The sequence below is a fragment of the Diadema antillarum genome, unplaced genomic scaffold, assembly GCF_040938485.1.
Source record: "Diadema antillarum isolate AM-2024a unplaced genomic scaffold, OU_Dant_1.0 seq00000676_RagTag, whole genome shotgun sequence".
Classification (NCBI taxonomy): domain Eukaryota; kingdom Metazoa; phylum Echinodermata; class Echinoidea; order Diadematoida; family Diadematidae; genus Diadema; species Diadema antillarum.
The window spans coordinates 231,204-375,382 of NW_027271582.1; the positions used below are offsets into that span (position 1 = coordinate 231,204).

The window sequence follows — 144,179 nt, forward strand, 5'->3', positions numbered from 1 at the left end:
TGCGTTTGGATTCGAGTGATCAGTTCTCCCCCTTCTGTCGTTACTCCGTCATTCTCAAAATCCTGAATCTGCCCTCATTGTTCCCCGTATGACTTTCAGCGCGCGCATGTTAAAGGACAAGTTCACCTTTATAAACATAAGGATTGAGAGAATGTAGCAATATTAGTAGAACACATCATTGAAAGTTTGAGGAAAATCAGACAATCCGTTCAAAAGTTATGAATTTTTAAAATTTTTGTGCAGCAACCGCTGGATGAGAAGACTACTGCAGTGTATGAATAACTTGCGTACAACTATATAAGGAAAATATAAAGAGAATTTCACAAAATTCCATCTTTTGAAAAAAGTACACATTCCCCTGACTCGTTACTGACAAATGTTATGGGCAATATTATTCCCCCTGCCTTTAGAAAGAGGCAAGTCAAGAGCTCTTTTATTATGCGAAAAAAGTGAAAATATGTTGAATTTTCTTTTACATTTTCTTTATACTGTTGTACGCATATGACTCACAAGCTGTAGTAGTCTCCTAATCCAGCGGTTCCAACAAAAAAATTTTAAAAATTCATAACTTTTGCATCGATTGTCCAATTTTCCTCAAACTTTCACTGATGTGTTCTACTAATATTGTTGCATTCTCTCAATCCTTATTTAAAAGCATCCCCCTCATCCTCGTATAACGCGGGGGGGGGGGGGGACATCGAACGGTCGAGGCAAGAAAATGAATGAAGGGGGGCTGTATAAGGGTAACAGGTGAATTATGAGCTCTTTGACATCTAGAAATTTATGTTCTCTTGTCTATTAGTAGTTAACCTTTACAATCATACAATCTTGTTCCCCCTTCCCACAGACAGACATACACTACCTCATCCTTACTTCCCACCCTCCTTTTCTTTCCTTTCTCCTCACCACCCCACCCCATCCCTCTCCCTTGATGTGTTGTGTCCACGACCCGTCCTTCTTCCCAAATCCTTCCTCATTTCGTCCTGGCAGCATCTTTATCTCGTCCACCCGTCACTCTGCTTAGATTACCCTATTATTAGATCTGGCCATTCAATCTTTAAGGCCCGAGGATTCTGTACGTCACTCACTGTTTGCATTAAATGCATGTCTTACGAATGGCTCCGTCAGTACATGTATGTGAATTCTCAACGCGAAGGAGACTTAACAGGGAGACAAACTCGATGGAAAAACGCGGCTGGAAAAAAGAGAGAAAGAAAGCATATATTGTCTTCTTTGAAAACCGTCATCCTTACTCCCTCCCCCCTCCCCCTTCCATCGTATTGAATGCTCTCTCATTCACCCGATATTAGCAACCATGCAGCTATATCTGGATTTCGTTTCGCTGGATATGAACCAGAAATAGGCTGATGAAAACGATGCATCTACGGCAAGTTGCAGCTAGAGCAATAGAAAGCTATAGAATTACGCAGAGCGTACGTTTTCGATCTTTTCATCGCACTCATCCTTTCATCCTGACATCGAAGAAAAAAGAATAAAAAGAAAGCGTATATAATACAAACAGTGTATACATACTGCAAATACTTCAAGACAAATACAAAGGTTACCCCGTAAAGTTCCGGATGACGTCTTATATTATGTACGAGAAAAGGAAAAGATTGAGCAACCTGCGTCTTGCCTCGGATCGGAAAACTTCATGTATAGGGGCGGAGTGGGGTGGGAGAGCGAACTCGCATCCTTCCGCCCCTACTAAATTGATGACTCCCGTGCCATCACCACTTTGTACAGTGTACTTGATAATGAGACGATGGCTCTGAAGGGGTTAAGGCCCCGAAACATGTAAATACAGTTAACCTCGCCTAAGTCGAATCCTAAAGGTCCGGGGAAAAGAGAAAAACGATCGACTTACGTGAATTTCGACTTACACAATAGAATCAACACGTGGATATCCATCAAGGGTAGAATTTTTCTTCGACTTTGCCAATTTTTTAACTTGTGCGATAGATATCGACTGAGGAGGGGTTGACGTGCGTGTACCCGGACCTTCCCAAGCCCCATGCATCGATTCGTCGCTTAGAAGATATCAAAATACGGGGAAATCACGAGAGGGGTATTAGTTTTACCGAGAATGATTTTGCCGTTATTGTACTGACGTTGGCTTTCTCTGTCGGTAAAAAAAAAAAAAAAAAAAAAATGTATCGAGTGCCTTTAGCTTTGCGGTTGGACGTGTTCTCGCTCGAAGTTATAGGCACTAATGGTACTGACGGAAAGTCACAAGACACGATTGAATAAGAGAAAGTCATTATTTGATCTTTGAGAACCTGTGAGCGGAGCTTGAACCGTGGGGAAATAATAAATGATCATTAGCAATATTATTTTATAGGCTGAAAATAACTGGTGTGACGTGTTAAAGATCCTTTCAGCTCTCTTTATAAACAGGTTGATGACCCCTCCCGAGTACACGCCACCCGAGTACACGCCAGTACCGACAGGGAACACGTCTCAATTACGCATTATCATGTTCCGTCTTTCAACATTTTGTACTGCTGAGCGCATATAAAGCAAACGGAAAAATTGAACATCAAAACACCATCATACACCAGTATTGCACGACGCATTAAGACTCCAAGAAAGGCAAAGCCAATGAAATCATAAAAATGAAATATCATGCTTATCAATTTTTTTATTGGTAATATAGTATAAAACAGTATTGACAGTACATGGATGATGAATGAATGAATGAATGAATGAACGAGTGAATGAACGAATGTATGAATGGAGTAACATCGTAATGTCCGAACGAAGGCATGACACGCAAGAACGGTAGCACATCGCTACCTCGAATACTTCGGGATCATGAATGAACACACGCGAGAACGGACGACAAATAATTTTTTCGACTAAACTGGACATCTACATGTAGATCCATTAACTACTTCAGCTCACCAAAGAACAGGTGATATGAATGTAGTATATTTCGCTGTGGAATTATTCTTACAAAAAAAAAAAGGACCATCAAAATAAAGATGGAAAATCTAGCGAGACTGAACAGCACCACGTTTTGACAAACACATTATACCCTCCCAAAGAGAGTGACAGTAGCTAGATATGTTGCTACGTCTGAGAATAACAAAGGAGTACAATGGAAGGCGTACCCACGCGGTCGGAGTGAAGACACGTACTCTCCGGTCGAATCACATAGAACCGTCTGTGAAACGACTATCGGTATTCCATGTCTCAACACACACATAAATAAATATACCGTACGAGCATACGTTAGGCATAGGCACACAAACGTACGTGTAGATAGTTATGTGTATTTGAGAGATTCATACCAATAACGCACAGTAAAACGAAACACACTAGTACAGGTGTATGTGTGTAAGGGAAATGAGGAAGTTCAAACTAAAACGTTTAGCACAAGAAGAAACGCATGAACACAACACAAACACACGTTAAATGAGGTGGGATTGGCCGAGCCAATGCCAAATCAAATTCAACAGGTGTTTTACTGAACATGTGAAATATATATCATTCGTGTTTGAATGGATACACGTAAGACCTGTCCTTTCGCGCAGGAAATAAAAAAAAAAACTACGCAACGGACAGAACTGAAATCGAGATACTACTGGTTTTTCTGCTACACGAGTCTATTCTTAGAATACACGTTTGCTTGTGGCGATCTTAAATGAACACGAATGCATGAATGATATTGCCAAATGTTAGAGGAGGGATCAGATGACTACAAACAAGGAAGGATTTTTAGAGTTAAAAACTCTCCATAAACTTCTTGGCTAATACCATGTACTATTTGCAGTTTAGAAATGGAATTCATCTAATTTCGCCGGAATTTAAATTTTGAATAAAATAAAAAGATACAACTTCAAAAAATATCTGCGAGATGTCGTCAATTTTTTTTAGCAAAAAAAAAAAACAGAGAGAAAAAGATAATGTGCTTTTAGACAACCGTTGTGCGCACTATTCGAAAGCACCCTACTTTCGGATGGATAACCGTGCAAAAGACTTATAATGTTGGCTTATTTAAAGGGGTTGTATAGTTTTGGTTGAGACCTAATATCAAGTTTCTAACATTTTTTGGTGAGATAATGAGAAACCTCTAATGAAATATGAAAGAGCATGTAATTCCATGAGGATTTCAATGTTTATTTGATGAAAATTGGTTTTGAAATGGCCGAGATATCCAAAACAGAGCGATTGTAATAAGTGTGGGACCCACACTTTATTACAATCGCTTTGTTTTACTTTGTTTTTGGATGTTTCAGTCATTCCAAACCCGATTTTCATCAAATAAACTTTGAATTCCTCTTAAAATGGTATATGCTTTGTACTATTTCATACGTGTTTTCTTGGTATCTCGCAAAAAGTTAAAAGCCCGATTCTCATCCCCACCAATACTGTACCATCCCTTCAAAAAAAAAATCTTCGATGAAGAAGAAGACGAAGAAGAAGAAGAAGAAGAAGAAGAAGAAGAAGAAGAAGAAGAAGAAGGAAAAGAAGAGATAATGCAAGTGCCAGAACAGTGAGCTGTACACTGTTCAATAAGTGGGCAAACTAGGACGAAGTTACCGGTATCGATCCCTTTTTGCCTCTGTGCGTTTTGCCATACATCCGTAGTGACCCAAAACTGCGAAACCTTCAACGGGTCCGTCAAGACAATCAGCTTCGCGCGACGACATTATAAGCTATCCCATCATGCATCACGGCAAATGTGGCCATTTTTTCACCTATTCTACAGAATGAACTCAGCGACATACATTTGAGTTGTCAGTCCATCGAATTATATCTTGCCTTTCGATCTAGAGTGCGCAACCTCACAAGATTATCACCACTAGATTAATTATCACCACGAGACTTCACGAGATTATCCTCAAGAAGAGATGATAATCATGTTGTAGAAACTGAGAAATAAAGCGCAAGTTTCTGAAAAGGAAGATCAAGAAGTTCGACAGACGGATTGTGGGAGATCTACGGGACTGATTCAATCCAAAGATTTCCAGTCTTGTGGAAAACTTCGGATATCTGTTTCATGTACTCGTTCGAATTTTTTGCTTCAGATAAGGGTAATTATGAAGTAAGGCCGACATTGATGTTGCTGTAAAAAACTCTGTACTTTGTGATATACAGTACAGTGTATTTGTAAAAGACACCGTACCATAAATTTCGATTTGAATGAAATACCAACAGGTATTTTTTGCTACTTTAACTCTGTTGCAACAAAAAACAGCAACAAAATATCAGTGTTTATAATTGTCACCAAAGTTAAATTAAAATGAGTAATATGTAATCTACATGACATCATAAAAGTAAACAAAATGTGAGTACACTGTTTATAATGGAAACTATACAAGTTGAAAGAAATTTACAGAATATGAAAAGAATTGCTTTATGCTGCATATAAAATAAATGTTTCTTTAAAACAACACAAAATGATTTGGTTACATGACATAAAATACAGAGATATGAAAAGGCGAACATATTAATACAAAATTACAGTAATACAGACACAGAGAGAAAGCATGCAACATATAGCAACTTTCTTTAATTTTGCTCTTATTATCAACAGCATATACGATCCGCACATACAACTAAAATTCATGACAATTTGAATGTCTAGGACCTTTCTTTTCAAAGCCAATTATTGCGGAGAGTCAATTTTCACTACTCTTCATTTGATCGACATTGTATACCAAGGCCAATAAGTAAGATTTAACAATAAAATGTACTTTTTAGGGTGCATTTCTTCCGCGAGAAGTCAATTTCAATGACGAGGACCATTTCTCTGAATACTTTCATTTACTCTTCAAAAGTGAATACATCTGCTCATTGAAACATTACTTCACCAAGTATGGTCTGTTCAACAAACAACCGAGACAACATCATCACAATCCCTAACCCCTGGTATTTATATAAGCTTAAGTACAATGAACTTCTCTCAATTTGCTCGACCCCATTCATATTCAATTCTTATTTTGCCAAGACCATCAAATATACCTCTCCACCCTCAGTTACATCAAACAAGCTGCCAGGGTAGTGTAGGTATCAGTATGAGATATATATTCATATATACTCAAAAAATATATATATCATTGTCACAATCACTGGCAGTCAATGTCTTATAGTGTAGCCAAGTACCCATGACTTCAATCAGTTATTCAAACACATACTTGGTATCCCCTTTAACTACCTACCCCCCCCCCCCCCCCCCCCCCCAATAGCAGTACAGTTTTAAACACAAAAGGTATTCACTTGCAACATTAAATATGTCTGGATCTATACACTATGCAATTGAGACAATAGTCCATTCACTTTGAGGAAACACCATATGATTATTATGCAAACTTCAAGTGCAAAATATCAACGAATATATTGAGCGGGAATTAAGAGACAAATCAATATCAAAAGTAGGCTGAATGCATTACGTGGCTAATGAGTTACATAATATATAAATAAATAGTGCAGTAGTGTGCTTCCGTCCAACAAAATTGATTGTAAACATTCATTTTCAAGCTCCTGTGAACTAGTGCAGGATACATGTTCATATATAAGATAACACTAATACAACGTGTGAGCTACATGGCAAGATACGCAGTTTCTTCATACGCTACAACACAAAGTATCTTTCTGTCAGGGGCCTGAAGAGGGCGCTTCACTTAATAAGTCATACTACATGGGTATGCTCACTATTTCTCAAGTTAGAAGGCATGTATGAAAATCATATAACACTTTGGAATAGTAATAAATATGGAACTGCTTGCAAAGGCCAAAAGTTTGGGCAATGTCAGCAGAAGTGGTCATCCACATCGAGCATTTTGCGTCACTTGTGAGCTGGTGTGATCATCTGCCATGTCTATCTCTCCATCCCATAGTACTCCTCTCCCCATCGGAATCCCACCAGATTCCCCCTCTCCCCTCCCCTTCCCCCACCACCCCCCCCCCCCCCCCCCCCCCCCCAAAGAAAAAGAAACACCCTATGATATAGCCATTACACAATCACCAACATCAAATAATGTGAGTGCAAGAGGTGGGAGGACAACAAAAAAAAAAGAAAAAAAATCACGAAATCACCCTGCGCCAAGTTAAACGAAGCGGACGCTACTCAGTCTGCCAAACAGGAGTGACGCAATTTCCATCCCTAGACTGAGCCAACAAAGTTTACTGCAACTCGGTTATCCACAGAAGAGGTTTGTTATTTAGCCTTCTACTACTAGAGGAAAAAAAAATAAAAAGGTAGAACGATGATATACTACCACCAACAAGCCTAATATGAATTCCATTTTTTTTTTTAAAGAAAAAGAAAAAAGGGAGAGGGTGAGCAGGAAGAGAAATGAATTTTGGGAATTACGAAAGGACAAGAGATGAAGGCAGAAAAAAATGCCAGTTTGAGAACAGAACGTCACAATACAATACGATTGTTACACTTTGACTGTCAAACACACCACGGCAACCTCTCTTACCCTCTCCCTCTCTCTCTCTTTATCTCTCTCTATCTCTCTCTCTTTCTCTGCCCCCTCGGTGTGGTTGAAAGGCACTTTTCGAAGAACAAGCTACAAGTGTACAAGTGCGTTACTGGAAGCGCAAATGTGCAGTGCTCATGTACTGGACTATCGAAGACACGAAGTCACGTATACAAACAATGCATCCAAAATGCACAGATTCACTGCTCTAACCAGTTTCTATAATCTCTACATATGGACCATTAAAAAAAATACATAAATGAATAAAGAAATTTCTCTACAGTAGTAGAAATCCACGACAAAACAACTACCCAACCTCTTTTACTTCCTTACTCTGGGCTGCACCAACAGTCTCCTCCCCTTAGTCATCATGTCAGCTTCTAGTGATGAAAAATTTTGGATGTTTTGTTTTCTTTAGCACATCTCTTCAAAAAGTCTTCCAAGTTGCCAGCCCACTCCAATCCAGTTAACTTGCATCAACTTTGCTTGGCCCGCTTTCTCTCTCGTCTTTGTGTCTTGATTTCCATTCATACTTTAAAATTTAATGATTAAAAAAGTACAAAACCTCTTCATCCTGCAGATGACAATCGTGAAATGTTGAGAGAAACTTGAGCAGAGTGACTGGAGATAGTATTCTCATGAAAATATAAGTCTCTTTTCTTTCTTTTTTGGGTCAGTATGTTCGAAGATAAATCACAAACAAAGGAACCCTGGCAGAGCTAACTCAAACCTTTCATTAATATCGATCTTGCTTTCATACCACATTGAGGGTGAAATCAAAATGGGCAGCAGAGTCTCCTCGGAAAACTACACAATTTTGGCTAGTAATCAACCTCAGAATTGTTGTTTCTTGAACTTTTACATTAGGGGTAGCCACTCTGGATGTCACTTCACCACCTAATCATTAACTGGCAACAACATCAACAGCACATCCACTGAACATTTTGCTGTATTCACTCACATGCAGCATACAAGTAGTTGTAAGTACACTCTCCCCAAGTTGAATAAAAAACAAACAAACAAACAAACACGCAAGCCCTCTGTTGATGTTACAACATCACTAATATTTTCCCTCGTCGCCATTCTTTCTTGGCTCGGAGGGAGGGAAGAAAGTGAATAGAGCAGCCCCTTGTGCGTACAAAGTTCATCCCAGCCACTCTGTCAAAAGACCTAGCGCAATCACGATATTGCCACACAAAGAGCAAATCACAAACACACTCAAAAAATCCCCCCAAAACCCACAATTTCAGAGCATTTGCTTCAGAAATCATTATCAACTTTGTAATTGAAACACTGTTCAGATACTTTGTTTGCATATTTTTTCCCTTTTTTTTTTGGGGGGGGGGGGAAGGGGAACAACTAGCACATGCAGCTTAACTTGACACCTGACATATAGTTATCACTCCCTTGGAATGTGGTCTTACATCTCACATGGGTTATGGTAATGTCAACGAACACCAAAATACAAAGCACCGATATTTCAATATGAAACAGAACTGGGGGACAGGTGGGAAGGGGAAGTAAAAGAAGGAATGAAATACATAATATACTGAGTTGCAGAACCATAAAAACAATTCATTTCTGGTATCAAATTGGAATTTGAAATATTAACTACAAAGAAAACACAACAACAACAATCAAAGGAATACCTATAAAAGCTACTGGAAATAAATGAGTAGAAATAAATTCAATAAGCATGAATTTACAAACATTTTCATAATATAAATATGATTTTGTGATTACCTCTGAGTTCTGTACAAATGTACACAACCTTGCATAGACAGTTAGGACAGACACGCCATGATTAACACAAAGTCAGTGAGGGGAAATAAAAGCAAGCCCCCACGTCGGACAATGTAAACGAAAAACAAATGTCTAGTATTTCTAAATGCAAGGTTCAACAGAGAGAAAAAAAAATCTGCTGACGAAAGCAGAAAACGAAGATGAACAGTGGGGAATGTTACTAGACTATGTACACCATCAAACCTTCAATGTCGCAACATTCTCCACAAGGGGAAAAAGGAAAAAAAGCTTTCCAATATGACTTTAGAAAGTAAAGTCAGCGATGCAAGTGTTTTTTTTCTCCTGGAATTGTATGTAAAATGTCAATCACTAAGGTATCTTACAGTCATTTGGGCTTTCTTTTGTTTGTTATCTTTTTTTTAGACCTACAGACACGCCACAGGAATTCAATCATTCGCCATTCTGCACTTGCCATCTGCCAGCAACACTCAGCAGTGGTTGACATACAATGATCTCTTTGTTGCCAGGCAACCGACTGTTGATGCCAAAACGTTTCGCTATGGGGGGAGGACTTGAGATTTGAGACACCCAATACCACTTGCCCAGACTACTTCAGACCGATGTGCACGTCAACCGAGGGCACCCTTTCACAAATCTTGCTGGGAGAAATCTGCAGGCTTGGCTTGTAAGAACTTGGTACACTTTCTTGGACAAAAATGCACAGGTAGCCACTTACAAAGTCTGGGCTACATACAATGTACCACAATACAGCATCATTACCAACAGAAGCACTGATAATCTATCTTTCTTTAGCTTTTTCTCTCTGAGGATTAATCCCACATTTCTACCGTGGAGTAACAATATTTGTCATCCTTTCTAGTTCTTCCCTTTGACAAAATATAACCCTCATGCTGCCCACCTGCAAGCTCTTGTGGCTGACATTAATTGAAGAAATCACTCATAGTCATGCACATTCTAATCTCCTAATACACTTTAAGGCTTTCTCCAGCCAGTACACACTTGAGTTAGACCAATCAATGTTTGGATCTATCCACAAGTAAAAGGGCAGTGACCCTCAACGAACTCTGCCACATTTACACTTTTTGACAGTTAAACTGGAGAAGACTATTAATATTATTATTATTATTTCTTTTTGAGTAATGGCATTGATTAATCCTTCATGGGAGGAATAACTAACAGATGGTAAAGTTGTAGAGATCCATGCTAAACACACAATCTGTCAACAAGAATATATTCTAGACTATATTCAACATATTCCTTCACTATCAGATTTTTCAAATGTATCACAATTGAGACCTTACAGGGGCAGAAATAAACTGAATACAACAGCTATATCCTAAATGGGATGAACATCCTAACAACATGGCTTCCTCTAGTTCATTCAGTCATCCCTAAAATCTCAGCTGACTTTATTTCCTTATCTAAATGATCCTGCAGTTGAACGAGATCAGAGACGGTGGCTTACTTCAGCAATTAATTTCCTGCTTGCGACCATAGTACGGACAATTTAAGGGAAAATAATATCAAATAATGAATACAGGTAGAATTTCATTCCAAAGTACTGACTTATTGGTAAGTACTGGGACACAGCACCAGGACCTACTATGAATGTTTAAGTACTGTTATGAAGATTTCCAATCCTAGAATCAAAATTCATTTGAACTGATGTGTATGGAGGTTCCTTGCATGAAATGGCAGCAGAGTGTTTTGGCTAGTTGCAGGTATGTGTATGTACCTTTCATGAATACACAAGAATTAGAGAGAGAGAGAGATGTGAATTTATATCTCCACAAATTTTGGAGCGTATTCTGGGCACAAATCTGTGTCTTGTGAGCAGCAGTGCCAGTTTGCAGCACAGTAAAATCCACTGTGATATCTTGATTACTAGCTTGCTGCTGTAAGCTTATGAGCCCATTCTATCTGACAGTAAATAGGCAATAATTGTAGAAGGCTATGGAGAAAAAAAAAATAGCCAGAAAGCATACGTATTGGTAACTCCATGGTGGGCATATATCTAAGTTCAATCGTGACAAACACAGTACTAGAGTCCACATCAGGGATGCTATATCTCCAATCTTTGGCCACCTACGACTGAGAACTGATAACGTACGAGTACTGGAGGGATCTCGGACAACACACTGACATGAATACACAGTACTGAAGAGAAACTTATGCTCCACTCTCCGTGAGACTGGACGTAGGCTTCGTGGCGCAAAACACATCACATCTTGAAGAATCATTATCGCATGGCGAGAGCTAGAAATGGCAATGCAGGAATCTGGTCCCGTCTCTAATCTCTTATTTCATCGGTATTGATCGAGGTCACTTTCTAGTGATGAACGAACGACATGCAAAAACAACTCAAATGCAGCTTGATTCCACACCGGTTTGATTGACACCTCCTCCTTAATTTGGCCTTCATCCATGAGAGTTCAGAGGAATGGTGAGAAATCCATGGCTTCGTTTTTTTATATGATAGCATCATGCTCCATGGACTGGTGTCATCAACAAAGAGTTTAGGCAGGACATTGTCTCTCCTCATCACTGGCAACATCTCAGTCTCCCCTACCGGATGATGTCTCCATGGCAACCGCAATTCTGCTTGACACAAGACTGCATCTCCTCTCAATCCACTGGACATTTCATTGCCATCACTTTGTGCATATGGGTCTTCTTTATTTCCCCCACATGGAGCTGCAGTATAGGAATTATTTTCGATGAAGTAAAGCACAAAAATTTGTAACAAATTGCTCTGTCTATCCCCCTTCTGGAAGGAGATGATCCTTCCTTTTCAGGCAGCACACGTCTTATAAAATTTGACTGCAGTCTTGGACTGAGGCAATCCAGGGTTAGGTTTGTACGGTGCACCAAGTGCATGTGCGGTAGTGCTACACTCTAGCCGCATCATTATATCCATCGTACGCACGACTGTCCACTTCCATCCCTCGGGGATGGCCCTTTCGCGCCTGCGAGGGCACACTCCGCCTGCTGTCGTGGTAGTAATCCTCCTCGAGTTGTTCCGATGTGGATCGCATCCTCCGCGGCTGCTCGTCCAGGAAATCCGACTGGGATTTGCTGCGGCGGTACCTTCCGTCCCCTCCACCACCAGAGTGGGGGACGTGGTTCGGGACAGGGCCGTTGGGGTAAGAGGTGCGCCTCGGAGCCTGTTGGTGGTCACTGTAGCGGACATAGTCTTGCGGCCTGCCGTAGTCGCCATCAGGCCGTCCAACGCCGCTGATTTCTTCCGACATGGAGTAATAGTTGGGGTCTTTGGAGCCTCGGGGTCTTCTTGAAGGCCTGAACAAGAAGTTTGCAAATAGTTCAAAGTTAATAAACTTCTCCTTTAACTCATTCCCATCATTACATAATTATATTACTAATAGTCTGCAGGCAGAAACAACCTTTGAGTGAAACCAGAATTATGTCATACAGAGTTACATAAACATCTACGAATGCTGGTAATATGTCTGTTGGATATCAAACAGTTTATCTGCCACTGAGATTTACTTACCTATATTGATTGTAACTAGCATTAGAATGTATAGGTAAGTAAAGCCAGATGATAAACAATGGTGAAGAAATATTACCCACTCTGAAAGGGTGAAATATATGTCCAAAACATGTTGTCTTGGAATTTGAGTTATGATGATTTATTTGAATTTTCAAAACAAACCTGTACTAAATTCAACACAAACACCATGGAAATGGCTATTAGGCAAAAAATATAAATCTTGTTACTGCAGGGATCATTCCTCTCATTTTATTCATTTCAGTGCAAAAGTTCTCCATACTGTGTGGTTACCAGAGAATACATGTATGCATCATCTTTTGTTGAGCTGTGTCCTTAAACAACTAGAACACTTACCTATCTAAGCTGCTGTAACTCTGGCGGTCTGCTTGTTGTGCAGTGCGATAGCGATCCCTCTGGTCAGGGTACCGGTCATAGCGGTCATCCCGCGGCTGACGATCTCTCCTCTCCTCCTGCCACTTGTCCCCAGCATCACCGGCCCCTTTCTCATAATACCTCTCTTCTCTCTTTGGTTCATATCTATTGTCCCTACGCTCATCACGCCGGCCGTCGTAGCGCTCATCGCGTCTCGCGTCGTACCGTTCGTCACGCCGGGCATCCTGACGCTCATCCCGCTTCGGGTTCCGCCTCTCTGTCGACCTGTCGGTCCGACTCGGCCTCCGGTCACGCTCCTTTTCATCTCCATCCTTCTTCTCTGGCCGATCGACCTCAACGTTCTCTTTACCCTGAGGCCTATCCTCGGGCCTCCCTCTTGCCTCCACGCGATCCGCTCGCTTCAGACTGCGTCGCCGCTCCTGCCTGCTGGGTTCCGAGTCCCGCCTGTCGTAGCGTCCCTCCCGGGAATCCTGCGCGTGTAGCTCCCTCTTCCCGTTGTGCCTCTCATATGGATTCTCCTCCGGCTCCCGTCTCCCGTACCTCCCGTCGTCGTAGTAACGATTGTTGCGATCCTGGTTGCGCAGGTTTCGTGGGTCTGCGTAGGGATCCTCTGCGTATCTGTGATTCTGTAATCTCTCCTCCCGTTTGTCTCTCGCCTCGGAGTAGATGTCGTCGTGACGATGATCTTTCCTCCGATCTTCCGCTTCAGGGGGTATCCTCTCATAGCCGGAATCACCACCCTTCTCCAGATGTCTCTGACGGTCCCTTTCACGTTGCTCGGCTCTTGCAGCCTCCAGTCTTTCTCTTTGGCTCTGATGACAGAAACATGAAAAAAAAGGTAGTTTACAAAGATACACTTCATTCAAGTCTATAACTGATGGCATAAGTCGAGCATACCAGTTCACATCTCACCAGTTGGCATTCTCACCATTTCTTAAAATTTCAAGCAAAAGCAAAGTGGCTCTTTTCCTTTAACCCGTTGAGGACGGTTTGATTTTGCTACAACACACATTTCCCACAGACGTTTGCCCGAGTATACTTGGGACTCATCCTCAACGGGTTAATACAAACCATTTCACAAGGCTGGCTCGACCTATAAACATCTCTTGCAACAACATGTGGCAGATACGTCTCTATTTCCTTTCGTTCCTGGGTAGGGCACAAACAAGTTCTTCCATAATTAGAGGGGTCATAATCATCTCTAAAACTCACCATTGTTTCCTCGTAGCCATTCCTGTCTCTGCCCGCTCTGTCCTGCGGATTGACCCCAGCATAGTCGTCATCCATGTCGTCTTCCTCGTCGTCGTCCACGTAGCGACCCTGGCGGTCCCGGTGCTTCTGCTGGTACTGCTGCCGTAGCTGCATCATCCGTTCCGACTTGCCCATGGCTTCCTGCCTCTCCTCCTTCTGCCTGGCCTGGGCCTGCTGCTCTCGCAGCTTCACGATTTCTTCTTGGATCCTGCACACAAGAAAGAGAGAAATGTGCGCACTCATAGTACTCGTTTTCATCAAAATATTGCCACTGGGAAAGAATCGCGCAAACAGAACAAACTTGGACATGACAAAAACTTGCCCACAGCAAAGACTTGCCAAGGTCAAAATTCTATGTCCATACACTCTGGTGCCCTGACATCTCATCATTTTCATTAGGACAGTTTGGAAGTGTTTGCTGCACATTCACATTTCATGAACCACTAACAAACATGCTTAACATGGAAATTATATTTTGTCCAGTGAGAATGAGAACTGTGTTAAGTTGCCACTAAAACGATGGTGTTCAAGGCACCTTAACGCCCTTCTCATTCTCACCCGACGATTTTGCAATGTTTTGGGGAAAGACATTGTCTCGTAAATTTGTGTACATGCATTAGTTTGTTGTCTGTTGTGGTGGTTTTTTTTTTTATAATGAAGAGTGTTAGAAGACAGGAAGATCCTGGGGGAAGAGTCTAGCAGTGCTCACTTCTGGTGCTCCTGCTTGGCCTGTTGCCGTGCCTTCCGCCTCTCTAGCTCCTCCTGCTCCAGCCGCTCCACCTCCGACATCGTCTGGCTCCGCCCATCTTTATCCTTCTCCTTCAGCGCATTCTCGGACCCGATGGATTTGCGGTTCTTCCCAAATCTGCGGTGGAGGATCGAGAGAATTTGGTGAATTCATGTCCTTGTTGACAGAAGCCAGTTCATTTCTCCTACTACTGTACGTCAAAACGTGCACTTTAAAACAAGCACTGTTTACAATATTATGTTATTACCATACACGTATCAGTTACGAAATGCTCTGGCTCTACATAAATTTTGGATGAACATGAATTTGCATATTGTTTGAGTGATCCATGTCTCACAATCCCCACTTTTCAGGAGATCATTCTCTTTGTCATTGCTATGTTTACTTCTTTGCCATCCTTGCAAAGTATGTGTTGTTAATCTCTTTATACATTCAATCGCATATACATCTTGTATTTTACTCGACACCAGCACTTGCCTGCTCTTAGCAGACAAGTAAAATTGTATGTAGGGCAAGAGAGAAGATAAAAATACTGGAAGTTTCTTGCCTTACTGGACAAGTAAAATTTTGACTTTAATATGAAAATCAGAAACTCCTCAAGTCAATGTACCTTGACACTATTTTGGGACAAACATATTTTTTTTTCTTTTGGGCAAGTCAAAATATGAAAATTTATGATCTAACTTGCCTGATGGGCAAGCGAATAAAAAAGTCAAGCCATGATATACTACTCAATGACAGGCCTACTCATATATTTGTAATTCATTGTCACTATCATAACTGCAAAATGACAGAAAGAAAGTCCTAACAGTCTGAATTACAATCAGCTTTATTCAACTGAATTCCGAGAAAACATTAAAGGGATGGTATAGTTTTGGTTGAGATGGGGCATCAAGTCTCCATCTTTTTTTTTTTAAAGATGAGAAACCTTTATAAAGAAATATCAGAGAGCATACAATTCTATTTAAGAGGGAATTCAAAATTTATATGATGAAAAAGGGTTTTGAAATCACTGAGATATCCAAAATCAAAGAGGTCCTAATGAAAGATGGGACCCACCATGCATTAGGACCACTTTCTTTTACTCTGTTTTTTGATATCTCAGCCACTTCAAAACTGATTTTCATCAGATAAATTTTGAATTCCTCTTAGAATTGTATGCTCTTTGATATCTCATATGTGCCTTCTCATTATTCTACAAAAATTTAAAATCTTAACTGCCATATCAATGAAAACTACACCATTCCTTTAAACTTTCATATACATGTATTTCTCTTAATCAATTGATTAAAAAAAGGATGCATGCAGGAGATTAAGGTAGAAAGCCAGTGGAGATGTGTGACGAACCTAAAGAGGCCCTTGAATCCCGTGCTCGATGCCTTGCCCTTGCCCTTGGCATCCTTCTCCTCCTTCTTGTCCTTCTTCTTCTTCATGCTGCCGGCCGAGGTGATGCCCCCGCCTCCTCCATCACCGCTCCCGTTGGAAGACATCCTGGAGATACCGTAGCCCCCGTTCTCCTCTGCCTCCATCACTACCGGACACACAACCGAGAGACAAAATGTATTAGAGAATGTCATTCATTGTGATGGCAACACTGTGCATTAATTTTTAACTGTTTGTGGGAATGGGAGAGACACAACTCTCCCGTTATTGCAGGAGATCTCACACTTTGGGGCTACTTGCTCAAAATCTCTTTCTCTCCCACAAGTCCCACTTGAGTTTCAATTTCTCCTGCTCTAGCTGTGTGTCTTCACTTCAGACACATTTTCTCCGTTCAAAAATCAGCTTTCTCCCACAAAGCTTAGCTTTGTCATATAAAGTCAACCTTGCCTGAGTCAAATCTATTTGGACTGAAGAAATAGCTTCAACTTTAGAGGAAATTCAAGTTATGAGGAATTAAAATCAATAGAACATAAAGAGAAGAGGACTTGAAAAGACTTTCAACCTAGATGACTATTTGACTTATGCGAGATCGACTTAAGCGAGGTTGACTGTAATATGTTAAGAAATAGAGCTAGAATAGCACCAGACAGCATTTACGATCCTGGAGCTAGAACCCTGGTCCCCAGTCACAAAGGATATTGCATTAAGCGCTTGTGTAGTGAGCTACAGCGTGTACGCGCAGAAAAAAGTGTGGGCATGTTCGCGCAACTAGCCTCCAGTTTGCTAGGGGGTCCAGCTGCTTGGAGTTGGAGTCTCAATTAAAAAAGGCAATGAAATGAGTTAAGGTACCCAGCCCAAAAGACAGATGTCTTGAGCCACCTGTCTCACTTCCTCAACGCCGGTCAAGTTCTCTATTTCTGAATTTGGGTTTGAATTATTGTTCGTTCACCTGGCTGCTAAATGGAAGAAATGAATGCTTGTACTAAAGCAAGCAACCACGGCATCTATTCTTCAAATTCTATTTCCATCATAGTGCAGTTTAGCTGTAGTGAGAGTGAATTACTTCGACAAGTATCTCCCTTTCTCAAACAGAGGCCAAAACTCACTGACACATTTCCTTAATCCACACAATTCCATCATACTGTCAAAACTGGCCGGCTGTGTCCAAAGTCTCACCTGTGTACATGGAGACGACCTCCCCGTTGAGTGGTGTGTCCTGGTATGACCTGTCCACAGCTGCTCGGAAGCTGTCGTTGCAGATGCGACCCCTCCTGACCTTTGGCCTCGGCCGACCCGGGAAGTCGTCGCGGTGCTGCTGCTGGACGGTGGCCACGGCGACCTCCAGGCTCTCCAGGGAGCTTGACTTCTCCATGCCCAGACCCGGTCCCATGGGCTTGGCAGCAGCTGAGGGGCAAGGGATGACAGAAGAGGGGGCATACATGAAATGAAGTATCTGGGTCTAAGGAAAACACTGTCTCCTGGCTGCATCCATACATACATACTACATTAGCAATGGGAGCTCTTGAAGTCTTGCTTGCATGGGCATCTATCAAGATGAACATGTAATTGGGGCTTGATTTAGGTTATTGTGTACGAAATGCCTTCACACCACGAAAACTACATGTATGGTATAACTGGTACTACTGCCACCTCTGACGTGCAATTGCTATTTGTACTTATGAACAAAGACATCTTGGAGAACGCATGTTGTTGTTTTTTAATATCATATATCAAATAGCTCATTTAACACTAACAAGCAGTGACTGTCCCTCTGAATAGTCTGAGGAATGTTTATCTAGTCAGCTCAGACGTTCCTGCAAAGAGATGTCTTTTGTCTGTCTCCAGCTTCTGGCCATGTGCTACTTTGATTTGGCCACTATCAAAACATAAAGAGTTGCACTGGATACTTGATGCTTACATGTATAATTCATAATTTACAATAATGATGAATGAATAGAACGGGTCATGTTTATTGATAGGGTGCGTGCAGTGACATGGTATAATGATTGAAGGGAATCCATAATGTGCCAAAAACAACTTGAAGGATGCTTTTACTTATAACGAAAAATTACTTTTTATCTACTGAGACCAGTCAGGGCTCTGATTCATGTGTGCACATCATGAACAGATGATCCACAATAGAACACCAATCATCAAACCATTATTACTGTTATACAACAGAGCACATCATTTCCGGATTCATCACATGACATTTAGCTCGATGGATGTTAGCCCATACAGTGACAACATTGAAAGTGAGCTCATTTTTAAAAGCATTCACAATTCTCTACCATACGGAATACAGTTGATTGAACATCTACTATGAACTATCAACTTTGTTCTAACATTCACATGTACAACATATACAATAAATTATTGATGCACCAGTAAACATTGACAGTATTACAATGGGGATGTCCCCAGAAGCTTGCGATGCTTGGGGAAAATATTTTGATTGGATTTTAAAAAGTACCGCTGTTAGATAGTGGTGGATAGTGCTGGGATCTTGCAGTACTTAAAATAGCTTGTGATTCTTACCTTGCAACATACAAATTGCATCAGTCTTACTTTCGTACTTTGGCTTTACACAGGTAATTTATTTGTAGTATGTGATAACATACAGTATGCATCAGAGTAGGTACATGTACTGGCTTATGGTAGAAAATGTGGAAATAGTCTCAGCTCAAGACTGATGAAAATCCTTGCTGAGCAGACAGAGAGGTGAGGAAAGCAGAAAGCAGCCTTGGAGTTAGGCTAAACACAGCTACACTTGTAAACAAGAGACTCTGATTGCACAGATGCCTATACGACTATCAGAGCTGATCAGCAAACAGATTATGAGCATCATTTTTTTAAAGGAATTGAAAAATATGGAATAAGAGATTTTATTGGCAAAGCAAAAGAAAGTAGTGATAGTGCATCTAACATCTCTATGATGTGTTGTTGCTAGCTTCTTGTTAGTAACATACCATACACCCCACATAACATACACATATCCGTACACACATTTACTTTAGAAAATGCTTTCAACACTAGTGCACAAAGTTTTCAGGCCACTCAGAAAATATGATTTGGCCAAGTACCACAATAACATAGATGTTAAGATTGACCTAAAATGTTAATGCTGCATCCTGTAAGGTTTGCATGAATAGGAATCAGAAAGAAGGGAGGAAAATATATGCAACTAAAAGTAAGTGTAACAAACATCACACACAAACTGTGTTCTGTACAAAAGGAAATATGTACCGGTATATGAACATGAAACAAGGTATGGTAAATTATGCATTGAATCACGACCCTGTTGCACATACAGTACCATCTGCACATCAAAGGATTAGAACATAGATAACAGGTATCACATAAATCAAACACACCCCACCTTCACTGATATTGAGATGGTAACAATCACGATATTGTTTCTCTTTTTCCTCAGTGAGACATTTGACCACTCTTTCCCCCACACTTTCTTGCTCTAGTTTTACCTCAGGTACTGTACATGTACACTCCTCTAAATATACAAGTTTTCACTTTTGAATTTTAAGACATGCAAGCTCCTGGAATTTCTGGTGTCTTTTTTAAAACTTCTTATCTTTGTCCGCATGTAAAACAAAACTGTAACGGCCAAGACAGACAAAATCAAAGCATTGTACAATGGTGATGATTGCTCAGAGGAATATTTTAAGTATGGTGGACAAATTTCGATGGAAAAATTATGGATTGCCTCTCTGTGACCAGGTAGTTGATAAAGAAAGTCCACAAGTCTCCACTCAACAGGATGAATGAGAATGAAATGTTTGAAGAGTGCGATAAGATAAACATTTGGTTGATAGGGAAGTACACAGAGATTCAATGGGTACCAATAAATATTGCGCGGGTTGAGAGTGTAGGTTGTGCAAGTGACAATGCGGAACAGAAAATGTGTGATTACTGAAAAAACTGCAGCCAAAAAGACATCAAGTACTTTTTGGTGTTAGAGTAGGTTAACTGAGATAGGTCATACAAATGTTGTAATTTGTTTTCAAGATATAATTGAGAATGTGATGCAGAAGGGATAATGATTCCATACAAAGAGAGGAAGTGATAAGAGCATTTCACTGTCTGCGTAGAAAGCACAAATGGAAGAGGTAATTGTGCTATAAACTTTATCAAACTACAAAATGCAGAAGTGCATTTATCCTGTTGGTAATTTACAAAGAGTATAACATATTAGATATTTAAGTCAAATGTCACTCTATAGCTTCACTAGTAACATAAAGATGCTTTAAAAGCCTTCAAAGGAGAGAAAAAGAAGTGAAAAAAATCTTGACAATATACAAGTAAGATATCATCTTCTGGGAAGTGCCTTCTGTGACGAGATGCTGAATTGATGCAGGAGAGTGTTTCCATGGCGATTAGAGCACGGCAAAGATGTAGCGGAGCACGGAGAGTAAGGATGGGATGCTGGAGGAGATGTACACGGCGTGTTTGAGAGAGTACATGGGAACGAGGCAAAAGTACTTCGAAGCACAGAGTATGGGAGGAAAAGTGGAGGTGCATTAAAGTGCTTTGGATGGTTATGTAAGCAAGCAAAAAGAAAAGCAGGATTATTGTTGTTTTTGTTTTCCCCTCTGGTCCCACCCAAAGTCCACCAAGCGAGGGCGCCATGCCGTTACTTACTCTCTTCTTCCGCTCGACTCATGCTTGGCTTTGAGTCGAGGAGCGAATCCATGGAGCTGGCCCGCAGGAGGCTGCTGGTGCTGGCGGCCACGTCTGCTTGGGAAGAGGAGGAGGGGGAGGGGGCGTGGTGGGTGCGGTCACAACGGGTGTCACAAACATTTTTTGATGGTCACTCAAGACAGGCCACACTGTTAACATTGGCTTGATCTTGCTTATTATGCGCCCAACCCTGGTTTAATGTCACAATATTCAGTTCTTTCAAGTTTGGAGGAGCACACAACGGCAACAGTAAGCAGGGGATACTCAAGTGAAGCAACCACCAAGCATGTTTCACCTGAAACTTAGTTCAGCATGTCCATATAAAAAATACCCGTCTTTAATCATTTCTTGCAAGGGGTGTTTCTTTTCTTTCTGTCAGCATTATCACACCAGGGGAAGGATTTACAGTCAATGATAGAAAAAGAATGAAAAAAGTTTCATACAGACTCTAAGTCTAGCAGCTTTACGATAACCACAAATCCACTATCTTATAATGTAAAATTTTCTTTCTGTTCGTCTTCATTCATGTGCAGTTCTCGTCCATTTCATTCAGCAAATGCATTTCTTGTCAGGCAAGGTCAGTTCAATCTGGCAGAAAGTTTTGCCCATGCAAAAACCGAGAAACGAGCAAGAAGCACATCCCAACAGAGACAAATGGATAGAAAAATCTGCTCTCCATTGGACATCCATTAACGCTATCTCTCAAGGTATGACTGCTGCTTAGGGGGGAAAAAAAATAGCAAAGTTGATTCCCGGCATAAAATTTCACAAAATCATCTGTAAAAGAAATCTGATGAAGATTTCCACTAAAATGACACAGGCATGAGAAGTCAGCATTTGTAAAGTAGCCCCCATTACCTGTATCAGATGGCTAACTGACAGTCAAACTAAATTCTTTAGAATAGCTACATTTGTGTTTGATTCATGTCAAACTTTCTCAACTCTTTTGCAGCAATTTTTGGGGATTTCACATCGATCAAAAACATGCCATTGACATCATGAAATTGCCAATTTGTGTTTCACTGATCGTAACTTCTACAAATCACAACTTTCTTCATAGTTTTGATTAAAACTTGCTGAAATGTTCGCACTGTCCTGTACCCCAAATTTGTTCTGCTTCTATCCACACAAACTAATTTTCAGCATGGACTTTAACCTTTAAGCAGACTCATCCTAACAGGTTTTACCCACAGCTCATACTCAGATGGGACCTACACTGTATATGTGACCGTGCATCACAAAACGAACAAAAAGTCGCACCCCTTAATTTTACGTGAGGACTAAAAAAACGTGAAATGGGTCAACCGAGTCAATCTTAAGTTTTTCATATTTTCTGAAAGGACTATCCTTCTTCTACATTATTCTTTATTTTGGGATCTTAACATGAATGGGAAAGTGTGTTTTCAGCAGTTTTTCTACAACCCTTTTTTTGAGGGGAGAGCAGAAAGATCAGGTATGTCTTAGAGGCTCCTTTTCATTTCTTGAAATCCTTTGCACACTCTTCACTTTCAAGTCTAATACAGATAACACTACTGCTTTGAAAGTTGGCATTAATCATGGACAGAATATGTTAATAAAACATGCTCAATTTCAGCTTAATCTGATAATCCCTTCATTGTTGATGCTCCGGTGGTTTACATCATGTGTTTTGTCCCATTCATACCACAGCTAGCACAGCTTGGTATAAAAGATTAAGCGCTTGAATAGACCCTGTACTTCAGAGCCTCTTTTCTCAGTTCACACTTTCCAGAGTGTGTGCTTTCTTTCCATTGTTTAGATACAGTTAGGTTAGGAGAGTCCATTTGAATTGAGTTATACATCATTTTAAAACTTAGAGTCTGCTCTTTCAGAATCTGCCTTAACTAAAAATGCATGTCTGGCGACTTTTCATTGATTTTGTGATGCAGGGTCATATATATATTCATATACTGACAACATGACTACAAGGTGCAACAAACTTTTCACTTGCAAATATTCAGGAGCAGGTGCCACAAGAGAGCACAATGCCATCCAGGAATATATATATATATATATATATCTGACTACGACATGCTAATAATAGGCTGATGTGACAATGAAACCAATACAGGTTTACACTAACAATCACACGATCTAGCACAGCTCGAGTAACAAGTCGTAGTACGGCATGATGAACTCTGAGCACAATCATAGCAGGACTTTAAGGCCGCATTCACGAAGGTGGTTTAAATTTGAGCCACAGTTTATACAAATTTCTCCTGCGCAAATACGATTGACAGATTGCGTACACCAATAGACGTCCAGTAACAAACGCATGTTGATATGTGCATATCAATGGTATGACTATTTCATGCTTAATTTAGTCCATGGTCTAAATTTAAACCAGGGTCTAGATTTAAACCACCTTCATGTTTGGGCCTTGATGTCTTGGTGTATGGTTCACTTCCATCGCAAACACTGATATAGAAACACAAAGAGGGACAATATCAATCAAGACGAGACTCGGTCCAGTGAGTTTGGAGAAATGCTGGGGGTAGGGTTGTGGGGAGGGATTTCCCCCTGTGAGTTACCTTTCTGCGATACGTCGGTGGCTTGCTTCTTTGGTGTTGGCTCTCCCCTCGTCTTCTTGTACCATGCCATCTGCGGAGCAAAACCAGAGAGACAGATTAAAAACAGCAAACAAACAAACAAAACTCAGCGCAGTTTCTGGTTCCAGTGCTTTATGGGATTACATGATGCAAATTTGACAACCAGCACCATGGGTGGAGAAATATCTACTTCCTCTTTCACAATATTATCTTTTTCGGTCCTGTGCAGAATATGTTTGTATGTCTAGCAATGGCACTTGGATTTTCAGGATGAGCATCCACTGAGGGTTAATCTGATGAAAACTATTCCCTTCTTTTCTTTTTTTTTAAATCAAATGACTGCACACTGAATTCATCAGCTGGTCATACTGCACACTACACGTAACTTTCAGTTGAAATGTCTGTAGAGACAAAAATAAAAACAAAAAACCAACAACGTAAAGCCAAAAAACCAAAAGAAAGAGCGAGAAAATAATGTAGGTTTTCTTTTTTCCTAAAGCCAATGATTGGTGTGGTGCAGTACATTTTTTTTTCAGTTATTCTCTTGGGATTCTGCTTTCTTCTGTTTTGCTTTCTCTACTTTTTCTTTCTCGGCAGAGGCAAAACGATTTTGCCATGCACTTCACTGCCTGTTCTGATTTCACAGCTTTCCAGTTTTCAAATATACTGAGTTTCAAAACTATCTTAGACCTACAAGTATCCCTACCCATGCCCAATAATTGTTCAACAATGAAAAAAAAAAAATTAAAGGAATAACTCTTCTGTAAAGTAATTCATTTTTTTTTTTCGATTTTGTTTTCCTATAGTACCCAATAAGTGTTCTATCCAAAGAAGAGTTTAAAGGTCTTGATCCACCAACACCATCCCCTCCCCTCCGATCCCCCCCCCCCCCCCCGACCATTACACAGCATGGCGGATGACGGCAACATTGATGAAAATTAAGCAATAAAGGAGAAATGAAATCACCTGTTTGGCATCCAGCGACCCACCCTGCCTCCTCTCCGAGAAGCTTGCCCTGGCGTAGCTGTCACGGTCAAACTGCTTGTCAGCGTCTGGAAGAGGACTCAGTTCCCTATCATGTAGGAAAGCACACAGATTGAAAGTCTGTTCAAGCCGTGCACATCTTATCACTCAGGCCATATGGTCAATAACCCGTGAGGACCTGATTGAAGGTCGTACATGCACCAGCTCTCATATAAAAAATCTCAGCGTGCTAAAATTACATTTTTCTATTCATTCACCTACAGTGTATTTGTCTATTTTTGCAAAATAAAGCTGCTAAAAAAAGGAAAATAATAGAAAAATGTGAGATATTTTTGGTCATAACTTCAGGAATATTCCTTGTTATGTAACAAGTGAGGTATAATTGGAAAGGATTTGTTTTGCTCCATCTCATGAGGGAATTATTTCAAAATGTTACAAGAGGCTTAAACCCATTTTGCAATCAAACTCTTCATATATTTCTTATAATCATTTTTCTTTTCCTTTCATTGCAAATGCTATTGTTCCCTCAACACACCAGATATATAACATCTCTCTTTGAATCATTATCTACGTCATACACAGAGATGCCAACTTTTTGACGTGGCGAAACAGATGGAATCCCCTAAAAAATCCGATTTTTTAGAGGAAAATCAGCTTTTCATGAAATCTTGACACGACTACTAGCCCATGGGCGCTGGGCCGGTATAATGTCAGTAAAACTGTTTCCCTGGTAAGGAAGGGCAAGTAAAATGGTGCTACTTCATCAACATCGATGAGAAAAATGTAAAGCATCCGCATATTTCCCGCCCATTTGGGCTCGTCATTCAAAGTTTTTGTACGAGTTGCAGGAATTTAGTGTTACATCTTTCTATGCGATGAAGCGGTTTTCTGCAGTTCATATTGGCTTCATTTTTTTCTTTGTTCGAAAGATGAAAAGGCATACATGTACTCTCAAGAGGTGATATCGTATTTCACTCTGTTTATCGTACTAAATATTGGTTGGCATCTCTGCATACACAGTAAAGAAATGTGATCCAACACTCACCCATCCTGTGCATTCTTTTCCCAATCAAGGAGCCACTGGGGTGGTGATGGAGCCCTGGCGGAGGGGGAGCCGTGGATGGAGAGGTGGGATACAGGGCCCCCTGGACTGGTGGGTGGGTGACTGAGACGGGTCTGGACGCCGGAGGGGAAGAAAGGAAGAGCACATAAAATATTACTGGAAAACTTTGTTTCTGGACTCTTTTCTTCAGCCTTTTCTACATAAAAGAGAGGAATGAAAATATCACTTGCTTCTTCAAATATTGATATTTTATGATATGAGAAAAGTCCCTTGCAATTTGTCTTTGTGTTCTTCATTCCTGGAACACCTGAAACGATATGTTTTTACGTATTTCATGTATCGTCAGTACAAACAAAGTAGAGTTTGCATTACCATACCTGTGTAGAATCGTATCATATCAATATCAAATGTTGATTGTTACTGTAATTTTAAAAAATTGAATTCATTCACAATTTAATCACAGGATTTCTCCAGATCCTCTTTTGTTCTTTTCTCTACTTACAAAGTGCAAAGGGACTACATCTGTGGTGACATGCCCTATAGAAATGTGGTTTATCATTAATATTAGAATCATCATTATTACTATGTTTCCACTTCTCTGGTGTTTCATAAGATCATTGTATCAAAATCATGAGGCCACGACATCATGATGTTAAATCACAAGTGCGACTTTTTCCACACGTGTCTCCACAGTCCCTCACCTGTGAATCAGCCATCATAACCATCTCCTCCCCTCCAGAGGGCAGTGTTTGACCGCCAGACGACCTGCGGTCTCTGGTGTACAAGTGTTCCTCGTCGTCCCCAGGATAGGTCACCTTGGCGCCGGGAGAGGCTCGCGAGGACGCGGCCTGCGGTTCGACGGATGCCCGCACCACGATCTCGTTGCCGCGTGGCACACCGCCGTTCTGTAGGTCGTGCCCCTCGAACTGTCCCTCCGACATCCTGTTCGACACCACGCCCACCGAGAAGCCGGCGTCGTTCTTGCCGACCGGCGAGGGGGACATGAGGCCGCTGTCCACGTTGCGATCGGCCGATGGACTCACAGTGGGCTTGCTGAGGTTGTTGGTATGCCCGCCCCCACCGTCCTGGTCGTTCCGACGTGCGATGACCAGGGAGATGGTGGATCGCGGTGATTTTTCGTGCGACATGGCCAAGCGCAGCGTCTCCATGGCCTCACTGTTTGACATGTTGGCAAGCGAAGTGTCGTTGATGCAAAGTAGCTGATCGTTCGGGCGCAAGCGACCATCCTGAAACAAAAAAAGTGATTTTCAGATAAGTATTTTTAAGGACAAATGCATGGGATGATTTCATTCAAAATGACATCGGCTAAGTCTGATACTATACTAACTATCAGCTATATAATACCATTGGTGGAGACCTAGAGGGTGTGTCAAGATTGCAGCAAATCTGAAATTAAAGAACACCAGACCTTAAAATGAAAATACAACACATTTTCACAATTCTTGCTGTAAAAATTTGCTGAGCTACCTTTGAGGCTGCTCCGCCGTGGATCACCGATTTGATGAAGATTCCGAGGTCACGCGTCTCCTGGTCCTCCGTGGCCCCGCTCTTGCCCTTGACGCTGACCCCGAGACCCGCCGACCCCGTGTCATTCAGGGGTATGTCAAAGGTCAGCACGGTGCGATTGACATTGGATATCTGTTCCTCCACTGCTGTTTCCTCGGGCTGGGTTAATATAATAAAAAAAAACAGATATTAAAATCAGGGGACACTAATCGAAAAGCTTTACAGAACAACAAATGACAGGTATCATTTGCAAACGCATAATAAATGTGACCCTGTTTTTGGATGAAAGGAGGAATCACGCTGCTTCATATGTTTTTCCACAAGATTTCACTTTCTACGTACAATGGAACTTAAATGTGAAATAGGTAAACCAGCAAATGGATTACAGATACCAACTGATACATGCCCTGCAAGGAACTTGGATTCACGACAGCTTTATGTTCAATTTGTCTCATTATTTGTGATACTATTACTTCATGAATATGAATACTTAAAAATATGAGGTATGGCTACCTCAAAACAATGCAAAAAAAATAATAATAATCAGGTTCACCTTTACTTTATATTTTCAGCAAAAATAAAGTCAAACTACAATATATCAATTATGCTGATTTTCCCTGGAGGGGTAATTCCAAAAGTCTCAAAAAGTTACGGCAGGTTTGCCAGTACAATTGACAATACAAAGGTCACAAATATGTCATGATCCCTTCTATCACTTTTTTCTCTCCATTTTATTGCAAACTCAGAGTCTAATGACGGGAGATTTACCAGTTGTCTTGGAACCATCTTGACAGGCGAATCCTGTCGGGAGACGACCAGGTTGACCACACCCCCTAGTTTCACGCTGCGCAGAATGGACACGGCTTCGCTCTGGCTCTTTCCTGTCATCTCAATGCCATTCACCTACAAACAAGATTTTCAGAAAACACAGGTGTGCATACAGATGTAGATATCAAATAGATTGATAAATAGATGATATATAAATGGATAGATTGGTAAATAATAGATAGATAGAAAGAGAGAGAGAGAGATGGGAAGGAAGATACATTGTATATAGAGGGAGATATATAGACAGAAAGACAAATAGGTAAATGAATATATGTACAAAAAATAACAAAGCATTAGCACAAACTTTATTTCCCAATGGGTATATGTTTGTCCAACCTGTCTGTGGATGCAGTGAACACAGACAAACTAGCGAGATATTCAGTGAAAGTCTGAGGAAAATCAGTCTACGTATGTGAAAGTTGTGGATTGCATCGATCGCCTTGTCCAGGTTGGAACTCAACACAACAATTTGTGATGTCATATGAGTACACGGATGTTCAGGAAATATGAGCAGAATCATTAACATTTTTTCAGTCTATTGATAGATCACACTACCAGCTCGTAGAGGAGGTATACAGGCTTTTTAAATAATATTATTTGTCAGGAAAAAAAAATCATGGTTACAACGAGGGAAGGTGCACTTTTCATTCATCAATCACAAGAAAAATGGAACAAAAAAATATGTCAAGATTTAAGAGGCCAAATAGACACACCTCCATCAGTCGGTCCCCTGGCTTGAGCCTGCCGTCGGAGATAGCGGCCCCCTTGGGCATGATGTTCTTGATGAAGATGGGGTTCTTACCCCCGGTGGGGTTATCCCGTGATGTGACGCTGAACCCTAATCCTTGGGGACCTATAAACACACAAAGATAAATAATTACAATAATGTAAGTCATGGATGACATAAAAGCAGTGCAAACAGATACACACACAAACATACACAAGAAAAAAAAATAAGTACAGATAAAAAAAAAGTCTTCAAAATATGAGAATATGTTGAGAATCGATAAATATTTTCCTCTTCATCTGCATAGCACTGTGGAGGGTCCCAAACATAAATTTATGTCCATCATGAACTACAATAATGGCTTACCCTGTAAATATGTCACGCTTGATTAATGGTCATGTCATCACAACAGCTTTTGAAATCTGATATCCTTTTGTTCTGCAGCAAACCAAAATAGGCTGCTGGAATCCATATAAAAACATACAAACAACAAAGCTTATACACAACAAAATTTATATATATCGGTACCGGCAAGAGGAGGTTTCTTTTACACTGTCAAATGAGAGTGAGTTCTATCTCACATTTTACAAATGCTGCACTCATGTTTGGTGAACATACGAGATAGAAAGAAATCACTGCCTCCAGTACCCCCTGGGGTGAACACATAAACACTGTTGTTATTGTTATTTCAATACCATCATCCCCATATCAGCATCATTGGCATCACCTTCATTAACATTATCATCATTCTCAACATCATTATCATCATTTCCACATCACGACAACCACCACCACCATCATCATCCTCACCATTGCCATTACAACCATCATTATCATCCTCATCATCATCACCATCATCATCATCTATCCCATATCACAATCATCATCATCACTATCATTATGACTGTCGTCATCATCCCAATCAAAACCATCTATATCACTATCATCATCCAAACATTAAAATCACCATCATTCAAGAATTCGAGAAGTCAAACTAAGAGGGTATGTACTTAATTTCTGCATCTCTGCCTCTGTTTCTCTGTTCATCACACTTTCTCTCTCTCTCTACTTCTTGAATTCATTTTATGTTCAGCTCATCATAATTGCTTGTGTCATAAAACCCCATCAAAAACTACGCCCCAACAAACCTGCACGAATCACCCAAAAGTCAACCACCTATTTCCCTACCCCACCAATGCGACACAACTCAATTTCTCGAGCAGCGAACTGCACGGGTTCGAAATCTACGCCACATATTTTCACAACCCACGCGAGCACAATCTCTAACAGTTACACACACACTCACTCACACGCACACACACACACACACACACACACACACACACACACCACTGACATGACAATCCTCCCGGATATCAACTCCTGTCACATGCATTTAGAACAGGTCTATATCACACACAGCCCATGCCCACTGGGACACCCATTTTTCTGCTCTTGTTTATTTTTCTTCTTCTTTTTTATTTTCTCACGATATGATATGATACGCCATTGTCAAGGGCCCATGAAAACCAGAGACAGGCCTATCACATCACGACTGGTCACGAGGGTCATTTACTATTAACTCAAGGACATCACCCCAAGTGATAAATTGTGGGCGTCTGTGAGTAAGCTGTCAAGGCCATAGGAATGCATGTGTGCCAGTGTGGAGTTTTTACGATCCTGAAACATCATTTTCTCTTTTCTAAATGTGCAGCTATGGTCCTTAGGCAGTACAGCTCTGTTTCTGTTTTTTTCTTTTTGTTTTTCAATGACTGCATTATGAGGCAAAAATTTGATCAAGCTCACTACCTGTATCTTGGCACTTTTTACTATTTCATACTGTTTATTTAGTACTATATCATAATTGATATTTCACTGACTAAATATTGGCTTTAAAGCATCCACACAGATATAAACAAAACAATTTGAATTTATCTAAATATCAGGCCCTAAAAATATCAACCACATGTTCATCAGGCCCAGTGTCATTTTATCATGAGTACTTTCAAGAGGGTGTTCGTGTGACATTACCTTAGAATGTAGTAATATACTGTATACGCCACATTATTTAGCCAGTCTAATTTTTGGCGAATTAGGACTTCGCGACAACTTTGTGAGTGGTTAAATTCGCGGTCGTGGAGTGCAGTACAAATGGAGAATTGTATAAGTGTATGTCAAATTCATGTCGGGATTAGAGTCAATATTTTTGTGTTTCTTTAATTTTGCGCATAGCACCTGACTTGCGAAATCGCGAGAGTAAAAACCTTGTGCACTATTTGGCGTGTACAGTACACACACACATATACACTGTACATAGGGTATATAATTTGTACATATACACGTAGTCAAACCTGTCTAGACGACCTGTAGCTACCACCCACGGGAGGCGAAAAAGTGATCATTACGGACAGGTGGCCATTAAGGAAGGTGATTGCGTAATGGTTTGTTTTATCATAAAAGTGTTGCATGATTCTTCTTTTCTTTTGGAAAACCCCATAACTCTCATCGCTCCCTCTTCACAAATCAATTAATCACACTCATGTGCCTACTCCACTGAAACTCGCTGTGACTGAGATGGTATCACGTAATTGCACAATCCCCCATCTAAATGGCCTTCATGTGGGACTGTTGTACTATTCAACCAAAGTATCTCTATCTTACACGATGGCCAATTTGGGATGGGGACCATCAAATGAGTCCCTATAAAGTCGCAAATTCTAATCAAGTGCAAGGAGATGGACAGGGTTTAGTTCCCCTTTCATTTTATTTGCTTTCTTGTGTAAAGCATTTCTATTCTTGTTCAACTCTGCGAAGCCATCAGGATCGATGACCACAAGAAATTGAGACCGAAAGAGGAAGCTAACCTCCACTCGACACCAGGATACAGTTATTTGACAGACAAACGGGATGTTACTATTGATACAACCATGACATTTGCGCACCATTGGATGAAAAGCTGAGATTTATGAATGGTACCACTGATCATACTATGGTGTGTGTTTCATTTTTTGTCTGCCTTATGACCAATGTGTAGTACTGGAGGTGCAGACACATGACTATTCGTTACCTGCCGTGCATCAGCGCTCATGGATATAGGAATTGTGTAACCTTGGGTCATAATAACTGCTCTCTGCTTTGTTGAGTCCTGTGTAATTGCTATTGTTTTGTGGGAAATCCCTTCATTCACAAACAAATAGCAATCTATCCACAAAATATTTGGAGTAAGAAAGTCACAAGATTATGCCTTGCTTGAAGGTTTTGCATGGTGAAGTAAATGAGAAAGAAAGCTTTGCATATAATCTCTTCCTCGATCATCATCGCCACAAGATGCCCTCGCTTGTCTCCCACAGACTGTGCAACCTAGAACTATCTCTCGGACCGTAGACTCTCATGAAATGTGGTGATCGGGCATTCTGACTGCTTGCACAGATGCTTTGGAATAAATGGGGGAAAACTGAGTGTATGCTGTGATACTAGACATTTCATCCTTGCACTATGAGTTGGCATACTGTAAGCTATCCAAAAGAAACATGAGTACATGTTGCCACTATCATAACAAAGACTACAATTCAATGGTCCCCCTGTAAACCTACTTGTTTTCATGCTCAGACAGGTGAAATGAATTTCATGTGCTTTTGATTCCATGGAATCAAAGAGATACTGTATTCACCGTATACTCGTGAGTTTTTCTTTTTTTGTGTGATTTTTGGGAGTCGGGTACTATTTGCAAATATAAAAACATGCGAAAATATTAACTCTGATTCCGACAAGAATGTCACATGCATGCCTTATCTTTCCGTTCAGTACCGTACGCCGCCACACTTGTGTGAATTCAACCAGTCATGAAGTTGCCCGATTCGCAAAAATTAGACTCGTGAAATTTATGGCATATACAGTAAAACATTACATATTACAAGCAAGAATATTCCCGCACTTTTATTTTCACGCTAGTTTCAAAAATGTTGAGTGTCTCACCTTTCATCAGCTGGATGTAGAGCTTCCTGCCTATTCTCCGGGCACTCGTCGGCGCGATGAGTTTCTTGCTAGGCGTCTTGTCTCCCGACGTGGCCGGCGGGGAAGAGAGCGCTGTCGTCGGCGAGCGGACCGGAATGGTGGGAGGGACCTTCCCGTTCGGCGACTTGCCGGGAATGGTGATTTCCAGGTGGCCGTTCTCGCGGGGCGATGTCGCCGTCGTGGCAGCCGAGGTCGGGAGGATCGCGTCGGAGGACAGGGCATTCCGCTCCCGCTGCACCGTCAGCTTTACGGTGGGGTTACGCATGGCTTCTCTCAGCATCTCTTGCGCTCTGTGCACAAAGCCATACCAATGAGAGTTAAACATTACCTACTGAGAATGCTGATTTCAGCAGTACCGTGCAATCTACGCAGACAAACAGTCAATATTTTAAACCACAGGCCCTACAATTCTTGTTTTCACATCTGTTTTGCTTCACGTTTGTTTTTACACACTGGATTCGGTCAATATTGAACATTCAGCTGATGTGACAAAGGTAGGCAAAGGCCAGCTGAAAAATGTGTGTTGTGAATATTGACATGGTGCACACTTTTGGGTATCACATTACTTGATGTGTTTGTTCCAATAAGAGAGCTGCAAATTTGCCATATACTGTATGTAAAAGAAATGAAAAATATTCACAGAAGTCTGGAACACATTACCTCGCGTCATTACCTTCCATTCAACTCCAGAAAATGGCATGAAGACGAACCAATATATGGGAACATGAACCAATATATGGCCTGTAACTATTCCATAGAAAAACAAAAAACGAACAAAAAACCTGATGCATTCCTCTTTGGCATACACTTTCCAGATCAGCGACACAACATGCAAGTACATGTGATACACATCAAAGTCAGCATGGTTCCAAAGAGGGACCTGTGAGATGTATTTTACATGCATCTCAGTGGGCAAAGATAATTCCCAAACCAGGAAGATTTCACATTTTCTTGTAAGGCCTTGAAGAAATAATGAACTCTTTATGTGCCACGTTCACACGTTGATTCAGTTGATGGCATGCCAAGTTCGCATATTCTGTTCAAACACACAAACCCACCCAAACTGATTGATAAATCACAAAATGTCACATTACATCAAAAGCATTTCTTGCAATTTCGTTCCTGTCACATGTAGCTAGCATTTTATGTAGTGATTGGCTTCATTGCGTCATGTGGTGTAATGGATTTGCGAGTCAATTTTCAGTTTCTGTCATTGTTTTGTGTGCAAAAGTCATGCCTCTACAATAATCTACCTAGTTGTCATTTGACCGAAAAACAAATCATAGATTTACATGTATCATACAATTTACATCAAAGCAAAGCTTTTCTCTGCAACGTTGGCCAAGATATGTCCAGTGTAACAAAAATCTATAAAAGTTACATAGATTTGAAAACAAGAATGATTTCAACAAACATAACTACATATCATGTTGCTGTCTTAGAATAATGTGACAATAACGGGATTTACACCATGGCGCATAAAGAGTTAATTTGTCAGCAAGCCTTCTGCAGAATTAGGTAAGACAGCACTTGCTTCGTACACATCCAGTGGACTTTGCCAAAAGCATCACACTCAGGGTATTAAAACAACCTTTTTCTCAAGGGGGGGGGGGGGGGGGGGGGGGGGTGGTAAAAGGGGTTCCTCACCTGTTGAATGTGTGGAGGGAGATGTCGGAACCGTTGATCTGGATGATGTAGTCACCGGGCCTCAGACGTCCATCCCTGGCGGCTCTTCCTCCGGCCTCGATCTGGTGAACTACAATTCCAAAGGCACTGGGAGAAAAGGGGGGGGGGGGCGGTGCGATGGAAAAGTTTATTATATACAGTGTTATGCGTAAAATAATTGCAGGGTTCTGTAACGGTGATCAAATTACTCTTGTGGGTATTTGTCGCTGTGCTTTAAATCTGCGTCGGTCTACATCTATGTGTGTTTGTGTCTATGTCGGGATGTATATTTGTGTCCTTGAGCTCATGAACTTGCCTTCAGATAAAGGATGCCAGCACATGCCACCAAGACATGTCTGTCAACGGTGGAGCAGTGCGGAAAACAGGCACCCTCCAAGCTATGAGTCTGATATACCTACATTGTATGTATATTTTCCACAAAGGTTACACTTGATTTCGGTCAATGTATGTTGAGTCTACACACATGTATACACCAGCTGATTGTTTCATTACTTCATTGTTCTTTGTGCCCGGGGCCTGTTGTAATTTCTGGCATGAAGTTGCAGACAGCATCAAAACAAAATAGGCCTACAACTTTGGGGCATTCAAAATAAAGCATACGAATGAAACAATGGCAAGTCATATCATACAAACAGTGAATGTGATGTTGTATGTTTGTATGTATGTTTGTCTGTCTGTGTTTGCACACCAACATTGCAAGTGATGTCATCCTGCCACAGTGGAAAACAATGTGCTTTGGCAGTGATCGACGGGTACTTTCAATCAGCTCCATGATGTATTTTGGTGGGACTAAAGTGGGACATGCAGGGCTCACACCCAGACAACCTTGTGAGGTCAGCTGCTTCATCAGGAGACAAACTATCATGCTAGCCTTATTCAACTCTTTTTGAAAGCATTTTCAGCAACATGCCTTTCCACTCGCATCAATGAGAACTTCTGCAAACCTTTAAAGTTATCAATAGCTACCCCGGCTCTCATGTTAAACTTTGTTACTTTCAGCTGTATTTATAAAGCTTACAGAGTTGTACCTCCAGCTCAAGTACAAAACTGTACTTCTTGTACACGACTAGCTATCAATCATCTACTATGCAAATTCTAATGTACTCTACACTCAAAATCACTACCACTATCACTACGTATCAGCTCACATCTAATTATGGCACACAGGTTCCAGATTAGTTTGTAAGCCACTGCCCAAAAGGAATAGATAAAACCCTAAAAGAAGCATTACAATCAATGTTCCCAATGTCTAATAGTTTTGAATAAAAAACTTGAATTATTAACTATAAATTTTTAAAGAAAATGTGTATGATGACAATAAATGCTAATATGATATGAGCACTTCAAAGAATTTTGCCTCGTGCCTCTCAAGCCAACCTTTTCCTTTCATGCAATAGTTTTCCTTTTGGATATCAGAAGCCCAAAATCCATGTTTGCTTGAAAAAGGCTAACCACTCCAGGCCATAGCATTTGGACAGGTGTACTTGATGGCTTACTTCATTTCTCACATGTCGAGCTCAGACAGTTTGACCCCTGTTTTGTCTCCCCCCCCCCCCCTTTTACTTCAATTCTTGCTCTTTTTTAAAGTCTCTCTCAAACCCAAACAGGTAGCAAACGTCCTTTAGCCTTAACACATCGGAAGAAAAAAAGGCAGCATGCCTGTTGTATGATTTGTCAATGACAGTTGTCTGAGCATGTCTGCACTTACTCTGATCATCACTGAGGAGGGGGAGATAAAGAAATGATAGATTCCTAACTGTGTGAATACTGAAGCTTTTGTTTTGGTTTACCCTACATTGCTTCAGGAAAAAGGGAAAGATTCTCCCATCACGTCATAAGAAGATACAGGAAAAAATTTCATATTTTTGGGTAGTTACAAGTCAACGTACCAAGTGAGGTATCACTGGAAGCTTTTACTCTATTTGATGATGAGCTATTGTACTTTAAAATGTTTAGAAATGGCATTTCGCCCACTTTGCGATTTTAAAAACTCAATTGGATGCCCTCTCACCTCCCGTCCCCATGCTCGATCTTGCTGATGATGTGGACCCCCAGCGGAGTGCCGTCGTTGGTCAGCACGATGTCATCGATGTCTGCATCCATCTCGCCCTCAGTCACGACGTCGGGGCCTCGCTCTGCGTTGACCTGTTTTGGACAAGACATACGAGGAAAGGAGAGGTCACGTTAGATCTAAGCACAGTGGGCAAAGGAGTAGGTCTTTTTCAGGACTACATGCATCAAAGAAAGAATCTATGTGATGCACCACACACCAGCATATCCAGAACCATTTGCGTCCCTTCAAAACTATCACCTTACAACATGGCTGTAGTGATGAATCATATTTTCCGGAAGAGAGTGCTTCCATGATTACTGGTAGTACATACAAATGTACATCCCCTGTAGGGCAATATTTTGCACCTTGACGTTAAGACTGAAATTGTAGAAATCAAAGGAGCACATCCACAAAAGTTTTCACAAAAATTAGACCATCTTTAATGTTTCTAGATGAGTTGTTTTTGATGTTTTGGTCTACCAAGTACCTACCTAGTAACATGTATTGAAAGAGAATGCACAGATTAAGAAATCAGAAACAACTCTGCTACAAACATTTGAGATTCTAATACACAAGTGTGATTCTCAATTAGGAAAAGTGGAATAAAACATGAGTTTTTTTATTTTTGTATTTAATAGTCTAAAGGAGTCTGCTGTCAGAGGGGATGGGACAGGGAGCGGATTATATGTGCGATAACATAATATCTCTTGTAATTCATTGCTTCTCTTTTGTTAAGCAGAAGCACGGAGAAAATTCATATCACTTGCAAGAAAAAATGTGAAGTCAATGACATTTGTGCTAATTCCAAAAAGTGTCATAAGCACACGACACTGTAAATACAAAGTTGTTTTACCAGTCTCAATCTAACACTATAGTAAGAGTATCTTTCAGGGGATGTCTCTTCATTAGCCCTCCCCTCCCCCCTTTCATTCTTCCATAATCCCTATAAGTCAGTTATTAGTGTTTATATCACACTCACATTGTTTTCAGCTTTCTGCTGGGCGTCCGTCCACTTGTTCATGCTCGGATGGGCGCTGGACAGCGACTGGCGCGCAGAGTCGCGGCCAAAGCGGGAGAAGGCACTGTTAAGCTCATCACGACTGCCCCTGCGTGACCGTGGTTTATCGGATGAATTGGTCTAGAAGAGGGGATGAGGACATTGAGTAGTGGGACAGACAGATGAAGATAAAGGGGAAAAGGACAAAATTGAGAGTGTGAGAGATGTCAGGAAATAGCCATGCAGACTATTATATAAAAGATGTCATATACATCTTGTACACGTACATCACACATTTTCTTCTCCCTCCCCTTTGGTTTTCATGATTTCTCTTGAAAACTGTATTTCATGTGAACAAAAATCCTTACATTGCATACAAGATCTATACTGAATAACTCATGTAGGATAAATGAGGAACATCCCATCAAGATAAATGTCATAAAGCAACATAAACAGTATTTTCTCATAATCACATGTCAGAGACAGGTACATACATCCAGAATGAAATGGTCTTGATGGAAATATAAAACTTGAGGAATCCATGGCTGACAACAGTATGGTCAGACCACAATATTTGTTTGCACAGAAAGTATGACACACTATTGTGTCTCTGTACATCATTTGCATGCGTCAAACACACAATGTGTACCTATCAAACATTCAGTGCACATAGGGGACAGGCATTATGCATATTTCACATATACTTGCATTTCAAATGTCACCCTATCACAACATTCTGATGCCTTTTCTCGCCTCTGCCTTGAACGTTATTCCGCAGAGGACCAACCAAGATGTAAAAAGTACCATCCCGCTCCTACGTGACAGCAAGTTTCCATAGCAACCCCCTGGATCCCATGTGTTTGTGAGAGTTTGTGTGACCAAAGATCACAGCACTAATGTTTCACTGAATGCAGATCAGCAGTTCTGCATGGGTAACTTCTGTTCTGTGCTCATCATGTGATTGGGGAGAGGGGTGAAGAAGAGGGGTGAAGGAGAAGGGGGAGACGGGAGGGAGAAGAGAGGGACAGGGTGGAGGAGAAGGGTGGAAGAGAAGGGTGGAAGAGAGGGGTGGAAGAGAGGGGTGGAAGAGAGGGGTGGAAGAGAGGGGTGGAAGAGACGGGTGGAAGAGAGGGGCGGAAGAGACGGGTGGAAGAGAGGAGTGGGAGAGGGGTGGAGCAGAGGGGCAGAGGAGATGGGTGGAAGAAGGATAGAAGAGACACACGGAGGAGAGGGGTGGAAGAGGACAGAAGAGAAGGGGTGAGAGAATGGTTTAGAAGAGGGGGAGAGGAGAGGGGTGGAGAAGGGTGGAAAAAAGGGGTAGAAGAGGGGTGGAAGAGGGGTGAAAAGGGTGGAAGATTGGGTGGAGGAGAGGAGTGGTGGAGATGGGTGGAGGAGAACGGTGGAGGAGAGGGGTGGAGGAGAACGGTGGAGGAGAGGGGTGGAAGAGAGGAGTGGAAGAAATGGTGGGAAGAGAGGATGGAGGAGATAGTTAGGAGAGAAAGTTGGAGGAAATGGTTGGAATGGAGGGGTAGAGGAGAGGGGTGGAAGACAGGGCAGAACAGAGGTGTGGAAGAGATGGGTGGAGGAAAGGGGTGGAGGAGGTGGTTGGAAGAAAGGGGTGGAGGAGACCGTTGGAAAGAGAGGTGTGGACGAGAGGGATGGAAGGGAAGAGTGGGAGAGGGATAGAAGAAGAGAGGGGTGGAAGAGGGGTAGAAAAGAGAGATGAAGGAAAGGGGTGGAGGAGAGGGGTGGAGGAGACAGGTGGAGGAGAGGGATGGAAGACAGTGTGGAAGAGAGGGGTGGATGAGAGGTAGGGTCAAAGGAAACAGGGCGGAAAGGAAAGGAAGTGGTTTGGGAATTGGGTACTAGTGATGGGGGATGAAGAGGGTGGGGATGGATGATAGGGATAGAAGTCAAAAAGGGGTGGGAGATAGGGATGGAGATAGGGGAAGGTGAGAGAAGACCGGTGGTAGCCTTGGAACTTCATCTTTTCAGATGTCGGCAACTTGTTCAGCCTAGTTACAACTATGCCTGTAATTTGCAAAACTGGGTAACGGTCCTATGGATGACAGCTATGACAAATAGGCCATTGAACTCTTCCAGTCCAGACAAACCTTTCTGCTCAGTTAACTTCTCTTTCACTTGATATTATTTTGTTTCATTTCTCCTCATATATGCCATCTCTCTCTCTGCTAGGTAGTTTGTACAAAGGTTGTATGTTTTGTGTCTGCCTGCTGGTATTCATTTCTTTCTCTGATCCCCCGGTCACACGTTGCAAGTCGGGCCATAAAGAGAGGGCACTAGGGACAGAAATCAGCCCAATGAGAGTGATTCAGGGGGACATTTTACAGACCAGCAACAAGTGCAAACCATGTTCAGATACTTGGAAGTTCCACCAATGACCTCTTAATCTCTATGATGTCTGAATGTCAGGCCCTCCAAATACTATTAAATGGCAAGCATGGATGTGACCACTTGTTCCATAGTGAGTGATAAATCACGCTACAGGGGCCTTGACTGCAATGAGTTTGTGGGTCTTTGCACTTCACTTCTACTACAGTATAGGGCCTACACTTGTTGTAAAATTCAGAAGCACATAGACGGTACACATACAATTGTAGATGGACATTTCTTTTTAAAGTACCCCACCATTCATATGACTTTGCAGGTACAAACTGGAATTTGGCACATGGATACAATCACTTGTCTTTTTGACAACACATTTGATACAATGTATTGTATGTTGCATATAAAACATTTGTTGTGGTACAATAATGCGACTTCTGGTTGAGGTTGTTGTTTTTTTCAATTTTTTTAACTGCACTCATCCAAGTCTAGGTAAACATGGAGCAGAAAAGCTCTTCAAAGGTGAGGGAGGATGATAGGGAGAGAAAAAAGACATGTGAGGAAAGATACAGATAGATTGTGGAGTCCAGTGCGATGCCTGATTGAATTGAAACAATTAACTACATGTAAATGGCTCTCAGCAGGCAAATCGGGTGGCGTATACCTGGACTATTTTCAAGGATATCTTATTAGATTGGCTCCCATGGTTGATCTTCCGGCGTCACGTCTAAAGAGTGCTACATGCAGAGCTCTCCATAGACAATGCTCTTGTCATAAATCCAACAGCTTTATAACAAGCTCCAATCTCCTTGTTAAGGACAAGTTCATCTTCAATACACATGTGGATTGAGTGAGGAAAATCAGACAATCCATTCAAAAGTTATGATTTTTGAAGTTACTGTGAAGCCATAGCTGAGTGAGGAGACTACTGCACAGTTCTTTGATTATGATGTCACATAATGTGTACAATGATCAGACTTTCACTGATCAAGTTCTACCTGATCTAATGGTGTTGCATTCACTCAATCCATAGGCCTACATATATCCTACAGGTACAGGTGAACTTATACTTTAATACAATATGGTACCTTCTCAGGCAATAAAGGGGAGTTCTTGTTTTATAATTATATTACACATTCCATCATGGCATCTAGTTCACCCAAGTTATACAATGCCCACCCAACAGCTTGACCTTAATTACATAACATGCAGCTACAATGTAATTATCTCTTCGTACAGCATCTACACTTACACTGTCACTAAATACGAACATGTTCATTATAAAAAGATGAAGACACTAATGGCTGGAACTTAGAGTATTATACCCTAAAGAAGGGAAGATCTACATTATATTTCATTCTTCCCTGAACCACAAAAAGGTACTGTAAAAGTGGATATTTTCGCGCGACTAATTTTTCGCACTTGGCCGGATAAGAAGAATTTCGCATGTTTTTAGTTCCATGGAATCAAGATATCAACTACTGGAACATATGGCACACAAAAATATTCGCATGCTTTTCTTTTCGCGCTAGCTTCTGGTTGCGCGAAATGCATGAAAATTTCAACACCGCGAAAATTCCCACTTTTAGAGTCAGTAGCTGAACCAGACATCTGGTATAGGCTTTCAATGCTTTACCTGAAGACAGACAAAATATGACAAATTTTGTGACAAACAAGTTGTAGGCTTACATCCTCATTCATCTCTGAAAGCACTAGGTCATCATTGATTGAAGTCATCCCCTCACATTATCGTCATAAAAGCCTATAAAGATGTTAAGATAAGTTTTGACATGTCACCTTCTCGGGTCTGCCAACATTCCCACATCCAAATCAGGGAGATTACACACAGCAATCAGGGAGATATCTGTGTGTTACATGCATTTCAATGGGTGAAAGTAATTCCCAAATCTGGGAGATTTTAATATTCTCTTATTTAGACATGAACAGATTTTGACATTTTCAGGGAGACTCCTGTAGAATCAGGGAGATTTGGCAGCTCTGCCTTCTTGCTTCAGAGCTTTCTTGTCCTGAGCGGGACACCTGATGTGTAGTAAAGAGTCAGCCTCTTGTCCTAAACAACTTATCCTGAACAAGGTAGGCCTACCTGGTACCATGCGAGGTTTAAAGAGTCGCCTTGTTATCCTGAACAAGGCACCATGTGAGTCTTGAAGAGTCACCTTGTTATCCTGAACAAGGCACCATGTGAGTCTTGACGAGTCACCTTCTTTATCCTGAACAAGGCACCATGTGAGTCTTGAAGAGTCACCTTCTTATCCTGAACAAGGCACCATGTGAGTTTTGAGGAGTCAACTTCTCATCCTGAACAAGGCACCTATGAGTTTTGAAGAGTCACCTTCTTTGTCCTGAACAAGGTATGTGGTGAGTTTTGCAAAATGACTTTCTTGTCCTGAACAAAGTACTTTAAAGGCGCATAGTCCTGTTAGAGTAGAGGGCGCTCTTGATAATACTGCCGATCACCATTAGCATTGATACGAAGATTGCCGAAGTTAAGCTGTCATCAAGAGTAAAGCGCGTAGGTGTTGGTAAGTAACGTTGCCTTCGTTGTCTTCTCTGCGCATCAGCAGTCTGCAGTAATGCCAGGGTGCGTGGATATGTGCTTGCTATTTATGACATCACAAAAGAAGTTTGCTAAAGCTGTCATCCCACTCAGCCGAATCATGAGCCGAACTGTGATCGGACCACTGGCTACAGTGGATTGGACTTCTTCGGACTCTGGGTCACAGCGTAAGCACTAAAGAGGAGTCGATAGCATAGGTCTCTATAGGAAACTTGCGCCATGCGCCCGCGTACGCATTTGACTAAACCACCGGGAACGTGTGCCTTTAATAGTGGATAGCAAAGAGTCACCTTCTCATCCTTAAACAAGGCACCTCATTACTAGTTTTGAAGAATAACTTTTTCATCCTGAACAGGATGCCACAGCAAAATTTGAAAAAGTTGCCTTTTCTGTCACCATGCATCAAACCTCCTACCTGCCTAGACACGGACACATCACGACAAGAAGCACCCCCTCCATTGAGACTCTCTGAAGCCCTATTAAAGACTGCTCCCTTCCTCATTGGGTACCTCCCTTCCAATAATCCACTAGCCCACTGCCAACACAAGACAGTCCTGCCCTAAGCATGAACTACTGGTTGCAGTCTGGGGTCATATTCAAGAGATTTATGTGGGTGAACTGCCCATAACTCCACTTACACAAATGCAAACCACTGCCTTGAGGCTTTGATTTATTTGATCCATCCTGGGGGATTTCTTTTTCTTCTCCTTTCTCTGTCACCTTTTCCAATCAACACACGAAGAAAACAACATACACAACTACACTATGATGACATTAAAATGTCAAAGGTGATGGTTGCGTCAGTCCAATCCTTGTACCCATACTGTGCTGCAAAGGTACTAAAATATGCATAATATATGAACACCCCCACTGCACCTGCTATTATTTTTTAAATCTTTATGTGCCATGGTGGAAACTCCCTATATGCCACATTATTCTGAGATACCAAATGGGTAGTCATGCCTTGAGAAAACATTCTGTTTTTCAAATCTATTCTGTTAAGTTGGACATGTAGTGAGCAGAGTTGTAGAGAAAATGCGAAGCTTTGCTTTGACATATTAATTGTATGACAAATCTATGAGTCTTTTTCTGTCAAATGACCAGTAGCCACATTACTGTAAAGGCATGACTTTTGCACACAAAAAAACAGAAACTTGTAATTTACACGCAAATTGAGTAGGGTAACACCACTTGCTAGTCATTTACCATAATGCAAGCTATTGAGAGGAACGGAATCGCGAAAAATGCTTCATTGTACTGTGGCATTTGGCAACTTATCGATCGGTTTGGGCGGGTTTGTGCGTTTAAGCAGAATATGTGAAGTTGTCACGCTGTCCATTGAGTCAGGCGTGCGAACATGGCATGTGACGAGTAAGGGATAGGGCCTACATTCTTTTCTTTTTTTTACTTTTTATTGGATGTAAACCAACAGGTAAACAACATATTTACAATATTTACAAAAGGTACACATAAAGTCAATATCAGCAAGGTCAACATATCACATGCTAAGTATACAGAATATTAATTATACAGAAGTTTTAGGTGTCAATATCTTGTGGGGAATTGGGTGTTATTTATAAAATTATCAAATATTACAATAAATCATCTCATAAAACGGGCATACAATTAAAAAAAAAAATAGCAAACATTATGGAGGGTTAAGTTGGATTGTCCATTTATTGAAATGGTTCGGTAATTTGTCTTTCTTTTCTGCAATTTTCTTTTCAATATTTTGTTTCATTTTTGCAAAAAACCAGAAATGCCTCAAAAGTTGGATGGCGATCTTGAAATTTGCACACATAGGCCCCTATATGAAATACTTCAAACATAAAAACACAAAATTGATACATGTCTTATGTTTTGTTTCCTCATCAATACCAAACATTAGATGAAATGATGAAAAATCCTCATTCATACCAGTTTCTTTTGAAATAAAAAAAATCAAATTATGCCAAAGCTGTTTAACTTTATAGCAATTGACAAACAAATGATCCAAGGTTTCAGGATGTTCATTGCAAAAAGAGCAATTTGGTGAATTCTTCTTTTTAATCTTAAAAAGGAAACTATTGATCCCGATTGCATTATGAAACATTTTAAAGTAAAATGCTCATAGCTGAGTCTCTATTGTACACCTGAAATTGTTGGTATGATAAATAGTCCAATCTACCTCCTTTAAGTCCTCTCCTTCCTCTTGAAATTAGGGCCTACATTTTAGACGACAAGTGCTGTAAACAGTCTTGTCCCCCTTTTACAAGGAAATTTCATGGAAAACATAAAAAAGAAGCAGAGGTTGAGCAAAGATAAAGAGAAATGCTCTGAGTCATATCCATTCCTTTACTAGAAAAAATGGGGAAAAAACAAACAAACAAACAAACCCACATAGAGGCCTAACCATACCTGACGAATATCCATAAAATTTGTATCTCTGACTTAAAATTAACCAGGTAAAGATATCCAAGCTTGGCAATACAGGTGATACCCACAGAACCCTCCTACCCATTCCAACATCCTCTGAATCCCCATCACCCCCCCCCCCCAAAAAAAAAAAACACCCCCACACACACACATGCTTATGGAGATGCCTCAGCACAAGGTGTGCCCCCTGTCTCCAGGTGCCTGCTCTCCCCTGCCACCTAATTACAAGCGACAACACTTCAGTGCGCCGTAATTAGCCACATCAGTACACCCTCCTCTGCCAAGCTTCTTTTTTTCTTTTTGTTCTCCTTTTACGAGGGATGCGGAGACATCGGGGATGGAGCGCAAACTTGGGAGAGGATGAGGGGGTGGAAGATCTACTGACAGCACTGGGGATTGCAACCAAGGAGAAGATCTGGTCACGGAAATCATCTTCAATCTGCATGACTGAGGTGTGGTGTATGTGTGTGTGTGTGTGTGTGTGTGTGTGTGTGTGTGTAGGGAGTTTGTGTGTGTGTATGTAAGTATTGGGGGGGGGGGGACAATTGAATAGCACTGGCATTAAAAATGGTATTGGACCCTACAGTTCTGGCTGCATAATATCAATGACTTTTTAATTCGAAAAAAATAATATAATGATGATAAAGAATATGATTTTGCAATGTAACTAAGAGGGATTAGGAAGGTCAGGGTATCACACAATTTCCAGAAAAAAAGCTATCTAGAGTATACGAAACATGTTCTTTTGGGTAATGATAAAGACTGAAAGAAAAAGACTGAAAAAAGGTTGTGCAGTGCTCAAGGGAAAAAGTGTGGCGCTGCATGATTAAGATTATAGCACCCATTCATCAATTAGATTTCATAGTCTAATCTCAGAACAGGATAGTGTCTGATCATTTCAAAAAGGAAAAGAACAGTACCATATTTTAGCACAAAGGCATAAAAAGAGGGCAAAAATGTCAAAGACAGCCAAAAGAAAGAGCACATCTTTGTGTCACATATTGACACAATGTGACATTTGGCATATTTCAGAGAGGAGTCCCTCCCCATTTTTGTCAACTGCATCTCAAATCAACATACAAATTTGACAAGTTATGTGCTCCTTGCACCCCAACTTTTATGAACCACAAGATGGAGTTCATTACTGCCATTTCCATCAAATTTTGTAGCACTTACAATGAGTGATTAGGTTGCCCTCTATGTCTCTGACCTAATATCTTGGCCATTCTTGGAGGAGTTATATGTTGTTTAAATGTTCTGGCAGGGATCTAATGTGGGATGGTCTGTATTGGCTGTCTCAGGCTGCATTTATCAACTTTCCAACGTTTGAAATGGTTTCACTAACCACTATCAAAACATGTTTGCAAACGTCAAGTCTGTCGTGAGTTGATTGGGAAGCGTTGTCACTCTGCAGCTCCACTGCACAGTTTAACCTGTGAAGCAGAGATGTGTAGAACTTCGGCAGTGGTTGGAGTGGGCAGGCCTGGGCTATAATAGGTTTGAAAACGGCTTTGCATTTATCAACTCTACAGAAACGCATTTCTGGCTCAAATGTATATTGCAATCACCCTTTTTTTTTTTTTTTTTTGCATTTCAGAAACATGATTCTAACCCCAAAATCGAAACAGCTTTTAATATTACCCTACTTTTATCAACTGCCCAAAAACTCCCTGAAAGTCGCCAGCAGTGAGCTGATAACTGCAACCTCGGAAAACAGACATGCCAAGAAGACAATTAACGAGGGGTGGGGGGGAGACATCTGACAGAGGTAATGAGCAGTTGTCGTGGTCTGGGAAGCATGGAATTGTAAGCTCCATGTGACTGCCATACCGATGATGACCAAATATAGCACACAATATGAATACATACAATATATAAGGCACCGGTTTCTTCCGAGCGTGTGGTGTGGGCTTTTTCCATTCTCTTTCCCTCTTAGCACACAATTGCCGTAGGTGTGGGAAAGCTGCCAAAGAATGTTTACTGCGGTAGCCAACTTTGCATTTCGCTTTCTCTTTATCAAAGACCATCCATTTTTGTTACTTTGTAGAAAATACTTTTTTGTTGTTTTCGCTTCCTGTATACCGTCCTCAACTATGTCAATTAAGCATGACTAACCAATGCTCACAGTTTTCCAATCACATTTCATATAAACAGCCCAAATTCCTCGCTTGAAGGAAATCTAACAAAACCCCGGCCTTGGTGGTTGTTTACAGCAACCCTCGTTAGACAACAACCGAAAAATTGTGGCACATCAGCTGTCAAGCTTTGGAAAGTCTCGCCTGGGTTACCCTGACTGTACGAGATAGGGCATTTATAGGTCACCTAATACGGCAAAGCTGATCTACGATGCTTTTGTCTAGATGGTAGCTGGAAGAAAGAAATAAAGAATGTTACAGAGTACACCTACATATTCCTCTTTCTAGCAATAACAAAGCAACAATACATCCAGGCTACATATCAGCTAGCAATTCCATATCCTACATCGCATCAATTCTTTCCAAATGTGCGTGAATGGAACAACTGGTTGAAAAGCATAGGAGGCACTCTTTTCAACGAAACCCTCCTCCTCTTCCTCCTCCTCTTCGAACCTTCCTACATCTGCTGCTGGTACTACATGTGTACATGTGAGTACGTGATGCCACGAGGTTAGGTGTAGGTGTTTTTACTTCCAGTGAGAAGCTGTTATCTAATTTAGCACCAATATCCTGCCTACTTCCAGAAGATGTAAGCTATGCTGCTCGGAGTATTACATGTAGATGACTTTTCTACCACAGAAGCCATCCCTTCCCAATCCCTCTCCCAATCCCAACCCCAGAGATACAGTGCACTCCCGTTACACGACTTTAACAAAATTCCGGTTACAACAAAGCAAAAATTCAGATCACAACATCATCCGCTTCATGTTTTTTATTGTTTAGTTATTTGGTTTACAACGAAAACTTCAATACAATGAAGAAAGAAAATGCCGGTTCTGAGGACTTTGTTACAACAGGCCAGTGCTGTATACAAATTGTTAATATATTTTGTGGCAACACAATTGTTTCTTTAATGCAACAGTGCTCTTTCTAGCTTTCACTTGAAAGAATTCGCAAACTCAGGAGATTTTGACCTCAAGAAGAGAGAAATGATGGAGGATATTTGCAGGGAGTGAAGGGCAAACAGCTTTTGAGGTTCCACTACATCCATATCATACGATGATAATCTCCCCTTTATTCAGCCACACCATGGGATTGTGAGAATCTGTCTCAAACCAACAGCATTGTAAACAACCTTCCTGTTTTTTTCTGGATTGCAGTAATTATGACATCAAGAATCAACAGGACACCTGACATGATGACACTGCTATAAAAAGACCCTGCTCAGGGCAACATTACACAAGAGTTCAAGTAACATGACCAATGTTTCAAAAAAATGAGGACATAAGGCATTGTATTCTCACTGTGTACAGATGTTCAGGCTGTACTACAGTGGTAAATAATAAACCATGGGCATTCTACAAAATTGTCAAATCTTCATGCCCCTGGACTCATACATATCTCCCACGTACAATGTATGTTACATCTAGCATTAGTTCTATACCATGAAAAATTATGCAATTTTTTTTTCCAGGCCGTAGTGAGGGCAACTGCATCTGCAACAGTAAGCCTGTATAAGCAGCAACATAGACTGCAACTTTTTAACAACAAACGAAGTTGAATACAGTGGATCTATAATAATAATGGTAAACTCCTAAATCAAAATATCAATTTCGAGAATACACTACCAAAGACTTCTCCAAATGTGACCCTGCACCTCAAAACAAACAAAAAGTCGCCAGACATGAATTTTTAGTTAAAATCATATTCTGAAAGAGCAGACTTTAAGCTTTAAAATGATGTATAACTCAAATCAAATGGACTCTCCTAACCAATCTAAATATTGGAAAGAAAGCACAAACTCAGGAAAAGTGTGAACTGAGAAAAGAGGCTCTGAAATACAGTGTCTATTCAAGCGCTTAATCTTTACCAAACCGTGCTGGCTGTGCAATGAATGGGACAAAAAAACAGGAAGTAAACCACCAGAGTAACAACAATGAAGGGATTATCAGATTGAACTGAAATTAAGCATGCCTCATTAACACATTCTGTCCATAATTAATGCCAACTTTCAAAGCAGTAGCACTACCCTTTCAAAAGTTATGAGTTGAAAGTGAAGAGTGTGGACAAGGTTTTTCAGAAATGAAAAAGGGATTCTAAAGACACACCTAAATCACACCATTCTACCAAAAATGTTGGAGATAAACTGCTAAAAAAAACACATTTTCCTGCCCGTTTTATGATACCAAATTTTAGCATAATGTAAAAGAAGACCCGCTCTTTCAGAAAATATGAAAAAGTCAAGATCGGCTAGGTTGACCCATTTCACTTATTTTCAGTCCTCACGCAAAATCAGTGTGTGCGACTTTATGTTCGTTTTGAGGTGCACGGTCACAAATAACCTTTATGTCCAGTGCATTGAATACCCTTGTGTAGTCACCATCCAATTCTCTATGTGGCTGAGGTATACAATTTTTGGTTAAATGAAGGATACAATTCAGGCCTACCTTTATGCTAAAAGCACATCAGAACAGTTTCCTTAATCATCACATAATAGAACTGGGTCATATGATTTCATAAAGCAAGCCACATCATGTGTTGTGAGCATGCCTTTCTATTCACACAGGAAGTAACACAACACCCAATACCATCACAAAGTTAATTCATAAACATCAACAGAATTATAAATCGAATGAATGAGTACATTAGCTTAAGTGGGAGCTATTACTGTAAATGTGTAATTCTGACTACACACAAGTCTAGACAGGGTTCAAAATAAGTGTGCATCACTAGATAGGCTTATCACAATATGAGGTGATGAGCTGACGCGAGCCGGAGGGCGCAGTTGCGGGCACATTTATGCCATAAAAAGTATTTAAACCACCTGACTGGAGTTGAGGCTACATTCACTTTTGCCAACACACCTGACATTATCGCACCTTTTACTCTCACCTGGCTGGCATAAGATTACTGGCGGGTGGGGGTGGGGTGGCGGGTGGGGGTGGGGTGGCATGGGGGGGGGGGGGGGGGGAGGCAGTATTTGGGGTACAGGCTTTCAATGGTCCAGCATTACATCCATGCACCAAGTACAGCAAGCGTGCCAAGAATAGCCCTACTCTTGCATCCTCCGACACTAGACACTCCGCGCTTTTGCAAAGCACCCTGGGGTCATTCTAAAAACAGCGTGATCTCCCTCAGCACATTACCCAATAAACACTGGAGTTGTGGCGCTGCATTTATATAGATCTTTACGCTCCTCTATTCACGTCTCCGGGAGCGAGAAATGAAACTTTGATCTGCTACACCAAAGCAGCTCATCTTAGGCAGGAACTGATATCTACAAACCTCATGTCTGCAGAACAATCATTCTGCTCTGCCAAGCATGGTCATGCTGTGACTGAACTGGTGATACTAAACTGGTGATCTATCACTTAGTCTACTCCCACTTCGTCTAATAGCCATTTAGTCTCAACCCACATGGTACTAATCCTGCTTCGTCTACAACCAGCTCGTCTATGACCATTTAGTCCAATTGCCACTTTAGAATAGCCTCATTACCAGGTGGTCTACTTCCAGATGGGCTATGCCCGCTTCATCTAATACCCACAGTTGATTAGACAAAATGGGAAAAAGTCCAAGGAGACAAAACTGCACTTAGACTATCTGGTCATTAGACGAAACAACAAGTAGCCAAACCAAGGAAGAAGTAGAGCAAAAATGGGCATTAGACGAAATTGACAGTAGACCAAGTGAGTTTAGCCGTAGTGGTGTTACTGTTAGACGAACTGGGAAGTAGACCATCTGATAGTAGACCAAGTGGCAATAAACCACTAAACATACCTTGGCAGGCAACGTGTTGGCATTCTTGTCGATGACCGCGTTTTGGCCGCTGTCCGTCATACCTGGCTTGGACATGTTGATAATTGGGTCACTCCCTCTTCGAACTTGCAACTTGGAATCTAGCGGGGATGACCATACAAGAGGAACAGTATGACACAGATTAGAAAAGTTGCAAATCATTGATTTTTAGGCTATAAGTTGTAAAACATTTATTATTAAAAGTATCCGAAAGTTTCGCAACTAGAGTCTCAAATCAGCTCTATTCAGTACTGCGAAAATTTTGCTATTATAGGCCTACAGGTGGACCTGGGCCCCATTTCATAAAAGATATTAGGATGGCAACTCTTGCTGGCATGGCAACTTCCAAAAGCAACAGCCAATGAAGAAGCTGGATTCTTGTCATTGTCATGACAATTGCCATTACAGCAACAATGGCCATTCAAATGGCCATTACAGCCACTGCCATTATACCAACTTTTTATGAAACGGGACCCTGGTTTTTCAAACAAAAATTGGCTAGTCTGACAGGGGTTAGACCTTTCACGACTTTCACACGACTAGAAAAATAAATATTCTTGTTTATCATCATCACTGTTTCAGAACTGCAATTCTGATTGTCTCCAGACATAGGAAACATTTAAGACAGCAGAATGACTTCCTGTGAAAAGATTCTTTAAAACTGCTGATAACATTCCATACATAGTCATAAGCCCTGCAGCACACATCATAGCCCGACAATCGAATAAACAGCTCCCCCATTACACATTCATATTGCTGTCATAATGTACACATGCACATCTCAAATCTCAAGCGGTGACGTGCATTTAGGTCTTAGCTTTTACGCTTCACCTCCGAGAAACATGTTTTAGAGATCAAACCTTTCAGCTTTTTGTGGTACACCACAAATCCAGTGAAAAATTGCTTTAAGATATATAGTCATAAATGTCCCTCCAGAAAATGAAAAACTAGTGGTTGAATGTAACTTGAGAACCAAGTTCCAAGAGTTGCAATCATGGAGAAACAGGATTCATGGTTTCCTGGAGAGTTACAAAATTCCTCTGATTAGCATAAAATGCATTTCATGAAGGTTTACAGACATGCTTCTGCAAATCTGAAAGGGCCTCCAAGATGCCAGTCACAATGCCATTAGGTACAACCATGGAACTCCAGTACGTCCATGGTGCGACTATTTAAAAAAAAAAAAATAAAAATAGGCCAGACAACATACACATTCCTTCAGCTACAGGTTATAAGAGTTCCTGCCAACTTTGTATCAGATTTGAGTATAAAACATTAGACAGCTACAAACAACTCCATAGCAGACTGTGTTTAATAAACAATCCTTTATTCTTCACTCCAGCTGTTAGTGCTGCAAAGCTTTTGCCTCCATTACAGAATAACCTTCAAGCAAAGCTGTTACTCCATTCCCCCTGGTTAATTTGTTTGGATGCTTATAAACAGCTTGGGTTGTATCAACCATTTGGAGCCACTGACCACCAATTTCAACTCATTTCTTCTGGGACAACATACAGTTGATTTATGGTGTTGCAAGCTGGCTGTTTAACAAAGAAAGAAAAAAAAAAAACACATACACACACAGAAAAAAAAAACATGAAAAATTCCCAAGATGGTCAGTCTTCCTTTATTATGCATGAAAGTTCAACCTAAAACCTTGCCACACATTCCTTTTCAAATAACACCAAACAAAAGTTTATGTTCAGCCAAACCGGGAAGGGAGATGAGATCACGATGTTTTCTGTAAAGTGGGCAGAGTCTTTTTTTTTCTCTCCCCCTCCCCTTTTTAAAGTATTATTATGGAATACTGTGATTTCTGATCATATTTATTTCTGTTATGCAACTGTTATGAAAATCATTAAAGACATTAAAAAAAAGAGTCTTCAAGGGCTGCATTTATCATTTTTCCAATGTGTGAAACAAGTTTCAGTACCCACTATCAACACGTGCATATGTAAAAAAGCCTTTCTCGGCTTGCATTTCCCTAGCTATGTTTATCATCTCTCCGAGTCAAGAGGAACTCCTTCTCATTGCGCGGCTCCAATGCGCTGTTTGACCCAAGGAGCAGAGATCGTGTAGTTGGCATGGGTAGGTGCGAGCGATAAACACACTTCAAAATGACTTTGCTTTTATCATCTCTACAGAAACGTGTTTCTGGTTCAAATGCACTTGAGATTACACTTTTTTCAGCATTTCAGAGAGGCATTTCTAACCCCATGATCAAAAGTTTTACATTTATCTACTGCCCATATCTCCCTGGACTTTGTTTGAAAACTCAATTCTATGCCAGGAGTGAGCTGATAAAGAAACATAGCACCTCACTATTTTCTTGCGTATGTTGTTGTTGTTGGGGGGGGGGGGGGGGGGGGGTAAATGTATGCAGTTGCTCGTGTTCAGATATCCAGATTTGGCAATCCTGCAGGTGTCATAGACGACTTTTGGGTTTTGAGAAGAAGTCAGCCAGGTAATGGCGGATATCACAAAGCAGTGAATCCATGTCGAGATTATGTCTGAAGCTCCGCAGATTCGAGAGATTTCTTTTTAAAAGGCTGCGATCACCCAGGCCAAAATGCAGATCTGGTAGCTCCGAGAATCTCTGAAAGCCTGCATGGTAGACTGCAATCACTGTCACCTGTTCGCCTCATCTCCAGTCAGTCCACCAGGCAAAGAGCAACAAACAAACAGACACCAAAGCCTGTCTGGTGAAGTCCTCCTCGCATCAAATATGACTTTGGAAGTCGTACTGTTTAACATCTCACACCTACAGAGCACATTTTGATCTCTCCCCGACAGAAAAGGGGGGGGGGGAGATGGAACCCTTTCATACTGATTTATAAGGGACTTGTTCGAAAACCTGTATAGAAGCACTTTACTGTAATAAATCTGTCAGACATGTTTTGTATGAAGTCCAAAGGCAAACTGGAATCCAGTATCTCCTCCAAACTCATTTCACATAAATCATGTTTTGCCAATCATGGTTTCCAGTCCTGCTTCTACGCTTGATCAAAGATGCATTTCAGAAACAATCTTAAGGCAGAATCATGATCCTATCCACGTTTGAGGCATTTTCGGGGGTTACAGATAAATGCAACCGTGTTTTCTGGTTGTGTTTTCTACCCATTATATGTGTGTGAATGATGAGGCACGTTTGGTGGTATACAGTTGACCTTTACTTCCCAGGTCCAACGGCGCAAAGCAGCTATGCAGTAACAACATTTCAATCGCGAATGTATGATGGTAAGATAAACGCTGCACCCTGAGAATTGCGTTTCAAACCACGTTTTAACAGACACCATTCCAAACGCATTTTGAAACATGATTCTCTCTCTCAAGTGAGATAAATGCAGCCTAAATGACTAAAGAGAAGACATATTAGCAGTCTGAAAGCAGATAGCAAGACAGAGAGGGAGAAAGAGAGAGATGGGGGGGGGGGGAAGAGAGGAGGAGACAAGGAGATAGAAGAGGTGGAGGGGAAATGAAGGTGTTTCTAGAGGCGCTATATTCATGCTCCACCACGCTGAAGTGCAACGTGCCATGACATAACTTCCGCCAGCTCGAACAAGTTCCAAGAACACTTTCAACATTCTGGTCGAAGGAAAAATAGCGATGAAAAAAGCGGGGAATAATTGCCAGGACAAGCTCGTACCGAACGAATTAAAACACCATCAGACAGGATTCCATGCGAAATCATGACTCCATCTATGGTATCACTAACGCATCTTGAAGATAATTAGCGAGAAAATATTCTAATGATTGGCGCATTGGGGAAGAAGGTCCTCTGTCTTCTACACTGAAAGAACCAAAAATTAGTATCACTTATTTTTTTTTTGGCAGATGCAATGACCTTGGGGAGCCAGTTGTAAAAACTCTTTCTCATGTTCACATGTCATCAAAAGTTTGCAAATTTCCATACATATGTTTAACTCTTTATGTGCCATAGTGTAAACCCTCCTGTGTGCCACATTATTCTGAGACTGCAACATAGTTATGCTTTGGAATTTTAAACATTCTGTTTTTCAAATCTGAGTAGCCTTTACAGATTGTTGTTACCCTAGACATGGTAAGGAGCAAAGTTAGAGAGGAAACGCCACTGTTTGTTTTTGATGTAAACTGTACGACAAAAATGTGTGATGGCTTCGCCAGGTAGCTACATTCTTGAAGAGGCATGACTTTTGCATACAAAATAGAAACAGACACTTATTATCTACTTGCAAATCCAGGAGGGAACTCCCCTTGATAGTCAATCACTACATTAAACGCAAGATACATGTGATTTGAATGGAATCGTGAGAAACGCGTTCATTGTACTGCGGCATTTGGCTATTTATTGATCGGTTTGGGCGGGTTTGTGCGTTTGACTTTGAGCAGACTATGCCAAGTTGGTACGCCGTTGACAGAGTCGGGCGTGTGAACATGGCACATAAAGAGTTAACAAAGTGTTGCTGATCTGGTTGCATGAATACATCCTCATGTTTGAAAGTGCTCTCGTTCATTCTATTCATTGCCTTGGAGGACAGAACATATTCTGGATGAAAATGGCACGAGCGACAAAAGCTGCGCCCCTATTCCAGGGGACTGTGAATTTACACTGTGATGGGGGTTGCAGCACTATTCTTTGCGATGACATAACAGATACCATAGATATAGAGATGGTGTTGCTGGGGAATGAAGGAGAGCTGGAGCGGAAGTACCATCACGTGAGAGAAGGAAGTATTTGAAGTCGCGTTAATGTTGCCATTTATCATCCTCGGGTCAAATGGAAGGCCTCCTAACGAGGTAATGCTCTCGCGCTGATGCGACGACTGGAAAGCGACTTCAGACAGCTTGAGCTTGATGCGTTTTCATGGTGGTGGTATCGAAAGAGAAAGTCTTTTGAAGTCATGTTGCAATAGGCCATGATAGTTTGGATGTCCCGTCTAATCAAGTCAAGGGCTTGCCATCTCTGATCTACGGGTCAATACAAAAAAAAAAGTGTCTTAATGGGTTCACACGTCACAGGTTTTGCCAGCACAGGTCGTCACTATAATGCTAGGTGACAGCTCTTGTTATGGAAGGGGATTTACCATGAGGGGCTGAGTTATTTCTCTGAATTCTAAGGTGCACTATAAGAGCTTTAGATCAGTGAAAATCTGAGCAGAATGTCACATATGACGTGACATCACCACCACCTGAGCCAAGACAGCATTCCATTAGAAGATGCTCTCATTCTCATAGTACAACAAAGTTCTTCATACTATCTATCATATGATAGAAATGTTCCTATGAATGCATAGGCCTACAATTTGTTGTTGTTGTTGTTGTTGTTGTTGTTGTTGTTGTTGGTTTTTTTTTTTTTTGGTTGGTTGTTTTGGTTGTTGGAGGGGGTGGGGAGACATATCAGTTGCAAAAAAAAAAAAAAAATAATATTCAAGAAGTTTTCATTAACATCACCCTTCACATGGTCCACCCCATCACTGATCGACCTGAAGGAAAAAATAATCACATTAAAGACAATTTTTCAAAGCTAAAAAAAAACTAGAAATGTCGCTACAGCGACTGGTTATACCCCCGTCAAACAACATTTCATAAGCTTTGGTCAAAACAATATTTGATAAGCTTTGGTCAAAAAACTGAGGAAGTAGTTAAATCCGCAAGATCTTTCCTTGATCTTCTGCCATTAATATGCCGTTACCATGGCAACGTACTTTCGGGTACTGTCGAAAAATGTGTCTTGCACATCTACAACCAAAGGCACACGTCTGTACCAAGTTTCATGGAAATTGGGCAAAAACTGAGAAAGTAGTTTGCAACACAAAATTTTCCATCATTTTGGCTCATAATATGTGAGCTGTTACCATGGCAACATACTTTTTGTCACTGTCAAGAAATGTGTCATGCTGACCTATATCCTAAGACAAACATTCAATATGAATTCCATGAGAATTGGAAGAACACTGATGAAGCAGTTTTGCCATGAAGCATTTTGCCCTATATTTTACCAATAACATGCCGTTACCATGGCAACGCACTTTTTGCCACTGCGGAAATATGTGTCTTGCACATTAACATATTCAGATGAACATCTGTACCTAATTTCATAAAAATTGATCAAAAACTGTGGGAGGAGTTCGCGACGCAAGATTTGTACCCATTTTTGCCCATAATATGCCGTTACCATGGCAACGTACTTTTGGGTACTGTCAAAAAATACGTCTTGCACATCTACAACCCAAGGCACACATCTGTGCCAAGTTTTATGGGAATCGGTTGAAAACTGAGGAAGTAGTTCGCGACGCAAGATTTGCAACGGACCGACCGCCCGACCGACCGCCCGACCGCCCGACCGCCCGACCGCCCGACCGACCGCCCGCCCGACCGTCCGCTGATTCCTATATACCCCCTTCAAACTTCGTTTGGCGGGGGTATAAAAAAAGCCTGGTGCATAAGGCTACCACTGTAGCTGCACTTTGTACTCACGAGATTCTTCGCCAGTAACTACGACATCCATTTCGTTGTCCTCGTCAAGTACGCCATTGTTGTTGGCGTGGCCCAGGTGGTGGTGGTGCATGTGGTGCGTCTTGTTGTTGCTGTTGTTGATGTGGTTCATGTCCGAGAAGTTGATGGGGCTGGCGGTGCCCACCGAGCTGGCGCAGGTACTGGTGCCGTCGCCATGGAAATGGTTGCTAACAACATGGGCCCTGGAGGGATCTTGCTCTTCAAAATGTGCTGTCAACTGAGGGGGAGAAAACACACAGAGGAAAAGTGATGATAGTTGAAACTCATTAGATTTAAATTCTGCATTGAAAGACAAAAGCATGAACCCACACACGGATACATTCAGAAAACTATTAAAGTGAATGATTAGTCTGACTTCAAGGTGTTTGTATGCCCCCAACCAAAAGGCCCGTCTCACTTTGAGTGTGTAGGGAGATACTGCGAGTCTGAAATGGAGACTACCCATATCAAGGTGTTACCGAAGCAGTGACTAACACAGTCTGCACATAAAGACACCATGTAAGACATGCAAGGGGTACGAGAAAATGGATACTTCATAATTATCAAGTCTAATGAATGAAGGCGTCACACAGGGAGATGCAGACAATGACATAACAACCAGCGTGGATATTTCTTCAGCACTGGTTGGGGTGGGGAAGGAGATGTGACATTTTAGCGGAGAACTAGACAACCCGTCTCTCCCTTCACCCACCTTCCGGAGTTGGTACAGTTCCATGCGTAGTTAACATTCCCTATTGTTTTGATTGATGACCCTATTACCACGGAGAAATTTGATCAGCTAATGGTGACGGGGAATGGGAAGGAGGTGAGGGGTGGGTGGGGCAGACGGGAGGTAGTAAACCAAAGTGTGTCACATTTATTGTCAGTTTGCCAACGAAATTAACTCACACATCACCTCACAGTTCTTTTAAAACACAAATATGTTTCTCTTTCACATCACAAAATCCAAAGGCTTTCAAAAAAATACTGGGCATCACTTCTGTCCTCGCCTGTCAGTCTAGAAGCAATAATACTATCAGAAGGAGAGACCATTCAAGATGTTATACTCCTGTATTTCATCTCAAAATGCCCGCGATCTCCATCCACGTTGCCAGGGAGGCTCTTATCTCTCTGTGGGGTTGAAATTCGTCACAAATTTGTCACTAAACCCAACGTCGGAATGTCGATGCTGGAGCGCCCAATTTTCAACACGTTCTCATACCCACGGTGGAAGAAATCGATTCCCTCAAGCAGCTCTCCCCGAACCCCGTATTACACCCCAAAGTTTCCCCTCCCCCCTCCCTTCCCAACTCCCTCTCCTCAGTTGACACAATAAATTAGGTAGCCAGCTGAAAGATACACCATTCTATTTCAGGCATCCCTCCCCTGCAATGTACAATGTGTTCATTATTCATCACCTGCAGCAAACAAGGTCTTATCAGTAGGTTCCATCAGGCAACATTTTGCCCTCTTCCTCTCGCCCTGTCTCTTCAAGGCAAGAGCCCTACATTTCCCAGCCCTCAAAAAAAATAATACTGACAATAACAATAATTAAAAAAATAAAAAGATAAAAAAATCCATCTCATTTTCTCGTCAGCAAATTGCCATTTTTTATTAGGTGAAGACGTATGCAAGTTCACATCCATTCCTTTGTTTTAATATCATTAGTGCTTCATTGAATGTAAACCACTACACCTTGTAGGCCTACATGTATCTTCCTTCCAGCCTTCTGATGCCAATTATTTGATTTTAATCAATACTTTTGAAGGTAGTACAGCTTTCGATTCATAGACTTATTTTCCTCCATTTGTATTTATCAGCAAGCCACTGAAAAAAAAATATATATATATATAAAGGGTATTACAGACCTTTACAGTACAACTGCTTTTTCACACTACCTTTGCATTTTGTTTGTCCAGGTTGATATCACATACCAAACATGATCTTTTATACTTCAATGTCATAAATCTTACACGAGCCACATTCTGCTGCTGAGGCTATTAAAAAAAAAAAGGATAACTTTTAAAAAATGCCATAACCTAACCTTGAAGAGTTTATTTACAATTGCCAAAGATTGATGGAAACAACAGGTGGTATTCCAGCAATTGTTCATTTTAATAACAGCACATAAACAAATGGGTAGATTTGCTCCATAAATTCATACTGTGATGCAACAGAATTTATCAATATGGTCCTTTGGGCAGGGACTGCATATTTTCTTTATTAAAGGACAAGTACTTGGTCTTTGTACTGGCCCATCACTGGAATTTAGTTGCCCTCAAGCAAATGGGGTTGTAATACCCTGACAAAAGAATAAAAAAAAAAAAAATTGCAAAATTATCCCTGCAGAAGAATCACGTTTTTCACAAGTCAGTTGGGCTAGACTATAAAGAGCAGCATTTCAAGTGTACAAATTCATACATACTTTCAGCTCTGTTGTGACCTTGTGTACAACAGCATCTTCCTACAGTTTATGTCCAGTTCCTGTGTGTACAGGCTCCATTATACCTTGTAATAGTTGTAATTCTTCCCCCTCCCCCCTCCCCCCTTGCCATTTGAGACTGAAATAATTCACTCCAAATTGGTCATTGTGTGACTGACATGGCACATTGTTATGCGACCTCAAGGCCAAGGAGATCAGATTCTTGACTTTGCCTTTCGGAGGATTTTCTTCTTTTTTTTTCGGAGGGGGGGGGGCATTGTTGTTCCTTAAACTGAAGCCATGGTGTACCACTCTCGGCACAATTGAATCTACCCTTCAAACCTACAAGAAGTACCCCCCCCCCCTCAAAAAAAAAAAGGCACTATAATATTCGTAGAGTTTGAACACAAGAGTACTTCATCATACATTCATATTCATATCGAAAAATTAAGGAGTCCCTATGAATTTCAAAAAATGACCATCATCACATTATACGACATTGCTTTTGAATACCACAATATTGATTCAATTGGTTGCGCCAAGTATAACAGAGTAATATGCCAGGAGTAACAATTTACATACATTGATTAATTTGTCCTTTTCTGTGAAGACCAAGCAAAAAGCCAGCCTTTTCAGTTCACATGTTTGTACTGGCTACCTGTTAATACTCAGGATCTAGTTTGCATGCATTACTTGTTGCTATGTTGGGCAACCTATGACACATTTCCTCACTGCCGAGAACAACCTATCTGAACATGTAACATGAAATATGAATTTCATATTTGCGTAATTGATATTATAACCTGTGACTCCAGAGAAGAGAACAAAAGAACAACAAACTCTTAAAATCCACTGATTTACAATTGTAAAATTAACTTTGATACAAACAGCTCCCTGATACTGCAAAACCAGAAATTTTCACAAACATGAAACTTTCATGAATTTCTTGAGGAGCCACGAGTCATAAAAATATAATGCACACCAAAGTGTTTTTCTACACATTGCATTGAATGCCAGCGGCAATTCGTGAAAGTTTCATGCCACGAAAAAAGCCTGCGGCTCTAACTCGCGAAAGTTTCATGCCACGAATGTTTCTGATTTTACAGTAGTTATGGATGTGTGTGGATGCAGTCTTGGCTAAAACAGAGTTAAAAAAATGCTATTGTAAACTCTGCACAAGGCTTTCTGTCATCATCAGGATAAATTTGCAATCCTCAGAGAGATGGGGTGGGGGACTATATGGGAGGGGGAGGGGCTAGTAGCAGAGCCCGATTTGTGAAGAGTCCTGAAAAATAAACAAGAATGTGATGAAATTTTGGCTCAAAACTGAAGCCGCCACCACGTGGGGGAGACTCCCTCTCGTCCCTTTGCACACTCCACGTACTCTTGCTCAGCGTTCTCAGGAGTACACATGTATTTGAGATTGGTATGGCAGTGGTTTGTGTGAGCAGGTCCAAGCTATGAACGCATTTCAAAACAGCTTTGCATATATATCATTCAACTCTACAGAAACGTGTTTGCGATCTTATTTTCAGCATTTCAGAAACACCTTCTAACTCCACGATCAAAATAGCTTTGCCTTCTTATAAACTGCCCAAACTCCCTGAAAGTTGGTTGGAAACCTTAACCCCTTGGAGACGAGTCCTCAGAATACTCGGGCAGGTGTCTATGGGAAATGTCTGTTGGTATAGCAAAATCAGTCCGTTCTCAACGGGTTAATTCTTGAGTGGGAAGTGAGTTGATAAACGCACCCAATACTCGTATCTCATCAAGATATGAAGAAGAGAGTCAGCAGAAATGTCTATAGGCATTCAGCCCTTGTTGAGTCCCTAAAAATCACCCATGGCTGCCCTTGTGTGTGTATGTGTATGTGTGTGTCTTGTGTGGTATATGTGTGATTTGTGTGTGTGGGGGGGGGGGGGAGGTGGGTGCACTTGTGGGAGTGAGTTGCGTATTAAAAAAACTTGAGTAGGGCCTATGCCTTTGCCTGGTCCATATCATTCCTTGTATTGCCCTGCTGTGCAATATAATTCCATATTAGTACATATCAATTCATCTCCACCCATGCAGAATAGTAGGCATTTTCTGCAGTCAGAAGAGTAAACATTGGCAGAACAAGAGGCCCCTTTCTGGTTCCATGGAGTTAAGGAATTAAAATGTCATCAACTTTTTGGCATATTTATCCACTTTCACGGACCTACCCCTCTTTTTAAATATGTCACTACTTTAATGGTACGTAAAACTTTTTCATTCTTTTTCTTTTTCATTCTTACAGCAATTGTCCTACAAGGGTTATCTCCGTTTGTGTTATTCATTGGGTTATTTGAAGCCCACTGACACATCACAGCGCGCTTGGGCAGTGTCTATTATCACCTCGTATCTTGACAAGATTCAACTCATCACTTATCGCTCACACACATATAAACAACTGAGGTATGTCAAAATAGCCAGTGACAGTAAAGAGAGGGAAATTCAGAGGACATTCTATTGCCATACCCCCAGAGCGCCAAGAGGTAACAATTACTGTCAAATCAGACGACTTTTCTTGCCCTTCATTATTCCATTCAAGGACGCGAGGAGACCGTTTACATTTGTCAGCAAAAAATCAAATCTGGATCTGTTTTGTTTTGTTTTGTTTTTTGGTTCCTGGCATTCTGCACTTTTGTTGAGATTTACTAGAGGGCTTTTTACACTTGTGTTTCTTAACCCCGGACTTTCTCTGACCCAGGACTATCGTTAGTCCCGTACCAATTTTTTCAGCTTTTTACACTCGCCAATTAGTCCCGTACTATCTCTTGTCCGGGGCTAAGGAGAAAACTGACCTTTTTACACTCGTATTTCTTAGCCCCGGACTTTCCAAACCACATGAATATTCATAATTACGCTGTGTACTGTACACGTACACGCACGCACCGGCAGCACTCGATTACCTCGTTTCTGATTGGTCAGTGAGGGTCGGACTTCGTCTCCGTCGCTTAGCCCAGGATTATTTTATCGTTCTGTTTACACTCACTTGCTTGGCACCGCAATTGCGGTGCTAACCCCTGCTATTTTGCAGGGCCAGATAGTACTGTACTATCGGTGGGGCTAGCCCACTTTGGCAAAAACGAGTGTAAACAGAAAGTGGGCTAAGGATAGTCCCGTACCAACGGTGGGGCTAAGGCCCCCCCTTAGCCCCACCATTGGTCCGGGGCTAAGCAAAAATTTACAAGTGTAAAAAGCCCTTATGTGAGTATTCATACATTCCATGCAAAGAATGAAAACCCATTTCTGAAGCACATGTTTGAAACTCTATTAGTCCTTTGCTATTTGATTGCTTAGTCCTGGTTTCTTTTGGACAATGATGTATATACTTATTGATTGAAATTCAAGGTTTTGGTAAAAAGACTCTCCCGAATATATAACATATCGTCATGATATATTATATTATATCATATCATATTATATCATATTATATATTATATCATATCATATCATATAGGCCTATCATATATCATATCATATTTACATTACATATGGGCATTATATAACATTATACAATATAAAATATAAAATATAATATGTAAGCATAAATTACAAAGTGCTTGAAAATATACGGATCACATGTAGGAAGGAAGAAAGACAGAAAGAAAGAAGATATAGGCCTGTACAGACAAATAAAGAAGACAAAGAGAACAGAAGAGATATATATTATATTCAGCACTGGGGTAACCTCACTAACGAAAAGGCTATGAGAGTATGACATTTGAAGTCACTGTCATGGACACACTACTAGTACCTTACGTATGACTCTCCTCTGGAAGCATGCAGTCGCCATTCAAACTTGGCATTTCCATGACCTACAAAATAGGGATGCCTTGCCACTTCACTGCTCATACACAAAAATAAAAGAGCAAAACAAAATAGAAACTCCCCCTCGAGCTGCTTTCTGGCCCAATTCTTTGTCCAAAGGTATTTCGCCCCCCTTGACTAGCGTGGATATATCATCAATGATAAGGATATGGCAACATTGTTGTTTCCCTGGATACAATAACGGGTTGCATGTCTGTAATTTAGAGGTCACCATCTTCTATGGCTGTCGGGGTATGGGTTCTTAAAGGTACTGTATACCATTGGGAACAGGGATTTTAAATATGTTTGAGATATCACATTTGATGCCTACAACCCTGTATGTCTAGGTCAGTTGTATCGCAAAACATCCCACCGTATAAATATTTTGCAATACAGCCTAAAATATAAGGATATATCATTATTTTCCTCAATAAACCATAACTGAAGACGGTTTAGTCTAGAAACATTCTTCTTATATCTACTGTTTACATTTTGTATATTTTACAATATTTAACATTGATTAAATTGCTTCAAATTTTTACAGTGGTTGTTTCTATCCCTAACTCACATTTTAGATCTATTTTGAAGCACCATAAAGCTGGGTTTTTGTTTCATCTGCAAATGGTAAATTATGCCTTTAAATCCTCCTTTTCTCCTAGCGAAAAATGATACAGGTTGCACCTTGATACAGAATCCCTCTCTTCCCTTTACCTAGCATGGTTTTTCTGTTGCAGGTGAAGAGACAGCGATAATTCACTGCAGCCTAACAATGCACACCTGCCAAAAGACAGGCACCTCTCTAATCACTCACCTGCCTAATTTCCTGTCAGAGACAGACAAGATACACAGAAGCACACGGGGATACATACACAAACACACGTACACACGGTGTACACACACTCGAAGAGAGAAATAATATTGTATTACAGAATCGCAAAGTTTCATTTTCCACATATCATTGAGATCTTGTCAGATATTACTGTTTGTGTGTGTGTGTGTGTGTGTGGCTTTCATATGTCATAAAAAAGGCACAAAATTAATGCAGAAAGCTTCACAGAAGCTGGAAGATATTCCATCAAAAACTCAAAACTAGGTACAACCCAAAGTACAGTGTACTTTGATAACAAAATAAATACCATTGCTATCATTATTATCACTATCATCATTATCATATCACTGTCATTATAAGTATCATCATTATCATTACTAATACATGTACTACTATTAGATCAAATACTAGATGGTATTATATCACTGGCATCATATTTGTGTAAAATGAGGCAAGAAAATGGAGTAATTCAGTAAAGCCACAAAGTCTGAACAATTAAAGGACAAGTCCACCTTCACAGACATAAGGATTGAGAGAATGCAGCAATATAGTAGAACACATCACTGAAAGTTTGAGGAAAATTGGACAATCCGTTCAAAAGTTACGAATATTTTATGTATCTGCGCAGTCACTGCTAGAAGAGAAGACTACTACAGTGTATGATGTCACATGCGTACATAAGGAAAATAAAAAGAGAAATTCACTTTTTGAATAAAGTGCACAGTTCTTCGACTTGCTACTGACGTATGTTAAGGGTAATATAATTCCCCCTGCCATCTGAAAGAGAGAAGTCGAGTGTTGTTTTGTTATGGGAGAAAAATGGAAATATGTTGAATTTTCTTTATTCCTTCTTTATATCGTTGTACTCATGTGACATCACAAGCTATAGTAGTCTTTTCATCCAGCCGTGACTGAGCAGAAACTTCAAAAATTCATAACTTTTTAACGGATTGTCCGATTTTGCTCAAACTCTCATTGATGTGTTCTACTAATATTGCTGCATTCACTCAACCCACATGTCTATGAAGGTGAACTTGTCCTTTAAGTCAGAGTGAGTAAAAGGGCTTTCTGCTTCTTCCTCCTGCTTTTCCTCTTCTTCCTCCTCCCTCTCCTCCTTCTTCTCCCTTCCTTCATCCCCATTCACTATTGATTTCCACTGATACCCAATTGCCCTTTTTTCTGTATGAAAGAAAAAAGAAATAACGGGAGGCTGTTGTGTATATTTGGATAGGAGAGTTGAGAGACAGCCAGTGCAGATCACTGTTTTGACAATCAATCAGCTCCCAACATTAGATGCTGACAAAGATCCCTCGCAATGTTTTAGCGTCATGTCACCCAATGATGGTGTGTTTGTGTATTCGTCTATGCCAAAACCACTGTAATTTTCCCACATTATGAAGCCAGACCTCATACTTGGGACAATTCAACGCTGCAAGAGTCTTGTAGTCCCTTCTGCAAGTCATTCAGTCTTTCTTTGCCCTTCAAATACTATCCCCGAACATTCAACACGGCAAGTTGCAATGTGCCCAATCAATGCCCCCCTCCCCTATCCCCACCCCCTTGTATGACGCTACACCTGTAACAAGTTGTCATTACCAATCAATTACCTACATTCATGAATGTTTGTGGATGTTATCCCACTGATAGAAATGATGTTATTAATTTCGATTTGTCTGTATTTTTCATCATATATAGTCTCTGAAAGGCCTCAATCCAGTTTCTGGTGTTATCATCGCTTAATGGCATAATTTGCAATATTAACATTCATATCATTCACAGCATTTAGCCTACGTCATTTGTTTCTTTCCGCGTTATCTTCAAAAGGTCTTGAGTCATATTTTTGCGCAATGATTATCTAATAATTTGCATCACAACCAGGCTTTTATCTGGCAAAGGGAGATGCCTAGAAACAAATGTTCACACATCTCTCTGGTCAGCATTATTTGGAGACAATTACACGTCTTCAGAGTTGAATAATTCATCCAAGAAAACAACTCCCTTTATGGTTCAGGGTTTGCTCTTTACAATATATCTTTTAAAAATATCAAGGCAAGATGGGCCTCTTGTATGGCAGGGGAGAGGAAGAACAGAAAGACAGCCATATTAAGACATACACTGTAAGTACAACAAACCTTACTTTATGATCATCTTTCTGCAATGTTTAAAGCTAGAAATAGAATTTGACTCTGTCTCTGTTGAAATGACAAGGTCACCAAATACACTATAAATTATCAATTTGAAGACAGTCTTTCTTATTAAGATGAATTGACTGGAGATGGCCTGTACAATCATTGGATTAGATTGCTCCTACATATTAAAGCACTGCTTCATTTCCATTATTCAGAACCATTTTGGCCTTTGATCACTACTGGATCATTATTAAAGCAGATGCCTCCGTGTCCTTTATACAGAGGCACACAGACACAAAGTGGGTGACCCATCTATTTCTGACCTTGTCAACAACAACAATAATAACACAACCACACACACAAACACACTCACACACACACACACACTCACACACACACACACACACACACACATACACACACACACACACACACACACACACACACACACACACAAAATTGACCTAGTTAATTTCTCCCAAAAGACAGTATGCCCCTGCAATACTTGCTGCAAGCCAACATGTAGAAATGTACAACTGGCTGAGCTCCACATATCTCACGAGTCAGCCCGCAAGAAGTAGTGGGCTTTACCTTCCTCCTGTACAGCAAGCGGCAAATTTGCTCCCTGGTCATTTCAATTACTCCAATTATTCAGGCACTAAGTCAATTGCTTTCCCCAGGCAAGAAAGTCAACGCACGTGATGTAAATCTTTTTTTCTTCTTCTTCTTTGCATTGGGTTTAGAAGACAGAATATTCATCCTGCTGGCTCTTTACACTTAAAGGGAAACTGTACCCACAGGTTCAATTTGACAACAACTTATTATATGAAATCCCTTATAGTGTCCTAATTGAACCAAGAAGAAACTTCCTCTTTTTTATCTTTGACACTGCCATACACTCATAATTTGAGAGATTTTAGCAAATGCCTTACAATAATACATCTGAGAGGAGTTTAATCACACAAATTCAATATGATTTTGCACATCATAAGACAGAGTCCAGATAAATATGAAATTATGTAGGCCTAAATGCACTTTAAAGCTCATTAGCAGTGTTACGCTTGAGGAAAATAAAACATTTTGTGATTAAAGGTCTTGTTTACCTTTGTGAACAGTGATTTAAAAAATGTTCAAGATATCACATTGGATGCATATGTGTAGGTCCGTTGTATCACAAAACATCCTACCATATAACATTTCTGCAATAAAGCCTAAAATATAAGGAGATATCAGTATTTTTCTCATTAAACCATAACTGTAGACGGTTTAGTCTGGCAACATTTTTATTATAACTACTGTTTACATTTTGTGCATTTAAAAATACTTAACATTGATTATACGGATTCACATTTTTACGGTGATTGTTTCTATCCCAAACTCATATTTTGGAACTATTTTAAAGCACTAATGCTGGATTTTTGTTTCATCTGCAAATGGTAAATTATGCCTTTAATGTTTTAAAGATGATTCTTCATACTCACACTAATCTGGCATATTAAAGTGATTTGTACAAAACAGGGAACAGATTGTACTATTCTTCTTGGGGACGGGCAGCCAAACATTATGACAAATGGCCTGGATGGGAGGGGGGGGGGGGGTGTGAAGGATTTATTCTCTACTTCAAACAACATCTACTCAGGAAATGGATGCATCTGGAATCCATGATTCACATTAATATGGGGCCGGAATTGGTTCACAGTCCTCAAAAGACAAATTGCCCATCTACAAGAATATCATGTTATGTACAAGGCGGGCAGCGCTTTAATTCGATGTAACAGGATAGGAACAGATGGAGTGTTTCCCAGTTCCACATGTGACCTTCCACCCAACTGGACTGAACAGGGAACAGGAGATGTTGCAATTTGTGGCACAAATGAGCGAGCCCTGCCTGGTAAACACATACCATGCACTGGGCACATGAATGTCAGTCTTGCAACGCATTAATAGGCCATTAGAGGTGAAACACTTTGAGAAGTGTAGGACCACCACCTACGGATGAAAAGTCTAGATACAGCTTGCGCATCACCTGGGAGCGGTAAACCAAGAGTTCAATCCTGGGCTAATATTTGGCATACCTATGGTTTTGGGGGCCACTTGATCAAATATTTGCTCAGTCAATAATGCCATATGTGGCAGGTACAGTGTGCATGAGGGCACAATTTATACAAAGTAGGACATTCCCTACGGGGTTGATTCCTTGTTCCTAACTGGAAGACAACCTGCATGTCCTGACATTCATGGTCCAGAAAAAGCTACAGTTCAGAGTAATTGGTAGACATTTAGCCTCGTTTCCCAGCCCTAACCCACCCACAAGTGGGGGGGGGGGGGGGGAGCCCTCGGATAGACTAGCAAGTATTGGTGCAACATCAATGGGCGAGTGGGAAATGCTCTTCACTTTGGGAATATTTTTGTGTAAAAAGATTAATAAATAATCAAGCAACTAAAGAAAAAAAATGATAGGGCCTACATGAAAAACTAAATGAAATAATAATAATAAAGAGAGATAAAAAAGTACAATAAAATAAAATTTAACAATCCTAACATGTACTACTAGTGATAGTGATACATGTTATCTAAGATCATGATGTACGTGAACAAAATTGGAATGTTACTAAGGAGCAGTATAAATTTCTACAATACAGAGTGTAGGCCTACAACATTGTAGGCCTACATGTAGCTTTTCGTAAATGTTTGTCCATCACAGTAAACACTGCATACATAGTAGTTTACATCTTTACCAGTCCCACCTCACCCCCCCCCCCCCCAACCTTCAAGGAAACGAAGGCTGTTGAAGAGCATTTGGAGCCTGACGCGCACAAATCGATGACTGTTTACCACCAAGCGGCCAGCGAAAGAGGCATTTTCGGGGCGAGGTCCCCCGGTTTGGTATAAGTGGGGCCACTTGGGGTCACCTGCAAGCCCTCCGTGGCGGCTGGCCTAGGGGACACCAAGAAGTGGTGATGACAGTATGTTGGCAGCCTGTATCAAAACACAGGCGGCTACCCTGTCACTGGCGACAGCTCACATTATACACACTCTCAAGACCAATACAGGGGGGGGGGGGGGGAAAGAATAGGATAGAAATTCTTCTCTACAGCTAAAGAAAATGCCATTCCCCATCACCAGAAAGACAGTCACGCAATCAACAGGCCCCTACCAATATTTATTTTCGTCCCTTCATTATCAATTCCTTTCTTCTACCTTTAATTCTTGCCTTGTCACAAGTCACAAAGATGGATCTGAGTGTAAAGCCTCAACTTGTGTGTATTATCTATCATTCCCCATACACGCAAAGGCCTCTTTGGCACTGGTATCTGTCATTGGCTCAGAAGTTGCAGGCACATGTTACAGTTGCTTAGTTCAAGTGTGCGTGGTGTTCTATTGCAAGAAACAATGGATTTTACAGATCATCTATTTGTAACTAGGCTTATATGTTTGAGTGCTGAGAATGCATTAAAATCATGAGGACTACTGTATACGCTATAATTTTCGCGTACATAAATTTTCGCGAATTACCGCTGTCACACATTTTCGCGAGTGGTTAAATTCGCGATTGGGGGACCAGAGAAAATATGAAGTGGCAAAGAAAGTGTAAATTTTCAACTTACTAGCAAATAAGAATGATACTACAGTGTAGTTATACACTGCATGAAAAAAACTTACCAAACTCTGCGAACTAGTAAGTTAGAATTCAACATTTTTGAAGTGGTTAAGTCCATCGCGCTAGATTTCTGATGAGTGGTCCCCTTGCGATAATGGATTGGCTCTCTACAGTATTCATGGTAGACGTGAACGTGCGTAAACAAGCTTTTAATAGTCAGTATGGTCTGTTCGGTAAGTCGTGACATGGTATACTAGTACTGAAATGTTCGTATCATCAAGGCAAGGGATTCCTTTTGGAAGGTAATATTTTCGCGTGTTGTTAATTTCGCGAATAGCTCCGGACTCGCGAAATTCACGAAAATAAAACCCCCGCGAAATATACATGTATAGCGTATACAGTATTCTTATTCAGTTGTGATACAAATGCCGAGTGTACATCTGCATTCATAAGATTACAGAGTTTAAATTTAGCTGAGCTGACAAAAAATGTCTGCTTGAGATTTGAACACCCATCCTTGCATCTTTTCAAATCAAATGCAACTCATTTTCTCCTCACATTCCCTACAAATTAAGATTTTTCAATCACTTTTTTTTTCCAACTAGTTTCCTTGAATTACTATCTAGATTAATACAGTACAGAGAACAGAATTACATAGAGTAAGAGAATGGAATTACATGGAGTAAGAGAAAAAGTTTCCTTGAATTACCATCTAGATTCAAACAGGACAGAGAACGGAAGTACATAAAGTAGAAAGAGAAAAAGTTAAAGCACTTGTAATACTTCAGTAGGAAAGAGGGTGATTGTGGTATGTTTGGTTTTTGTTTATATGCTTGAGTTGTGTGTTCCTCCAGTTTTTTGAGTGACACAAACTTGGCAGAGATGCGTGTGACTGAATTCCAAACACCAAATCAGCAACTTGTTAGAATCTTGAGCTCGCCCAATTTACCAACATTTACGATTGCCATAACAACACTTCACTAGAGGTTGAGGGATTAATTGGTATCCCAGGAGACTCTGATTGGTCAGGGGGCAGCCGAGGTCAAGCAAAGGTCAAGGGTTAGGGAAGAATCCTCCCTCATCTTCCAGCCACACCTACGGAAGGATCATGTTTCTATTAAAATTCTATACACACCTTGGGCACAAATTTGCAACAATGCTGCATGTCACAGGGTAGAGATGCTACCACAACTCAACACACCCTGAACTGGTAAACACGCCTCCAGGGAGTAATCATAAAGACCTCACGTCACCAATCTTCACTTAACAAGGTCTTCTTCCATTTTTCCCTCTTTTTTTATCAAAATATACATTGGCTGCACCACAAAGAAAAAAAGAAAACCGGGGTTGTTCTTCTCTGCACCATATTTTGTACAGCCAATGAAAAGTACAGAAATGTGATTCTCCTACACTGATGCACCTCTGGTCAAATCCTTTCTTTCATACCATTGTAATCGATAGTATTTGAAGTATACAACATTGCAGATCTCAAAATACACTTCATACTAAGTGTACATCGTGTGTGCAAAAATATCATTTTGTCTGTTTCATTTGCCTTTATTTTTTTCTTGTTAATTCAAGAAGGCACACATGGTAAAGCAGAAATGGCAGCTGCATACAACTCTATGCAGCCATACTGAGCATAACTTGGGCAACCTACAGAGCTGATAATATGTTTGTAGTTCAATCAAGTCTTCTCATGGCATAATTAATAAATTCTTTCTCCATCTCTGAAAACACAGAGAACAAATGTTGCAGTGAGAAAAGAGCATGTCTCATATACACATGTAGCTAGGACTGCCCTTCTACAAGGAAAACTTTAATATTATGGAGCAGATACTCATGAGAAGGGCTTAAAAAGTTACACCAACATCATTGAGCGTCATTATCCACTCTAGACAAAGAGTACTCAGTTCATTCCGTGGTCCAATGGTGTACCCTGTGCTCTGAATTACAATAAAATGGCTGCATACAGAGTTTATAGACGGACACTATCTACAACAGGCAACTCCACACACAGCACTGTACTTGTACATATATGTAAAAAGCATGAGTACTTTTCAACCATCCTCAGGAAAGGAAGCATTCTCACACAACCACCAGGATTGCTCAACTTTTGCACCAAATGATATGCCTTAATGTTACATTATATCCCCAACAGGAAGTGCTATGCAATAATAAAGGCGGTTCCTTAACCCAATCTCTACCGAATTCTGCAATCCCTAGATACACTTTTGAACATGACTAATCCATCCCCCCCCCCCCCCCCCCCCCATATCGCTGCTGGCAATGAGTGAACGAATAGAAAATGAGGGATACGCTGACTTACTTAAAAATCAGGGCGGAGACAGGTGAACCCAGGTAGGAAATGAATCTGTCAATTTGAACCAAATTTCGGGCCAGACAGGGGCGGACCGCTTAAATGGTCGGCAAGCTGGCTGGCTGGCTGGCCGGCTGGCAGAGTGGTAGAGATGCAATCCTGAAAGATTTTATTGATTTACGAACTTGCCCCAGACTCTCCCCCTGATAGGAGCAGGAATTCCTGCCACTAGTTTGCCCATGACGAGCATCTGAACTCGGGGAGGGTTTAATGAATGGAATATGGAGTGCACCAATGAAGGATTCCTCAGAGGGCATAATGAGCCCAATTACCGGCAATGACCCCAATTACGACGGGCCATGAGTTGATCTCCATTCATTTATTTACGGCACTATGGGCCGGGATATTTCTCCATCTTCCCCTCCCCCTTCTCATCTCATTTTGATAGCATCACCAAGAGTCAATTTTATAGCTTCATCACTGCCAAGTTTAACTAAAACTACCAAGCACTGACTGTATCCCTTTCCGAATTAAATACAAAAATCAGTTTCTTTCCTTTTTTAATTTGGATGGCCATGATTTTTTTTTCCATCTTCATTGTCATAATTAATTAAATCTTTGCAAAACAGCAAATATCAATTCTTCAGAGAGAATGACATTCATCAGACCTCCTCCCTCCCCCTTGATTAACATGTCTGAATAGTCAGTCATTAGGAACCAATATCTGTAGCATCCTCACGTGGGTAAATTCATAGATTCTTGGTGCTTCAAAACCACTAGACCACTAGTCGAGGGAACAAAGAGCATAAAATTAATGGACATCTGCCGAACAAAAATACAGGACCCTTTATAGCTGATACCTATTCAGGAACATGAGAGAAAATTTGTTCTTCTAAGTGCCATGACATTATAACTTTCTGTGATCCAACCCTATTTCAAACAGCACATCATGGGAGATACATCATGTATCTTTAATATCAGGGACAATTGTATTTCATAAAAAATAGTGAAATGACAAGCCACAAAAGTTTCTACACCAAGAATACACCATTAATCATTGCTTCTCCAATCACATCCTGCCCTGGCATTTTCATTTCAGTTTACAATATGATGACAGAAACATTACTTCATTGCCCTGAAAATGACATCACTTGGGGTATCTAATAGCTCGTCCAGAGACTACTAAATGCACCATAAATTACTGCAAACTAGGCCGTTTCTTCAGAGGGCAAACATTTTGACAAATTATACCACTTAATTTGAGTAAACTGCTCTGTACTATGATACGGGCGGGGCTTTTGAACAATTTGTACAGTTGTCTTGGTTGAACTCCAATTGAAAATGTCTTGGTGGTACATGTATATATGTAGTAAAGTGAACTTATTGCACATGTCATTTTTGTCTGTGTTTATATACATTGATAGCTACGATCTTGGAGCTGCAACAACATTGATTTTCACAATTCTTATTTAAAGAAGAATTAAACATCTTTTACTCCTATACTTTGTCACAAAAATATTCCCACACTAGGACAGCTAAAAGAGACATAATTTCTAATACTTTTTAATTTCCATTGTAACTGTAAATGGGCTTAAATGGGGATTTTTTTTTTTCTTTAAGATTGCTGGGGGGCATGTTAGGGAGCTCAGGCAGTCACGACTCCACAGCAAATGATGCTTTAGACTTATGATTGATCACAAGCGAAATGTAACGGCTCATTGACTAATCTCCAGGGAGCAGCAGTACAGACCTTGTTGAAGGATATAGGCCTAGACCAATGCAAAACAAAACGACACAAAAGAACAGAAAAAATGAGAAAGCAGTATAAACAAAAACAAGGAATAAATGCAGTCTCCCTGTCGCTGGTTTATTTAAGGAGTCATGATCGAGAATTTCTGCAAGATGAAGAAGTTCAGGGCAACAATTAGGAGGGTGTGGTACCTCTATGTGTGATGACAGCCATGGTAGGCCAGAAAGAAGGTAGTTTTATACTGTGAAGATCATTTTCCCTATGTGACTACACATACTTGCACAGCATTGAGAGTTAGAGGCCTATCTCAATGGAGAAGACATTGCCTCAACTGCCATGACTGATCAGTTGCGGCCACTCGTGCAACTCGAAGGATCAAAACATGGCTTGCGCTCTCGCCTAGAAAGCGACTCCAGGGCGACATCCAAGACGTCTCCCAACAAGCTGAAAAAGTATTTGCCCGGAAATCGCAGGGACGTCACCGTGACATCTCTGAGAAGTCTTCCTAGAGCAGTTGCGGACACATATCCGCAACGTTTCTACATCGGCACCAATAGCATGCCATGGCGTCTCCACAAGGTTGCAGACACGTCTCAGAGTCATCGCTTACATCAGTCTCCACAATGCAGCCACAACTATAAAGGGGATGTCACAGAGATGTCGCACAGATATCTCCAAGACCAGCTGGAGTCTAGGAAAAGTTTCTGAATAAAATTGAACAAATTTGATTCTCCAGTGACTCCCACCAGACCCAGCTAGTTTCCAGGAGAAGTTACCGAGACATCTCCGCAACCAGCAAGACTTCAGTCGCCACCAGGTCGTAACTTAGTCTCGGAGTCCATGAGGGTACCTACTTTAGCTCCTCAACTTTTACCTTACTACAAGAGCACCTTTCCCATGCAGCGCAATAACAAAATTAATAGGAACCACACGTATCAACTATCAGTGAATTGTCAATTACAACAACAGATATTACTATCTGGGCGATGACAAACAACAAAAATTATAAGGAAATCATGATGATGATGATGATGGAGATAATGATCACAGCCAATGACACATACAATAATAATGATGATGACATTTTTATGACATTTGACAGCAATGGTGAAAATTATACTGAAGATGTTGATGTTGATGTTGATGTTGATGATGATGATGATGATGATGATGATGATGATGATGAGGATGACATTGATAAGGAAGATATTTGCTTGGAGAGAGAAATTGAACAACAGATTTACATGAATATAAATTGGAGGATTGGGTTGCACACCAGTGTTAGGCGATGTGAATTAAATCTAAACGCAGAAGTCATTTGAGTTAAGTCCTTCCACCAAATCCATGAGAAAATGACAGGGAAGTGATAAGAAAAGGTCAATGGCATGGGGGGGAAGTTCAGATGCTCGTCATGGGCAACCTAGTGGCAGGAATTCCTGCTCGTATCAGGGGGAGAGTCTGGGGCAAGTTTATTCTGAAATCAACCCCCTGGACTCCAAGTCATCTCTTAATTCCTGCAGATCAAGCTGCTTCAATTGGGGTAAAGCCTAAGTTGCTCTGGGCTCTTACCTTTTCCCGGTCGTCTACGACATCGCACACGACATCATCAACGTCCAGTATTCCGCCCTCGTTCTGACTTGACAGGCTGTGGACATGCACCCAGTATTCAGCACCCTGCAAAACATGATGGAATATTCAAATCAAACCCGTGCACTGTACAATTAATCAATCTTACGCATGCTTTTAATGGCAGAAAATAGGCCATCAAAATTACATACAATTTGTACATTGAACTCTCGCCAAGAAAAAGAAAGGGGAGGGGGGCTTTAATGCTTGCTAGTATACGAGCATTGCTGAATTACCTCAAGGAAATGAATATACATGGTACATATTAATATTCTTAGGGAAGTTATTGACTACTGTACAGTAGTTACAACAGTTCAGAGAATTCATGTTTTTCACACATTCTTTCACATCTTCACGTATTTCACCTGAGCACACTTTCAAACCAATCACAAAGTTACAAAACTTCATTTTGTGAAAGCTGTTACCAGTTATAAAAAAAAAACAAAAACAAAAACAAGCAAACCATTATAAACTTCAATAATGTTCACTGGTATAAAATTCACACTATAGCTGAGGAAAGTGCCCTCTATAGCACAATGATGGCACCTTACAATATAATTAGCAAATCTAGATGTCAACTGGCTTTGGTATTTGGGCATAATGCATGGTGAGTGAAATAACTTAGAGGCTACTTACATTGTAGCACTAGCATTTGATATGGCATGTGCTTCAGTGGAACATGGCCTGCATTTGAGTCATAAGATGTACAAGGCTGTATCACTTGACATCACTCTAATGCACTACAGCAAGCTACATTGTATGCCAAGCTTGCGCCCCCCCCCCCCCCCCCCCCCCACCCCACCCAACCCCCCTTCGGGGTTTAAAGTAAAAGGCAATACAAAGAATATACTGCTACAGATGTACATGTATCACTTGAGCATGAAATGAGGCTTCGCTGACCAAGACCATCAGTCCAAAGTTATTCCACATTACTGCATTGACACGTCAGATGGCACATTTCTATGGTCCATTCTTCATAACACCGTATAGGTTGTCCCGATTCCTTCTACTGTGGTCATTGCCTGTACATACAGTGCATTCAGTCATTTTAGTGAGAGCGAACATACTGTACATATCCAGGCTCAGTCAACCAAGCATCAATACACACAGATTTCTCAATCTATGGTGCCAATCAAACCGGCAAGCAGAACGGACATTTTGATGGTTGATGACCAATTCAGATTGTACTGTCAAATCTACATGCACTAAACACCATACATGTGTTGTATGTTTGATATGTGCCCAGTTCAGCCTATCCTAGGCCTACAGGGTGTAGTTTTACAATGATTAACATCCACATTGACATAAAGTTTGGAGTTTTCTGGAGTGTCATTGAGTAAAGAGCCCAGAAAGGAAAGTCTTTTGCAAAACAAAACCTTCATTATGGATACTCCTACCCCTTATGGTTTGTTATCTTTGTTTGTTTGCTTGTTTGTTGTTAATATCAGATGGTCCCCCCCGACTCCCCCGCCTTCCAAGCCTATCAGATTGCAGACATGCATCCAGAATCACGTAAAACTGGATTGGGAAAAAATACATTTGTGAAGTGTGATTGGCATGGGATCTTAAATGTGTTTCTAAAACACGCTGTGAGACAAGTTTTTTCATGCCAATCCGTAAAAGGGGTCATTGACTTTTTTTTTTCCAGCGCACATCCAGAATCATGTAAAACTGTAAAAATTGGAAAAAATATATTTGTGAAGTGTGATTGGCACAGGTTCCTTTCACACTTAAACCCATTGAGGTCCGTTTGATTTTGCTACAACACGTATTTCCCATAGACACCTGCCCCATATCCAGGCAATTACCCCAAGCATATTGCAAAACACAATATTTTCGCGGCACAAAATTTTCGCGAGTTGCCTCTAACATTCAATGCATAGGACCTATAGTGTAGACAAGAACTTGCGCATGCATTAATTTCATGAATTTTGGCTCTGGGGAAATTTGCGAAATTCAAATGCATGCAAACATTCCTCATTTTTCAGAACTCGGGACTCGTCCTCGACGGGTTAACAAAAGTAACTCATAAAGTAATAAATGTGTTTCCTAAACATGCTTACAGAGACAAGTTCTTGTTCTGAAAGGGGTCATTTACTTTTTGTGTTTTTCCAGTGTACAACTGGAAAACACTTCCTCCTTAACATCACAACCTCCCTCCCCTTCCTGATAGTGAAAATCACATAATGAATGCTTTTTCCAAGAAAGAGAGCTATGAGTCACACTAGAGACTTGTTGCTATGATACCACTTCAGTATCCGGTATCACGGGCGTGGACCCATCACCAGTCGTGTCGATTCATATTAAGGTTTTGAATATAAGGAAAACCTCATCGCAAAAACACTTATCGCATGAGGGTTAATGGGTTCGGTTTAGGGAGTCAAGGCTGTTTACTCCTGAGCAAAATGTGATCTTAAAGTGCCATTCACATTTGAATTCTATTCTTAATTTTCCGATCATGAATCATGACACATGCATGTTTATCACAGAGGATAAATTTGATGTAGCCTTGTAGATAAACAGTCACTTTTTATTCACAATATCAGCTCTGGATGAACTACAACAATTAACATCTTCCATGTTTCAAAATTCAGTATAATCAAGTAGAGCAATAACCTCTCACATTTTCAGTTCATCCATTACCAAGTAGCCATTTGAAGCAATTTGAAAATATCTTTTTTATTATTATTTGTAATGCTCCAGTTGTAAAAAGGGACAGGGTATCATTTTGATGCATTTTGCATTTTTTCCCCAAAAGCCACTTCTTGATTATGAATATTGTACAATGTGAAAAGGGTCCTGGCCAGGGGTCAATTCACCCATGTGCAGATTAGACAGTGACAGTGCTTTCTATACACATTCACCCCAAGTTTAGAACCAGATGGATGATACACGTAGGACGTGAAATTTCACTCATGTGTAATGATGACAGTACACTTTTGCACAACTGCACCACTAGAAAATCCATGTGTAAATACATTTGTACATTACATGCGTATGTCAGAACAACAACCCAACAACAGTATGGTACCTATTCTAGTATTCTAATCAAATGAAAGACTATGGTCTTTTTGCAAATACAACATTTCTTGTGAACCACAAACAAAGCAGAGCCCCCCCCCCCCCCCAAGAAAAATAATTTTTTTCAGCGAAACCAAGTAGATAACTCCTCGGCGAAACATTCAACGCAGCAGCCTTCTAAGTGTACACACAGGACCAAATGACAAGATTATGATCCAGGATCCAAGTAGACTCAATCGTAGCATTTTCCACTGAGTTCACTAGAGATGTACAGACCTCTTCGCCACTTAAATGATGTACAACGCTGGCGTCAAAAGAAGCTGGTGCACATTCATTCAAAATCCCATGTCTATTGTGCCAAACACAAAATGACTCAAAGACCAGATTATGAATCTGGACTCATGTGCATACGCTGAGCACAACAAAGCCTTTCCTTCGAGATTCACATGAATATAACAATCCCGAATGCACACTATTCCAGTATGAAGTCAGAATGGTACCACAACTACGCACTGGGAGTAATGGAGTGAATACAAACCCAGATAGCGTTACTGATTCTTGTGGTATACTGAGTATTATACACAAAAAGATCACCTTGGGTTTCAAGGGGGCGGACAGAGGATCCTATGACCAATAAAAACGTCTTTTACTCGTTGGGGGTTAATAAGATGGAAGCTCTTCGTTCTTGTTTACTATTCTTGTTTACTATTCCCCAGCAGAGGTCAATTAACGGTGATTCACACTGGACTTTGTTTACATTTTCAAGCTGCCCTCTCACAGTCCTTTTGCAACTGACCACAACAAAGACCCATAGCGAAGTGAGTGGATATGAAAGTACACTCTAAATGCAATTCCCAAGAAGGAGCTAACGGAACCCATATTTCACCTTACATGAATCTGTGGACAGTGCACAAAAGGCCCATTCGCATGCAAGAGTTATTGACAGTCTTTGAATTGCATAGTAAAACTCAGTTTTACTTTAAATAAACAACCATTCACACATGGCCACAGAAATCATTCTTTTGCAATCGAAGGCTGCTGGCAGTTTTTTTCAGTGTGTGTGCCTAAAAAATGGCCAGATCATGACTCCAGGCACCCTAATATGTGAACCTACATGTAGTGTGGTGAGTGGCATTATGGGATTTAAAAACAAAACAAACAAACAAACAGAGTGAAAGGTGTTTTTTTTTAACTGTGTGCCATTCACACACACTGCATTAGACATATTGGACAGTTTAAAAAAGAATCACAAATGGAATGATTTTTGCAACATGATGCTGATCACAGATCTACAGATCAGAAGAAATGAATTCTTTGGTGTCCACACACAAAACTATAATAGCAGACTTTGAATCGCACTACAAATACAAATTTTTGAAAACATTAATTTTGGGTGGGTGATGATAATGAGAAAGGGACAAAATGTTGTATTCCAGAGTAGAACAGTCTGAGCACGCTGACAGATGTGCATTGCTTCTACAGTTGTACTGTGCAATATTTCAACTGCAATTTATATTCAGTATTCAGTGCAGCTTGATGTTGCAGGCACAAAGAAGACATGGTATCACACACTATCATACATCGTAAGCAAGTTCTGAAACCCTATCCCCAGCTGTCCTCCTCCATCTCAGAAACACTTCCTGCTTGCCTGAAATGCAATTCATACGCCTTATCTGGTCCAGCCAGAGACACAAACACAGAATATACACTAAAGTGGTATACTGCACTGCATACACTGTACATCCGTGATCAGTCATTACAATTTCAGATACAATTACACAAATACTGTACCAGTGGGAATTGCTAACATAAAAACATACAGCTGTACCACATTTATGATTTATGGCACCTCGGGAGGTGTTTACAATGGACTTCATGGCAGTTTACTCTGTACTGGATGCTTCTACATTGCCCGATGGATAATTTGAATCGAAGTGCGTGCAACAATTATAATCATGGAATAATAACGGATGAATAAATCTGGCATTATTCAAGAAGTTGTTGAGAAGTTGCAACTTTGTAGAGTCATCGTAATCTTTAGATGACAATGAAAACGTTGGTGGCTCAGCAATAGTAGTGCACAAACATTACACATGTAGGGCCTATATTGTTATTTCCAGAGTCATTGTAGAGGTACAGTATAATGACAGTAGAAGTAGAAAGAGGAAGAAGAGATGGGGGTACAGAGAGAAGGAAATCTTGAAGAATCAATAGAACTACTGTTTTTTAACTACTTTCAGTACCTTATCTTTTCCATCAAAATCAGGAGTTTATTTTAAAAGTGATCAAACTCTGGTCTGCCCAGATGCGAGTTTCTGTCATCCTGACATGCTCTTCAGGGGTTAACTACGGAATATCAATAGGCCTCTCCAATGATGTGCAGACAAGTACCTTTCACCATCGATTTGGGCCCACGACGATTTGAGTCCCTTTTGAATATTGTTTACGGAGTATTGCCAAACATGCTGTCATTTTTCGGTGGCTGAATTGCTTTAAAAAAATATAAACTGAGGGGTTTTAGAAAAAAAAAAACCTATCAAATGACAATTTTCGGCAAGATGGACACCACATGAGGTCCTCCTAGGAGTTGCCTCATAAATCCCCACTGTGATTACCCTGCCAAAAGTTTGTGATGCCTTCCTGGGTTGATGGGCAAGAATTAGGGACCTTTTCGATTGTGTGGACAAGGATGCCATTCTCGTACTAGAGCAGTTCCAAATGGCTGCAGTCCACTCGTTACGTCCGCGCTGCAATCGCTCATTTCTATTTTCAGTGCACGCCATTCACGATAGACCCCGTCCCCTCACGTGGGCTGGCAATAGGCGCGCAAACAATGTTATTCACGTCCTGAATCTAGGAGGATGTGAAATCCTTTAGAAGACGCGTTCTTGATTCTGGTGTTGGATATGCTGGAGAATCTGGAGCATGCACAGTTCTTTTACATGATGTCATTATCTCGCTGTCCATGTCTAAGACGTGAAATTGAAATGTCTCTAATACTCTGGTCATATTTAAGTTCACATTTCAGACATAGGGCCTACATGTAAAGTGCCTAGATTGGTTGTCAAAATACCGCGATTTAGTAATTACATTGTAGCCACATATTTCTGTCCATATCAGAGGGTGCAAAAAATCTTGGTGTACCTCCTATTTCGTCTGTGAGCACCAGCCTATCATATTATGTAGACCTTTAATTCTCGCACTAAGCTTGTAATACACAGCAGTAAAACCAGACAGCACTTGGCAGTAATAAATTGATCAGGTTGCAGAATGTTCTTCTCTTTCATAAATATGCCATTTCTTCCTCGCAGTCATCACAGAACTGATTTGTTATCATATGCTGCTGAGCGATGGGCAAAGCCGCTTCGGTTTGACAGCCATGTTTGTTGCAAGAGCTCACGTCCCAGGGAACCCTGCCATGGAGTCTGTTAAAAGGTGCCACCAGATTAAAGAGTGTCATCAGCAGAATGTTAGTGTACATAATTTCATATTTGTTACTCGCTACAATTGTAATAATATGAATGTGATAGTCAAACAATTCATGTTTCTAACTCAGTGAGAAGAATAAGATTATGAACACGACATGATTATTCAAAAGAAAGATGGGTGTATTCTTTAGGAGCATATATCAGTGGCAGGGCCTGGAAGAAGCTATATTAAGTACTGTAAAACATGATATACAATGTATTCGCTGCACAAAATTTTCACGAATTGGAGCCGACGGCCATTTTCATGGCATGAAATTTTCGCGAATTGCTACTGGCGTTCAATGCATAGTGTAGACAAAAAAATTCGCATGCATTTCAATTTCGCAAATCTTGGAGTACATAAAATTTACGAAATTAAATGCCAACATTCCTTGTTTTACAGTACCCTGGATATATAAGACCTTATTATTCATTTTATCATTATTATTATTATTATTATTATTATTATATTATCATTATCATTATTATAATTATCATTATTATTATAATTATCATTATTATTATAATTATCATCATTATTATCATTATTGTCATTATTATTATTATTATCATTATTAATGTTATCACTATTATCATTATTATCATTATCATTATCATTATCATTATCATTATCATTATCATTATCATTATCATTATCATTATCATTATCATTATCATTATTATTATTATTATTATTATTATTATTATTATTAGTGGCATTTCTCCAGTATAAGGTGTCAACAGATTACATTGCATCATCACAGTCTTTGTTCATCTTTTTATTCACGTAAGAAGATACATGGTATTAAAGTTTGTTGCAACATTTATTGTCATTATCATTATTACCATCACCATTGTCATTAATCATTATTTTCATTATTATCATCATCATTATCATTATTAACATCATCATTATTAATATCATGGAAAAAAACATGGATGATGACAGTTACTAGCTCATTAGACCCAAAAAGTCCAGAAAAATAAGGAAGGAGCTGAATGGAAAAAAAAAAACTATACTGAAAATAGAATCATTTTTAGAAATAATGTTCCCTCTGATGTCTTGGTGCAACAGCTACAATGTACATGAAGAAACAAACAAAACTATTGCTATTACAACCAAAGCAAAGATCCAGCACACTAATCCTGAAGTTATGATTGATACTCATGTGATTAAAAACCTGCACACAGGAGTGCAATTAGGACATTTACAATGGATGTCGAGTTTAAAGGGTGTGTACAGTTCTGGTCGAGGTGAGGATTTGGCTTTTAACGTTTTGTGAGATATTCAGAAATCACTCTATGAGATGTCAAAGAGTATGCAGTTCTAAGGGGTATCAAAAGTTTATTCGATGAAAATCGGTTTTGAAATGGCTGAGGTATCAAAAAACAAGGTAAAACAAAGAGATCCTAATAAAGTTGTAGCATGTCGCCTTTTATCATTAGCACTTTTTTGGATATCTCAGCCATTTGAAAACCAATTTTCATCAAATAAACGTTGAATCCTTCTTAAAATTACATGCTCTTTCATATTTCATGAGGCTTTTCATTATCTCACTAGGAATGTTCAAAACATGAATCCCCACCTCAACCAGTACTGTAGTACCTGTACAATCCCTTAAAAAAAAAGGGATATACAGACCTCATTCCGAATCCCCTCGTGTCAAGAAGCAAACCAATTTGCGAGTGTTACCACTGACCTCTGCCCGAATGTTGGCGACGGGTAATGATTGAAAAGGCGCAGAAGTGGGGGTTAAGTCCTGTCATGTTTGGAATTCCAGCCAACTGTGCTGATGGCTGTATAACGACAGCGATCAATCATACCCCACATTGCCCGTGGCAGAGGCGGCTAGCTGCCACCGGTCTGAAGTGTGTAACAATACAATCATTACTTTTAAGTGGGCGAGTGATATTTTTGTATGCATACACACACACATCCTACATTAAAATTATGGAGCTGACAGCCCACTCCTACCCTAAATGTTGAATCAATCAATGGGTGTGGTTAGATCACACAATTCTGGGGTTGGAGACAAGTTGGATGATTTGATGTGAAAGATGCCTTATAATTCACAGACCACTTCAACTTCAGATCATAATCTCAACAAGAATTATATTGACCATGCTATTTTGCAGATGAATGGCTTCTTGCTGAAAACAAAAGAACAGGGGGTTACATACAAATCTGTTTTAATTTTTGTGTGTAAATATCATCGGCCTATATACAAACTGTATTTACTTTTGAGAGTGACAAAAATTTGCAGTCAACTACAAGGCATTGTGAACCCAATGCACTGACATCCTGATTGTGCCTTTAGGCCCTATACACACTTTGCTGCACCACTTTTTTCTTCAATACATGTACAGTATCAAAGATTAGTTGAATCAAGAAACTGGAAATAAACTCACTGTTGCGACGTTTCGCCAATTATCAATTGGCTTCTTCGGGCGAATGAAGCTCCCGATGATGGAATGGCCCTTAAATAGTGCGAGATTGTGCAGAGCGCACTGGACCTTGTCCAGCGCGCGAAAGACGGCTTGGGATCTTGCGAACGGCCCGGTCCCACGCGTGCGATAAATTGAAGCGGAGACCTCCTCTCTTGTTAAGTGTAGGTCTCTCCACACGTTCCCAAATGGCTTCCTTGACGCCCCTCTCAAACCACTTGGATTCTCTATCCAGAATAATCACTTGATTGGTGTTGAACGAATGTTTGCTGGCATTGATGTGTGTGTATACTGCTGAATCCGGGATGCTTTCTGAGTTGCTGGGTCTTCTGTGTTGGTTCATGCGAGCTTTTAGTGATTGTTGTGTCTCCCCTATGTAGAAATCATGGCAATCCTCCTGGGCACATCGGATGCCATAGACTACGTTTCTCTGTTTTTCTTTGGCGACTCGGTCCTTGACGTGAACTAATCTCTGCCTTAATGTGTTGTGGGGCTTGAAGGCAGTAGTGATGCCCTGTTTCTGAAACAGCCTTTTGATCTTGTCCGACAGATCATGCACGTACGGGATAGTGATGGTGACTTACCGTCCCTGTGTACCATAGGTTCTCTGTGTGTTCTTGCTTTGTCGTTTCGGGGTGTCTGCTTTAGAGAATGCCCAGTCTGGGTATCCACATCCAGCCAGGGCGTTTTTGATGTTGGTCTTTTCTTTTTCAACCTCCGGTGGACTGTGAACTATGGTGTCTGCTCTGTGGAAGAGGGTCCTGATGACTGCAAGTTTGTGAACCAAGGGGTGATGTGACTGGAAATTAAGATACTGGTCCGTATGGGTCGGTTTCCTGTACACTGAAGTGGAGAGGGTACCATTTGAATCGACGTGGACCTCAACATCTAGGAATGCCAGATGTCCATCCTTGCATGTTTCTTGTGTAAAGGAAATGTGCTTGTCCAAGGAGTTGATATGACCAAAGAAAGACGCACTCTCTTCGTCATGGAGGATGACAAAAGTGTCATCCACGTAGCGGAGCCAGATACGTGGTTTGTGTCCAGAGTAGGTACTCAGTGCTGTGGCCTCAAACTCTTGCATGTAGATGTTGGCCACTATGGGAGAAACTGGTGAACCCATAGCACATCCATGTTGTTGTATGTAGTGCTTGCCGTTGAAAGAGAAATAGGTTGTACTCAAACAAACCCCTAACGCTTCAACAATCTGATCTATGGAAAGTGAAGTACGATCCTTCCAGCTGTCATCCCGACTAAGACATGTCCTAACCGCATAAACTGCTTCTGATGAGGGAATCGATGTAAATAAGGCACTTACATCATATGATACTAATGTTTCATTATCCGCTAGTTTGATGTGTGAAATCTTCTCAACGAAGTCTTGGCTGTTTTTCACGTGGTGAGGGGACTTCCCTACTAAGGGACTTAGAATGTTGGCAAGGTGTTTGGCAAGGCTGTAAGTCACCGAGCCAATGCAGCTTACAATAGGTCTCACTGGAATGGGATCAGGTTTATGTACCTTTGGCAGGCCATAAAATCCTGGTACTGTAGGTTCTGTAGGTGGAGTCAAGAACTGTTTTTGTCTATCGCTGAAACCACCTTCCTTGTGGATCTTGTTAATGACACCAGTTACTGTCTTCCTATATCCATTGGTAGGGTTGTAACCTATGGTCTTATAGGTCTTCTTATCGTCCAACAAATCTAAACATTTGTCAGTGTACTTGTCTTTGTCAAGCACAACTACACACCTCCCTTTATCTGCTGGTACAATAACAATGTTCTTATCCCCTGCTAACTCTTCCAAAGCACGTCGTTCTTTTTCTGTGATGTTCGGTTTCGGTAATTCAGAGTGACATAATAGGGTACTCACGTCATGCCGTAACTCCTCTGCAGCATCAGGTTTGATGTTACATAGTCGGATGGCAGACTCAGTAGCGGTAATCAGCGGTAAACATTCGTTCAACACCAATCAAGTGATTATTCTGGATAGAGAATCCAAGTGGTTTGAGAGGGGCGTCAAGGAAGCCATTAGGGAACGTGTGGAGAGACCTACACTTAACAAGAGAGGAGGTCTCCGCTTCAATTTATCGCACGCGTGGGACCGGGCCATTCGCAAGATCCCAAGCCGTCTTTCGCGCGCTGGACAAGGTCCAGTGCGCTCTGCACAATCTCGCACTATTTAAGGGCCATTCCATCATCGGGAGCTTCATTCGCCCGAAGAAGCCAATTGATAATTGGCGAAACGTCGCAACAGTGAGTTTATTTCCAGTTTCTTGATTCAACTAATCTTTGATCTTGTACTTCGACTGGATGAATGAGAAGAATTTACATCAGTCTACATGTACAGTATTTAAAGTCTTCCTTTTTCTACAGAATAGGCCTACATTATCAATTGTCTGAACCATGCAAGAACAATTTGCCCGTATGTTTTCCAATGTGATTGTCAAATGATTTAAAATCTAGTGAAATTCAGTACCAGCACTGAACAGGCATAGTACACTCAGGCTTCAAGCTCTGTCTAGTATATCATTGAAGCCTACTAAATTAGCTTGGTAAAGGCACACAGCACACACCTGCAGCATGCATTATACAGTGTAGGCCTACATGTGTACAGTGTATGTACGCATTATTGTTAGTGGTAGAAATCCCATCCAAATGTTGATTCCATTCAAAATTTTCCAAACCCAAAAAGCTTCAGTTCTCCCGTGAAGATTACTTCTGTGATTGTTTTCTCCTGGTCGGTACACTTCAATGTCTTCAATAGGGTACATTACATTGTCATTTGTAGTGTTGGCTGAGTAGAGATGACGTGTTAATACCCCTCCATCCCACTGGACCAATCACTCAGCAAGCAGCTGCAACATCTGTATACAATTTATATGTTGCATATCTGCAAGCATGCTTTTGTTGTCCTAGGGTTTCTATACATACTGAGTTTGGGGGCATCTTCCATCTTCTCTGAAGTTCCAGGGGTCGACATCAGTCGTGGCCAGTGGCCCGTGGGCCCACTCAAAACTGATGTCAGGCCACCAAATTTCTGAAAAGGTTATCTATTTGTGGAGCGAACTGGTCACTGAGATTAAAAATGGATTGTTACATATATACATTTATGTGTCCTATCAAATTTCAGGACACCAAACTTTCAAAATGGATGATTCTAATTGGTGCATTTCTGGATGAAAAAAAAAAAACGAAAACACAAACACACAACAAATAATGCATTAAAAAAAAGCAACACCAGTTGCGAAAGTAATAACCAGGATCCCTGAAGCTGATGGTCACAGCCACTTCAATGAAAAAAAAAGAAAAAAAAAAGGAAAAGGAGAAGACATGGGGATTCATTAATTGGGCATTTCTTCCTTATATTCACAGGAGAGGAAACTTACTAAAAATACAACTTTAATACAAGCACTAAATTATTTCCTTTATACCTATAATATTCAAGTCAGACCATGTGATGAATGAGAAGAACTTTGTCAAAAAAGCATTTGGGTTTTTACCATTTATCCATCCATTTCCTTTTCCACGAAACACAAACCAAAACAAAAATACATGATTCATCATGGATTTGCCATCATAACACACAGTGCAATCAAAGGAATACTGTTTCACTCACTGGCAAATGAGGTACACTGTGTGTAGAGTTGATGTACCAATATCATGCACACACAAACACACACACACAATACACACAACACACACAATACACACAAACACACACAACACATACAAACATGCACACACACATACACACACAGAGACCCATATTATTTTCACACAAACTCATACAGATTACAGTGTACACACTCACGCCACATGTACACACCCAAACACAACACAGACACACATACATGTACATTTGTAGTACAAAAAGCATGCATCATTACCCTCAGCTCTGGATGCTACACTTTTTACAGTGAGGTCCTAATTAATTTACAGACATCTACAACTCATACATGTACACATACATCTCCTTATTCCATAATCCTGAAAAAAAAAAGAGAGAAAATATGCCAAAAGAGAGGTGCATCTCGAGTCAGCTGATCCCATGACTGGCTTTGCTCGCTAAGGGAGTCCAGTCAGACGCAGCAGTAGTGGACAAGGATCATTGATAAACAGCAGGACATTGTACAGTACCGAATGGATAGGAATCCAAGAAGGGGGGAGGGGGAGAGAGCAGAGGAGGGGAGAGGAGGGAGATAGAGCCAGTAAGGAGCAGAGGCGATTCATAACTGCCCACCCGGTAATCTCTGTGATTGATAATGCTGTCTATTTGTATACAGTGTTTAAATGTATACAGCACCACACACACTTGTGTACGCACACAGAACCAGCTGTGTTTGTACAATTTGTAGCATATGACACTACATAGGGGCAGCATTTGCATTACTACACACATCAAAACATCACTATTACCCCAGTATGTTGTGACTCCTACAGTGCAGTGTCTTTTATAGGCAGTATTACATTGCTACTGGAGGTACACCAATGGACATGTAGTGCTCAAATATTATGAGCAAGATTTTTCTCTACTTCATGTGACATAAAATAATTTCATACAATTGTAACTGTCCAGATCCTTCTAGGTATGTGCTCATATTGCATTAAAATACATTTTGTATGTATTCTAGTCTATGATAATCGGTTGAAATCATATTCTTGATTTCAATTTTTTAAACAAAATATGATATCTGATTTGCCTGCAATAATTATGATATCTGCTACTGGCGTTTGAATGAAGAAATTGATGCATAAAAAACACCTGAACTGCAACAGAGTACATTGGATGCAAACTGGAACTCATACTGTGTATTCATACTCCAGGGAATGTAATTTCAACACGCAAGTCTTCTAATCATTTGATAAATTAACTGTTTTGCAGGAAATATGAGTAACATCATTGATCCCATTTCCTTCACTGTAAACAGTATGAATGACAGGAGACGACACAGAGTTATCAAGAATGATATAAAACTTCTGTTTAGCCCTTTAAATACTGCACACACAACAACATGATAATGACGACACTACATCTCATACAGTATGTCTACTTTAACATTGCACCAATTATCAACAGCTGGGTGAGATACAATGTACATATATTGCCATTAATCATCAACACAGCTGCTGACGCCATCCTACAGCTCGGGGTATATAAATTGGGTATTAAATGCACATTGTGTACAATGTAACCCTTGGTAGGGCTCCATTGCAGAGCTCTTATCAATATCAGAAGTGTGTCCCCATACCTCACATATTCCATACTCTGCCTACAGAAACAAAACAATGCAAAAACAAAATGGAATCCCCCCAAAAAACTACAACAGAAATCCTGCCCCATTATCCCAAGTCAAGTTTTCTAACTCCTGGTCACAATATACTGTAACCGATATTCATACTATTTCAATGCCAACTGTCAAACATGTTACATGTACCTCTCACCCAGGGGTATCAATTTCTATCAAATCTTTATTCCCTCTCCTCAGCAAAGTGTGTCTTGTGGACTGTTCATACTTTACCATGCACATTATCCATGTCGACACAGTAAGTTTTATCTGACATGTCGACATGATATGAATTTACACTTCACAAGATGAAGTACCTCGCCATGTCATCTTCAGTAGAATGCCATTTACTGTATACGCCATATATTTCGCGAGTCTAAATTTTCGCGAATCGGGACTTCCCGACAATTTCGCGAGTGGTTAAATTCGCGATCGTGGAGTCGGGGACTGACCGGAGAAATGTGTACATGCGTGTGTCACAGTCATATCGGCATCAGAGTCATTATTTTCGCGTGTTTTTAATTTTGCGAGTTTTTAATTTTGCAAATAGCAGCTGACTCGCGAAAGTCGCGAAAATAAACACCTCGCGAAATATTCAGCGTATACAGTAAAAGCTTCCACACACAGAAGTTGTTGAAAACGCAAACTCCGATGTGCAGAGTATCATATCATTGCAGGGACTAAATAACGAAAGAAGAAACTGCAGGTAAAGATTGTCGCTATGCGGGTTAAGAATGTCACATTCTCACATACAGTTAGGGCTACATGTACGTTGTAAAGTAAGGCATGTTTCTGAAGTGTGTGCTAGTGTAACAGCCAGCTAACACTTTCGAGAGCATTATGCAAGTCTCAAGGGGAAAATCTGTCTTTATTGGATGTAAAATACTATTCACTTGGGCATGTGATCATCTCATTACAGAACTCCGGCTTCATGTCATGGCTCTGTTCACAGACACGACTAATGCAGAGCTCAATGGCAGATTCTTTCTGATGTAGCCTTCCTTCAAGATGGTATGATGATTTCTTCAGCTTAACACACAGCATTCCCCCTGCATCAAGTGTGTCTGTGCATCAGTACAGAAATGATACACAGGACAGAGTGGATTGGTGAGAATTGGATTCACACAAGTTATAACCCAAGATCAGTGAGTGGGTTTTAGATTGTTTCCATAACGAGAGCATCCAATTCTCAACAATCCATGAAATAGACCTGTGCATCACTTGTTTTATGAAATGGGCCAGTAAATTCACGAAATTCAACCTTTCCCCCATCATGCTTCCAGTACACCTACAACACTACATGAGGCTGGAGCGATGCGTTCAGACTTTACCAGACGCATGGCTCTGTGTAGATTGTAGATCAGTAACAATCAATGCATGATAATTGACCAATCAGATTGCAGAGATTCTAAAACCCATTTTATAATCATGATAATATCAAATCCTCTAATACACCTGTTTCCATCTTTCTTTCTCCCCCGGACTTTCTCCATCACTCCCTCTTTCTCTCGTCTCGAATTTGAAAATACGCTCACAGAAAACTAAACCCAAACCTGAAATAGCAGCTTCATACATGTAGGATGATGAATTTCGTACTGTACAGTCTACATCGTAACACCAGAAACACGAATTCGCAAACTGGAGTCTACACCTTTTTTCACAGCATGAGAAATTTTCACGTATTGCTACTGACATTCAATGCATAATGTGTAGCCAATACAATCACCTTGTTGTGATGCATTTAACTAGAACTGCAAATCTTGGCTCCTAGCGAAATTTGCAAAAGTTTCTAAAATGTGAAAATATCTGGTTTTACAGTTGAACCTTCTAGATAGAGTTTCTGAGCTTTCTGCAAGAACACTTTGACTAAGGACAGGTAAAAATCAAATCTCTTACAATCACACAGGTTTAATAATGATGACACTACCACAAAATATTAGACTGGATTGTTTGTGTTCAGTTGCCTTGTTGCAGCAGATAACCTTTCCATATATAGGTCCCCTACAGTTCACACAATGATCACCTCCAGAACATGTACCAATTTGGAGCACTTTTTAGGTCCCTAAATGAGTTAAGCCCCAACATGTTGTTGCCCTGTAAGACAATGAGCAAACATTCAATAGAGTGGATGGTTTTATTCAGAGCAAACCACTGGCATTTGGAATGCACAGAAGTCTTGAGAAAGACAGATACAATTGTTGTAGGGCCTACACTGTACATACATGTACCTACAAGTTAACACAAACAGAGTCCTACTCACAGAGGTTACCTCTTGGGTCCTATGTACTTCACTTGACTTTTTTCTTTCTTTCTTTTTTTTTTTTTTTTTTTTTTACTACAGAATGAACTATCAAAGTACACTGTACATTTGTATGTTCTTTATGTTTGCCAAAGTGCTTAGTAGTAGGGAGCAGAAAAAACTTTATTCCGAACACTTGATTACAAAAAAAAAAAAAAAAAAAGCTAGCCACTCACATTAGGTTGTCATCCTACAAATAAGTGGTGAACACATCAATGTAATATTAAACTCTCTGGTACTTTACATGCACAGTAGCTTCTTCTAAATGCTAATTATACTTTTAGCGAACTCATATCAAGCCTGAACAAAGATTCATAAAAGAGTATGCAGGTAAGTGTAAAATCAAACTGTTGAAATACAAAAACGCTAGATATACAATGTACTACAGTGTACAGTGTACCTTGCACCCTGCATTATGAGCATTTTACAACTAAACCGTACCGGAGGCTGGTATAATTCATACTCTTCACACGTGCATAGCAAAGTAAATCGGTAAAGAGTTCCATTTCCCTTTCACAACCTCACACCAACAATAAAAGTGCAATCAAGCTTTCCTAGGTACATGTAGTCACACACATGTTAAAGGTCTGTAATAAAAGACTAAACCTTGATGTTGTTGTTGTTCATGGTGGTGGTGGTGGTGGTACTTGTGCATTATATATGGATCTATAACCTCTGTATCATAGAAGAAAATATATACCAAAGTAATAACTTTTCCTAACATAAACAAAGATTGTCTTTTTTACTTCACAGTTTAATTGCTCACAAATATACTACTACAGTTGAACCTCTCGTATCCGGACAAGTCGGGACCGGGGCTCATCCAGATAAGGGATTTGGCCGCATACGGGAGACTCAATGCTTTATGTATATGTACACGTTGTACATACACATGTACTGATGTAGCCCATACGATTGTAGTACCACACGTAGTAATGTGTATACTGCAACCTTTTCATTGTTACACTCAGTAACTGACCCAAAATAGAGGTTCGTGTTTGCAAGAATGAAATCATTTTCTTTTATAAATTCTTGGGATGATTTACCTAAATAATTATTAAGAAATGTATCAAGTAGATCTTGAAAATAAACAGTACGAGTCGACGAAACTACGCTTCAAAATTCGATCATCATGGCTCAGCAAAGTCGACTGTAGGTCGCCATTGTTAGATGGTCTCCCTCTCTCTCTTTGTGTGTGTACTATGTGTGAACAATTTTTGAGTGTTCAATATCATTCGTTGCTCAGCCAATGACTCGAAACAATGCATGTCTATCTTGTCATATCGACGGCTGTGTATGCATGGGTGTATGCAAGGGGGGGTCGGGAGGGTCGTACGACCCCCCCAAATTTTCAAAAGGTCCACTTTTTGTAAGAGACATTTTTGGAGGGCTTTTTACCCTATATACAATCAAGAAAAAACAAGTGACCAAGTGGTGTTCCAGCAAATTGTCAAAAACCTCGTAAATTTCGTAAGTTAATTTCAATGGCAATGCCATACCTTATTTCTAAGCCGCACTGCCATGCCGAAAAAGTAACTTTTGTATGCACCAAATGGCCCCATTTTAAGATATAGAATTCAAAAACTCCTTACCGTGGGAGAGGGGACACCCCCCTCCCACACCCTCCCCCGGTCGGTCGCTCCGCTCCCTCGCAAAAAAGGTCCAAAAATTTTGATTACGACCCCCCCGGAAAAAATCCTGGATACACCCCTGGTATGGACCTATATGTGGCAATACGATATGAGAGGACTCGAGCGCATAATCTGTCCATGTTCTTGCAATGATTTGGGGATGTTTGGGGATGTTAAAATGTCTGAAGGTAAGCAATTTGGAAGGAAATTTGATGTAATGTATGTTAATCATGTTGGAAGTAATATGTAATTCATGGGTGTTTGTGTAGGAGTTCTCAAGGAGTTGGGAATCCCCCTTTCCTCCCGTAATAATTTAAAAAAAAAAAATCACGGCGAGATTGCGTCCGTATAATAGAGAGATCCGGATAAAGGGAGGCCGGATAAGAGAGGTTCAACTGTATATGAGTTTCTGTAGTGACACATCATGAAAGGAATGCACCATAGACATACAAATGTAAAATGAAATCCAGCATTATCTAATCCTCTGATAATACATACAGTACCTTTCTTGTGTCAAAGTAGTTCATGCTTATTGATTGCGAATACTAGGATAGCTATGTTACTAAAACATTTGATATGAATTCAAAACAGCCACTTTTACATCCATTCACACACAAACAAAATCTCACAGATCCCATAAGTGCACAATTGGGGTAACATTACTAACAAACACAAAATCCCTTCTGGTGTGCAACACAAACGGCATTTCAGAGCTACACTGTAGATCTAAACTCTACAAGTATGCTGTACACATTGCTGATATGATATCGCATTCTGCACACTGCATGGTCAAAAAAGTCTAGTCCACGTTCGACATTCTGCTTTCTTACCCCAACTCTTGATGGCAGACACGCAGACAAGAAAACTTCTGAGTAACAACCTGCCTCTCGTTGTGGTATGTACTGTACGTACAAGTTGTCAGTCCAACAAACATGGGTGACGCCACCCAGGATCATTCGTCCGAAGAGGACTGGAGTTGGCCACACTCGAAAACAGTAAGCAAAACCACTTTCTACCTGCACAATGGAGAGTACTCAAGAAAAAGAATCAGAGGACTTCACTCCGTCTACCACTGGAGCAATACGGATAACAAAGGCAGGGGCAGAAAGTGAAACTAAGCCACCATTCTTCGCCATTCTTCGCTTTCAGACGCAGCGGTTACCTGCCCAGTCCTTTGTTGTTATTTCAGCGTATGACAACTATGGGGGTACAGGGCCTCAATCTGACATTGTTCTTACTTGTGTAGGCCTATATGATCAGACTGAGTGATTACGTTTGAAATGTGGTAGAAAGGACAGGGAGAATGGGAAAAATACTCAGAAAGTGAAGACCCACATCAACTGTCCTTTTTTAATAACACCACAATCCTTCAGATACAATCATCAGGTAATTTGTGATCATTGCCATCATGGAAGTTTATGATGAGGCTTAGAAATAAGACTAGTCATGCGCTGACCTCTGCATTACCAAAACTACACTCCACAGCACAGCAGCCATACTTTAGTCTGACCCCTGTGACCCTTCAACTACAACGCTCCATCCCTCTATATCTTTCCTTCCCTCTCTCCCCTTCTTTCTGCTCTTTTCCATCCATACCTGTCCCTTCTCCCTCTCCATCATTCCCTGAAAAATATTCCAATCCTCCTGAACCCATTTATTAGGCCACAAAAGATGTTTAGCATTCCTACACATTTAATAGTGTACATAAAGAGAAGACATGATTATAACATTGTCTTTCTGGATCTGTCAAACTAGTAGTCTTGATTATTCAGTGACAGTAAACCTCGCAAAGCACTCTTGATTTGCTTGACGTCCCAAAATATTTTAACTATTCATTTTACTAAACTTTGATTAATTTTCTTGACCAATAGTAAATAATATAGTACAGCAACAAGAATATTCTACACTTGTAGTCTTTCTGCTATTGATATCAGTACTAATGTTTCTTGCACAAAACCACCTGACATGTACTTTTTTAAAGTCACTGTCACAGGACTGGTTTAAAGAAGATTTGTAGCTGAAAGAATACATGTTTGTATATAATTGAAGTTTGTAAAATCCGAGCTGTGTGGTCCTACGAGCTATCAGAGTACATGATATTGTATAGAACTATTTATTTAAAACAATATCAAGAAATCATCATGGCCAAAAATAAAAGCGAAATTCTTCAAGAACCTAAAAATCTGCTAGTGACCAGATTTACCATACTCAAGATTTCCCACACATGGTAGAATTAAGATAAAACATTCAGTAAAAAAAAAAAAAACATTTTTTTTTCCATTTTTCTAGCATAATAAAAAAGCACTTGGCTTGCCTCTTTTAGAAGGCATGGGAAATAATATTTAATACCCTATAAAAAACATTGTATGTCAGTAACATGTAGAGGGTAAGTTTACTTTTCATGAAGTACAAAATTTTGCAAAATTTCTTAAATTCATTGTTCGTGTGTGACATCACAAATCGTTGTTGTCTTTAATGTCCAGTGACCGTAGTCCTAAAAAGTAAAAAATTCATAACTTTTGAATCGATCATCTGATTTTTCTCGAATTTTCCCTGATGGGTCTTTGCATTCATTCAATCCACAAATACATTATGCTTTCATTCCCCTTGAACACATGAGAGCCAATTGATTTTACTGGCCCAACAGTGAGTTTCAGTTGTTCTATGCAAGCAGGCCAGTGGGTTTGCAGCATGCTAGATATTAGAATTCTTCTTTTATGCCCCATGCAAAACTTACAAAGCTACGGCTTTGTATAAGATGAACTTGCAGTGAGGAAGGAGAGTCATCAAATATAGGTTCTTCAATCTTTTAAAGCCCACAAATTAACCTCCACGACTTTGTTAACTTTGCCCTGGATTGGATGTAACTCCGCATCTCTGGGGAGAGCTGCGGCAGCATTTGAACTCGCCCGCCCCGCCCTTGAACTTGCGAGAAGCCAGGTACCGTACGACAACAATGCCCTGCACTGGCAGTGAGCGTTGCGACGACTTGCCTTCATTTTTGAGCGCTGCCCATGTTTTTTGCATTTGGAGAACAATTCAACCTCGGAATGCATCAATTAACCTCGTAGGGAACCAGCGATAATAGATTGGTATACCACTGCAGAGTGGAATCGGCTCAATCTTGGAGAAAAATGCCGAGTTTGGGGTGTGGCTCAAAGATCATCCGCACATTATGCTGATAGATAAACAGGCTTGCTACTACAAATGTACGTATATAACTCCTTCCCCTCCCCTTGTATTATTATTTCACGTTCCAATTCCCATGCATCACTTTTAACTGACAGAAATACAATGTCCATCTTTTGAAACAGAGTCATGATGTATACATGCACAATGATTTCAAGTACGGCTGTTCATGTAGGCCCTATTGTACTAGATTATGTTACATGCATCACAACTTTCCCTCTTGCTCCACTCCATGCCATTAAACATCACTTTTGTTTTAATACAACAAAAACAACACTTTCATTTCACAGCAAGATGCCTTTTAAACAAGCTTTAGCGAGTTTTCTTTAAGAACAAATCTATGTCAGCATGTTTTGTCCAGAATACTTCATGAATACATGTTCATGGTCTGATGTTCAATTTGACAAAAATAGCAATATCAAGCGTGGGGTATCTATCCGCATTCGGGTGAGATACGATTGAAATTTGGCAGGAATTGTACGTTTAGAGGACTCACCGGAAGAGTTCAATTACAAGTACATACCTGAAGCACACCATGATAATGCTAGAGCCCTGCTTTTCCTATCCAAAATACTACCAACATGGATGACCTCATAATCTGCACAGGGAGTTCAAACATTGTACACCACCCCACCTGTCAAAATATCGGGAGGAACTCCTCCAGAGCATGTCAACGATTTCCGGTGGATGATTTTTTTTTTTTTTTTTTTTTTTTGGTGCATGTGTGCTGTGGGATTTAACTTGCGAATGCTCAGTGACTGGATTTCGATATTAGCCCAACAAGTTCTAGTTGCCACACTGCCTGACCTTACCAAACAACCAATTCCCCTCCTCTCCGTTCCCTCCCTGCCTCCCCCCCCCCCCCCCCCCCCACACACACACACACACTCTCAAGCACAAATTAAAAAGCGAAAAACTGATATAAAATCCTGATCCCTGCTTGGCTACTTTCCATATCAACCCCCTATGTAAAAAGCATGTGTATTCTTCTTTCTTTCTTTCTTTCTTTTTAGCCAACAAAAAAGCAAAAACAAGGATGCAGACTTTGGAAATCTGCACATAAAAATTACGAACAGCTAATTTATTGAATGGGTATTTTTCTCCTCTCCACACAGATGCTAATTTTAGGATAATCACACACGCAAAAAAAAAAAAAAAAAATGTAGGACCTAACAGTTTTGTCTGTCCATGTTACTGTATGTACATTACACACAAAGTCTATTAATAATGTACTAGTATAAAACACAATGCTTGATAAAATTTTAGAGCTGTTATTATCTTTTCTACTCCACATTATGCCATTCAGTTGAAAAACAACAATGAGCATTCATTATTTGACCTTCATGTAAAGTATGTACATAGGCCTAGATGTGTGTCCAGTGTTGCTAATGTTATCCCATGTTTCATTACAGCAAAAAATTCTATAGACTGCTTCTTTGAATTTAAGCAAGTTCTGGGCGTTGTTATCTCTCATTATGTGTTCTAAAAGATGGTAATGCACATTGGAAAAAAAAAAGAAGAAAATAAAATAAAGCGACATCCCTGAAATGTACCCTTTTACAGCAGAAATGCCCACCTGTAGCTGTACATCCTAACCATTACGAGTACACACTGACATCAAAGCTCATGACGAGATGTAGGCGTACATGGAGCTTTACTAAACATTTTAATAGCCCCATGGTAAAACAAAGGATGACGAATAGAAAGAGGAATAGGATGGACCAAATAAGTGGACAAACTGTTCCCCTATTCAGACGCATGCCATTTTATACCAAAACTCGATAACGAAACGATGTATAAAGAATCATCGTATAGCCGACAGACCGTTCAGACACTAATTTCAACCGTTCTGGGAAACGTCGTATAGATGTGCAGTTTCCCACTGCGCATGCTGTTATAGTCATGAGTGACAGCTGTGGGGTCGCCTTTCGTGCGCGCTCACATTAAGCACCGCCCAGTTTTACCGTTCTATGGTCACCATACGTTCAGACGCACATGGAATGCTGATTCGTTATCGTGTTCTAGTTCGAAACGATGCTCTGACCGTTGTTTCGCTATACGTCGTTTCATTATACGTCGTTTCATTAGTCAGCGTTCAGATGTATAAATTCATCGTATAGCTATACCGTTTTGGTATAGCTATACCGTTCTAGTGTAAATTTTTTGCATCTGAATGCCCTGTGTATGTCTCTGGCACACATGGATTTAGAGGCATAATAAAATTTGTTTATAAAATTATAACCAATGTAATCTGTTTGGAGGGTTGTTCTTGTAGCATCTGTGGCTAGGATGCAACCAGCGGTTATCAAGTATACCACATCAGTGGCCTAAATGCAGAAACCAGGAACAAGGTAAAAGTCCCTCAAGCTGCCCACCCTGAAGCTCTAAGAAATCTACTAAACCAGAAATAAACCATTCAAGTGTCATCTCTTACCCCATTCAGATTGAATTCAAATTGTTTCCTGATGCTCACCAGATGAGCCTATGGCAAACAAGTGGGATTATTTCAACTTCTTTTGAGCCAATATTTCCCCCAATGCATATGTACCTTTTTGGACCAAAAGGTGATTATTAAAGTCCAATGAAAATCACAATTTATGCAAAGGCACCTGAGTTTTTAAAATCAGCCAGTGTTTCGAGACATGATTCACACTCAGTATCGCATAATTCCAAGTGACGTTTGAATTGCTGCCCTCAATATTTGTCAGGGCTGTGTTTTGCAATGTACACTATATATTTCATAGTGCATTCTGCGTGTATGACATCTGCATTCGCATTTCAAATTACCACATAATACACTGCAGAAACTTTTAACCCAACTGTGAATGCACCAACTGAACAATGATTGAACAATACAGAGTTCTATTATGGAGTGAGGAAGGTAACATTTGCCATAATTGTCATCATTATTTTCATTAGTGTCTTTAACAGAAGTTCGTTTGAGAGAGATTTCAGACTGAAAATATCCAACAGATCGATACAAATACAAAGAAAGACTTTTACACCCAAGGAATTCAAGACGGTTTGCCTAGGTGCATAGGAAGATAATCTATGGGGTGTGAACGGGTATCAGCATAGGCTAAACTGACCTACACTGTTATTGTGCATTGTGTAATCCAGTATTTAGGTTTACATGCTGGGTGAGCCCATCCCCTTGTACTGTATATTTGGATTAGGGGGCAGGGGGATTTGAAGGGAGCAGTGGTCTGTTACATCATTCGTACAAAGAGCAGTGCATTGAGAGTCCACAGAGCGAAAGCTTTTCTGCTACAAACAGTCTGAATGGAAACTTGTCTGATTGATAGGGGGCAGCTGTCCTTTATATAAAAACACTCTAAACCCCCCTGCTTAGATGCAAAACAGTTTATACCAAAACCTGATAAAGAAACAACTTATAAAGAATTAGGGCCTATACACAGAACTTTTTATGTAGAATGCTCAAGCCCATTCGCAACTCATGCTTAGCTTTATAGCCAGTTGCGTGCACACGCTGCCATTTTGGTAAGTCTTCGGACTAACTTGAGCTAGTTTGGCTTCCAGACCCTTCTCGTATCATTTTGCTATACAGGATATTGACGCCCCCAACATCAAAAACTGGAGTAGGTTTAGCTGGATTTGTCTTGCCTGTGTCAAAGACAAAGGCGGCGACTTCGTCGCCGGGAAGCGACTTATGTTGCTGCCGAGCCCAGTTGGCAAGAGGTCTGAAAACCAGACTAATACTTGAACGAACGCTGGCTACCCTTTGAGACTGTGCTTGAGCATTCTACCTGTTTAGTTCTGTGGGCCTATACCATCGTGTAGCCATCAGACCGTTAAGACAATAATCTCGACCATTCTGGAAAACATTGTATAGATGTGCAGTTTCCAACTGCGCATGTTGTTATGATCATGATGTCGTTGCTAGTGAGAGGTTTTCCTGCACACTCACAATAAGCCCCGCCCTTTATAACATTCTATGGTCGCCATACGTTCAGACACACATGGACATGATGGAATGCTGATTTGTTATCGAGTTCTACATTGTAGTTCGAAACAATGCTCTGACTGTCATTTCACTATATGTCGTTTCATTATACGACATTACGTTAGTCAGTATTCAGACGTATAAATTCATCGTATAGCTATACAGTTTTGGTATGGCTACACCGTTTTAGTATAGATTTTTGCGTCTGAACACCCTGATGGTAACACACACCACTCTCACTCACCTGCCAGTGCCAATATCAAATCTCTACCCATCATTCATGGAGGAAGGGCTAGATTCAAATCTAAAGACTAAACTAGTAATTGTCACAATGCTTTTTAATACAGTTTAGGCCTCTATGTGTATCTCTGGTATTCCCATCTACATGTAGCTCTTTTAAAATGCAGTTTGCCAGCATCACATGAGAAAATCAACATTGAAGATGAACTGAATTTATAAAAGCATGTCATTTGACAGCATAAAATCCTATTGAGTATTAGGGATATAGAGGCCTACTCAATAAAAACATACCCAAATACACAGCTGAAATGAATGTATTATAAATTTACTAAAATACATTTAGTGTAGGCCCTACATCTGACAAGAAGACATTCATTATAAACAAATAAAATCACAGCTTGGTTAAATGTTACAGGGACCTACAATAAATGTATGTAGCATTACTTTAGGAGTTTCTCTATCCGTTACTTCACCAATTATAGCTGTTTTTGGTGTTGTTTTTTTTTTACAGTGAGCGATACAACCTTTCGTAGTGAGTTTGCATCAAGGTCTTTTCTTTTTTTTTGATGAAAGTTGAAACATTCAGCCTTGTCACTGTTCAGCTCTTTCTTCTGCACTTTTCTCATGATACCAAAACACAATGCACTGTCATTTATTATCCACATAAAATACGATACACATCTCCGTAGAAACATCTTTCAGTTCTGCTTTTCCTTGGCTTGGTTGGATGGCAATCACTGCTGTTGTACGACAACACTACTTCATCATACGTACAAGGAAAAAAAAAAACGGTTTTCTTCCTCATTATTTTTCCCCTTTTTTCCCATTTTCCCCATTCTGAATTTTTTTGTGGGGGAGAATTTAATTACTCCCCGAGTTATTGCATCTGAAGACTGCATCTGCCCTCTGGGGGACCATGATTTATGAGGAGATGTCCACATCACGGACATATCCCCACGTTTATGACCACACTGAAAATCATGGGGAGCTGTCGAGGATAGTTCTATCCAAGATAAGGTGTACGTACCAAGCCTAGAGGATTGTGAGAGCTCAAGATGATTGAATCAAAATATGTATGATGCAGAACACTTCTGACAATAAACAAATACTTAAAGACATAGGTTTGCTCTTTGAACCACAAGATATGAAGACATCAGTATTTTCATACCTTTATAAAATACATTATTATGTATCAGAAGGTATCTTTATTGAGGCTTCCAGCGAAGTTTACAAATTCAATGCATTTAATTACAAACTGTTCTTATCAAAAAGCATCTTTTGAATATACAGTATGACAAACTCTTATATTCATTTTTCTGAACAGGAGTATGATGATGCATTAGGCCTTGTCTTTTTAGTACTGATATATACAGTGTTTAATGTGAATTATGGACATTACTCATCAGGTACAGTGCTACAGGTGTGCCTTCTTTCATTGACAATTCTTTGGTGGAAAAGACATTCATAAACCATGCCATACCAATTTTACAGTCAAAGTTTACAAATTGTATTTCCAATACATTCAAAATACATAGCACATGATTACCTCATTGCTATTCAAAATGGCAAAAATAGTTTCAAAATGGGTAGGCCTAAATATTTGATAAATACTGGCACACAGGCAAACATTAAACCATATGTGGTAAAAGGCACTGGAAGATATTCTTATTCTTCAAGAGGACACTGTACTGGTATGTATTAAAATCATACAATAAGACTACAAATCTGCTATTTCAATGTAAACATCTGAATGTTTTTTATTTCAGCAAATATGAAGTGAATAAACAGGTGTACAGTACATGATGAATACAGCCTACAGGCCTATTTGTATCCATGTATGCTGTACAATTAGCAATAAAAGCTTTCAATAGTTATTGTCTGTCAAAGTCCTACAAACTAGAGAACATGTTAACCCGTTGAGGACGGACTGATTTTGCTACAACACGCATTTCTCATAGACACCTGCCCAAGTATACTCGGGACTCGTACTTAACGGGTAAAACCATCGAGAAGTAAATTTATGATGTATCCATGCCTCTGTCTCTGTTCGAAGTTGGGTATACCATGGAGCTTGAAGTACATGTCTGTATACCCAGACATCACACGATGTAGTACATGTTACACCACCTGTGCACAGTACAGTACCCATTGGACAACTCATCCCTAGTTGAATGGCCAAGTTCCACCCAGTCCCATTTTAGCCCTTTGTGAGCTGGAAGAATGCAGCTTTGACTCTAATGACTCAAACTCTGTGAGGCTACAATTGTAGTGACTACAATAGCCACCAGGACAGCTCATTCACACACGGAGGAGGAAACACAATGCACACACTATCCCATTTGCGCTGCTAAAATACCCATACATTTGCAGATGCCCCGGCCACACAGTCCATGATCCACGTCAAGCGCCCCCTCCCTGGCTGGGTGGCTGGCCCGTCCCCTCTACTCCCAGTCCACGAAGCTTTGTTTTGTGTAAGAATCCATCAATGAAAATTAATGAATGGCCCTCAATGTCTTGTTGGGTTATCCGCCCCAATGAGTCACTTAAAATAACATAGGCCGGAATGCGCCCACTCAATCGCTACCAAGATAGTCACACAGATTCTGATCTCCATTTATGGAGAAAGATACAATTATACCGTTATGTTTGCTCATGGACATCTCACTTAGAATGTCTTTGTTCCTGGGAAAACCTCTTAGACAAACACAAAGCAGTGGTGCCCAGAATCTCATTCAATTATAGGCCCTACATGTACACCATGTATGTAGCTTACATGCTGCTGTGCAGATAGGCCTATATTTATTATCATCATAATTATTCATTCAGCACTGATAAATAATCAACACACTGTGCATAAATACATGTAAACCTATCTCATACTACACAACACACTTAAATTCTGACCCCCCCCCCCAAAAAAAAAAAAAAAAAAAAAAAAATTGAAGAAAATTGTAAAAATAATTCATAGATCATCCACAATGATGAAAGAAATAGTGTTTTCATAGTGGATTATTCCGCATCTGGGCACGAAAGGTACAATGTAGGGCCTACATTGTACCTGTAGGCCCTATATACCCGGAAAGACATAGGCCTAGATGTATGATTAAAGGTGTAAAGTCTTCTTTACTAAACCTGTGAGTTAAAAATGCTTCCAGGGTCAGCACTTTGAGTATCATCACTGTGGTATTCATAATGGGTTATTAGCAGCATTCCTCAGATTCTTTGTGTGTTCCAATATCTCCACCAATTGCCTCATGTATTTCCTTGTACAGGGCACACTATACAGGTATCCACATGAAACAGAAGATGACAAAATAGGTTTGTTTTTTGTTGTCTTTCAATCTGAATGATCACACAATCCTGGAAAGAGTTGACTTTATGCTGATGTTTATTTTTTTATGTGATTCATACATATGCACATCTCAATCTGTTTATCAGGTACAATTGCGGTACTGAACCCTTTTTGTTTTCAAATGCACTGAACTTGTAAAACTTTACCCCTCTCCTTCCCCTTGAATCAAACTAAATCTTATCTATCCAATCCATAGTATTAGTAATATAAATCTATACAAGTTTCAATGAGTTGTACAGGTACTGTACCTCTCCTGGCTGTACAGCTCATATCAAATCACCCTTAGGCAAGTGACAGAAATATCCAGGGGCTGTGGAAAGGGGGGGGGGGTAGGCAAAGGGCATCTGCCAAATAGCATTCCCCCCCCCCCCCTGTTTTTGGCTCTTCAAAAGAAAAAAATATGAAGGAAAAAAAAAAAGTCACGATAAAAGCCAGCACCCAGCAGCCAGTGCCCCTCCCCCCCCCCCCCCCCCAAATTAGAAACTGTTCCACAGCCCGATGCCTTGATACTATTTTGTTGAAGGCCTACAACATCTCGAACTTCGTCACCAGTATCATACACAACACTAAATATAGTTCAATCATTCTTCGGGCAAGTTCAAATGCAAGTTACGACCTTGCTAAGATGCAAACTCCTTGACACTTGTAAGCTTGTTTATTCCTCCGCCTTCCACCTTTTTGCACCGCATTGTCGTCATGCACAACTGCGTGACTAAGCCAGCATTCCAAGCCTTTTGTACTCAGCGTGGAGTACACAGACCTTCACCGTATCAGGGATAAAATCAGTTTAACCTGTCAACCAATCAAACCTAATATATTATAGTACAAACTTGTAAATGAGTTTCAGGGTGGGGGGGGGGGGTGGGGGTGGGAAGAACAGTTTTGTATCCCAGGAAAGGTTGAGATGTCACCTCTTGAGCAAAGTTTTAAAGGCCACCTCAGCTTGTTGAGGGCTGTTGTACAATGTGCAGCCACCCAGAGCTGTGATGTTTGACATATGATGCTAATTAATTGCCTGTGACAGTTGCCATTTCCTGCTGTGGTGTGATATGTGCACTGTAAACACTGCCAAGCAATGGTGAGGCCAGTGGACTACAGATACCACTCATCCACTCGAAACGGCAAGGAGCATTTTCAACACTGGCCACATCTCTGACATTACCACACAAAATGACAAAGAGATAGATTTAGATTCAGTATGAAATGAAACACAAGCTGCTAATCAATAACTTGAGCTGTAGGGGCAGGCCTACTCTCTACATACAGAAATACGTATTATTATATTTGCTTATTATAAATACTACACATCGTACACGTATGTATATGTACATGTACATGTAGGGCCCATCGATTGGGGGGGGGGAATCCACCCCCCCCCCCCCAAAAAAAAAAAAAAAAAATGCTCAAAGCAAATAGGAATACCTGAAGAAACGTTAGAAAGCTGGAACTAAATGTAAATGAAAACAGACAGATGCTATCCTACATGACCTAGGTCTGGGATAAAACTACAGGGTAGAGTCATCCCCTTCTTCGGTATTCTGGGTTACATGTAAATGATTCTGATGTCGATAGATGTAATTTTGCTGGGTAGCCTAGTGGGAGAGCACCATCCCCCCCCCCCCCCCCCTCCCTCCCCAGTTCCCATCACAAGCAGGAGAAGAAGAAGATGAAACATCAGCCTGGGCTCAGTCAGATCCAAGGGATGACTCCCCCCTGAAGATTTCTGCAATAATAAGGTGGTCGCATTTACGGCTGGATTTGCTGGATTGCAACCGTTCCAGCCCCCTTGGTAGGCCTGAATTCCTGCATGTCCAATGCCTGTCACTGCTCTTAATTCACCCAGAATTCTGAGTGATGTCATGGCCAGGCCAAGCAATCAGAACTAAAGGAACCACTTTCCCCTTCTTTCTCTCCCCATTGTTGTGCAGGAATCTCTTCTTCTTCATTCACACACATTGCATGCAATCGCACTGGAATCACAACTGCACTTGCCAGCGAGATGCCAGGTATGGGCACAGGGAGTCCGTTGGATAGCAATGGGCAAAGAAGCGGGTCATAAATTGAGGCTAAAGGCTCAAGCCCTTTCCCTAATCTGTTAGTGCTTTGCCACATGGCAGAGCGATTCCAGAGCTGCCAACTCGGGCAATCTTGCCAGACGGTTTAAATTGCATCAATTGTAGCATTTGACCTGTATTGAAGGAGGTGGGTTTTCTACAGTGAGCAAAATGTATTTAGGAATGCATTTGCTTCTGAGTGTTAGCATTTTAATAAGATGTAGGGGGATATTTGGGTGCAGAATTGAAAACACTACATCTCAACAACAAAAACAGTCGGTAACTCTGTTTATTCTTGTTAAACTGTATGGACACACATAATAGCAAAGTTTAAATGCCATGAAGAACAGCATCTGCACTAGGTATACAGAAGTGCACCCACAGAAGTAATACCAAGGAGGTACATTATGAGTTCTCTCATACCTCCTTGGTATTAAACACCGTAGGCCTACTACACCATGTATCCATCTTGAAGTGGTGTAACTTCTGCAAATCTTATTATAAAGAGAAAATGCTGAATGAAATCAAGCGTGTTATTCACATGACAACTGGAACTCTAAAAAAAAAGTCCAATTTGATAGTATTGAATGATGTGAGCCATATTTGGAAGCTACAGAGTATCAGCATGAACATGTACACAACAATAGGACCTACAATATGTACATGTACATGTACATGTAACATGTACAAGTACATCGTACAACTGTACATTGTAGACCCTGTGATGGGTATTTTTAACACCTGGTGTTGTACATAACTATTGTTCATAATAAACATGATTTGAGGCAGGGGAAAATATGCTGAAAACTACTTATAAATGCAAGATGACATAATTTGTGAGAATTTTCTGAGAACTACATAATTTCTGTATTGTATAAAATAAAGTGCACAAAAGCAAAGATTGCAAATAACATTTCTTCCACACAGATTTCTACATACACTACATGTACCGTATCATGGCCATGAGGTGCTTTGACTCCATGAGTTAGGCTTTGCTTGATTCTGGGTGGGCATTTGGAGTCTGAATGGTTTGACCTCTTCAAACAGTACATTTTCTGGGAGGCAAAGGTTAGCTTGACTTTCATCCACTTGACTTCCACCAACAAACTGCATAGTCCACCCTTATCCCCCCCCCCCCCCCCCCCACACACACACACACATACAATTGTAGTAATGGCGTACCTTGTAGGTGTTTGCCACCTCCCTGCATCAATGTATCATCAAACTCTGGCATGAAGGAGTTCTTGGAGTTGGGTGATTTATTGACAGGACAGGCAGTTCGTCATATGATCAGGGCTCAACATTCATAGCAGTGGCCTGGGGCCACTAAAAATTGATGTCGGGCCATTAAATTTTCAAAAAGGCTATCTTTTTAGTGGCCTGATGGGGCAGCTAAAATCTAGAATGAATCTTTTATATTTCCTTTTATTTCAAATTTTATTTCAATATCAAAATTTCAAATCTATAAATTTCAGTGGCCTGAATAGGCCACCAAAGACAGAAGTTATTGTCCAGCCCTGTATTATAAAATTGTACATTGTACGAATGTTGCAAAGAACCCTTTCGCTGTCTATACAGCCAATACTGTAGCTCCATGCCATGACCAGATTATGCATGATTTGAGATGCATACTTGCTAATAGTAAATACAGACAGGATTCTTTCAATTTTTTTTTTTTCGGGGGGGGGGGGGGCAGTTACAACAGCGCATGACTGTCATTAAAAATGATGACATTCAGATGGCTGTGTGCTTCTTCTTTGGCCATAATATGATTGTATCTTCACATCCATTGCTTTCATTTCAACAGTTCAAGTTCTCACTAACGGCATGGGATCCACATACATTGTATTTTTCATGCAAAAATGACCAGTTTCTCTCAAGTATCTGTGCTAGAGCATGGTGTTTTCGAACATCGACCGTCATCATCTAATGTAATGGGGTTCATATAGCACCTTGACTGCGTGAACAAGATCAGTTAGATCAGGAAGGTATCCATGCATGTTGCCTGAACAGCAACCACATGCACACAGATATTTTGTACACATAGCAGGCAGCAGCCTCGTTGATACACAGCGATGGTATTCCGGCACACACATTTAACCCCAGGCACCTTGTAAAGTCATTCAAAATTTTTAAGGACTCGCGGAGCTATGACTTCTGCAGCTGCTCTTGTGCTCGCTCTTATATTGAATTTCCACCTCCCCCTGTTTTCATCATGGAGATGAGGGCGTACACTGTCGCAACAGCAACTCGCGTCTGACAGCCTCCCCTCCGAAAATGATTTTTCAAGTTCATTTGTTATGCAGCATCATATCAACTTGGGGAGGATTGGTTGACACAAGCTTCCAACTGCAACAACCTTGCAAGAGTGCAGAATTGTACCATCCGACTAGATTGTACTGATAAAAGCCAGCACAGTTCACTAACTTATCAAAAAAAGTAATGTGTATAGGTATCCTACACGCACGTATACAAGGGGCTATAAATCACTAAATTACTAGATACTAAGTTTATAGTCGTAAGAAAGTGTGCATACAGTACTGCCAGTGCTGAATTTTTGCACTTGCGGGAAGCACACAAGGCACGCTGATGTGAGGGGAGGGAGCGATAGGTTACCATGAAAAATCCTCTGGTCTTGCATGCAACTTTAATTGGTGGTCGAGAATTGCTGTATAAAACGACTTATAAAATGCAAGCATAAGTTATCTCGGTTCAGAAGCGAGCTATTAAAGTTGTGTGCAGCATAAAAGGGGTATTAAAGGGCACCACTAGCAAAGGATGCCATTTTTGCTACATTACGTAGGCCTATACACGGTTCACACAAAACAAAGTCACGGATTACAACGTTTTTCATCTCAAAAATTCCTTTTCAGCTTCACAGAAGGACAACATTTGTGCAATCTTTTGCCTAGTTTTATGCTCTGTAACCCTACTTCACTCGATGCAATTATGCAAACTTGTACAATGCATAGGGCCTACATTATTCCCCAGTTGTGGTTGATGTTTTGAGGCACAGTCTGTAAATGTAGAGTTACTTGAAATTCCCTGTAGGTCTACATTGTATGTCCTGAAGTGGAAGTACAATGTATGTGACTCATTTACATGTACGTGATCATACATGTAGGGGACTACCCATTAACCCTTCTGTGAGTATAGTATGGAACTAAGGTAATGTATTTCATAATACATAGGAGCCTACACTTTTATCTTTTGAATCTAGGGCCCACAGATTTCAACTTTAGTTTGCAATTCAAACTTTGAAGTTTCTTCATCGCTATGTCAAATTGCAAGTGCATTTGATGTCTGTTTATCAGAACTGCCATCGTGCAATTGTTCAGTTATCAACAAAAGCAACAATTTGTACGTGTTGATCATAATAAAATTGATATTAATAAATCATGCAAGGTCAGATGATGAAGGTCTGAGGTACAACAAAGTAAGAAAAAGCATTATGAGATGACATGTTAGGTTGTACAAGCAAAGCTTTTTTAAAAAACTTGATCTGCTCCTGAAGCTCTTTCGTTCTGAAGCAAAAGTCAGACCTTAAAGGGACTGTACAGTACTGGTTGAGGTGGGGATTCATGTTTTGAACATTCCTAAGTGAGATAATGAGAAACCTCTTATGAAATATGAAAGAGCATGTAATTTCAAGAAGGATTCATCGTTTATTTGATGAAAGTTGATTTTCAAATGGCTGAGATTAATCCAAAAAAGTGATAATAATAAAAGGCGACAGGCCACGCCTTTTATTAGGATCTCTTTGTTTCACATTGTTTTTGGATATCTCAGCCATTTCAAAACCGATTTTCATCAAATAAACTGTTGATACCTCTTAGAATTGCATGCTCTTTGACATCTCATAGAGTGGTTTCTCAATATCTCGCAAAACGTTAAAAGCTAAATCCTCACCTCAACCAGAACTGTACACACCCTGTAACAGAATTAATTCAGTGGACCAAATAATTTACCGGTACAAGCTTGCAATAAGTACTAGACATACATGCATCAGGAAAGTGCACTTCATAACAAAAGTTGCACTCTAAATACTCGATAAAGCTTTGAAAATGGCATCAATGTTTTCATTAATTTTCTCTTCACAGAAATCTTAGCCATACTACTATCTACATCAAATTTCATTGCCATGTGTTTTTATAAAGCAAAAACAAACAAACGAAAGTCTTCCTACGCTTGGAGGTCCCCTTTAACCAATTCATTCTTCCATACTCCAGTATGAACACAAACAGAGCAGTTTACTGCCAAAGTCTAGACAAATCCTCACACTGCACCCCAGAAAGTAGCTTGGTCATAAAGAACACTGTTTACAAAATAAAGGTTCACCATCAGAAGAAAGGTCAGAGTAATTCATGAATGTGTGTGTGTGTGTGTGTGTGTGTGTGTGTGTGTGTGTACAAATGTACACAAATCCAAATGTCTGTGTCATCAAACATGCACTCTTACCAGGGCTGTAATGTGTGTGTGTGGGGGGGGGGGGGGGGGTGGGGCGAGTCCAGAGACTCCAACTCTCCCGTTTTCGACGGGAGATCTCCTGCCGAAAACCCAGTTTTGCAAAATCTCCCGTTCTCCAGTTGGAGATTTGATTTCTCCCGCCCTGGCTCTGTGTCTCCCGGTGGAAAGGATTTCTTACTTATTGCTATTGTATGTTGAAAAAAAAAGCCTTAGATAGCACCAGAGAACATCTACATTTGTAGAACCCTAGGAACTTCGCGCTTTGCACACATCAACTTGGAGTCTCCCGTTTGCCAGGGGTTTCGGGCGGGAGAATCTCCAGATCAGAAGGTGCTTGGGGTTGGAGTCTCTGCGAGTCATGTTTGAGTACAATGTATCTCGTAAGTACAGCAATATCAGAAATGAAGATCACATGATACTGGTATGCATTCACTGGAAAAGTTCAAGTAGCGACACACGCTAGGAAGCGATATGAACTGAGAATCTACTATTTATACCCTATTCAGCATACACACAGTAGTTTCCATCCAACAACAAAGTTTGATAAACCCATCCATTCCTTTTTCAAAAGATAAGATGCAGTTAACCTCCCCCATGTCAACCTTGTACAAGTTGAAAAATTGGCAAAGTCGTGGAAAAACACTAAAAACAAAATAATCATGAATCTAAAGAGTCAAGATGACTCAACTAAGGGACTGCTAATAATCCAGGCATCTTTAAACAAAAGCAAAAAAAAAAAAAAAAAGATGATGTCAGACATCCACTTCTGGGCTGAATTTCTGGAATTTACAGGTAAGCTCCAGCATAATTAATCTCTATCACTATGCAAGCTCTGGAGAGAATTTACATAATGTAGGGTAGATTCTAATGAAAGATAATCTCATCAACTACAAGTACGTAGCACAGCAGGACCCTACACATACAGAGGTATGACAAATTGTAAGTATCAACATGAAAACTTGCACATGGAGAGAAAATAGTCATATTATTGTAACAGAACTAATCAACACTACATTCTACATCATGTACTCACCCGTCCTGTGGCCTTCTTGTATCGCTGCACAGACTTTTCGATGAGCTCGCCGATGGTTGACGTGCCCTCGCCACAAGGAACGATAATCTTGATGGCACCAAAGCACACTGTTACCTTCATGATTATACGTCTCTTAATTCCAGTAGTTCTGAAAACATACAGAAAATCAACTGCACTGTCCACAGTCCAAACGGCCTGATCGTCGCTGGTCCAAATCACTCAAAAATCTATTGTCAGGAGGTGCATAATTTCATAATGTCACTACTGCACACAATTAAAACGTGATACATCATTCATTACTTACTGAATCCTAATGAGCCAATGAACAATTTTTAGGGTCGTAAAACAAAAACTTGCAGATAACAGCAAAACTGGTAAAAACAACACCTTCTTCGTTGTTGTCAACTAAATCTCAATTCAGTGGAGAATGTAGGCTGCTTCATTTGTACGAAAACAAGGTGGATTCTCGCCTCTCCTATGATAATCTTCTGGATATAGGCAGCTGATAATCCGAGCCGAATCCCCAGCCCTGCTCACAGGATAGCCGGCGACTCCTGATCTACATTTTCACCCCAGTAATTCACAGGTGGGTGATGAGATTTCAAGCCACCAAAAGCAGCCGGTGAGTTGCGACTACGACGGCTGTCGGGCGTATTTCTGCGCTGACTCATTCATACATCAGCCCGCTGGTGCACCGCCGATTCGTCGACTGCGCTCGCTGTGTTGAAGCCGTATGCCTCCACTAGTCTGTGCGTGGGTGTCGCTCGCCTGCATCTGAAATAACGCCGATGCATGCCATTCCCATTCGTAACGCACACACAGTGTACAGGTGTCGCACGAAACCAATACGGCGGTATTCACCCACCAAACGATCTATGATTATGAAAGAGAAATGACAGAAAACATGCAATGTCGAACAGCTAACACAAACAGAACGGACAGGCATTAATTTTGAACAGTGTTTGTAGGTTTCACTTTGTTGATAGCGTATGATAATAGAGGCGGAGGCCAAATGACGGCCTCTTTGTCGCTTTTTAAATCGAGTCGGGTAAAATCAATACAACAACATTTCCAATTGAAGTCCCAGTCACACTTCACTTGCCCCGGCAGCCTGTCCGTCCCTGCTCTGTTTACGATTGATTGCATGAAGCATCGGTCGAACGTTAGGTCGACCACTCAGCAGAACAACAAACTGAAAAATTCAAGAGCTACTTCTTACCTGTGCTAGTATCAGGAAGCCACAGTGGCAGTTGTGTGTCGTCCGTTGTGTTCGATGTGACTGCAAAAACCAAAGATCTAATGAGAAATCAACGGTTTGTACCGTTACAAGTAGGCCTACCTAATCCCGTTCCACTCACCGTTAGTCGATCGAAGCTCTATGTACTATAAACGATGTTTACGTGCGTACATACTGTACACGTACACACTGTGCATGTTTAGTGTGCTCGCACGTAAACTTATGGTAGTTGCTAACTATAGATGGCGTTATGTAATATTTCAATCCAGTGCCGTATATGTACGGCACTGTTTCAATCTCAATGAAGTCAGTATTGTGCAGCCAATATGACAGAGACCGTACTTCAAAATCTTCAAAAATGGACTTACGGTTTTTGCGAACAAACTCTTCTGTATGTTACATACCAGTCGCGTGGACAAACTGTACTGAGTACTAGATTGAGCAGAAGTAACCTTGCCGAATCACGATTAATGACCAGGGGGGCATTTCATAAAGCGTTTTGGTAGGATATTTTTCTGACAAACTGTTACAAGCTACTGAAATCCTTGCATCTGATTGGCTCAGAGCAAATTTGTCCGACAACTTTGTCGGACAAAATGCTTCATGAAATGCCTCCCTGAGATAAAAAGATGCAAGCATAATAAGTTAGTTCTGAGTAAAGTTGTTGATACTTGGCTAAGTTAGGTGTCTGTCAATCAGAATTGAGTATTCAAGTATAGACTTATGATTGATTTTCTGACTTATGATTGATTTTCTGACTTATGATTGATTTTCTGACTTATGATTGATCTCAACTTTTGTGCAATAGGGTCCAGCAAATATGGACATATCGTTTATTCATAAAATCTATAAGAGTCCGTGAAGTAGTGACTGCGAAAAATGTTTTAAAACACTTTCAACCTCTAAAAAATAGAAATACGGACGCCCTGAGGCAATGCTATTTACCGTAAACTTCTATGCACAAGAAATTTTGTTTCCATAACTACACCGAGGCAATGGCATCTATGGATGCATAGCAGAAATTTGGGCAACTTTACTATTCGACAAAAAATGCTAGGGGTAAGCTTCAACAAAATATTGTTTATACCATGGTATCCACACAATGTGCTTTTTATTATGAAGAAAGTGGAATCAGACAAATGGAATGGAGAAGGTTTATTAAAATCAAAAGAAATAAAAAAAAGTTGATGAAATATTAAATTTCACATGTTTCTAGTGGTGAAACCTGAATGATAGGAATAACCACACACTCAAAATAGAAAAGGTGACGAGGCATTATCACCTCAAAAGTCCCCCATTATAGATGCACAATTCTATACATGTTTATTTTTGACATAAAAGTATAACAATGTATCTTCTGTATAAAATCATTAGTATTTTCGTATAATAACAGAACAATAATTATTCTTATTAGGCCTATACCTTTAGGATGAAAAAACAACAACAACAAAACATGATTTTCTTATATTACTATTATTATTATTATTAACTTGTCTCCCATTTTGCGTACAATCCGATAGGCTGTGTGTTACTGTAGCATCCGTGTATCTCTGTGTCAGTGTGTTTGTGTGTCTGTGTGCTTTTTGTGCGTGTGTGCGTCTGTCTGTCTGTCTGTCTGTCTGCTTGTCTGTCCTTTCTGTGCACTTTCGTTTCATCAGCCAAGGGTCGCACAGAATTTGGTCAACAAGCCAAGGGTTAATTATATAGAGTTGGACTCTCCGCCACTAGAACTATCATTTTGTTTCTACGAATCATGTCAGATGACGACATGATCTGTGATCTTTGCGACGAACACCGTCAAAGAATTGATTTTAGCTGTCCGCTGACTGGTCAAGACATTTACGACAACTGTCTGATAGGCCTGGTTTCTGCTTAGCGACAGTCGTAGACCCGTCGGACTCGTAAAACCGAAACAGGTCGCGTCTTATCTGGTATAATCCATGCCATTGCCCCACCCTGGGGCTCATCTCCATTACTATTCAAGCAGCATCACACGGATATCCAAAAGGTATACTGTTTTAATAACACACTCTATGTGACCCACTCATCTCCCTTCTACCCCCCCCCCCCCCACATCTACAAAAAACGGCCACCAACATGGAAACGACATGCATTTAAATTTGGCGATTGTATCTGTTTATTAGTTGCTGCATCAGTTGTTGCTTTGAGCTTCTTTGGGGAGCTTATGCTTTGTCACATGTGAAATATTGACAACTTTTTTCATTTAGAATAAAAGATTTATGTGTCATTTCAGGAAATTCTTGGAATATACGGATCCCCATAATGTAGCGAACATAAATCACTTATATGCTTAAAGAAAATATAAAGCAAATTCGCGACTATTATTTCACTTTTTGTAGCAGCACTTCACTTACCTCTTTCAGGAAGCAAGGGGAATAATATTGCCCCTACGTCAGTAATAAATCGATAAAATTTGTATTTTTCATGAAAAATTAAATATTTTGGAATTCTCCTAACATTTTCCTTATAATTGTTGTCCAAATGACGTCATGAACTGTAGTAGTCTTAACTAGCAATGACGGCACCGATTCTCTTCAAACTTTTATTGATGTGTTCTAATATTGCTGCTTATTATACACTCAATCCATATCTGTACACGAGCTTTGGTTTCAGAGAGGCATTGATGAAAAGTACAATTCAGTTTTAAAAATACTTTCGTTTTCTGCTTTTTCTTTTTTTTTTTCATCTCAAAAACAAATAAGATATCACAAATAAAACCACGTGTAGGACTGTAATTACGAAGAATTTGGAAATATCCGACTTGAAAAGTATAACGTTTCTGGTGTTAAACACACACACACACACACACACACACACGCACACACACACACACACACACACACACACACACATACACACACACGTACACACATACACACACACGTCATCTTAATTTTCCTGGCTTCTTTTTAATACCTCATTAAATTGTATCGCTGTCCCATCATGCCACCCTGTACATCACTATCACAAAGTTAGTTTTATCATGCTCCTCCTCATAACACAACAGGGAGTTTAGACGCGCGGACGTTCAAAGGGAAAAAAACATGTTCTGAGCGTGCGCAGTAGCGCTGGTCAAGTTTACGCACGCTTCTGCGCACGCTCAGAACATGTTTTTTCCCCCTCTGAACGTCCGCGCGTCTAAAATCTAAAGCTCCCTAATAACACAGTCGAGACGATGACGATGACAATCAGGGCGACGAAGAGACAACGCCGTGTACCGACAGTAATAATTCATATGAACAAAATGTTCGAAACTTTTCGTACTTATAACTCAATGTTAATTTGATTTGTGTGTATGTGTGTGTCTGTCAATTTGTTCTCCTGCGTCTCTCCTAAATTCCATAACTAATAAACAGGCGTACATTATTTTATCAATAATTTATACCAATGCAACTCCAGAGCCAGCATTAATGCAGCCAAAACCAACAAGTACTAGTATACAACTTTAGAGAGTATAATCCTTAGTTACACTCAGCATGGAGATAGTAGAAACCTCCATGGTTACAGATGGCATCCTTCGGGAATTTCGGAGTAACTGTGTGATTATGGTCAAATGCTCCAAACGTCGCTATAGGGTATAGGAATTCCATTTCGGGTCAAGCGTGTCGATGACGAAGATTCAATAGGGCCCATTATCCTCTTTCATAAAAGATGCCAACTATTGTATTCGTTGTATTTTCATTTTCATGCTAAAGCAAGTAAAGAAGGACATCCATTTTATGACGTCATAGGCGGTATAGGCGACGAAATAAATCGGCGTTTTCCATTTGTCAAAAAAGAGTAACTTGTAACGCTATATGCTGAAGTATTAATAGGGGAATGAAATAAAGAGTTAAAAGGAATCATGTTTGCGTCTTTGATGTGCGCGCGAGGAGGATTTGTTATGATAACTGTTACGTGGATATTACCTTATTTTGGACCCGTAATTCGGGCTACCATCTGGATGGCATTAGTCTGGACAGAATCGAAACTGTTCCTTCTTTGCCAGGAACATTTTGTGTGTCTTTCCTCTCCCACCCCACCCCAATTTAGCGGGTTCGAAGAACTTTCCATCGTTTTCTTTTCTGATAGGATAGTGCCATAAGGAGCCAAGTTGACGGGAAGAGCATTGTTACACTTGTATCGAATCATCCGAAGATTGGAAAGACCCGACTGTGTAAACACAGAGGGGAAATTAATGTTACTCAGCTAATGTTGTGCGGATGGTGATCATGACATACATAGATGCTGGTGTCTTAATCGTTTGCGACTTTTGACTTTATACATTCTGTAACGACACAGTGTAGGGCCTACATAATATATAATGGAACTACAGCACGCAGAATAAACGCAGAACCATGCATGACTCCTGCTCCTGCGCTGTATTATACCTACCGCTGAGTACTACTACTCAAACCATAAACAGTATTAAAGAAATCTGTCTCTCCGGAGATGTTTCTTTCTTCTTTTTTTATTATCATTCTTATATACTTTTCCTTTTACGGTTCTTCTCTCCATGAGGCCAGACATATACCATTGTATACCGCGGAACATATTCCCCGACGACAAGATAGAAACCGATCTTTCTGTCAACTCAAACCACTACTAGTACTAACACTACTATACTAAACACTATACTGCTGTTACGTTAGTAGTACTACTATTCCCGCCTGCCAATATATTGTTGTTATAACCACTTTGTTCCCCCTGGCGATAATCATATTTAAAAGCATCTTGATTTAGTTCCAATCAAACACATTTGTTTCATGCTCTCGTCGTTGCTCACTGCATCATCAGTGTCAATGAGTTTTCTGTTTGTTTGTTTGTTGTAGTTTGCTAACGTTACAGACAGACGGTCGAGACCGACGAACTAATAGGATTGCAGGAGTCAGATGTCGAGAGCGATCGTCGGTGATCGAGAGTGATCGAAAAACAGTATCGATCTCCAACCGTTCTGCGGGGTGACCTTGTTGATACATGACTGATGAGCTGTTGTCTTTTATGCCTCTGTTTTTAACACCTCCGTCCAGCATTGTGTGGCATCACGTGTCAATGGTGGAACCAATCGATTTAAAATGAACACGTTCTGCTTGTGATTGACGAGTGCTAATTGTTTAAGAAAGAATACCACCACGAAAAGACCGGCCGTTACATCAGATGACTATTGAGAAGGTGTTTTTTTTCCGTTACCGGATGTCAACCGCCAAATTTGAAGCGTATGACATTATGCGGGCATGCCTGTATGTAGGTCAGTAGATGAAAACAGAGTATGGCTCTAAACATTTCTTTTCGGCCTTTACAGTTCTTAAATATCGTAGTCTTGATGGTACAAATTACAATGGGTTACAATACCGTGTATGGAAAAGCGGAACCCCCCCCCCCCCCCAACCCGTCCTTCCCCTTTCTCATTCTACATTGTACGGCTTCTTTGTGTTGCGGTTCCTCGTTTCCCTGCCCTTTTCGTTCACATATTACACACAGAGAAATTACGGTTCTAATTTGCACCCTAGAGGGTGCATATCGTTGTAACACCAGCGGCTCCATTTAGGGTTCTATTTTTGGGGGTGCTTATTTAGCACCCTATATTTAACACCATATATGGTGCATATTTGCACCCCTCCATTGGGTTCCCTTTCTGCACCCAATAGGGTTCATATCGTTGTAACACCAGCGGCTCCATTTAGGGTTCTATTTTTTGGGGTGCATATTTGCACCCCTCCATTGGGTTCCCTTTCTGCACCCCATAGGGTGAACAAAAATTCAGGTGCAAATTTGCACCCTTTCTGGTTCATATCGTTGTAACACCAGCGGCTCCATTTAGGGTTCTATTTTGGGGGGTTCTTATTTAGCACCCTATATTCAACACCCAAAAAGGTGCAAATATAGACCTCTATACAGGGTTCCTCTTCTGCACCTCCTACCTGCACCCATTATGGTTCATATTGTTATTGTTGTAATTTTGCACCCTATGGGGTGATAAAGTCACCGCAATACTAGTATAGGATGCAATACAATTTGCACACATCTCTATATAGGGTTACCTTTCTGCACCCCATATGGTGAAAATTATAACCTTTTTGTTAAAACCAAAATAATTATATACTGGATGCCTTCACTAACTTCACAAACAATTACCTAAGGTCTACTGGATGCCTTCACTGACTTCACAATTAACTAAGGTAACACTCCAGACATGAAGCAAAATAGCATGCATACAGTAGATTTACACACAGTTTCTCAGTCAATTAAATCCACAATCTTTCGAAAACTGAAGTCAGAGACTTCAATTCAACAACAAATAGAACATAAACATGATGAATACAGTGCATACTTACATATAGATTACTAACATTTTAATATATGTCTCATGGAAGAGGGATAAGTTAACAGCGATTTTCTTTTCTATGGTTTACTTTAAAGTGAACATGAAATATACATTGTATTTCTACAAATTCTAATACGAGATGCATATTTTGTCATAAAAAGGGCAATGTAAATCAAAAATGTATGAAATTTGGTCAGTGCATTGAATAAGAAAAATAATATTCGTTCTTTCCATCACATGGTTACCTTTTCTTCTTTTAAAGGAAGTTACCACATTGACAAAAAGCACTAATTCTTTTTACTCAAAAAATCCCTGAAGCTTGCGCAGAGTAATAGTAAACTATGTGACAAATATCTTTCACATTGTCCTTCAACTTCTAGAATGGATCATAGATATGCACCTTGAATTTACCGGTACATCTTACGGTAATCAAAAGCACCTGTATGACGCTCTTAGACATTAACAGCGATATGTCAACTCTGATTTCTGGTACACAAGTTATTGCCAAAACAATGAAGGGTATGGCAAAGTTCTGTCATATATATTTGAAACTCACTACTTGTACTGACATATTCCATCCAATTCCAAGCTTGAGAGCTTGCAAATGTGCCCCATTATACAATTAGTATACTTCACATTTTGTTTTTCATATATAATTACACCAATGATAAGAAAGGTGAAAAAAAGAATAAAAAAATGAAGAGTGCACATCTAAATTTGGTTACTTTTTTATGCACACAGCTAAATATATGTCCCAGTTATAAATCTTGGGCAGAATAGCACATCTGAAAACACTTTTCATTGCATCAAATTAACATTAACAATTCCACAGAAAATGTTAACTCAGAAAGGGAAAATAAGGTTAACCAATCAGTGGTATTACAAACTGGACATAAAGAGGAAGGAATATGTCTTGTGAGACAAGTTTAAAAACAAATTTTTTGATACATTGTGGGTTTTTTTTTCAAGCGATGGAAACAAGAAGCACATTGTACTCAGTAGACCATAAATATAATTACACAATGTATGCAGTTTAGCCCCAACATTCAAAATATTGTAAAGAGCAGTCGATTTTTCACATTCATAAAGCAGGTATTGGTATTGGCACCATCACAAGCATAATGATCAGGAGCAAAATATATTATTATTACTATTATCATTATTATCATCATTATTATCATTATTACTATTACCATTAATATTTTACAGATTTATGATCATGCATGAGAAATACCTCAAGTGTTGATGTATACAGTCTCACAACTCTTCCAATCATTTTAACACTTAATTTTCACCAAACCTTACACAAATATATCAGCACTTTATACAACCTACTTAAAGAAAGCTTAAAATTATAATCAGAGTTAGAGGGCAAGTCCACCTTCATATAGACCTACATGTGGATTGAGTGAATGCGCTGCAATAAGCCAGTCCGGAGATAGCTCATGTGCACAAAGGTACAAATGACCTTTCATTTTTCTCAGTTGGTTAGGCACTTCACTCAACTCAAAGTGACATAATGCAGCAGCTTGCCCACCATAGCCATTTATGGAACTCATATTCAAAGAAAGAATGAACCTAACCAGTGTAGATGAAGTGACCAGTATGGTTGTCAATCAACACTTAGGGAATCATCTATTTTATCAAGTGCTAGCTGTTTTGAATATGTTAACAAACTTTTTTTGTGTGTTAACATTGCCAGATACCAGGCTTGCTGTCAAGTGGATGTACTGGCAGGCACCATTTATAAGGATTCCATGAATAATCCTAGCATTACAGATGCTTATCTCAGTGAAATTAAAAAAACAACCTGTCTCTCGGTACAAATAACCTTTTTTCGCACATGCTCAAACTGGTACCCCGAACTGGCTTATACGATTAGAACACATCAGTAAAAAAATTGAAAAGCGGACATTCAATTCAAAAGTTAATAATCTTTAAATCATTTGTGCAGTCGCATGCGTAGAACAATTCAAGGAAAACCTAAAGAGAATTTCACATTTCTTTTCTTTTAGGAAAAACATGCACATTTCCTCGACAAGTCACTGACGTAAGGGCAATGATAATAGTTTCTGCCTTCTAAAAGAGTGAAGTCCAGTGTTCTTTTATATGCAAAAAAGTCGATATGATATGTTGAGTTTTCTCAGGTTTTGGAACAAAATTTATTTTTCAATCCTTATATTATACATAAAGTGTTTGTGAGAAAACCATGCTTTTGTCAAGTGTCACAAAGCTACTCCACTTATGACATTGCATTTCCAGAGATTGCCCAAAATTGACATACATTGTGTGGCTGTCTACTACAAAAAACATCAGGCGACTTATCTTTTTTTTTGTTCTCTACTTAAACAATCAATTCAAAGTGTGCAGGTGTTGTTGAAGTACTGAGGCTATCGATGGTGAAGAAATATCTAAAATATGAACAATACAAACAAACCCCATGTAGTATGAAATATAATGGAAAGCATACTTTGAGTATTTTATATCCATTAGCAGATTCATATTTTCATCCATAATCCACCCTCCCCCCTCCCAAAAAAAAGAAGATAAAAGTGAATAGAAGTCAAGTTCTCTTAAGTTCGTTCTCTTGTATTTTTCTATTATATATTTCTTTAGAGTATTCTTGTAAATATTCAAGGCCAGTGCATTCTAAGAAAGGGAATAACGTGACAACAGTTTAAAAGACAGAATAAATAGTCATCATTATCTATGAAATTAAACATTTTCACATATATTTTGTACAAGAAAAAATGCTAATCTTCATTTCATGGAGTGGCTTCATGCTCACCCTCGGCTAAAAACAGGGAGTTGATTACTTTCTGGATTAAAATGGAAAGATGTTTCTAGAGCCGTGGTGTTTAGCAATTCTAATGGGGGGGGGGGGGGGGGGGGAGATTCAATGTGACCCGTCTCAAATTTTATATGGTTTAAACATACATGACATATTATAGGAGTCTCATTATTATGCCTCTGCCCTGAATGGTGCCGGAGGCATATGTTTTCAGGTTGCCTGTCTGTCTCCCGGTCTGTACGGATGTATCTACGGAAAAATTGATGGGCTTTCATCAAACCTGGTTCACGGATACTACATGATGCTGATGATCTTATTGGCTTTTGGACTATAATATCTGCTAAAAGTCAAAGAAAATTTGAAAATAACTTTTTTGCTACTTCTCTAGTCAGGGAAATCGGTGTACTCGTGTGTACTGGTCGGTTGGCGCATTCAGTTGGGTACAGCAAGGTTTCATCCTCTGCTTTCACAGGAAAGCCGACTCCCAACTTCTTGTTCTCGTTGTCAAGGTATATCTGCTCCTCTGCTTCAGCAACCTGCAGCTTGGTCTCATAGCTAATCTAATCTTACGCTGCATAAGTCAAAACTCCTCGAGCTCTAGTTTTTGATGCGTTTCTATAGCAGCTGCTTCAGCTGCCAAATAGTATGCCCTTCAGGCCATCACTGTCAGAAGAACTGGAATGGCTTCCACACTGACTCAACGAGGAACCAGGATTGACATCCTGAACATCTTCCATCTCCAGCTCTGGCATCCTATATGGCTCACCAGTCTCTCGAGGTTGACCTGCATCACTCATCCTGAAGACCATTATTGAACTTGATGCATAGTGAACTCGATGATAAATAATCAATCAAACACAGGTCCCTTTGGCCCAGTATGAGACCAAGCTAACACCATGCATCAGCATGGATCAGCAAGGTTCAACCTGTAATTGAATAAAACAAAGTTCAACATAAAATCAATATTGGAATAGGCCTACATGTATCTACCTGCTAAAGTATGGGATCAAGTGGTTGTACTTCTGAAGTGATTTACCGTTTACATTACATACCTTGTTTGTGTGACTTATTTTATGTCATGTCTAGCACATGCAACTTCTCCAGTGGATATTATCTAAATTCACATATCGTGTATCATTGCTTATGCTCTGTGACTATGGCATTGCTAATTTATAACACACATTCTAGTTTCATTGATAGACAACAAGGAGTTAAGGCCAACCTAAATTTTCTGACTTCAATCTTCATACATGTCTTAAATTCTCCTAAATGAACCAGGAACACTATTTTTCTTCATTAGGCACATCATACATGCATACATCGTTCTTTCTGTCAACTTCACAGAAACCAATATCCAACTGAGCCTCAACTCGGCTCAAACGTAATAATTCCCATTAACGAAAATGATGCGACTATATCCGGTCACCTATTTACGTACATACCTTGGTAACTGCGTCCAGCAGCCCCATACGCATAGCGTAATTACGCTATGCGTATGGGGCTGTTGGTCGTAGTTAGTACCTTGGTGGAGGCTTTCCGTATTACCGTGCACTTTCATTGACTTATTCGCTATGCTTTACTGTAGGTATGATCGCACTTCTGACATGTTAGTACACATGTACCTCGATACAACTCTTTCGCATCAGTTTTCACCACTCAGCATTCTATGAGCATAATTCACACATATCATCATCGATTACTGTGAAATATTTTCAACGGAATTACAGTACAATTATCTACTCACAACGTTTGGCTCATCAAAAAGATTAATTCATCACCCCAACCTCACGGTCGTCTGTCCATTCCAAACGAGGAACTTCAGTAGTATGCACGTACGTATACCGCGCGACCTACGGCGTGGCGTGCGCATGCAATTTTAGCTTTGCCATTGACCAAGTGCTCAACGGTCCACGCGTGCACGCATAATACGTGTACTTGTACTCGTTTGCTTTCTCTCTATGATAACGTCATTGAAATGATATTCTTGATCCCGGTGCGAGAAGAAAAAAAAAATGTTTAATTCAAGTAGTAATTTTTTGAGTACAGTATTACTGATTACACTGTTACTCTTTAACAACGTGTAGTTATATTTTCAAATAAAAATATACGATAATATCCAAAAATAGTGTGGCATTTTAAGCAAACGCCATTCAACACCCACATGTCAGCTTTCGGGAAAGACTATGGAATGGTTCCAAATTCGAACCCTTAAGACTTGGCTCCCTTTAGGGTTCGGATTTGCACCCCTACATCCATCCCGAACCCTATAAGGTGCCACGTAGTTAGATTTGCTCGTAGGGTGAAAATAAGAACCCTAAAAGAACCCTAATTTCTCTGTGTGTACGTCCCATCATATTCTTCTTATCCCGAATTTTGTGGAGTTATACAACTGTCCAGGTGCAATTGCATTTGAAACGGTGGGTAATGGGCCTATATGGCGACCTCTGCTCCATCTTGTACTGTATTATCAAACACAAACACAAACACACACACATACACAGAAACAAATAAACACACACATGTTCTCATCTGCAGACGATTCGTGACCTCATCCGATGATGTTCAATGGTATATCCAATCACAAGGGGGAGGGTGGAGGGTGGAGGGGTTGGGAGGGGGGAGGGGGAGATGAATTTCATAACTTGGCCGAGGTTGGGGATTGTTATACAGCTCAATCTGATGCGATTTACAGAGCTCCAGACCGACCTCGACTGACCAGCATATCAATATCCTAGCGTTAATATCCAGCACTCTTTAGATTTTCTTTATCGACTTGTCCCAAGAATGAACTGATTAGATTATCAAAACAAAAAAAAGAGGGGAAAATCGTCAGAGAGATAAGATTCAACCTCTACTTTTTATACCAAATCACCTGTTGCCGAAACAGCCCCACACACCAACTAGTCGCTCTTCGCGCATTTGTAATGCGATAACAGCTCCTTCTCTCGCTGTCGGAGACCAGACATCTTCTTGCGTTACAATCCGATACCAGCCCATAATCCTTACCCCCCGAGAAAGCGGCGAGTTCATGGTCGCGCGACGTTCCAAGGGGAGTCCGTGACGCTGTTTGCATTATTGAAAAAAAGAGAGAAATATTATCCAAGACAAAACTTAACATAGCATAACCCAAAACATGAGGAATTTTACCCTGTAAGGCTTAAATACTTGTTTTAATGTTTTAATATGTTGTAATAATACAGCGGGGAATTTAGAAATATTATATTAATGACGATAGTTTCTACCCACCCCCACCCCCGGTTTCCCCCACCTGTACACTATCACTCAGTTTTTTTGATGGGTGGGAACCCCCACCTCCCTGGTGTGAGCAATTATCCTCACGTACCTTGTGAGATGTTATTTCGGTGAAAAATCGTTGAAACGATATTCAGCATTAGTGAACCGTTCACAGTTCATTTTCACTAGGAGTCAGACTCTGCAGGTGTGTGATCTGGGGACAGTTTTCGAAAGAAGGATTCACGATAGACAGAACGGTGAAATGTTCATAATAAAACAATCAGATTAAAATCATTTTTAGTGCACTGCTCCACATGGCAATAAAAATAAGGATAAAAGAAAGTTGCAGATGAAAATGAGAATAGGTGATTGAAGGAAGTTTCATAATGTATTCAAAATTTACCCATAATATTTGAACAACTTTGATAGCAATATTTTTTTTTTCATTGTAACCAGAAAGCTTGTCCAATAGTCATGCACCATTCAATTCAGCAACAGCGAGAATTGCACTTGGGGAGAGTGACCTCCGCCAAGGCCGTCACTGATACGGTGACTGCCGTGCATAGAATTTTGCTATATCTTATAAATGAAAGGGTCATGGGTTCGGATTATGATCACCAAAAACTAATGACCTGATCCATCCTTTTTGCAACAACGGACCTGTCCGGATAATTTCCTGAAATTCAGTGCGTGAATCTTTGAGACAAACTTAAACTGAATAGGCCTACATGCACGGCGCCAGGCACAAAAGTTACAATATCAGATGTGAAAACGTGTTAGTTCGGGAGTTGTTGTGTACAATCTGCATAAAAACAATTATTTTACTCGACTACGAGAAAGCTTGGTTGACGTTGCCATCGGAATACGACGTAGTAACGACTAAAGGTTAATGAACAAAATTGGTTCAGACTCGAGTTACGACAAGACTAAGTAATCGAATTTTTCAAGTTCCGGAGCAGGAGCACGCATTCTTAACTAACACGGAACACCTGAAAGAACGTAGGTCCTACGTAAAGCCCCCGTTCCACTATCACGATTTGGACCCCGATCTGTCCCGATCTAGCAGATCGGGAGAGAGCGGCAAAAGCGTACGGGGATCGGAAGCATCGTAGCAGCAGCGTGTGGAGATCGGGGTTGGAGCGGGCATTTCTTCAGATCGGGAAGAAATTTTGAACCGGTTCAAAATTTCTTCCCGATCTCCCCGATCAAAATTGACATATTTTTAATCGTACGGCAAGCAGGGAGAGCGTAGTGACAGCGTAAACGCAGCGGGGAGAGCGTAGTGACGGCGTAAACGCAGCGGAATGAGCGTAACAAGGTCTTTCTGAGCGTAGTAACATCGGCACAAGAACGGGAAGTAATTTTAGCTGTAATTTTCGAAGAAGAAGAAGAGATGAAGAAACAGAAGAGAAGAAAGCAGAGCAGCAGCTACCCAAAAGGCGAGGAAAGAGAGACTGCACGTGATGCTGAAAGAGGAGGAAGAGGACATAGCAGAATTTTGAAGAATATGAAATCATTTACAACTGGAGGAAGACGGACTATAAAAGCAAGGACATCAAGAAAAAGCCTTGGAAAAAATCAGCACGTCTTTGTTTATACAATGCATTGCTGCAAAAGAATTGTGAGTTGAGGAGCCTCTTCGAGGTCCACAGTATATTTCTTCGGTTCTGCGTGCTAATAAGTTGACTGACTGCAGACCGACAGTCGAATCGGGGTACATCGGGGCACATCGGGGCACATCGGGCACTTTTCAGCTCTCTGAACGGGATAACAGCGTGATAAGATCGTATAGATCGTTCAGAGCGTAGATACAGCGTGCATCGATCGGATAACATCGGCAACATCGCACTGACAGCGTAGCTACATCGTTCTAAAGCGTACCGGCAGCGGCATAGATCGTAATGTCTCATTCCCGATCATCGTAGTAAGAGCGTAGCAAGCACTTGGTAGTCGTAAGTGCAGCGTACAGCGTTCTAACATCGTACTGTGTCCAGATCGGCTCAGGTTTTACCCGATCCTTCCCGACCTTAGAAAATTGTCAAATCGTAGCGAGAACGGCATAGTGGAACGAGGGCTTTAAGCAAGAATAAATTGCAACTCCTTAGATTCACCTGAAAAGAAGCATTCATAGAATAAGTTAAAAATACGAAGCTGCTGTTTGAATTATTGAGTGTTATTCTCAATTTTGATGAAAAATACAAATTCCCTAGGTCTGAGATATGAGATATGTTATGAATATGTTATTTTATTGTCTTTCGAAAGAGTTAGTGTGTAGGTTCAGTGCTTTTATCGTGGAAAATACTTTAACATGTGTAAAATTTCTGTTGATATTTCTTTTATATCGCTCAACTCTTGTGACATTTCCGTTCAAATTGTTCTAGAATTCCCATTTAAGAGTGCAACACGCGAGATTTAACAATATTTCAAAAATTCATAAAACATTGGAACGGAGTGAATACATTTTTTTTTTTTGGAACTTTAAGGTTGTTTCACTGAACTGCATTCTCTAGTTCCCTTTAAGACATAAACGGGTAATTCCCTTTAAGACATATACGGGTAAGCAGGATACAACTCTCCCGATATGATTTCTCTTGCATCGAGGCAGAAATCGATGAAGTTTGGCCAGGACCACCTGTAACCCTACCACCAGGCTATAACCCTGCCCACCAGTTGAACCTGGATTTGGTTAAGCAGACATCATTACTTTGGCCCTATCATAATCATGTTTCAAGGTGGGTCGCGCGGTCAAAACGCCGTGTTTACTGTTACCTCTGCCCCAACGTAGAGCGTGTCAAGGGAAGCATTAGAAAAATGAGGTATTTCATTATTATGCTCCCTTTCTCTCCCTCTATGCCATTTCTTTTTGAACTCTCCGAGCGCATGAACATGCCGAGGCTTAGCCTTGGGCGCGTTGAAAGAAAGCGTAAACACACATGTTTCCCCCTGAACACATGTTTGGGTACAAACAAGCTGGTCTCCACGTTTGATAGACAAGTTTGCTCGTTCTAACCCCACGATTATGAGTTCGAGACACATGCCATGAAACGAATGACCTTTCTGAGCCCCCCCCCCCCCCCCAATCTTCTTATTCTTCTTCATTGAAAAAGATTGCACCAACCAGGGCCCAGGGATCGAACTGATAATAAGCTTGACCTTGACCTGTCGTTGTCAAGGACACAAGTGGTACCAAAACATTATGTGGCCAACGATCATTGTCTATAATGATGACACGTCGTCCCCCCCCCCCTTCCCCCGACAAAACAAAAAGTGTGCAATCGATAAAGATGATCATTAACATCCCCTAAACAAAGGAGAAGTGTATAGTGGTGAAATATAACTCGTTATTGAAAATCATAGTTCTGATAGTAGTAGTAGTAGTAGTAGTAGTAGTAGTAGTAGCAGTAGTAGTAGTAGTAGTAGTAGCAGTAGTAGTAGTAGTAGTAATAGTAGTAGTAGTAGTAGTAGCAGTAGCAGTAGTAGTAGTACCAGCAATCGTAATGATAGTAGTTATGATAATTGTAGTATAAAAATAACAGAAGTAATGGCAGTTGTAGTAGAATGGCATAGTACAATCTAGCAGTACAACGTAGTAGTGATTGTAGCAGTACAGTAGTACTTACAACGTAGTAAAGTAGTACTGTTGTAGTAGTAGTAATTTCACAACAGTCAGAATTAAAGGAATCAAAATACATTACAATATCACATCTATATCATGTGTCATGGATATAGCATTGGTCACTAGTAAAGTATTGGACTACGACACATTGAGCAGACGATAAAACAAGATGTGAATGACAAAGGAGAAAAAAGTGATTATCATCAAAACTGTTGGTAATGATTCAGTCGCTGACCGCTCAGCTGTATCAAAATGGCTACCGTTACTTTGACCTTTATCTACATAGTCATTGGGATCATGAGCATCATCTGAAAGGATCCTTGTTTCTCAGCGTCCTTCTCGACGTCGAAATCGTCATGGGTGGTGTCGCGCAATGACGAACAAGAGAGCTGCAGTTCCAAGATTCCATCATCGCTCTCGTGTCAGTGTATTCATAGAATCAGCTTTAGCCAACAGCAATGTTTTTCTCTAATCCTCAAGTCTTCTCTTATCTCTTTTTAGTTATCAATTGACCCCAAGTTTCCCCGATAAAAATACTTCCGATGGGGAGAGTATTTCGTCTGACGAATGCATGAATAAAAAGCGAACATGCCGAAAATGATAAGCTTAAAGGGTGTGTACAGTTCTGGTCGAGGTGAGGATTTGGCTTTTAACGTTTTGCGAGATATTCAGAAATCACTCTATGAGATGTCAAAGAGCATGCAGTTCTAAGGGGTATCAAAAGTTTGTTCGATGATAATCGGTTTTGAAATGGCTGAGATATCAAAAAACAAGGTAAAACAAAGAGAAACAAAGAGTTGTGGCATGTCGCCTTTTATTATTAGCACTTTTTTAGATATCTCAGCCATTTGAAAACCAATTTTCATCAAATAAACGTTGAATCCTTCTTAAAATTACATGCTCTTTCATATTTCATAAGATGCTTTTCATTATCTCACTAAGGAATGTTCAAAACATGAATCCCCACCTCAACCAGTACTGTACAGTCCCTTTAAGATCCCGATCTTTCTGCAATGACGCCCAACAGGTAGGTACCTCACGGCAAATGTCATTGGACTCCTGCTGGTTATAGTTCTACATTAGAATTCAACCTTTGTTGTTAATGTCATTTTGTATAGTCATTGTTATGATTTCTTTTTGTTCCATTTTTTAGCATTACAGTTCTCTTTACTGTGATGCTGTCTTTGATGCGTTCGTTTGGGCAATGGACGTGCTAATATTTTTAAACTGATTTCTGATTTCATCAAATTCCTCTCAGCATTGTGGTTGTATAAGCCAGTTCACAGTTCCAATCTGAGCATGTGCAGATAAAGGTCATTGCAGACCTTCTCTTGAAATGGATTTGCAACTGAGGTATTCAAAGCCTAGATAGGACTTCATGACAACTGTGTTATAAATGAACCAGGTGCAGATTGGTATTTACAGGTGAATTTGCATTCTTTTCAGCAACATTAACAAAGGCCATTTATGCAGCACTGACATGTAAATTACTACTTCCTGCATGGCTGTTTTCAACTGCTCTTCTTGAAGATTAGTCCATGTTTTGCAAAGTCTGTGGTTGGAAAGGTCATTGCAGACTAGTGCTAACTGTGAACTGGCTTATTCTTTTGGGTCCTGCCCCCCCCCCCCCCAACCCACCCCCTCTGGATCTAACTCTGAACGAGACGGGGGGGGGGGGGGGATTGGACGCAATAAGAGCAAAGGATCGTTTTCGTCTTTTTCACTCTGTTCAGGCGAATCCCCTTGTCATCAAAAACCGTCAAATCATCTCTAAAGTTTTAATCTTTAATGTAATAAACCTCTCCAACCCCTTTCTCCCTAAACCCCAGTTCTTCTGATTTTATGTCAGTGTTATCTGTTCAAAAGGTCTAAATCTACTAAATGTTAAGAAGGTGGAATAAATCGTCAGGTGGAATAGATAAGTTCCGCTGAAAGTTTGTGTCCGACCATGGACCTACAACAATTTTTTGTTGTAGGTCCATGGTCCGAAAAAAGGCGTGAATTGGAACGACCTCGGCCCTATCAGTTACTACCAGAAGGAGAAGGATGAGGAGGAGAAAGAGATTATGATGATGATGATGATTGTGATGGGGAAGACGACGATGATGATGGTGGTGATGATGATGATGATGAAGAGAAGGAGGAAGAGGAGGAAGAAGAAGAAGAAGAAAGGAGGAGAAAGAAGGAGGAGAATGACGAGGATAATCAGGAGGAGGAGATGAATATCTAAAGAAGATCTGATGAAGAAAGAAGGTCGTGTTGGTGAGGGCCATGCTCCGAGACAATTTTCCGGTCATTACGCACTTACAATAACGGCGCCCCGGGACATCTAATGTTTTTTGTCTTCTTCTTTTAAACTGCATATCAGCAAGTTATCTCTTGGTGGATGTTGCCATGTGTAGCACACTGCAGCAGTGAAGTTGCTTTCGGGCAAGGTGAAAGGCCGTTGACCCACTTAAAATACTCGCAACCCCGTGCAATGCATTATAATATAATGTTCGCGAGGTACGATTTTTTTTTTTCTCTGCGACGACATGTTGCTGTCTGTTGTCATGGTTGTTGTGTTGTTGATGATGAGTTCATTGCGTTTTCATTCAGAGTTGATGTGCCCAAGTACAGCTGTACTACTTTTGCTTCGGCAGAATATTGTGCTTAGAAATCGGTCTGGAATCTAAATTCCTGGACATTTTCACACAAAACTAGACTTCACACGTACGGACAACGGCCTCCTCGTGCAACCCTTGCATGTGATGTATCGGGTACAGGAACAGGACCCGGGCCAACGAAGAAAGTGCTCGTCATAAAAAAGAAAGGTTAAGTGATAGCGACATTGAGCGCGAGAGATGAGCTGCAGAAAGTTAGAGCCATAAATATTTGGAATTTATCAGGACTTGTTTGCTAATACATCAGGACTAACTGGAGTTGATTTGAGTCTGGAATTTTGTGGAAATAAACAAAGCCATCGTTAGTATGTCACTCACAGTCACAGAGGTTGGTCTTGACTACATAGAGTGTCATTTTGTAATCTTTCTTTCCTTTTTTCTCTCTGTTCTTTCTGTCTATCCAGCTATCTCAATTTTTCATTTCTTCTTTCTATTTCTGTGAAGGGCATTGGTCCTAGCACACGACGCATCATTTGGGTGACGAGAAATTTTCAGCACAACAGCATGTTTCAGCAGTGCTGCACCCAGGGTCCTGCATTGATGAGGAAAATTTTGTGCAGCCCATCACAAGTATCCTCACAAGCGTATCAATGAACGTGCACCCACGTCTTTCTCTCCCCTCCCCCCCCCCCCCTTCTCTCTATCTATCTCATTCTTTCTCTCTGTCGATCTATCTGTCTATGTATCATGTATCTATGGTTCCATGACATTTGCTCCTGCAACAATAATTGCTCTCATGAAATATCTGCATGCTGAGCCAAACATAAATTCTACCCACAAACATAACCTCAACCCTAATCCTAATCCTCACATCAGACCAAACCTAAAACCCCATCACATTCACAACCCTAACCCTATTTTAGTCCTTGGAGAAAATAAGACTGGAGCAAGGAGTCGCAGGAGCAAATGTCGTGCCATCGTATGTCAGGTTGAATGTAAAGGACTTGCTTGCTTTTATCCTCAGATGGCTGAATATCTTCAGTGAGATTTGCTAATTTTGAATTGCGCAACGGAAATAATTGTTTTTGTGTAGTTTGTTCGTTCGTTTGTTTTTAGAAATACGACGAGTATAACGACTCGCAATGTTGGAGTTATCCGTTATTCATCAAGTTCAGATAAGGGAGATGTTAGCTCCCTGTTCAGATAATGGACTTACGGGGAAGGAAGGGCTCGAAAGAAGAAAACTAATGATCCCCCCCCCCCCCCCGTTTCCCAAGTTGCGATCAGAACAATGGTGAAGGCTTGCGAGGAATGTTATCAATTCCTTTAATAGCCCCGCCCTACTTTCTCCCCCTTTCCACCATTTTCAACCAAACTTACACATCATCGGTCGTTTGTTTATAATCTTGTCGGAAAGGAATTAACACACGCGATTAAGCACTAACCCCCATGAGGAAACAAACAAATTGGAGAAAGGAGTTCACGCCGATTTTTGCGTTTGTTGTGATTTCTGCTTTTCTTCAGGTTTTCATCCTTGGTGGATTTGTGATTGACGCGCGAACTGAAAACATGTTTACCCTTATCGGCGCTGGCGATCTCATCGCGAAACGCTATTGAATTACTGCTCAAGTCAGCAGCTGCAAGTAGGTTCTACAAGTAAATGAATGCGTGAAATCAGGGAGGTGATACGCCTCACCTCCCCGGTGAAAGCATATAGAGCTATCCATCCGTCGACAATGAATGAAAACAAGCAAAACATGCTAAACGTTATGAAAATCATTCAAGTTCTTCGTTTGGGGGGAAAAATTGATGTCGATCACACTTTGCTTCGTCATGTATTCCAGGTGATGACATACCACAGTCCATCAACTCTTGGTATGTGTACTGAACTGTATTAGATATTGTCATTGAGTCAGCTATTAAATCATAGACAAAACAGTTATAATCATTTAATAACTGTACAGTAAGTCCTTGCGATGGGCGCAATTCCTTCTCTTCTGAATGATTTTCAACGATCAGATTTATAATAGCAAAGATTTTATGTGCACGTATGGGGTAGACTTGTGAAGGAACAGCTTCCAATGTGTATACAGGCCTATAGTTATTTGTTGAACCAGGGGGCGGGTTGAAGACCGATATCGCTTTCACTAATGCAAGTGATCGTCCCCCCCCCCCCCCAAAAAAAAAAAAAAAATAAATAAATAAATAAACAAATAAATAAACAAAAATAATAATAACTGCGTCAAAGCTTTTAGATTTTGAGTCTATATTATGCACTTTCTAAGTTTTGATCGAGCTCTATTATTCATGAATGTAGAGTGGAGAGCCGCAAATACTCTGCTATTTAGATGCAGAATTTCCTTAAAGGGATGGTACAGTTTTGGTGGAGATGAGAATTGGGCTTTTAACTTTTTGCGAGATACCAAGAAAACACTTATCATATAGTACAGAGCATACCATTTTAAGAGGAATTCAAAGTTTATTTGATGAAAATCGGGTTTGGAATGACTGAAACATCCAAAAACAAAGTAAAACAAAGTGATCGTTATAAAGTGTGGGTACTACACTTTATTAGAATCGTTCTGTTTTGGATATCTCAGCCACTTCAAAACCAATTTTCATCAAATAAACGCTGAATTCCTCATAGAATCACATGCTCTTTCGTATTTTATAAGAGGTTTCTCATTATCTCACCAAAAAATGTTAGAAACCTGAAATTAGGTCTCAACCAAAACTGTACGATCCCTTTAAGCTTCACTGATTTGTACAGTCACTGTATAATATCCTTAATATGTTTATGGTAAATTCTCCGTCATCAGTCCCACCAATTTGTTACCATCTGGGGGGGGGGGGGGCATTTCATGAAGCATTTTGTCCGACAAAGTTGTCGGACAAATTTGCTCTCAGCCAATCAGATGCAAGGATTTCAGTAGCTTGTAACAGTTTGTCAGAAAAATATCCGACCAAAATCATGCTTCATGAAATGCCCCCCACATGAGAAATCTCTCCTCCGTCGAGCAATCAACATGTAAACGGGGAAACAGACTCGTGGCGGCGAGATTACAGACCTCTTCACAGGGCAAGGTTCTTGTCATGTTAGTTGGTTGAGATGGTGAGAGCTCTCTTTCATCGTCAACAAACATTCCACTTCGTGCATCAGGGGGGCGTTTCATCAACGAGTTCGTCGGAGGTTTTCACCGACAAATTTGCTACCAGCCAATCAGACGCAAGGATTTCAGTAGCTTTTAACAGTTGTCAGTGTAAATCACTGACAAAAAGTTTCATGAAACGGTCCCCTGATGTCGTTTATTTTTTCTTTTCTTTTTTTTTTTTACCAAGAATATATTCTCCGAAACAAGGTGGGGAAGCAAACACAGTGTTTGCTCAAATGAATCGTTACAGAATGTTTGTCAATCAAATCAAAGGAATGTAGATATTTTTCTTGAAACAGAGGTAAGAAGACAGGCTGATCAGGGAAAATGTTGACCAAGCTCTCACATGGAATGCTGATAGAATCATAATAATGGTGGAACGACAATGCATCGCCTGATCCAGGGATGTCTCCTATTGGTCGTCTTTATCACGTGACTACAATTTAAGTTCAGTTTTCGTTCCACAGAGGAACGACGCAGATGAGATGCTCCGATCGAAAACAAAAACAACAACAGCAACTATGCTTTTAGTCACGTGACATTTGGGTTGTTTATCACGTGATGCACTTCTGATTTCTTTTTTTTTTCGTAGATCAATGAATGTAAATAAATTCTTATCATCTCATAAGATACATTCGATTCGTTATTTTGCTCAAAGTACATTACTGAAAACATATCTATAAATCACGCCCAGTGACAAAAGAAATCAATATTACCCAATGATCAATATTTCATATTCATTTCATTTATTCATTTTCACTTCCAACAAAGTGTATAAGTGTACAACACACATCATGTAATAAAAAAACAACCTATATGCAGATCATTCTAAATAATTATGTCAAAATGATATAGTAGGCCTATAAAAACACAGTCAGTCGGGAAGCCAAGATACATGATATTCATAAAGTAATGTTGAACATTATTGAAAGGTAGACTAATTTTGTTCTTCTTAAACAATATCATATGCCAGGTACCCATGTTGCGTAGATGTAACTTGTGAGATCACTTTGGGGTACAATGCCAGATGACCTCAAAACAGAAAATTGTCGAAAACTCTTTGGCGATACGTTTTCGATTTGGTGAATGTGTTGCTGATCTGTTGTTGGACACATTGTTGTGCGATCATGATCTAAATGATTTAGATCATGGTTACTCTTAAAGAGTCTGATCGCAAAATGAATATTTAATTCCATTCTTGTCAATTTGAGATATTACCTGTTGTGATTGAATCGACTATCATATTCAAAGAAAATGATAAGAAAATATAATATGGTATGTTTTTAATCATAGCTTGGAGAGTATTCCTTGTTATGTAACATGTGAGGTATCACTGGAAAGATTTCGTTTTGCTTTACCTGATTACGGACTAATTTTGAAATGTTTTAAGCTCCTCGCATGAATGATACCACGCAAATACACCACCGGAAGATGGCGCCCTTTCGAAATCCTCTTCACTAGACAGCGATAATTTAGGCGTCAATGTGAAAGAGAGTTTCAACATTTCTTCTGTTGGTGGCAAAAAAAAAAAAAAAAAAAAACCCAGCAACAACAACAACAACAACAACAACAACAACAACGATTTTAATGTACAATTTCACTCAACTTTGTCACCCCAACGACTGCCGCACATCATGAGCTTATCATAAAAATACAGTATTTATGATTAATGATTCATGGAAAAGTTGTCGTTATTTTTCTTTTCCCGAGAACATTTACGAATGGTACTATATGATAAGACTACAGAATGAATCACAACTTGTTTCATTATGGAAGCCTTGCAATTTCTGCTAACATCACCACGGCTCGGTTGAAGCTGAAAGGTTCTGGGAAACCCGCTCTCCAAATTCTATGTTCTTCTGTTTATGCTTATGATGTTTTGTTTCGTTTTGTTCTAGTTTCGCTTTGTTGTCTCTGGCTTTCCTCTCCCTCCCCCCCCCTCCTTCGCATCAGAATAAGATGTTGTATGTCGTAGTTACAGTCGCCTGCTGTGACGTGCATAACCTACTTGACACAGGTGTTGACGGTAAGCAATCACGGCTTATTACGACGTTACGCGTTGGAGGGAAAATACAGCGTAACATGGCACTGTAGCGCGTCCTCTATAATTCCGCGCCAGCAAGGTTTGTTTGGTTTGTACATATCATTTTTAAGTGACTGCTATCATACACACACTCTCCATCTCTCTTCCTCCTTCTCCCCCATCCCTCTCTCTCTATATATCTCTCAGTAATGTCATGCCATCAGATACATGATCACGTAGCTGCCGTTCCCAGTTCCTAGTTTTCTCGATAATTTACTGGGGCTCTTGCGGAGGTGTGTCAGAGGTGAATTGGACCTCGCCTCAAAACATTTTGAAATCGAGATTTTTAATTGCGGCCCCGGGGAGCGACTGTAGCTCAGTCATCGATACGTCACACCCACGTTACGGCTCATCAATATTCGAATCATTCGGTTCAGACAAGAATGCTATGGGCGAACCGATTCCTACATTTGCTTTGATTTGTTTCTTCTCTTTCTTTTTTGAAATACCGTTTACTCAATGAAGAGCACGTAATGGAGCAAGATAAGATAAAAATGAAAGGAGTATGGCGGTTTGCCGAGGGGAGGAAGTCTGTCTTTAGTTTGTTCACCCCAAACAAGGTAGCGTCATCGTTATGGGAAAATGATGGTCCGTGAATGCAATGAAGCAAAGTCTGATGGACCAATGGAACAACGAAAAGAAAAAAAAAAGAGAGAAAAAGTAGGCAAATACTGAGTATACGAAGATAATGCTTTCCTTGTCAGACAATAATGACCTGATAAAACCTCTTTTTTTGTTTTGCGCGTTAAATGTCACAATAAGAGCTCACATTTTGCAATTCATGAAATTTCTTCATAGATGTATTCGAGATACAAAAACATTTCGATTTATTCATTCTTTAAACAACATTACCATGCTGTTACTCGTCCACTATACAGGATGAAATAAATTGATAATTTCGTCCAAATTTCAAGAGAGCTGAGCCTATAATTATTTTGGTCCTTCAGTGTGAATCATAGAAAGTTAAAGCGGGAAAAAATGGCTTGTTTTGGTATGAGCAAGGTATAGTCGTCTGCTCTGAAGGGGTGTGATAATCTCTGCAGAACTTTGATGACAAACCCCACGTTCAAACTGGGTCCTGCCTCAAATCAAATCGAATCGAATCAAATCAAATCGAATCGAATCGAATCGAATCGAATCAAATCAAATCAACTTCTCATATATTTACCACGGTGACCCCCCCCCCCCCCGCACACACACACACGCATCCTCCTCACCCTACACACTCTCGTCACTCGTCTCTCATTCTAATGTGAACTGAACTTGCAACATGTACAGTAAGTACATTGTAAGCCCTACGTGCCGTATCCAAGGGAAAACGGTTCACTTTGTATGACATCATGATTAGCGAGTCAGAGGAGTGAAACATTTCTTTACATGTTCTAAATACAAGATATCGAGTTCCCTCTTCTATGTGTCATTTACCGCAGATTGCGAGATAGAGTTTGATGGACAGTTTCATGCCCAGAGAGGTGCTAATGCCCAAAACATGGTGTTTCTAATCAAGTTCACTTGTTGAAAACATCTCACTTCGAAGAATCATTACTGTGATGTGGTTATCGCAAAATATCGAAAAGCATCCAAACAAAACCTCCCCACATCCTCCGTTCAGTTCTTAGCCAGAGGGAAGAAAGAATGAATGCAGTATTTGATTGGAATATTCCACTCGGTGTTCAAGTCAAGAAAGTCAAATGAACGAGAAGGTATGTTTGGCAGTGTGTCCTTGTGTGAGATATCTAGAAAATCTGTGAAAGTTTTACACTTTGCAAATCAGATGAAAAGAGTATCGAGCAAGTGACGTAAGAAACCACGTGACCATGGAGGACAACGAAAAGACAGGTTCACTATGGGACGCCTTAATGATTTATTGGTATTCGAATGGACGTAATTTCTCTTATAGATAAAGAGCTCAATTTAGCTCAAATTATCATTGCTCTGTCTCCCGTATTTTATAGCTTGCGCTAATTGACTTTAAATTTCTCTTTTTTGGTAGTTTTGCCGTCAATCTCTTTTCTTCCTTTTCCTCTCTAGCTAGAGAACTTCGTGTGCAATCTCGTTTTGTCGACATCCGACACGAACATAAACTGTCTCGAACTCCAGCTTGATGCTGTCACACGATGCGATCATAAGTCATTATATGATTTCGAGTCGGCGCTTTATCTCTTTTTAATGGTTATTGGAGGTTACGTGGTTTAGCCTTATACGTGAGATGCGATGAAATTTGAAAACGCAGGTGGCGGAGGAAGGGGGAGGAGCGGGGGGTTTGATATTTGGAAATTTCGTGTATTATTTATAATGTGAAACATAGGATGTGGTTGAACTTGAACTACGTGATCGCCTTGACCTATACGCTATCAGGGTGGTAACCTAAAGTCGGGATGATTGTGTAGGTGAGGGCGTTACGTTACTCGACAGAAACAAAAAGAAAATTTGATTTACTTTTAAATCAGGAGTTCAAACGACTCCAAAAAGATGTGATGCGTGTCACTTCTTTGCATGTCACCGATTATGGACCCCTTCCCAACTTTCACGTTAATGTTAATATTAAAGGTCTTATTTACCCAGGGTATATAGCCTCTTCAGTGTTGCCACTGTTCTACCAGAGGGCCCTGCTATTATCATTACCCTAGTATTACCAGGTACCCATTTATACAACTGGGTCGAGAGAGACATGGTGGGTAAAAACATCTTGTCCAAGGATGTAAGCACTGGGCGGGATTCGTACTCGGGTCCTCCGCTTGGGAGTCGGGAGTCTTATCCACTATGCCACAGTGCCCCCACGTTTGATGATGACAAAAGTTCGGCGGAGTTCTAGCAGGGCAGCGGCTCCCTCCACCTCCCTGGTTTTACTTATAGATCGATGCTCGCTGTTAGACTTCAGGGGGTGTTTCACGAAGAATTGAAGTCGAACTTAAAATTCAAGATTGACTATTAAAATTTCATGGTATGCTGTGTGTGTCTTCAATGTTGCTCAACTTTCTATATGAAAATAAAGATTTCGGAGACTTTTTTCATGTAGCCACTGATAATACAAGATAAAATGAATAACAATGGCATCATTCTGTAAACATAAATGATAATTTGAAGTGGGCGGTGTATATGATTAGGCTGATGAAATTGAACAGGGAAACCAGTCGCATACCATAATTTGTAGTCAATCTTAACACAACTCCCCCCCCCCCCCCCCGTGTCTTTTCCAAGAAATACACCTGTACGGGTTGCATCTGACTGGCGTGCGAGCCTAACCGTAGTAACGCAATCATCTGCTAAGACTTTGTGTGAGCATTAGAAACCGATGTCCAGTTCAGTGACGAAATGAGGGAAGGGTATTGACAGACATGGTACCAAATCATGATGCTGTTTTAATCAAATATATCAAGCCTCGGCACGATGATATCATGTGCCGATTAAACAATGAAATACGGAGTACAAATATTTAGAACGACTGTTAGTGTTTTATGTCTTGACCATTTCGTTGCCTCCTACGTTTTCTCGAAATTATGCTGCAAAACTTTGCTGAACCCGATTTGAACATGACATTTAAAACCTCTTAGCTTTTAAAGTAAAATAAAGCAAACGAGATTTTTTTAAAAAAACCTCTTAGCTTTTAAAGTAAAATAAAGCAAACAATTTTTTTTTTTAAATGCCTGAGACCTTAAAAAATTCTTTTCATTTTATCCTCGTCAAGGAGGCTAATGATGTATGACAGATCATCTTGGGTCTAAATAATATTGGAGGAACAGTGATCAGTAAAGGTGGGTGAGGGAGTGCTAAGATTTTGCACCTACAATAGGAGGGTCATTCTTCGGCCACCGATCGCATCAGATTTCCCCCAGCCTTCGTGGGAGGGGAAGCGCGACAGAGTTGCGGAGGAGCAAATCTTGCTGGCATCTTACCGTATGCGCAACAAGACACGTTGGAGAATACATGCAATGATACATTTTCGGTTGAGATGCAGGGGCGGATCCAGGAATTCCGTAAAGAGGGGGCGCGTTTACAAAATTAAAGGGGGGGGGGGGGCGCACGCACCCCTCCCCCCCCCATTTTTTTCTTTTTATTTCTTTTGTTTCAACAAAAAATAAAGGGGGAGGGGGGGGGGGGCGTGCGCCGGTTGCGGTTCTCCCTGGTTCCGCCCCTGGAGATGGGGCTTCAGGTTCCAACTTTTTGGGGTGACAATTTGTGAGATGAGAAACCTCTGATGAAGCATGAAAGAACATAATTCTAAGAGAAATTCAAAGTTCGAAATGGCTGAGATATCCAAAAATGAAGCAATCATAGTAAAGTTGGGACCCACCTTTTATTGGGATGCTTTATTTTGCTTTGTTTTTGTATATCTCAGACATTTCACACCCAGTTTTGATCAAATAAATTTTGAATTCCTTTTACAATTGTATGTTTTTTAACATTTCAGCTAAGGTTTTATACTAGTAGAAGTTCCTCTCAAAAAGTTCACAGCTGAATCTTCACCTCAACCAATACTCTACCATCCCTTTGATGCCAGCACCGCCATATGGGGCGAGGGTGCGTCGAAGTAACGCGGGCTGCCCGCAAGAGTCTGCGTCTCGACAGTGATCGAGTGGGAAGGCAATATCAGTTCTTTTGTGATTTTCATGGTGATTACATGGTGTATCATGGCCATTATAACCGTACTGTCAAGGTTAGAAACTTGAATTTCGAGAAAGCGTTTTAGGCCATGGGGTGAGCTGGTTTTTTCGCTTGTTTCGTTCCGACAACTGCGGCACTAAAATTTCTCCACAGCTACGTGTAAACAAATAACCAAAAAGGCTACAGGAAAAAGTTCGACACAAACCCTCCTGCAGTATTTTGGTAATTTAGGGGGAAACAGTGAACTTTTTTGTCACTGAGGAGCTGAATATGTACACTTTGCCGTGTATGATATTCATTCGCGAACGATCATGTGATGTATGTTATCCAATCCGAATCGAGAATTATTGTTTACGAGTCAAAATGGCCGCCCCCTGTGAGCCTGTCGACACGTCTACGTCGTCTGCTCAGCCGAAACTTATTATACGTTATTATGCATGTAACATCGATGAAGTTTGAAAATTTCACGGCTATGACAAACCTAAAATAGACGAAACCTATTTTGTGTGCCAAAGAGTGGATCAAATTGAGTGGGGGAGACCGTGAAATCGCAGACCAGAACGAAGTGATTCAGCTGCCCAGGGGGACTGACTGCAACCTACGTAGTAGGATAATTTACAGGTTAGTTTACGTGCGTACAGTCGAGTCGTAGCAGTCGACACTGCAGTGCAGTCTCACTCATAATGTTAATGACCATGATGACTACAAGTACAATTGTACAACGTTTAATAGCTATGTTATGAACGTTGCTTGTGTATGTTATAATGGGCCCTAATGCAGTAGCTTAGCCGTTAGCGTGTCTGTTACTTAGATAAATTATCTTGAATTTCACCTTGGCATGGCATAGCGCCGTTATAATGTCACCTAGATGTAATTTTACATGTTGTTCTATGTACAGCCTAACTGCAGCAGCGACCCCATACGGACAAATACGTACCGTAAAGGTAACCGCAGCAGCGACCCCATACGGACAAATACGTACCGTAAAGGGCTTACTGTGTTACAGCGCCCCGCGACGGGGTTATGTACAGCCCAGGTTAGGTTGATGTAGCTGATCGGTGATATTGTTTTGTAAAAGTCTTGACACAAAGGACTGGATTGAAAAAGGTCTAAACTGCATGTAAATTTATATTTTCATAATCATGGCCATGGAGTATTAATATTAAAAATCCATCCTGTTTCTCTCACCCCGAAATTGGCGAATCCTCCCTCAAAACACACATTTAGCATCTCATTAAATTAACTTATTAATATTTGATATAAATAGATCTAAAAGACCAACAATGACAATAACATCATTGCAAATTAAACTCCCTAAAACATATGATTACCATTATGTTGTGCCAAACTATAAAGCAGTGGGTGGTGGTGATAGTGAAAGGCCAAGGATTACTAGTATTAATGATGATAAGGCAGTTGTATTCATAATTATGATAATTGATATTGCATGTGATCAGGTGCTGAAAGCTGTAGATGTAACTTGAAATCAGTAATTGCACTGCAAGTACAAGTTGAAGTAGTTGATGATGACAGTGATCATGAGGTGTTAACAAATGATTACCTGGCATAGTACTAGGGCCTGTGTATTGGTAATTACAAGATTCAAATATTGGCAGTCAATAGTCTACCGTACATTTAATGATATATTGAGTGTAATGTTCAACCCCTCCCTCTAGCATTTAGCCTTTTTTCCCCCTAACAAAATCCAACGGCTAATCATTGCTGTTCATTTCTCCATTGTATTAAATAGGATTCCATGAAACGTGCTACAAGAGGTTTATAGATAGCAAACGCCTGAATCTCGCTAGGAAACGAAAGCTGAAGGAGGAGCCTGGTCCGTCAGCAGGAGCATCTGTTTCCTCCCCTAAGACGCTCACATCAAGATCAAGGTTTTCTTCTGGAAGCTCTTCAGGTTCTGCTGTGTTGCCTGTGAAATGCATCATTTGCAACAGAGTCAACCTGCTCATTACTTGCCAAGGGAAATAGGTTAATATGATTGATATTGAAGCATGAAAACATTGTCATGTTACTATAAGTTGTCCTTGATAAAATGGAGCAATATATAGGCCTATACACCACTGAAACATTCACACACATACTCAAAGAACTTCAGTGCAAAGTTCAGAAACAACAGAATGTACTGTATATGCACCAATGCTTTGGTCAATGTGATTGATATTCAAGAATTGACATCTTACCAAAGTTGTGCAT

General features: G+C 40.3%; 1 protein-coding gene across 1 annotated transcript; it reads right to left on the minus strand.

The window, feature by feature from the left end:
* Positions 1-12,085: 12,085 nt before the first annotated feature.
* Positions 12,086-112,674, minus strand: LOC139737029 (partitioning defective 3 homolog). The gene is made up of 22 exons (XM_071647708.1): positions 112,323-112,674; positions 75,819-75,923; positions 57,350-57,605; positions 50,879-50,997; positions 37,607-37,765; positions 36,586-36,719; positions 34,536-34,661; positions 32,850-33,178; positions 28,861-29,000; positions 28,088-28,222; positions 27,281-27,478; positions 26,494-27,039; positions 25,775-25,905; positions 24,712-24,817; positions 23,728-23,797; positions 21,140-21,232; positions 17,660-17,887; positions 16,448-16,631; positions 15,062-15,217; positions 14,314-14,560; positions 13,063-13,913; positions 12,086-12,494 (listed from the first exon to the last, which is right to left on the minus strand). Exons 1-22 carry the CDS (start codon positions 112,440-112,442, stop codon positions 12,086-12,088), a joined length of 4,842 nt encoding a protein of 1,613 aa, XP_071503809.1. The 5' UTR covers positions 112,443-112,674.
* Between the last annotated feature and the right edge of the window lie 31,505 nt (positions 112,675-144,179).

What these genes read in the sequence shown, in the direction of transcription:
- LOC139737029 (XM_071647708.1), bottom strand. Translation starts at nt 112,442, where the DNA reads ATGAAGGTAACAGTGTGCTTTGGTGCCATCAAGATTATCGTTCCTTGT. An exon ending in ACAAGAAGGCCACAGGACGG is followed by an intron (nt 75,924 to 112,322) that starts GTGAGTACATGA and finishes CATGTTTTGCAG; the next exon opens with GGTGCTGAATACTGGGTGCA. An exon ending in GGTCGCTGGATGCCAAACAG is followed by an intron (nt 23,798 to 24,711) that starts GTGATTTCATTT and finishes TTTGCTCCGCAG; the next exon opens with ATGGCATGGTACAAGAAGAC.